General features: G+C 47.9%; 7 protein-coding genes and 1 long non-coding RNA gene across 17 annotated transcripts in view; 3 read left to right on the plus strand and 5 right to left on the minus strand.

Annotated features, from left to right (window-relative positions):
- MKNK1 (MAPK interacting serine/threonine kinase 1) overlaps nt 1-19,719 on the minus strand; it is a 22,197-nt gene extending 2,478 nt beyond the window's left edge. The window contains exons 1-13 of one of the 5 annotated variants that reach the window (XM_063166047.1): nt 19,657-19,719; nt 18,650-18,761; nt 16,106-16,201; nt 13,010-13,108; nt 12,233-12,330; nt 10,742-10,821; nt 9,256-9,329; nt 6,304-6,408; nt 3,309-3,364; nt 2,658-2,753; nt 1,693-1,887; nt 903-1,067; nt 267-307 (exon numbers count right to left, since the gene is read on the minus strand). In XM_063166047.1, the coding sequence (XP_063022117.1) occupies nt 267-307; nt 903-1,067; nt 1,693-1,887; nt 2,658-2,753; nt 3,309-3,364; nt 6,304-6,408; nt 9,256-9,329; nt 10,742-10,821; nt 12,233-12,330; nt 13,010-13,106 (1,007 nt within the window). In that variant the 5' untranslated portion in view covers nt 13,107-13,108; nt 16,106-16,201; nt 18,650-18,761; nt 19,657-19,719. Of the gene's footprint in view, nt 1-266; nt 311-902; nt 1,068-1,692; nt 1,888-2,657; nt 2,754-3,308; nt 3,365-6,303; nt 6,409-9,255; nt 9,330-10,741; nt 10,822-12,232; nt 12,331-13,009; nt 13,125-16,105; nt 16,202-18,649; nt 18,762-19,335; nt 19,362-19,656 lie in introns of those variants that run through there. The other 4 variants (XM_063166043.1, XM_063166046.1, XM_063166044.1 and 1 more) reach the window with 4 other exon arrangements.
- A 5,220-nt stretch (nt 19,720-24,939) lies between these two features.
- On the minus strand, nt 24,940-49,567 carry MOB3C (MOB kinase activator 3C). 5 transcript variants are annotated; one of them, XR_010029028.1, is made up of 6 exons: nt 48,828-49,131; nt 48,189-48,359; nt 41,333-41,832; nt 32,019-32,221; nt 27,771-28,834; nt 24,940-27,219 (listed from the first exon to the last, which is right to left on the minus strand). XR_010029028.1 is itself a non-coding variant. In XM_063166049.1 (6 exons), the coding sequence occupies exons 4-6, from the start codon at nt 41,748-41,750 to the stop codon at nt 28,805-28,807; spliced, it is 651 nt and encodes a 216-aa protein (XP_063022119.1). In that variant the 5' UTR covers nt 41,751-41,832; nt 48,189-48,359; nt 48,828-48,883; nt 49,493-49,567; the 3' UTR covers nt 27,354-28,804. The 5 variants fall into 5 exon arrangements, 4 of the variants coding, with proteins under 4 accessions (XP_063022119.1, XP_063022121.1, XP_063022120.1 ...); XM_063166049.1 differs by lacking the exon at nt 24,940-27,219 and adding an exon at nt 49,493-49,567 and having other exon boundaries at nt 27,354-28,834; nt 48,828-48,883; XM_063166051.1 differs by lacking the exon at nt 24,940-27,219 and adding an exon at nt 49,493-49,563 and having other exon boundaries at nt 27,354-28,834; nt 48,189-48,352; nt 48,828-48,883.
- A 5,271-nt stretch (nt 49,568-54,838) lies between these two features.
- Nucleotides 54,839-63,942, minus strand: ATPAF1 (ATP synthase mitochondrial F1 complex assembly factor 1). 2 transcript variants are annotated; one of them, XM_063166052.1, is made up of 9 exons: nt 63,716-63,942; nt 62,533-62,641; nt 61,945-61,995; nt 61,190-61,252; nt 60,510-60,560; nt 58,676-58,723; nt 57,690-57,785; nt 56,992-57,099; nt 54,839-55,608 (listed from the first exon to the last, which is right to left on the minus strand). In XM_063166052.1, the coding sequence occupies exons 1-9, from the start codon at nt 63,940-63,942 to the stop codon at nt 55,414-55,416; spliced, it is 948 nt and encodes a 315-aa protein (XP_063022122.1). In that variant the 3' UTR covers nt 54,839-55,413. The 2 variants fall into 2 exon arrangements, with proteins under 2 accessions (XP_063022122.1, XP_063022123.1); XM_063166053.1 differs by lacking the exon at nt 54,839-55,608 and adding an exon at nt 55,930-56,081.
- Nucleotides 63,943-64,151: 209 nt separating this feature from the next.
- LOC134423217 (uncharacterized) lies at nt 64,152-65,415 on the plus strand. Its single transcript, XR_010029029.1, has 2 exons — nt 64,152-64,624; nt 64,759-65,415. It is a non-coding gene; the product is annotated as an uncharacterized LOC134423217 (long non-coding RNA).
- Nucleotides 65,278-80,234, minus strand: EFCAB14 (EF-hand calcium binding domain 14). Its single transcript, XM_063166054.1, has 11 exons — nt 80,024-80,234; nt 79,007-79,155; nt 75,978-76,123; nt 74,261-74,359; nt 72,486-72,596; nt 71,842-71,922; nt 70,777-70,968; nt 70,016-70,096; nt 69,039-69,153; nt 68,079-68,210; nt 65,278-67,260 (listed from the first exon to the last, which is right to left on the minus strand). The coding sequence occupies exons 1-11, from the start codon at nt 80,197-80,199 to the stop codon at nt 67,085-67,087; spliced, it is 1,458 nt and encodes a 485-aa protein (XP_063022124.1). The 5' UTR covers nt 80,200-80,234; the 3' UTR covers nt 65,278-67,084.
- A 924-nt stretch (nt 80,235-81,158) lies between these two features.
- On the plus strand, nt 81,159-92,985 carry LOC134423218 (cytochrome P450 4B1-like). Its single transcript, XM_063166055.1, has 12 exons — nt 81,159-81,397; nt 85,271-85,415; nt 86,070-86,114; nt 86,635-86,762; nt 88,278-88,402; nt 88,520-88,671; nt 89,213-89,319; nt 89,806-89,996; nt 90,409-90,542; nt 90,683-90,747; nt 91,343-91,425; nt 92,239-92,985. Exons 1-12 carry the CDS (start codon nt 81,218-81,220, stop codon nt 92,405-92,407), a joined length of 1,524 nt encoding a protein of 507 aa, XP_063022125.1. The 5' UTR covers nt 81,159-81,217; the 3' UTR covers nt 92,408-92,985.
- A 6,436-nt stretch (nt 92,986-99,421) lies between these two features.
- On the plus strand, nt 99,422-106,278 carry LOC134423219 (cytochrome P450 4A4-like). The gene is made up of 12 exons (XM_063166056.1): nt 99,422-99,719; nt 100,289-100,430; nt 101,125-101,169; nt 101,254-101,381; nt 101,797-101,921; nt 102,016-102,167; nt 102,371-102,477; nt 102,647-102,837; nt 103,127-103,260; nt 103,685-103,749; nt 104,447-104,529; nt 105,389-106,278. The coding sequence occupies exons 1-12, from the start codon at nt 99,519-99,521 to the stop codon at nt 105,555-105,557; spliced, it is 1,542 nt and encodes a 513-aa protein (XP_063022126.1). The 5' UTR covers nt 99,422-99,518; the 3' UTR covers nt 105,558-106,278.
- Nucleotides 106,279-111,971: 5,693 nt separating this feature from the next.
- On the minus strand, nt 111,972-119,209 carry PDZK1IP1 (PDZK1 interacting protein 1). The gene is made up of 4 exons (XM_063166058.1): nt 118,911-119,209; nt 115,077-115,185; nt 113,084-113,182; nt 111,972-112,544 (listed from the first exon to the last, which is right to left on the minus strand). Exons 1-4 carry the CDS (start codon nt 118,975-118,977, stop codon nt 112,472-112,474), a joined length of 348 nt encoding a protein of 115 aa, XP_063022128.1. The 5' UTR covers nt 118,978-119,209; the 3' UTR covers nt 111,972-112,471.
- Between the last annotated feature and the right edge of the window lie 13,334 nt (nt 119,210-132,543).

A 132,543-nucleotide genomic window follows, 5' to 3' on the forward strand; every position in this document is an offset into this window, starting at 1 on the left:
ACCATCATTATTTCCTGTCTGAGATGAACACTGCACTGCAGGAATTCCCTCTAATGCTTTTCTCACAAACAAGCAAGATTAGATCATAAAGAAAATTCAGAGCTTTAATGTTTCTCATGTTCTTAACAAAATTAGTGTGGCACATTCATGAAGCTCCATTCTCAGCCAGGGATGTTACCTCCTAATTTGTCAACTCCTCTCTCCCACCCATTCTTTCAGGAATTATTCTTGGCCAAGTTTATAGATGTTTAGAAAATAAATCCTACCTTTGAAGAACTTGAGGGGTGGGCAATCCCCTTTCAGGAGCCTGCTAGAAGAAGCATTGAAGGGAAGTTAGTTACATATTAGCAGCTGGGAACCAAGCCTTCCCAAGAGTTATAAGAAACAAGTGACTCCCCCAAATCTTTACAGATACTGCAAATAAACTAATTTACTGTGAGCAAAGCATAATTCATAATCTCTCTCCCCTCACAAGAAGATTTCACAGCTTGCAGGTATAAGACTACAGTTTTGGAAGCTCTCCAGAGGGTCTATTCCTTCTTTCCTGAACAGGGAACTGAAACATAAGAGGACACTGCTGTTCTTTTATAACCATATTTACCAGCATTCTGCATTACTGTATTAGCACAATAATTTGTGTACTGCAGTACTTGCTATTCACAAGAAAGCCATTTAAAATGCACAAAGCAATAATTAAACAAAACAAAGCAAACACTTAAAGGCTGACATACTCATCCAAATATTTACCATGCAGAAAAAAATAAAGCCACTGTGTATCATTTAATTAATCAAGATACAAGCACTGAAACACACAAGGACTCAAATAAAAGTTCAGAGACAGGGAACAGCTTATTTGTCACTCTGGAAGAAGAATAACTCTTTATATAAAGGGGGATACATACTCCTTGAAGCCATGAATGTTGCAAAACTTGGGCAGCACTAAGTCGTTCTTTGGCATCACAAACCAGAAGCTTTGAGATGAGATCTTTGGCCTCAGAGGAAATATGTGACCAGTCCTTGTCAGGAAATTCATATTTGCCCTCCTGAATGCTCTCAAAAAGCTTGTTCTGGTAAAGGAAAAAAAAATATTTAATTGAAATACACTGCAACAAGAAGGTTTCTCAGGTGAGACTTCCCACTCACTTTTAACCACCTGATGTGGAGGGCAACAACTGAAACCATCCAGTGTCCTTATGCAGTCAATGGGGAGTGACAGGCAGCTCCACAGAGTGGCTCAGTGCAGCCTAAGATGGACACAATACACTGTCTGCTGAAAACACTTCCCCCCACCCCTAAGAGGGCAGCTAAAATACTCCATTTTTAGAAAATAAATGCAGGCCCTGCATAGCAACCCTCCCAGGGCTCAGCCTTTATCTGAGGAATTGCAGTGACTACCATAAACCAGATCAAGGACTACAGACCAAGGGATGATCCCAGAGTGGGGAAGAGGGTGAGGAGAAGCTCTGAGATCTCACAGCAGGAGGAAGGAGAGGCTGTTGCTCATGCTTTCTTTAGAAACTGGTACCACTGAACTTCTCTACTGCCACCCTCACTTTGCAGTGACAGCTCATCCTCCCAGCCACCTGCCAGCATCAGGCACAGCTCCCCACTGCTGACACTGCAGCAAGTTCTGCACCCAAAGCTCAGGGGAGAACTCTGCTCTCCCCACACATCCAGGACATGCACACTCACCTGGCAAACCCTGCAGACTTCTCCTCTGTCCCAGCCACAGTCTGTGCCACAGTTGCCCACAAAAGGGGGGTAACCACTGAGCATGATGTACAGGATCACCCCCAGGCTCCACAGATCACACCTCTTGTCGTAGAACGTGGCCTCCTCCATGAAGACTTCCACCACTTCAGGCGCCATGTATTCTGCAGAGCCACACTAAGAAACCAAATTCCATCAAGCTTTCAAAGGGACAGTCACATCAAAACAAGACTCGGGTTTATAATTTTCCACTCTTTATACCAAGTGGCTTGGTGGAAAAGCAGAAATTAGGCATCAGTGAATACTGAAGTTCCTATAGTTCTTAAGCAGCACCACAAGCTGTTCTACATTACTGTGAACCTTTAATCCAAGGTCAAAATATTAATTTACGTCTTTCAGGTTTTTAAATCTTATCCATTAGTTATCAGACAAGTGTATCAGGGGAATAGATTTCTGTAAGACTTCTGCAACACTGTCAGATTTTTCTTTCACAGTAAATGGCAAAAGCACAGGACTTCAGTTTTTCAAACCAATGTGTATTATAAAGCTACACACTGATTAGAGAGCTTGCATTCTCCATAGCTCATTGGCTTGGCTACAGAACCAAAACATGGGGAAATGAACACAAAACTAAGGTTCAGAGTCTGTCCATAAGCACACAAAAATGGGCACAAAAAGTTTCTCCATTTGACTGTGTAAGAGATAAGCAGGACCAATGTGTCATGTGCTGGCCAACTGGAGAATTAACACTGAGCTCCTGTGTTTTTGCGTATTTGTTCTGTGGCTGAGAAGGCAAGACAGCATTCACCACACATACACTTGCTTGAAATGAACTGGCCAGCACTGGGTGTAGTGGCAGTAAGCCCTTTGGAAGGTCTCCTCTGGAGATAAGAAAAATTGGTTTACAGTAGAACAAAGACAGCACAAAGCCACAACAGGTCTCTCACCGGCGTTGTTAACTCAGGAGTAGTTATGGGAGTACACGCACTGTTGAGCTTCACCCCACTGCCAAGATCAAAGTCACATATTTTTACTGGTGATATCTAAAAAAATATAAGAGGTCAGGAAGACTGGGATTAATGCAAAATCTATGAATATGTATATTTGTGAAGTAGAAAACCCCAGCACAGAGCACAAATCCCTAGTGAGACCCAGTCCCTTACAGCCACCTTCTAATTCACCTGCCCTGCCCCAGCTGCACCCACACCACCTGCACCTGATCCTGCTGCATTATTCTTTTATTTGGTTAGGCAAGTGCCAGTACACATCAGGGCACTTTGAAAACTGGTCATATAAAGTGACCAGCTGGCCTCTAAATGCTGCTTGTCCATCTGGGTACTGGCTCAGAACAGATGAGGCACGAGGGTGTCACTGCTGTCCCTCTCTAAGGTCTGTTGGCTTTTTATCTCTTAGCCAGATGTTCACATTTTCACAGCTCAAAGATGAATTTAATCTCTTTCAAGCATCAGTTCTGTTAAATTTAGTTCAAGTTCACTAATGGGTTCAAAAGTTTTCAAGAAGAGAAAAAACACAAGAACTGTTTTTGGGAACCAAGTTAAAAAAATTCAGTTAGGAGAGTCGAGAGACCAGAGCAGCACCTTTTCTGGAGATTCACACAGGATGTTTTCAGGCTTCAGGTCCCTGTGAGCAATACCTAAAAAGAGAGTACAAATGTTCATTAGAAAGGATACTCTGCTGTTTTATTTCTCATAACTTCTCTTTTTTAGAAGGTGGTCTGGGAAATATTCTAGGTCTGAGCCTGCTACACACAACTGCCCCTCTTAAATACAATAATTTAACTGTAAAGTGCAACTGTTAAATGTCACTATTGCATCCTGCTATACCTTTATCATCCTTAACTGGACAGGAGAGTCTGTCAAGCAAGTAAGAACCTAACATTAGAACATTTTGTTAGCCCAAATTAATTGTGCTCCTTAAAACCAGCTTATTGAGATGACTGACCTGTAGAAAAGTTTAGTGCTTTACACAGTTTAATGAAATTATTTTGTTGCCTTTTACAGTGAAGCTGTTCTTTCCAGGTGGATCAATTGGCTTGCTGAACTCCTACCAACACAGACAGTACTTGAGGCACTCTCCTCAGCAAAAAATCCCCCAGATGAAAATATCCCTTTCAGGTACATACTCATTGCTGAAGCAAATGAAAAATTAAAGTTTCAGTTAGAGATGCTGAAGAAAAGCTAAAGGAAAACAGCCAAAAGGCTTCTTCATTCGACTCCTATCAGAATAGGCAAACCTAACAGGGAAGCACAAAGTTATCTGTGCAATCCACATGCAAGGTGGTTCTCTGTCAAAGTTCTTCAAATGCCTAAAAACACAATTTCTGGAAGTTCTTAACTTAATATGATCAAACTCAAATGGAAGGTAGAAAATGAGAGGCAAAAGAATCAAATCAAATGAGCAACTTGGCTGTAATTTAACTACAGTCTAGTCTTGATTTAGCAACTTACACTCCAAGAACACCTTATATTACTTCAGAGTACAGGAAGGAAAAATCCACCAAACTCTTGGCAAGGGAGCTTTTAATGTCAATTCTTCAGCACATTTCACAAGATGTGGCTTAAAATATAACAGCAGAGCCCCAAACTAAAGGAATCAGTGTTCACACTGACACAGTGCACATGGCTTTGGCACAAATGATGACACAATGAACCCACTGAGGTGGCCTGAGCTGACATTTGCAACAAGGCTGACCAAACTCCCAGCAGTTGCCTTGGCTCACAATGGGAAAGCCAAGAGTGTCTTTTTGTGTTACTGTGTGAATTCAAATGTCTGATTATGTAACATTTGATTTTGCAGTCGCACGAAGCACTGAGAAAACAGCCGCCTTTAAACACCTCTCCAGTAGATTATTAGCAATAAAGCACACGCATCCCAAGTGGGTGTAAGGCAGGATTATCATCCAGCTGAGTTTTATACTACTCCTGTCAAAAGAATTAGTTGTCCTCATTCAAATTTTTTTAAAAGCATTTAGCTATAGGACTTCACCATTAAGCTGTGCAATAAAACTGCTTTAATTTCCTGTTTACTTTAGTGCTCTGTACCCTACTTACTAATTATTTTAATGTCACACGGAAGAACCATAAAGAGAACAATAAAATGAAAAGGGGATGTAGCTGATTCTGCAAGCTATATCCCTGCTGTCCCAGCTCACAGCAAACAACAAGAAAGCAGACTGCTGCTCTACAGCTATTTTAATCAATCACCCTCCTCTTGTTTGGGAAAAGGGGAATTAAAGCTAAAAGCTGAGAGAGAACTACAGAAAGGTATTAGCTCAGCTGATGTTAAACCTCTTGAGTGGGGTACCTGGACTGGCAGCTGTTAAGAAACCCACTATAGCCCTGCACATCAAAAAATATTTTTCCACATATTCATGTCTAAATTCCCTGCTTCTGATACGTCCCATATCTCGAAGTCAAAAGCTTCTAAACACAGGTATTCAAAAACACATTCTCTGAAGGCTTAATGTTGAATTACCACATAAAAACCTCTTGATCCAAACTAAGTTTGGTTTCACATTCAAATTCACTTTTTGAAACAGTCACAACATGTGACAAGATCCACATTTATCAGGCTTACCCCTTTTACTCCAAGCATTGCTACAATTTTCTTTTTAATGGGTTCAACTTGTTGAGGTACAGTGCTGTGATTCCAACTCAGCATATAAACAGTCCTGTGACTTGAAAGTATGGACTATAACTAAACATTTATTGATCCAGGGCCAGCACTCAGCAATTTAGGCAGCAAATCAAGTCTGCTGAGATCTACCAGGCTAATCAGAATAGCAAAAAGGAAAGAAAAAATGTATCAAAATAAATATCCCACAAACAGTATCCAATCACATGCCATTCTGTTCAGAGCTAATCACTGTAAGAGTAACTGAAGCTGCAAGGCCAGAAAATCACAACCTAGGAAAAACTTCAAAAGTATCCATCATATTCAGCCCAAAAATATACTCTGGGATGACCATAATGCACAGAATTTTTTGAATTTAAACCAAGTATTCCCAAGTCAAAATAGCAGCAGAAATACACTAACATAATAAAAATCTCGGTAAACACAACTGCTTTAAATGTAAGCAAATTCCAAAGGAATTGAGGACATCTTCAAATAAAGACTATGCTTCACTTAGCTCTCTCAATTTAACAGTGAGAGTTTAAATGTGGGCGGCCAAAAGCGACGGCAAACCAGCCAGTCTTGTGACCAGCAGAAATTGAGTAATTACAAAATAGAAACTCTGTTGACCTGAAAAGATGAGGAAATCAAACTTTTATTAGAACCCTTTTGAGTAATCTTTACATGGTGGCTTGTGTAACAGGAACAAATAGACTCAACCCTAATGTTAAGTCTCTAACATGATTCAAGTTTTCTTCTTGGAAAGCCTGTACCATCCTAACACTCCCAATTACTGAAAATACTACAATATGAAATAGAATCATAGAGGAAAACAGCTTAAGTCATCTGGCATTGCTGTAAATGGGAATAGTAGCAAAAGCTGTCTACTTAGAGATAAATGTGCTTTATAACCTGAGTGTACAGTATTAACTGGTAAAGATGGAGGCAGCCCTCTCTCACCTTTAGTATGAAGAAAGTCCAGAGCAGAGGCAATGTCTCTCACCACTTTGCTTGCTTCTCGTTCATTGAAGTGCTTCCTCTTTTGAATATGGGCCAGGATTGAACCTGTCAGGGTAACAGGTGAAAGGGAAAACCTCAGCATGAATGCTGAGCTAGTTCCAAGCATCATGAACCCATCATCTCATTTTCACACTTCATAGCAGCCTTTCACAGCAGGCAACTTCTGTGGAGCAGAGGGACTAAGAAGAAAAGGCACAACTGAGCAGCTTCACCACTTAAGTGTGCTAGAACATAATTTTCAGACAGTGCATCTTCTAGGTTAAGCACAGCATGAGAGGCAATCACTTTTTACTGCCTCAGGACATGACTGGCCTGTTTTCCACACACTGGGACAGTGGAGATTTGCCAACAGTACCAGTAAAAACTCAAACATCAGCTAAGGAGATCCATAAACACTTCAGCAAACCCAACCCACCCCAGGTCAGGGATGGTCATACTCAAATTCCCCTCATTTGCTATAATGTCACCACTGAAACCCTGCACTGAAGTCAAGGATACACATTTTATGCCTCAACACCATCAAAGTAAAAACAGATTTGACCTTTAAATACACATCAAATTCCCCACAGGCATCAAGGCAAGGCTTCTACACTGACTTAAGGCAAAATTTACCCAGGGATATAAAATCTGACAAAAGACCTCTAAATTAAAACATACTGAAGGGCTGGTAGCTTGCAGGCAGAGCCTCACTGGTATCCCTTTAACAAAGAATAAAGGGAGGTTTGATTCCTCATTTTCATAAAGTGAATTCAATCATTCATCTCAAAAGATTAAAAATGTCTTTTTAAAAACCATGTAGTCTACAGAGATCCCAGCTCCCTAAGCAGCCTTACTATTGACTTCTATTTTCTTATTCAGAGAGGTGTATCTGTAAAAGCAATCAGGCAAAGAAACTCAAGTAGTGACTGCCATTTGTTATTAGCCCCAGTACACTCAATGTTTTCTATCTCAGGTGATTTCACTTTTATGCTCTAGTTCTAAATGTGGAAGGAAATCTCCTACTGGGTAATTCCTACTCTAATACCATCAATGCTACTGGCACTCCTGCACAGTGAGCATTCAGAGAGGGAAGAGAAAGGACATTCAAAAAGAAGAGAGAGATGTGCTCAGATATGCCCAGCCAAGCTGTGTCAGCTGGGTGAAGAAAGGCCACTTTGGACCAGGTTATCAGATTTCAAACACAGACATTTTCCCTTGCCAAAACCAACACCACCTGGTTTGCTACAGATTTCTTGAGCGCACAAAGTTCAAAGGGGTTTCCTGATGTAGTTGTTCTTTGCACTTTTAGAAAGCAGTGGAAGTTCTTCAACGTTTTCAGCCCTGTGGAAAAGACCCCACACTTGGCAGGAAACAATACTGATCTACCTGAAGTGCTTATTTCACTCAGCAGGTTTATCTGAAATTACCCTTCTGAATAGAACTGATGTTCAAACTCTCTCAGATAAGAATTATATCAATAGCAATAAAAACACACTTTACTGACTTTATATTCAGCCCATGTAGAGAATTTTCATGAAGAAAGAATAGCAGGGCACTAGTTGTTCCTGCCTCTCCAGTACTCAGAGAAAGCATCATACAGCACCTCTCAAAATGCATTTCAGAGGAGAAAAAAAGAGGAAAAAACTCTTAAATCATAAAAGTTCAATCTGATCAGCTGAATTTTAACTCACTCAATTATAAAACGCTGTCAGACAAGGATACTAAAGGGACTCTGCATATCACAGTGAACTGAAAACAGATAAAACAGGAGCGGAGCTCCTTCAGTTACCACAGCTACTGGAAGGCAAAGTTGAAAATGGAAAACCCAAATTATGCTCCAACACTGTGAGAGCAGCCTCTGAGACTGGAGTTACTGAAGTAAGACTTGCATTGAAGATTAATGTTCTCATTCTTGCCAGCCTTGCCACTCACATCAGTATCTGTAGTGCATCAGATCTGACCCTAATTCTCATTCTTTGTCTTCAAACAACATACCTAACCCTTTAAATACTGATTTTTAAGAGATATAATACTGATTTAAGAGAAAACTAGCCTCAGCCCTAGCTGAGCCTGTAAAATCAGTAGCTAAGAGGGGAGTAGCATTATTATCCTCTCTGCAGCCATGCAGGTGCACTGACAACCACAGACTCACAAAGAAGAGGGTTAACTAATGGAAGAATGTGGAGATGAAAAAAAAGAAATTCAGATTCATCTCAAACAAGCCCCATTACAGCTAATTTGTCAGAGACATCTGTGCATTAAGAAAAAGTGTTATGAGAAAATACAAAAAAATATGCAGAATTTTGAGAAAAGTTAAACAGAGGCTTTTACTCAAGAAATGTACACATCCCTCCCTTTCAAAAATAGTTCTGCATCTGTGCATAAAGAATTTTTATTTCTTGCACATACAGTTTGCTCCTGGAAACCTTCTTGACCAGAGACAATAGATGATGTTCTCTGGGCAGCAGGATACTCCAGAAGTTCTCCTTTGAAGGGTTGGCCAGATTAACTCCTGGTTTTTGCACAGCCATGCAATTAGCAGGTACTGTAATTAGACTCCATGCAGACAAATGTGAGAAAGCTGCAGCAAGCACTTCATGGGCTTTCTCATTGCCCAGGTGAGTGGGAAGTGCTGGGGCCCAGTGACCACTCAGGCTCACTTGATGGGCTCTCAAACACCCACAAGCACAACTGGTTCTCCATAACAGCAACCCCAGGCACGGGCAAGATTTTCATAACAGAGCTCCAGGCAATGAAGTCAATTCTACATCAAAGGAAAATTCTGCCAGAGTACACAGATGCTGCACTAAATTCTCAAGCATTTAAAGTGAGTTCTTCAATAACTACTTTAAAACAGAGGCAAATAGGAGCCAAAATGATTCAATGAGCAAAGGCACAGTTTCTGCACAGTACCTCCTCGCAGCTTCTCAAAGACCAGGTAGTATCTTGTGTCATCTTCAAAAAATTCTATTAACTCCAAAATGTTCCTTTAAAAAACAAAACAAAAAAGGGAATCAAAGAAACAAGCATAGAGTGTACACACAGCAGTGAAGAGTTTCAGCCCAGGGTGGATAACTAGGAAGTGCCAGAAGTAACCAAAAATACAAGTTCTAGTTAATCAAGTTGCTTTGGTTGCCTGTGGCATTAAAACCACATTTCCAACTCCCACTGAAATTTAAGCATGGGAAAGAGGCCAAACAGCACACTCAGACAAGATTGTGAGAGCTCTGCTACTGCTCAATTGACAGGAAGATAACTGGTTGTAGGTTGTATTTAATAATTTAAAACACTGCATTTGTGCTGAAGGCAGAAATAAAGAAAAAATAATTAAACTGGCATTCTTTCTCTCTGGAAATCACAAAGCAAAACACAGAGGGCTCAAAGGAGACAGGCATCTGTCAACAAGATATTAAATCCAGCTCCTTAGTTGCCATTTTTAGACCAACTCCTGTTTACCTCATGCAAATTCTTTGCAGCACAAATACCCCACGTTGCATTGAGAATGTCAAATGTGTAAGTCAGAATTTTTTACCTTTAATGTTACACTCAACCCCCAAAATTCTGCATGTGGTCATGTGAGCTTGAGTTCTTCATCAGTTGTGCACTGGATGACCATTTACTCTTAACCTCACAAAAGAGGAAACTCATGGTCTGCTTCTCTACAGCACAACATAAGCCCATGAGTTTGGTAAACAAGTTGGTTTTGAAATTATTTCTGTATGTTATAATAGGCATTTGTTTGAAAAATTCAATATAAGCTGCACAACTGTAATATATAGACCATCTGTTGTATATACATTCTAGATTAACAGAGACATCTAAAAGTAGTTTCAGAACTGCCTCAAACCCATCACAAAGTTCCCAGGGCCTGCACAGCTTTTCTTCCTCTTCAGCCATGAGCAGCAGCTTTGCAGTTGCCTCATCCTGTGGCTGCATGAAGTCAGCACACATCCAAATGAGAACTCTGTTAACTTTTTGCTGACCTAAGAGTTCCAGTGCAAAAGCAGGAAGGCTGACACAAGGAGGAGGGCAAACCACACATCAGGGAAAGGAATGGTGAGATTTCCTTTCCACAGCAGCTGGTATCATGTCAGTTTTTGCTGATGGTGAAATCACAGGGGAGAGTGTCAAAATGTTAATTTCTCATCTGGACAAAAGCCATGCATCACTAAAGCACAATCAAGCTACATTGACCTGGCTGCTAATTGAGTTGTGTAACTATTAATCTGTAAATATTTCACAGGTAAAGAAGGGGAAATTCTTACTCTGAGTAAGTCAAATCTAAATTTCAAAGTGGTTTTAAGGAGACTGATGCAAAGTTTCTAACTTTGTCACATATATAAATTTGAAAACAAATAATCAAAACATTTTAAATAAATAAAGACAAGACTATACTTACTTGTTACCCTGGCACTGGTACAGAGTTTCTATCTCACGAAAAACCCGACTCCGACTATGCCCAGCATTTTTTTCAATGATCTGTGAAAAGGAGTTTTAAGAACTCATATTTGAAAAAATTACTGCAGGAACTATGCATATAGCTCTGGAATTAGGTAACTGTTCCAAGGTTTGAATCTAGGGCATGCCCACTGGAGAACAACACTCCACCTTTGTTTGTTTGTTCAATTTCTCATCTGGCATTTGCTTACAGAGCAGTGTCAGCAGAGCTCTGGAAGGCATTCAGAGGACAAGAGAAATTAGGGCAGGAAGAGAAGAAAGGAACTAAATCCACACATTACACAGCCAGTGACCAGTTACCACAAGATTTTTCTTGCATAATTTTAACTTTGAAATGTGCAGAACAGGATATCCTCCTGAGATCTACCAAGAATAGATTTGAGTCACATCAGACACTGAACAGTCAAAAAGAACAGATGTCATTAGAGGCATTTAAGCAACAAATACCAAATTCACCACAAAATAAAAGTTCATAGTGTAAACTTTATAGAGACCCAATAATAGAATGTAAAGAAAACATACATTCAATCTCAGAGCCATCAGAAGTCACCTTCCTTCACACCATCCTTAGGTTGAAAGAGGACAAGAGGCTGATCCTCAATGATTGCTGCATAAACTGAAAGCTCATGACATTACCAAGACATCACCATCACCTGTTTCCAGGACTGGTTTCTTATTCCTGCAGCCTGAGCTCTCTGGTGCAGAACAGGCAACAATCCACCAGTACTACACAGGTCTCTGCATCTGATCACATCAAATTCCTAGTGCAGAGCTTTGTTTATTTCAACCTCTAAACTTCAACAATTTTACAAAGCACAGAAAAAATTCCAGCATCTATGGAACTACATTTTCAAAGGGGCTTAAAATTTTGTGCCTATTTTTGAATAGAATCAAGCATAAATCTTCCCTATTGCTATTGTTTGTAATTAAATGGGGGACGCAGGATAACAACAAATTTGTAAATGAGCTCAGCTTTTCAGTGATGTTACAGAAAGAAGATTGGCCTCTATCAAAAATTAAAGACAGCTTTACATGAACCACTGGCAGCACCTGATGCTCTCTGAACAGCACCCAAAATCTTGCACTGTTTGGGAGGCCATGCTGTATAATGACTCAGCCTCTTCTTTCATAAGAAGAGACAAAGGTAGGCTACAACTAAAGCAGGGCATGAGAGGAAAGCTTGCCCTGAGATCCAATCACAGTGATTTACTGTTTGTGATTTCTACCTGCAGCTGATAAACCAGTTCACTCTGGAGGCACAACACTTCAGAGGACAGGTTTTCTCAACAGTTATAAAACAAGCTCATTTCAAGCATCAAAAATTTCCTAGAAGGATTTGCTATTACACATCTATTGCAGGTTTTCCCTGAGATACTTAGAGGGAGTAGACATATCACAGACAGAAGTGATGCTGCTTTTACTCTCTACTTACTTTGACTGCATATTCTTTCCCAGTTTGGAGACTGACAGCACCCTGAACTTTAGCATATGCTCCCTCACCAAGCAGCTCAGCAGTCAGCTTGTACAAGTCTGCCAAAGAAACCCAGAAGAAAGGACACATCCATCAAAGTGAATTTTGAAAGTGAAAGTTATTTTAATGAATAACATCAAGACAAGCTCTTTATCTGCTAAGCTTCCCTCAAACTTATGTAGTATTAAAGCAGACATGCCAGTCTTAACTATACTTCCTTTTTCACCTCCCTCTTTCAAGTTCAAGAAAAATTAGAAGTAAACTTTATCACAGCATCAAAATTGCTGAGATATAAAACATTTGTAGTATGAACACATGTGTAATCTCTAGGATCTCAGCCACTATACCTGTCTTCATGTGAAACTCAAACTTTTTTCAGTTGGAAGACAATTACTCGATCAGAAAATGCTGCCATACATAATCTACTTGCAGAGATGGTGTTTTAAGTATAACAGACTTGAACATTTAAACCTGGAGTTTGTTGCTGCTACCATTTTTATTTGAAATGTATCTTCCATTGCTGCTTGCCCACTAAGAAGTTTTATACTGCTCAGTTTTCTCACTGAACTATATTTTACTTATAAAATTTCACAGCATTTGTGCACACATCTATTCAACCAAAACCTTTTGACATCAGCACTGTTCCGACCAGAAAATACAATGTCTAGCTAAGAAAACAGAAAAATATCAGAAGCAAAGCAGACTGTAACAGCTAAAAGCTTTTCAATTGTCACCAACCTTCAAACTTCCCAGGGACCTGATCTGTGGCTCTGGTTCTTTTCTTCTTTTTCCTTTTCCCACTGTCTGCTATGGGGACAGGCTGGCTGCTGACCATCTCTGTGTGGCAGAACATAGAGGTGACTTTAACAATCAATTATTTCAGGAGAAAATGCTCTTGTGTGTTTATGGTCCTATCTATCCAAAAGTTTCTCTGCTTTGCTTCATCACAGGCTGCCACCTCTTTTTCAAATCAGAGGAAACATAAAAAGGCAATTCGGGTGCCAATTAATAGTTTGGGGGGTTGATAAATAAATGTAAAAACAGGAGGGAACAATAAAGCATCTATACTGAATCCTTATCTCATAGCACAGTAAGGCAAAGCACAGAGATAACCCAGAACACAACACATGCCCTGATACCAGACAGCACTTGCAGCCCCCACAAGGGCACTCCTCTGAGCTATTCTGCTGTTTTACAAAGAGATTTTTTTCAAATCAGCTCAAGGAAATGAGTCTCCAAAAGAGCAGGAAGGTGTGGAGAAGTTTCAAATCACTCAGTGAAACAAAGCAACCACAAGAGTTAAAGTATCACAAGAGAAATCTAGGTCAGTTAATGCTGCCAAAAAGCCACAAAGAAAACCATTTCTCACAGAACCATAATGTACCTTTCTAAACCACAGATCAGTGGGTAATTTATGCTCCAAACCAAGAAGTGTTAATGGCATATATATTTTTTTCCTACATTACTAGCTGCAGATACTACAAGAGCTTAATCAGAGGTAACAATTCACTGGTGCAAGATAATATGGCAAAAAAACCACCTGCATATTGTTTTTGAAGCCTAAATAAAAATATGGCCATATTTGTACAGCTAACCTATCTCCAAAAAGTTAAATGATTCCACCATGAGGTTCTAGGCAGGAGCAATTCACAGCAGTCACATCCAGCTAAGTTTGCCTCAACAGTTTAAAATCTCAGCTGAAAGTCTTCAATGCAGTAGCAAAGTGCACCTAAGACATTTTACAGCCATGAGGAATTCTGACTAAATTCACTTTTAATCATCTTGTACTACAGAAAAAGCTAAATCAATAGAAATAGTAGAATTATGAGAAAGTGAAAGACAAGCGCCAAAAACTTCTGTCAGTTCTCTTTTAACAGAGATTGTGACGAGCAGTTTTTCTACCTTTCACTGTTTCTAAAGTACTCAAAACATGGGAGAAGCTCCAAGGCAGAAAATATTCCACAGCAATCTACCAATGCATTAAATACTTCTTCTTTGCTCCATTACATTTTTCTTGTTCTTATCTGTCAGTAACAGCTACTGTGAATGTCACTTAGAACCCACATGTCTGAAAATTCAGGGTAAGTGTTATTATAAAAGTCCTTTCTTGTTAACCACTTTGTGAAACACTTAAACATATATCACTCAAAGCCTCAAAACAACAATAAATCCTCATTTTCAAGTCTTAGGCAGAATGTGTTCAGAAATCATCATGATGGATATTCTATGTGACTTCTTAAATACAGTAATATAAAGCAAGTTTTACCAGTTTCTGAAGAAACAGCTTCCTTTTAACTCAAACTGACACACATACAGCTTCAAATTTTTAACATAAAAAGAAGGTGAGCCTTTGGCACCAAATTCCAGCTCTCCTCAATTTCAATCCAACTTGCCTCAAGAGTTATTCAGAACTAGGACTAAAATGACACACCTGAAGCTGCTCAGAGATAGGTCTGCTCTGCTTGAAGGTGGTGCTTGATTTCCACAAGGTGTCACACAAGTAACTTTAATGGCCTGACCTTCCACAAGCCATAGCTAGACAGATTCTATTCCATTTCAAATATCACAGCTTCAGAGCTTGAAACTAAAAATCTACCTTTGACTAAAAATCAGCAAAAAGTCCAGAATGTGAATCCTGTCTCTCAGCACAGCTGACAGCTTCACAACCAGCTCCTGCACTCTACCAGCTGCCTCTGATATTTACAGTCAGCTGTTTATTAGCTCACTACATTATTTCAATTCCCTTTAGTCTGACTCTATTCCTAAATTACAGAGAATTGCTTCCCTGAAAACAGGAAGTTCACTAGTGATGTATACAGAAACCAAATTGCTGAAAAGTTGACATTTTTAACCTATAGTCTTGACTAAATTTGCCATCACATTAAAGCATGAAGTGTTAGTTGTATTAGATTCTTATTACTGCTCTGGTCTGCTATTTCATATCTGACTTCTGTCAACACAGTTCATCCTTCAAAGGTATCACAGCTTCACTCCCATTACTCATTTGCTCTAATGAGCTGGTACTTAATCAACAGCTGGTACTACAAGAAAACGCCTTTAGTCCAGCCAAACACTTTAGAGATTTTTCAAGCTTTCCAAGAAATGCTTTTTTTTCCTGCAACTGTACAACCAAAAGAGTTTTTGGAGACACTGAAGGACAGTGTGCCTCAACCATGCAAGCAATGCTGAGGTGTTCTGCATACTGCAGGAGTGCTCCTGGTGACAGGCACACTGTGGGCTCTGAGACAGCTCACCCTGCCAGACAGAGCTCAGGGACTGCATGGACTGCTCTGGAGGGAAATGGCCACAGACACATCAGGTCCAAGCTGAGTGTCTTCAAATTCTGATCTGTCCTTCTACAGTCAGGTTAGGATTATTACTCACAGAGTAATATTACCAGGAAAATCCACAGAGAGATGAGAGCAAGTTTCTGTCTTAGCTGCAGTTTTGTTGAAGGCCCTGAATTTTATTATCATCATAACTCAGCGTTGAGGCAATATTTAACACACACACACTATTCAGAGCCTGTGTGGCAAGGTAGTTACAGCCTTTCTCTTTTGTTGTAAAGGAAACTTGCAAACAAAGCCAAGAGAAGAAGAAAGGGAACAATTACCACAAGTTTCACTTCATTCAGACCTTAAGCAATCTTTCATCTTGCTTCCTGACACTCCATATATGAACATGCCAAAATCCACTACCCAGACCTAACTCCCCTCTCATTCTAATCTGCTTCCCAAAGGAAGGAAGAGGATATTTGGAAACAAGCACATGTGTGTAACAGGAAGCCCTTGGGAACACATAAGAGATGCCTTTTTTCTGTTTAGAAGAAAATACCTTGTTTGTGTGCTTGAACTCAGTGGAAGAAAGCAGAGTCCAGGTACCACCACCTGCTCCAAAACTGGGTCTTGCCTGAGCCAAGTTGTTCTGGAGCTGAAAAGAAACACCATCACATTACCATTCAGAAATCATGAAAATGTTTTCCCACACATTTAGGTAGAGCCCAGAGCCTCAAGACATTGCAAGGACCTGTTTTGCTGGGCTTCATGTGAGCACACAGCAAAGGCACACCCCTACAATTTCACTGGAACAAAATGAAAACAGACTTCAGTCCAGTTTTCCTCCCAGCTCAGCGTCTCACATTGTTCCTGGACCCTTCCTCCTCCATAAACACTGATTCCTACAGATGTGGCTCAGAATGAAACTGGACACTCAGCAGGTGCTGATTCTGCAGAAACCATCTAGTTGCAGGAAGCTCAGAACAACCCAAGCTGCCTTTAAAAAGCAGCTACATAGTGATTAATTGTGTTTGTAATGTTACACATCAAGAGATACAATTTGAAGAGAAAGAATGTTCAATGATGTATGACAATCCTGTGTCAAATCAGATTATTTTGTACTTGTTCTGTATTAAGTACATTAATTTTGAATTGTAAGAAGTGAATACTCTTACTTGGTTTTTGCACTAGTTTTCCACAATTCATTCTTAGCTGTCAGTTACCTTCTCATTCCACCTACAGCACAACTTTTAATTTCACTTAGCCTGAGTTATCCACAAAGGGAGAGGAACTTAAAAACATTCCATCATCTTCTCAATAATATACAAGAGCATTAACATTTTCAAAAGAACACCTGAAAGTTCACAGGAAACCCAAGCAATCCAATTTCATCAAAGAGCAAGTCTGACAAAAATTATTGATCCAGCCTTATCACAGCATTGCTGTAACAACCCACAGTGTCACAGCTGACACCACCTGCCTGAAACCCTTCACACTGGGGAAAAGGTTACAGCAGCCTTTCCCTTTATGTCCCTGCTTCCCCCTGCCATTCCCTCTGTCACACTTCCAGGAGATCAGTGTCACATCATCTCCTGCTTGAGCAATTTGCAGAGTAACTCTTTGGTACTTTCAGCTAACACTTCCCTTGCAAACTAAGAGGGGTTTTCTGAGGTTCCCAGTCAAACCCTCCAGCCATGGGTGGATCTCACTTTCCAGGATAGCACATCAAATTATTTCAGATAGATTCCTCCCTTCCTATTTTCTTGCTTCACCAGAATTACTGCTGGGGAAGCAGGGAGAGCCTTGATGGAGAGGAGAGCACACAGCTCGGGAACAGCATATTTTGACACACATGCTGCAGACATGAGACTTGCTGAAATCAGCCTGTGTTTCCCCAGGCACACATGCATTTCTCTAAAAGCAGCAGTTATCACTCACAATGGCAGCAAAAGAACTGTTATCATCCCCACTGGAATGACAAAGGCAAACAAGAGAAGTGTCCTGATCCAGCTAAGACATAACAAGTAAGGAGAACAACTTAGACTGAGCATGGCTTAAAAACACCATAATCTTTTTAATTTCTGGTTCAAGGACAATGTGTCTCCAAGGCAGCCACATGGTTGGGAGGATATAACAGGGTGTATTTCACAGGGCTAACAAATAACTGTGAATGGTGAGCTCTGCTGGGAACAACATGGCACACACACTGGTTATTGCACTAAAGAACCTGCTCTGTCCTTCCACAGCCAGCAGAACAGGCAAACAGAATATTTACTGCTCCTGACCACGGGCAGGTAGCTCATGTTTAACACCTGCCATCACAGGGCATTAAGAACTTAGCAGCAAAGTTATTTTAAACTCCATCACACACATTCTAAATGAGAAAACTCCTAGCAATAGTGTGTTGACTCAACTACTTAAAGGCTCTCCAACCCCTAGAGCACTTTTAAATTAAGGAGATATCCAATGTAAGTAGGTTCTGAGGGCCCTTTACTAAACAGCTAGCTGTTTATTCTCTTCTACATCTGATGGCATGAACAACTCTCAGAAGATTGTCTCTGCATCACCAAGTAGCTCCTCTAATCCCCCTCAGCTCCCTTGTTAGTGTAAACCAAAGAGAAAAACTTCTTAGAAGACAACTTTTCATACAGATACAAGACAAACATTTCCTGCTCTTGCTCCACACCCATAAATGATCAATCAGATAATCACATCTGTCACTGGAGAAAAAAGCTACACAACATACACCTACATCAGCAAGCAGCCTTGTTTGGAGAAGCTAATCTAACTTAATGTTTTTCTAAACCTCGAAGCAAGATTGATTTTTCTTTATTTTCCCTTTTCTGTGCTTTCAACTCTAAAATTAAGTCATTAAACTCCACTGCATTGTCACATTTGATGTCACATAAGATTTGTACCAGTGTTCTAACATTTGTTACCAGGAAGGTACTAGGAGAGAGGACATTCCTGACAGCAGTAAATACTTTTTTTGAAAGCATTACAGAGGACTGGTACCATGAAATAATGTCATAGAAGCATATTGGTTGAAAAAGACCTTTAAAGAGCCAAGAAAGTTTCAAATGCACAAGGCACCCCACTTTACCTGGAGGGCTGCCAATACAAAACACCTTTAGAACTGAAGAGATTGAAGTTCAGCTCCACAGGAGTGTTTTGCCTTGCTTCCATCCAGCACCTGGCAGGCATGAAGAGGAGCTCTGTTTAGGTAAAAAAAAAAAAAAAGCAAACAATGGTTCTTTGAAGTTATCAGAATATACACCAACCTTCCCAAGCCCAATTGTGAGTCATAACATAGGATGATAGAGGGTTGTAGAAGAGGTCAGCTTGTAAATGGCAACACAAAAAAAAAAAAAAAAAAAAAAAAAAAAAAAAAAAAAAAAAAAAAAAAAAGGCAGTGGCTTATTTCCCAACAGATCTGACACTTCACAGCTGACACTTCACAGACAAGTGCCAGTGGTGTCAGGGAATGGGATGACTTTTGGCTACCACAAGTCCTGCTGATGCCAGCAGCCGAGCTGTCACCCAGGGCTGTCCCGCTGCCTCTCTCGCCTCAGAAGGTCACCCTGATCGAGCTAATGCCACTAAGTACACACCAGGCAGATTTTCACTGCTCCTCGGGGCTCACAGCTCTCGTTTAATGCCGGAGGAAAAACAAAGGAACGAAAAGATTTCTCGTGATCACACCTAGAAGTTGGTCCGTTCGCCTTCGCCTGGTTTCCCACTCCAGCAATGTCAATAGAAAGCAGCTGCAGTAGGAGCGTACACACTTACCACTCTTTATTGAAAAACGCACTAGGTATGAAACACAGCACTTTAAACCTTCGGGGAACATATTCCCAGCTCCAGACACGAGGAAACTCCCGCATTCCTCGGGGAGAGCCCCCAGACCCAGAGCTGCCGGCCGGCGGGCTGTGGCACCTTCCAGCCGGAGGCTGCCGGCGCTCCCGCGTCCGAGCGCTCAGCCCGCCACACTCCGGACGAGCCGCAGGAGCTCCCGCGGGCACGGACCGAGCCCGTGGGGACTGCCCTCCCTGGCCTCCCCTCAGCTGGGCGGGCGGGAAGCGCCGTGACCGCAGCCCCCCCTGCCCTCACCTCCATGGCGGCCGCGGGTCCCTCCTCGGCGGGGCGGCACCGCCCGCCCCCGCCCCGAGCCCGAGCAGCGGCGGGAGCGCGCCTGCGCGCGGCACCGCCCCCTCCGCGCCCCCTCACGGCGGCTCCTCTGAGGGGACGGGACGGGGAGCCGCAATGGGGCAAATCAATGGGGCGAATCAATGGGGCGAATCAATGGAATATAGCGAGGTCCTGCTCCCCAGGCTGGGCTGGCTGCTTGCCGTGTTCTCCTTCCCCCATGAGCGATATCACAGCATCACTTCGGCTGGAGAACCGAAGATCGCCGCGTCCGGTCGATGAGCGAGCACCGTTGTGTCAAGGGAGTGCCGCGTCCCGTCTTTCCTTAAATGCCTCACCGTCTTTCCTTAAACACCTTCAGGCAGGACAGACTAAGAACGGAAAGAAAGAGTAAAGTGACAACAACCAAGGGCTTGGATAAAGTTGGGGAGGCACAGGATGGAAACCCCGCTGTTGGACAAAGAGTCCGAAGGACTCCGAGAAGGTGGTGCTGAAAACCTCCTCAGCAGCAGCACTGTGTCCCATCCTCACTTGCTCCCATCCCCTTTGGGATAATCAAAGTCATTCTGCATTTTTTCAACTCTTCCTTGAATAATTTAGATGCAGCCTATTTTCCTCCAGCTAATTCCTTACCTCTCCACAACTGATTAGAGGGAAACATATGTTCCCTTTGTGTCCCATACAGCTACGAAGAGAGGCGGCAGTGTAAGAGCAGTGAAGGAAAGACAAACATGCCACTCAAATGCTTCAAAAATATTTTTTAACAACTACGATTGAATTAGGCTTTTAATCTGTCAGTTTTACCCCTTTTTAGGTTATTATTATTGCCAGAAAATAGATTTGATTGGAAAAACAATCAGGTTTTCTTCTCAGCAGAGACACAAGGCACCTGCTTTGTATAATAACTCTAAGAGAAAAAATAATAGCAGAAACCTTACTTTGGAGTTTACTGATGAGTCCAGTCTTTCAGTCCTACAAAGGGAAGTTCTGATTTACTTCACAGGAAGTAAAAAGCACAGTATAAAGAAAGTAAAAGTTTAAAAGGCTCAGGAAGAGAGAGCTGTCAGTGCTATTTCCCACTGTATGGCAGATTCAAGGCAAGTTCAGCCATGTGTTACCTCCTCTTGCTGCCTTCTCTGCCAAGGGGCCAGGAAGAGGCAGCACAGTTTGAGAGAGATGCCAGTTCCTGCCCTGGAAGGACACAGCTCAGAAGCAGAGCAGTGCCTGAGACAGCCACAGCCCACAGGTCCCAGGATGGGATGGGGTCAGTGGCCATCAGTGGTTCCTCTGAGGGATCCTCTCCCAGGATGAAAGCATGCTTTGTTCTTGCCACCAAGCTGGCAGTATAAACAGCAGAAGCATTGAAGCCTGTTTTCTGAGGGATGCACAAGTTGGTGCAGTATCTGATGTCTAAGAATGTGCCAGCCCAGGAATATTTGTGCACAGCAAAGCCAGCTCCAGCAGCTGTTCCCCACAGGAATCTCTGAGGATGCTCCTGTTTCCCTCTCTCCCCTCAGGGAAGGGATTAGTGGTCTTTGCTCTCCACTAGCTGCCCACCTATTTCCACAACACCTCAAAACCTTTTATCCTTGAACAGGTCAGGATCAAGTCTGTGCAACTCCTCATGTTAATCCCCACGTGAACAGAAGTAAAGGGTAGACTGTGGTAAGACTGTGGAAATAGTTCAAATCCAAGCAACCACATTCAGACTCTCAACATCTAGAACTGTATCAATTCAGGGGAAGTAATGCCAAACATTTGTAGAGTATTTTCAAATTTAATTAATTGTGGTTTTTAATTTCCATTCATTGCTTCTCGTTCCACCTTTTTCTGCTGGGTCAAAACAGCATCTTCTTACTGTGGGAGCAGATGTCTATTCTCAAAGCAAGGTGTATATACTTGAGTTTTTGTTTTCCTGTCCCTTTTGTTCTTTGAAAGACAACCCAGCTGCACAACACACTTAACCAGAGGGCAAATCTTGTTTCAATCTAGTCTGTTATAAAGCAGGAGGGGGAAATAAAATAAAAAATAAAAAGTGTTTTGGTTTTCATTTTGTTGCTTTTAATAGAATAGGCATGGTATTTCTGGGAAATGTTTATGCTAATATTTTAGGGGTAAGTCCCATGTAAAGTGAAGAAGAAAGCTCCTCCTCAAATGGTATAATTAACTTATTAACTACAATAAGTCGTTCTTCCACGTGACTTTTCCTTTTATTTTTTAATAGCTTTTCAAGTGCATGGCTGCTATTTACCCATGCAGCATATGCAGCAGAGAAGAGAAGAAGCCATCTGTGTTGGCTGTTAGGCAAAATAAAAAGTAATTACCAAAGCTACTTTTGATTTAGTAATTTTACAAATGGATCACAGTACTCTGGCCTATGTTTTACTGCTGAAATTATTTCAAGCCCTGACTAGAATTATTCTGCTCTTATCTGCCCACAGCCAAGCACCTGAATCTATATTTAAGCACCTGCAATCTATTCTGATTTTCAGGACACACAGCATGTACTGTTCTCTCTACTGTTCAGGGAATCTGTACAGGCTCAGTTTCTCTGAAAATTTAGGCAGTTCAACCCAGAGAGAGGCTTATGCAATCACACTTGCCAGGATCAAGCTTCTGGGTCATTCCTTTGTTGTGGATGTCCCTTCTTCAACTCCACCCACTAAAAAACACCAGAAAAGAGAGAGAAAGCACTGTTCTGTGGGATCTCAGCACCTCAGGACTGATGTGCAGAGTGACTGAGACCACCCTTGGGGGGCTCGGAGGTCCTGGAATGTTGCCAGAAGTGTCTGGTGGCTGGACTTTGATCCTACACGGGAGACGACACCTGTATGAGGATGGGAGGATTTCACTGGGGTAAATGGTGAAGGGATAAGTTAATTAGAGTGTAAGACACAGGGTTTAGGATTTCTGTACAGGGGGGTCTAAAGAAGTAAGATGGAGGAATTGGGGCGTGTCCTGTCCTTCTTCTTCTTCTTCTTCTTGGCCTCCATCTTCTGTGGTGATGTTGGCACTTTGGGATTGGTTATTACTAAAAGTGCACTGGTTAATAAGGGTAAAAGGTATTGGGGAAAAATTATAAATATTGTATATGTGACTTCGAGTATAAAGATAAGTGACCGCCCCGGGGGCTCTCAGTATGCTCATGGCTGGCTGCTGAGTAGACCTCTGTCGGGCCAAAAGAAAATCTTTTAGATAAACAATTAATAAACACCGAGACCGAGAAAAGATCTGAAGTCTCTTCTCGTCCTTTGAAGCACGGGCTGCCCAAGGCCATCCCCGAGCCTTTCCAGGCCATCTAAACAGCTGAGAAACCGACACTGTTCCTCACAGGAAACCTTATGATTCACATCTAGTGTATCAGTAGTGTGGGGTATCTCTACCCCTAGAGACCAGGTTTCAGTGTTCCATCTGGCAAAGCTCTCCACATCAGGGGACATGGTAAAATTCTCAAAATGGGCACTAAAAATGTCCATGTGAATGTGAATGCCAGGCTGAAACCTGCTTTTCCTGCTCCATGAGGAGTACTTACAGCTCCACACACTGCCACCCCACTGCCCTCTGGGACAGAGATCCTGAACTGACTGTTTAATGGGACCTGGAAAACATGTGGCCTTCTGGAGAGCAACAACTCAAACCTTTCGGACACAAGCAGCAAACAGCTTGTGCCCACTGTACAAACTGGTCATTAGAAGCTGTTACTGTGCAGCCTGAACTGCCCATCTACCCCCAGCAGCTTCTCAGCAGCAGCAGCAGGGACTTCCACCAGTCCAGAGTGCATTTCACCCCCAACAGTTCCTCACTGGACAAAAGGGTTGAGATCTGGTGGTGTTCCACATGGTGTTTTGATGATATATTCCCATTAGAATGAGTAGGGCTAGGCTGTCTCGTGTCCTTGGGCTCCCTGGGATATTACCCAGATGAGTAACAACCTCTTTGGCCAATTTTTTTGGTTGCTGCAGTTTTATCCCATGACACTGTACATGCCACATCCCTCTGAGCTGTCCAGAGGTTCAGGCAGTATTTGTACATAGATAGAAGTCTTGGGGCCAGAAATGACCAACAGTCCAGAAAGTCCATGTGATAAGGGAGGGTTGATAACTTCATCCTACCCAACTGGGTTCCTCAGATGGGAGAGATGTTGCTGTACAAGTGATTGGCACTGAAGAGGGAGGCCTTCAGAGTCTTCTTTTTGATGCTTATGCAGGAGAAAAAGCTTCTTTAATCCTCCTATTGCTATGGGCTTGTTACAAGATAGTGTAATATAAAAGTGTCTGTGAGTTTTAATGAATTTGTAAGTCATAGCACAAAAAGGGTGTCTTGGGGAGAAGATTGTTGTCACTGCTGGAAACAGAAGTGGGAAGATGATTTTCCCTCTGAGTGGTGACATTTTCAAATGCAGAATCCTAATTTTGTCTCATGTTCCTCATCTATTTAGGTATTTATTTTTGCATCACAGAGCCATAATACCCAGCAGATTGCTGCTGGAGGATTACCCAAATAATAGTGAAGCTTCTCCTTCTAACACAGGCTGAAGAGTCGTAAAAGTTGAATAATCCTGAAAATATGGATCCTCTCTCCTCATGATTATTGTTTCTGGCAGCAGATTGTTAAATGCATACCATCACCTGCTAAATATGGAGTAACCTGTGTCCAGCAGACAGCACCTGGACCCAGCTGTTCTGTAAGAAAAGCTCTACAATCCAGAATACCTACAAAGTCCCAAAATTTCTTTGGGTTTTCTGCAAAAGACATGATTCGGGAGAACAGGTGCCAAATCCATTTAAAAGCAGCAGTTGTGGAGTTGCTGTACTCAGTATCCAGTGGGTATTGCCTGAACAGTGCTATCCCAGTTATCCTGCTGCTGCTGAGGAAGCTGTGGCTGGCCCCACTGGTGAGCCAGCTTGGATGGGTGTAACGTTGGGTGAGCTCAGGTGTTGGGAGATACCGGAGATGATGGGGCAGCCTAAGTGTGGCCAGCTCTGAGTGACCACACAGGCAGTGAGTCCTGCCCTGTGGTGTCAGTAGCAGGTGACATCACCTGGAATCCCCAGTGGATAAACATAAGGTGTCTCTTTGGAGATTAATGGATTGTGCTCCACTGAAACCTTCAAGAAATTTGCAGGCGGACCACGCTTTTGTTTCCCTCACAGCCACCTCTACAGCAAGAAATTCTCTTGTGTGAAGACCTCATGGTGCTCTGTTCTCCATACAGACATGACATTTCAGGGTCTCTCCCTGTCTTGCTTCAGGGTTTTCCTGACATTTATGAGTTGTTTGTCCTTCCCTGACCTGCATGATTGAACCTGCCCAACCAGGCTGTGTTAGCAAAGCCATCACTCCTCAGAAAGTAAAAGCTGCACACATTCAAGAGAAGCACTCTTGTAGCTAGTTGTGAAAGTCTTTTGAGTCATGTTATCTCAGTTCCAAAAGAGTGAGCAAGGAATTAGCAGTGTATTGAGTGGAATTAACCTTACCTAGTGTTATTAACGCATCTCATCCCTTTCTGATCTTGAGTGGATTCATGGTCATCTTCCAGCACAGACAGATTTTGAACCCTTGGAAACAATAGATTCTAGTTGTCTTCTTTTTTGCTCTTCCCCAGACTTTTCTTACATTTGATAAACTTTTACCAAGAGAGGAATATCTCAGCCCAGATCATGTCGTGGTTATTGTGAGTATTGTCCAGCCTTAAACTCAGGAGCCACCACTCAGACCAGCAAACCCTCCACCACCACCCCATGTCCTGCCGGAGGAGGTCAGCCTTGATCCCTGCCTATGCCTGGCCAAAGGCAGTTTGCTTCACTGGCTGAGCCCAAGCCCTCTCCATGCCACATCCCTGTGGCAACAGGGACAGCTGCCATTATGTTCCACAAAGCCCTTTTTCTCCCATCCAAAGCTATTCCTAAATTCCTCAATGTCTGCAGATATTGTCTAGCACAGTCTGTCCCATGCCAGCCTCTACCTGACCTGGTGACCAGCACCACAGACTTTTGATCAGTTCCAAAGGAAATGTTGGCTGCAGAGACGAAAACCAAAATCCTGGCAGTAGCACATCTGCCCTTCATCAGAGGAATCCAGGAATTCTGCACAGGGACAGATGAGTCCAAGCACCTGGCAGGCAGCTGAGCAGATGAGTCATTTGAGGAGCTGGGGCTGACAAGTGATATGTGCATATTTAATGTATCCCAGGATTCCTGTCTGCTTTCAAATGGCTCAGGGATGTTTGTTGAGGCTCTGGGGATTTGGAGCTTCACAGGCACACTTGAGACTCATGAAAGGAGCAGTTTGACTCTGATACTTATCTCAGCACTTTCTGCTTCATAAATATCTCAGGCCTTAAAGTCTCCAGGCTGGGAGGCACTCAGATAGATGAGGATCTGGGGAATAGTTCAGTGTTTTGGGGAGAAACAAAAAGATCTTTCTGGCAGTGAATGATCTCCCTGTCTCCTTTCTAAACTGATTCCAGAGTTATTGAGGACAGTTGTCACAGCATAATCATGAACTTTATTTCCTTGGGTAAACCAGATTTAAAAGGGAGAGAAATGAAAAAAAATCCCCAAAAACACCACAACAAGACCTTTGAAATTCTTTGTAAATTAGTGCTTGAGATGAGGCTGTGAGTTGATCTTTCAAAAATAGTGTTTTCTGTTCCCCAGGAATCTATAGGAGCTCCATGGTGTGGAGGAGATAAACAGGAAGCAGTCCCAAAGCAGGAAGGTTGAACTCCTCAGGCATGGGTTTGAAGCACACTTCGCTTTTGCAATTCATAGTGAATAAATTACTTGGTGGAACTCATTGCCTCAGGGCTATGGGGAGGACAAAAATAAAAGCCGGCTTCTGTGCTTCATTTATTTATGGAAATTATTTACACCAAGTCTTGTCTAACCAAAAAAGGTTAACATTTTCTCTCTGGGTACCTGTTTGCTGACTCCACCATTCCCTAGGATTTTGTTTTCCGCAGTCTACTTTGAACCTCCCAAGCTGCAAATTGTTGCTCTTGGTCACCGTCTCACAATATTCCACTGCTGAGAAGAGCTGGACTTTGTCATCCTTGTACCTCAGCTGGAAGTAGCTGTAGGCTGCTATCAGTTCATGCCTTAGACCCTGCTGGTGAAACAGCTTCTCCATAATTCCAACATTCCCAGCTGCCAGAGGGTGCTGTGCATTGAGCCCAGCCAGGCTTCACTCCTCAGGAAAGCAGAAGCTTCTTGACCAAGCTGTTGTCAACTCATGCTACACAAACAATTTGTGCAGTTCTGATTTACGTGAAGAGGCAGGAACACGGATTCCAGGATACACAGCTTTGCAAAAAATAGTGAAGCTCACCACCATGGATAGCTGGGAAAATGCCTTCAGGGGAATTCTGGTGCAAAGCCTGCAGGGGGAGGATGATGGCCAGCAGCACTGGCCTGGGTTAAGCCACTCTCTGAGATGCAAGCCAAGGTCTCAGCATGACATTGGGATCCATCAGTGCTGCAGCTCTCAGGGGAAAACCACTGTGCAAGTGATCCTTGTTCATTAGGCCTGTTAAATACAGATGGATCAGGGAAGAATGAAGTACAGCAGGCTTATTAATGTTTCTTTAATTAGTAACAGAACAAATATGTTTGGATTTTGATTATTTTACACAGAGAATATTGGAATGATGCATCAGGTGGTTTTGTGTCCATTTTGCTCTGTTTTATTACCATGTAAAAATATACATCTGGTACACAAGATTTAAAAAAATATTTTCACAACAAAATAAGTGCTTTGAGCACTAAAAATTCACTTGTGCACATTAATGTTGGCCTAAACATTTACATTTTCTAGCCACATCCCCTCCCTATCCCAAAAGTGGGCAAACCCCAGACTATAAATATTATCTGTGTCAGATATAGAAAACTTTCCCAGAAAAAGAACAGGAAACATAAACATAAAAATTATGTGGCTCAGATGAATTGATTTTCACTCCCCCAAAACAATAAAAAAGGAAAAATAAAAATATTTTTGTCAAAATTAAAATGGCACAAGGAACACAACACTAATTATCAGACACTGCAAGCAGAAGGGGAGGAAATTTTGAGACATGATACCTTTTGGAGGAGTAATGGCACAGACCAGGAAGCAATAGTAAGCTTGCAGATGGTCAAAAAGGTTTCAGAATCACAGAATATTGGGTTGGAAGGGGACCTTGAGTGCAGAGTAGTGAAGATATCTCTTATGAGTCCTTCTTCACCTGCTGGAAGGTTTGGTTATGGAAAACCAACAGTTTCTATAACCAGCATTTGCCCATCTTGAGCCAAGACAACACTTCGGGAAATGCTGACGTGTTGAAAATGTCGTTTTCTGGCAAGGGTCTCTTCCCACCAGTTTTTGAGACTTTCTCAGGTAGTGTGTGCTGATCACACTGAATAGTGACCTCGTTCACCTCCTCAGCCATGGGGGCACTTCCCATTAGTCCAAGCACTACTGGATGCATCTTAGAACATCATCAAGTCCCTTCTTCCAAATGTGAAAAATCTCTTGAAGGGAAAAACGGTCCCTTTGGTAAAGCATGAATTAGGGCAGAAGGAGACATTCACAGCTCATGGTTAAAAACAGCACATCAACAGCTAACCATGTGAAGGCAGTGGGATGAAATGCCACCAGCTCTGCAGGGCTGATCTCAGGTGTTACCACAAACCCACTGCCTGTGGGAAAGGTAACACCTGGTAGCCAAGGTCACACCTTCTCACAGGGCAGGAATTGATAATGAAACATCTGAAGATCAATGTAGCTGAGGACAAAACAAGAGGGAAAGTTGCTGAAAATTTGATGTCAGATTGAGTCTTAGAAATCAGAGTGTGCAAAAGTAAACCAACTTGCCTCATTCTCCAGTAAGTCAGTAGCTTTCTAAAACAGGAACCATACAACAGGGATTGGTATCTATTAAAAGAAGAAAAATCTGTCCAGAGGTTCTTGAAAAACTTAGAATTCAGTCCTGGCCTGAAGAGGCACTTCTGCAGTGTTCATAGGTCAGTGAGCTGGAATGCCCAGAGCAAGTCCTAGGGAAGAGGTTTCCCACCACAGGTCTGTCTTGTCCCACCAGACTCTGAGTGATCCAGCTGAGTTCATCTGCCAGGAGACTTCAGTGGCAAATTCGTTCTGTCATTTCTTTCTGCATTGAAGGAGGAGAGAAAAGAAAGAAACAGTAAGTGCAAAAGACAGGTTGGAGTAGTGTGACGTGTCAGGCAGTTTGGGAGGTGTCCAAAACCAACCCAGGGAAACAACCGTGGGAGTCCTGGGGAGCCTTCTGGTGTTTCCCATGAGAGCCCTCCTGGGAACTCAGCTGCCTCAGCAGCTCCATCCTGGCACTCTCCCCCGTCTCTGTGGCACAAGGTTATTTTGGCTGTGCCCTAGCCTTGAGAGCAGTCCAAGGAAAGAGCTTTGGCTGAGATATTGAAAGATGAAGGTCCTGCTCCTGGCTCAGCTGCAGAGCAGCCACACAAGGTGATGAGACTCTCAGAGCCCTCTTTGCAGCCTTAGGAGATGGGACACGGAGCAGCTCCCTGCTGTCACTCCAGGAGCTGACCACAGCTCACCCAGAGGACCTGTGGTTTCAGCAGGGATCCCACAGTCACACTGAAATGCAAATGAGTGCTAATAACAGGGCCACAGGAAACCTCCAGCTCTGTTTGGGATTACAGACTTTTCTTTAGCCAGAATGGCATCATGCCAGCCACACTAGGAAGGTGTCCAGCTTTCAGCTGGTGGAAGATGGTGTTTGTCCTTGCCTTGAAAAGCTCAACTAGCATCTTGTAAATTCTGAAGTGAGGAAAGTGTGATTCTGGTTCACTGGGTTCGTGGCTTGTGAATCTGTGTGCCCACAGATTGGTCTTCCTCGTGCACCCCAGGGGAAGGTTTGCACATTAAAAATAGATTGGAAGTAGGACTGATCTGTGGAGAAGGAAGATTGCAACTCTGATAAAGAGGAACTAGGAAAGGATGATGAACCTTGAATAACCCCATAAAAGTTCCTTTAGTTATATAACCAAGGGAGACAGAAGCAGCAAACTCTGATTTTCAGTGCTGAGAACTTTGTTTTTCAAATCCATCAGGGATGGTGACAAAGAGGGTTTTCCTGTAGGAGCAACATACAAAATCACTTGAGTTCAGAATCTGGCCATCAAATGAAAAGTAGGTGCTCTGCCACAAAATCACTTTGCAAACAGGAAATGTTTGCAAACATCTTGAAAGGAAAGGAAGAGGGTGAGAGGGCTGTGCACATCCTCTTGCAGCAGCATTGCACCCACCCCGCTAGCACAACACCAGGCACACAAGCAGCCATGAACAGGGGGCACTGCAGTGACCAGAGGGCTGATAAGTCACCAGTGAGCTCCCCAGACCAGCCCCAGATGTCCAAGGCTTTTCTCACACCCAGGAAATCCCCACAGCTCTGCTTTAGAGCATAACCAGTGGAGCCCTGCCAGTGCTGCAGCCCAGCACCACGAGCTGCCCTCATCAAGGAAGCAAGTGCATGGCTTCCCTCTGGCCCCATCTTCCCTGATTTACTGAGAGAGTGAATCGCTGCCTTTTGCTAGTTCTGCCATACAAAGGATCTCATTCTCAGTTCCCAAGATTTGCAGCTAAGAAATCACATCCCACAGAAGCTTGACAAAAGGGAAATTGAAGCTGCAAAGGGAGGTTCAGCCAGGAGAAAGCTGAGAAGTCTGTCATGGGATTCATGGGGACTAACTAAATGCAAGGTTAGGACAGCTGTCTGGGCTGATGAGGCAGCCTGGTTGCAGGACACTCATACACACCTAAAGCAGCTCAGTGCCTGAGGGGAGGAGGCCCTTCCTCCCCCCTGGTCCTTCCTCTCAACCCTGTGGTTGGTTCTGCTTGAGGCTTGGATGGCAGGCAATGAGACACAGATAGACCAGGGGCAAATGTGTCTCATTTCCTTGTAGTTCAGCAGTGGTTGCATCACAGGGAAAGAATCTGTTCACCTGAGATTTATGGAGACCCATCAGTCATCTCATGTTGCATGTGAGTCACTGGCATTGAAAGCCTATTTAGCAAAGTCAGCCTCTGCCTTGGCTGCCAGCTGTTAATTATTTACATTAGCAAGCAGCAGTCCAAGGAGATGACACCTCTGTGGACTGTACAGCAATGCTGAAGAGGTTTGTCATGAGGAACACTGAGAGAGGACAGGCTGATGCTGAGCTGCCATTTTATGGAGCTGAGGGCTATTTTGATAATATACGTTACAACTGAATTCTACAAAATAATTAAAGTCGATACTGTTGTCATTCAAGTCCCCCCTAATTAGACCATCACCTCTCCATCCCCTTAAATCATAATTAGAGCAGATAGGCCGAAAAATGACTGAGACAAATGAAAGCAGAGGAGCAAAGTGCTTAGCACTTAGGGGCAAGGGCATCTCCCCCACCTTCAGATCTTAAGTAAGCAGCTGGGACTCTTCTCAGCTCATTCTTGGATTATTATATCCTCTTGGTCTTCCCTGACTCTCTGCTGCTGAATATAGCCTTTTCTCAAGCACAGCCCTTATCACAACATGCCAAAAAAAACCAGGGTTTCCTATTAATTGTTTCCCCACTGCAATATGTCCTCCCTAGGTCAGACTACACTCAACCTTGTCTGTGACAAACCTGCTTCTCTTACAAAACCAACTGTGCATTTTCTGCTTTATGAGCCCTGGGCTGTCTGGCCTCTGCTTCCCACAGATCCTGCTGTTGTCAAGGGCTCTCACCTCCTGCCTGACTAATTGCTTCCCAAGGGAGGCTGTAGGGAAGCTGGGAGGTCCAGTGAGGGCTCTCCAGCATGGCCTGGACAGCTGTTGTCTGAAGCTGTGTGTCCTATCAGGGCTTGCCTTCCCTGCAGCCTCAGTGTAATTCACACTAGCATCTCAAGCAGGGAATGTTAAAAGAAAAGCTGTGGAGAGGAGACTTTGGCTCAAATCTGACTCCTGGAAGCCAGTTGGGCACAAGTGGCTGGAAACAGTTTGATGTGCAAATTGCATTAGAGCTACCAAGTCACCGTGGGGACACTACTCTGTGGGGTCCTGAGGGTATTGAAGTTCAGTTCACAGACATAACAGCAGAGGCAAAGGTTAAGAAAGGATCAGTGGTTTCCTTGGTGCTGCTGGGAATTTCTCACTCAGAGAACCAAGGCTGATGGTCCCAGGACAGAAAACATGACTGTCTGTCTGAGGTAGGGTGGCCAAGAGAGTCCAGAGAGGGTCAGCACTGCTCGGAGTCCAGCCCCAATCCAAACCTACCAGTGCTGTGTCCTGCCCACACCACTCACCCACCACCTCCCCATGGCAGGGCAATCCTTACCAAAGGCTCCAGCTCCCTGTGGTCAATGAGGCTGAACTCCCTGATGAAATAGTAGAAGTGCTTGTAGCAGGTGTTGACATGAGCCTCAGCACCCATGTTGATGATGCTGTCAAAGTGGTGGATGTAGACATGGACAAAGACACGGAAGAGGCGGGTGAGGATCTTGGTGCAAACTTGCTGGAACTGCTTGGGGAAGGGAACACCTGCAAAGCAGAAGCAAATTGGAAGCCATATGAACACTTTTTAAAAATAAACCAGTTAGCATTTAAAGTCTCTGTCATGCTTGACAGGCAGTCATAGATGACAAGGAAGGAGAGCCTTGGCTAATGCCAAGAGTGACACTGGGGCAGTGTGCCATTGAGCTCTTCTCACATATTCCCTCATTGCCCAACCAGCAATTTCACACGGGCATGGGCTCAGGATGTGGAGAGTTGCCATAGGAGAGAAAAAAGAGTGGGTTTTTTTTGAGGAGGCTGCAACTCTCCACATCTGGCTCAATCCAGAGGAATCTGGCAGAAGATCCTTCTGCCCCTTCTCCCTGCCTTTCCGTACAAGCCTGCACAGGCACAATGTAAGTCAAATTGTATTTACCCAGGTCCATGAACAAAGCCAAACCATCTGCCACCAGAAAACATACCTTCCTCTGAACCCAAAAGCATGGCTTGCACTGTTTTCCTTCCTCCTCACACCCTCACACATCACTTCTGATGCATCAGCAGAAATGGGTGGAGTTTCTACCTTTTTCCTGATCCTTATTTCAATAAAATGTCTCATTAAATCAGGAAGAAAACAGCCCATCTTAAAGATGTTTAGGTTTTCATTTCATTGTGCCTGTATAATCCTCAGATACCCTCATAGGCTGGGACCCACCACATCTGGCTCTGTACTTTCAGCTTTGTCCCACACAAGGACACACTGTGGGATATTTCTATCCTTTTCAAAACACACTGCTATCACAATGAAAATCTCAGGGTGTGATTCCATCAGTGCTAGCAACCTTGGGGTAAATCTCTAAAGGAAACATGGCTTTGAAACACTAAACTTTTTGGGTTGTTGTTTTGTGGGGTTTTTTTTTTGTGAAGAGGAGAATGAAACAACTGATATTTGTTTTCCTGAGGCTTCTTCCTCTCCCCAGAGCAATTCAATGCAAATACACAAAGAACAAAATAAAAACCTTCCTTCCCACGGTTATACCAGCCTCCTCCCTCAGCTTCTTATTAATGCAGCACATAACCTCTTGAAAATCCTTCCAAACAAACTCTGCTCAACCATAGCCAGCTCACACATTCTGTGCACAGGAAAGCATCAGCAAGTCTCTTAGCTAAAAAATTAAAAATGGTAATTTTATCTTTGAATCTTTCTCACCAGCCTTGCTAGGCAATTAAAGCTGGTTTTTTTCCCCAAAGGCTCCCGCAGTTTTGTTTCCCAGCAGCAGTGCCGAGCCCCTCTCCTCTGTGGGTGGCAAACACAAAGGTTCTGTCCTTCCTTCACGTGTGGAGCCTGTTTTCAGTCACCAGGGCTGGGCAGGTGTTGGGTTTGGAACTCGTAAAATAATATTATTTTTGGTCTAAAGCAGAGTCACCCTGAGCACAGCCCAGTCTCCCTTTCCTACATGCACACTGTTGGAGCAGAGGGTAAGGTTAAAGCATCTGTGCTCATCCCACATCTGGATGTCCCAGCCACCCTTTGGAGAAGGACACAGACCTTGGCTCAGCATCACACAGAGGTGGTTTTGAGACTGATTTGTGGACACTAATCTGCATAACCACAAGCACACTGCAGCCCCAGGGCTGCTCCTGCAGCAGGGACCTCAGCATGACCTGTTTCACCACCAGCTCTGGTAGAACCCATTAGGACTTTTCAGGAAAGGTGTTCACATCTGGCAAAGTACAACTAGGCTGTCCCTATGCCAGCACCTCAGAGATGTGACTGCAGATCTGCCTCTGCCCAGCACCCTTGGCTACAGAGCTCTCCTTGCCTGCTAGTCTGACACAGGCAGGGAGCAGAGAGCCCTGCAGGTTCCCCTGCAGGCAGGAGGGACACAGTGCTTTTTGAGCTTTCTGACCTGAGTGAGGATTTGCTGAGCAAATAAAAGCTGGAATCACCCAGCTGGGGACTCAGACATGCCATTAGGTTGGCCCTGCAGACCAGCTTTGAAGAACTGGTTAAGAAACTTTTTTTTTAAAATAAAGCTGAGCACAGCAAATAATTATTGGCAAATGCACATTTCTGGGCAGTGGCTGGGGAACTGGACACATTGTCCTGGACAGCCTGTCATCTCTCTAGGACCAGAAGAAGCTGGGATCTCAGCAATGACCAGGAGCACACAGGAAGGCATTTTCTGCCTTCAGTTTGTCACCTGTCCCAGTCACCAACTATCTCCCTGGTCAAAGCAGGCAGTGAGGGAGAAATCCAAGCTGACCATCACTGGGAATTTATTGCCAAACTGCAAACAGTGATAGTGAAGGAAAGCAGCAACCCTCAACCCAGTCCTGAGCTGAGAAGGAAATAAGCTCAGAGAGTGAACAGCAGATCAAACAGATCTCAGGCTCCCAGGGCTGACAGCACCTATGGTGCAGATGTCAGATGGGCCACCTCCAGACATGGCAGATGGTGACAAGTGGCTTTCCACAGCTTTTGTCCTGAGGTTAGCCCAGAATTGTCTTGTCTCATACATCTGTCACCAGCAAGTCCTCATGGACATGCTGGCAGCTGAGAGACTTAGAGAAGTAACACCTCCAGCTGCATTCTGGGTTCTCCAGAAGCAGCTTTTGTATCAGAAAACAGAGATTTAGCTTAAATCACAGAATCAAAGAATAGTTTGAGTTACAAAGAATCTTTAAAGGTTAGCTAATTAAAATCTCACAGTCATCAGCAACTATGTGAGTTGTTGAACTCCTAAACCTAATGATGTATGGAAAGATACCATCAGGCTGCCAGGACCTCCAAGCTCACTTCTGGGCTACCCAGCCACTGTGTTTCACACGAACCAGGATCATCGGAAGCTCCCCGGAGCTGAGGCTGAGCTGCCCTTCTTTGTGTCCATCACCAGGTGTCAGTGTGCGGCTGTCCCCTCCAGGCACGGCCAGGCTGCAGCGGTGGCTGCCTGTCACTAATGTCACTAATTTCTACAGGTCCCATGCCAGGACATCCCCCTCATTGAGGTCCTTTGGGATGGCTCGGGTCCGGCTCTGATTCTTTCTCCCCACAACACCCTCGCTTGCACACCTGCCCAGAGAGGCACAGCAAGGTCCTGTTTCCTGTCCCCATGCTGCAGCCAGGTCTGTCTCCTGTGCCAGGATCCTCAATACAGGCCAGAGATGCTTGACTGGACCCTGCATCTGGCACAGGGCTCCGTGCCAGCTGATCAAAGCACTTCCTCTCGGGAAGGAAGCAGGGCGGATATCTGACATGCAGATTGCCTCTGCCAGCAGCGGTGCCTCGCTGCTGATTGCCTTGGACTTGGAAAGAAACCCACAGCAGCCCCAGCAGGCACTGGCCATGCTGGTGGGGAGCTGGAGAAACACCCCATCCCCTCACCCAGAGCTGAAAGAAGAGACTCTGCAGTAAAGGCTGCCTCTGAGAGCAGCAGAAGGATCCGGCATGAACGCGGCTTGCCCCGGGTCAGCGCCGCTGCAGCGGATGTCCAGCAGACAGCACATGTGACATCCTCCCCAGCACGGAGGGGACACAGCCAGGGCAGGCTGTGCCTCCTCCCTGCAGCCAGCACGTCCCAGCCAGGGGACAGCCATGGCACAGGGATCTGTGGCCACACGTGCCCCTCCTGCCCGTGCAGGTGCTCAGCCTCACACTGAGCTCACTGCCGTTCCCACCAGGGCTGTTCTGGCTCCTGGGAGGGGTCACTGAAACAGCGACCTTGGAGTGATGGGGCCCCTTCCCCGTGCATGGAGGGGGACAGCTGCTCCCCACAGGGCTCCCACCTAGGAGTGGGACACTGGTGGCCCTTGCTCAGGGAACTTGCTCCATCTTGAAGGTGGCACATCGTGACACAAACCAGAGGCAGTAGCAGATGGATGAGACAGAGGGATGAGTCCAGTGGGACAGGCCCTGCATGGCTGAGGTGTCCTCTTAACAGAAATACAGCAGGCCAGGGGAAAGTCAGGATGGACCTCCAGGTTGGACAAATCACCCCAACAGGGTGACACTGCTTGGGTTTGCTTCTCCCTCCCCAGCCCTGAGCACCTGCAGAGACCAAAAAACACCATCCCAGCTCATCCCATTGATAGTGGTCTGACTGCCCTAGGGGAGCAGAATATCACAAAACCCACCCGGACTGATTTAAAAGCACTGAAATTACATTTACATTTACTTTCCAGCAACCTTGGAGAAAGCAGCAGCAGCCCCCAGTCTGGCAGGGAGCAGCCCCCCTTTGACTCTTCTTGCATGATGTTTGGTTTAGATATTAGGAAGAATTTCTGCTCCAAGCCAAGGCAAAAAGCTGTAAGTACAGCAGGTACAATTTCACTCCAAGCAGAGTGACTCACAGCCCTAAAATGAATTGGCACCTTTAGTTTGTCTTGGACGTTTTGTTTGAAAATCCCAAGATATTATTTAAAGCTCCAAGGAATCTGTTTTCCCCACTCTGTGCTGATTGCTTCAAAACATAAGGCAAGCATGTGTAAAAGGAAATGAAAATGAGAGGTAACAAAGTGCCTGTGCTTAGGGTAAGGGACTGCCAAAGGATCCTGGATCTTTCCTGCCATCTCCTATCCCCAACACTTGTGCACCAGCCAATTTAATTTTTTCATGGTGAATCAGTACTGGAAAGCAATTTTGCTTCTTGGCAATTGTATTTTTTTCCTCTGCAAATGCAGTAATTCAGTGAACTTCGCGATGAATTGTTGTTGTTATTTCTCAATTTCATTTTGGCCACCGTGGTGTCCAGTGATTCATTTTTCCTAAAAATAAGTGTTTAAAGCCCTGTTTAAAACTAATGGCATGATGGCAGCTGCAAGCTGGTGTGGTATTAATTTTGGAAGAAAAAAAGCAGGGGAAAAAAACCTCAACAAATCATGTAAAAAAGAGCCAGCTGAGAGAACACCAATAATTAGCTGAATTCTGAACATTTTTCTCCTGTTGTTATGGCAAGAAAGTATCGGATAATTTCGCACCAGGTTTTCTCTGGTTTTTATAAGTGTTCTGGGACTATGCTTGAATGACAGGTTTGAGTTTTGAACAGCTTTCCAAGAACTGTTACAAAACCTCCCATGGCCGGTGCTCTGTTGAGCCACGGGCAAATCTGGCGGAGAGCACGGGGTGCTTCCAGCCCTGGGGCTGCTCCAAACCCTGTGTCTGCACTCATCCAACAGCAGCGAGGCTTCAGCAGCCACCATGGTGCTGGTGGAGCACACCTGGCCTCGTGCAGCCAGCCTGGTGCTGGCCTGAGCAGTGCAGACACAGCCATGGAGCCTGGAGACCCACCCAGCCATCCCTGCTGCTCAGCACGGCACTGCCCAGCAGCAGCTCCCTGAGACCAGGCACCAGAGGGCACAATGATTACAGGGAGGAGAGGAGATTTCCCAGCTGGTAATTTGTTCATGGATGTCCACTCACTGAATAAATCTACTGATATAGTTTTACCAGCTGGTGAAAGTACACCTGTAGAATCATTTATTCATCTCCCCTGCGTGGGGAAAATGCTTGCTCTCTGTTTAAATGTATTTTTCAGGACAGCTACATTGGTTGGAAGAGTGGAAACAAAGCACTAGCACACACCAGATGATATGGGTTGTCTGGAAAGGCTGCAGCTCCTGTAGATTTATAGTCACCAGGCTGGCAGAGCTCAGGCCATGCAGGGATTTGTCTCATCTTAACTGGCTGACAAACAGTTTCCCACTCCAGAGAAAGGATTAGACAGTGGCATGGAGCCCTGCAGGTAGATTTCCCTGGGCATGGGGAAGACACAGAATCTCTCCCAACCCTTGCTGTGGAATGCAGGGGGCTTGGCAGCCCCCCAGACCTGCTAATAATCTCCACCATAGTGATTTTCTGCTGGTGCCATCCCAGGGCTGCAGTACTGCTGGTTAACTCTGCCAGGTCACAAACTGTCTGCTGGTGTCGGGCTCCCTTCCTGCCCTGTGGGGTGCCAGCTGTCCCTCTGGCCTCACTGCAGAGCTGCCAAGAGCTCTGTATCACACAGCTTGGCTAAACCAAAGGTGTTTGTCACTCTGCTCCCCTCCCACCTCTGACTTGTGCTGGAGGAGCAGATGCTTTAATGTGCAAATCAGCCCAGCTCTGCTCTGGTCGCTGCAGCTGTGACCATTTACCCCAGCCAAGGGGTCCCCTGTGAGGCCTAAGGACCCTCTGAGCCCACAAATGAACCATCTCTACTCATTTCTAGCTGAGCCCCTCACTCTGGGGTGAAAGATTTCCTCCTCTGACCCATGAGATGCCTCTCAATTGTCAGGAGCCTAGCAGCAATCATGAACTGCTTCAGGCTGTGTGGCTCTTGGATGCAGGAGGATGCTGAGGTTAGCCTCCAGCAATGTTTGTGAGTTTGGGGAACACTTGCTGCTTCTAAAAACAAATTTAAAATGAAAAAAGTCTGTTTTGTCTGCGGTCAGGTGGCCTTAGCCAGGGAAATCTTTGTGCTGGGACAGCTTTACTGCACATGGCAAAGAGGGGCCAGGAGGGGAAGCTGAGCTGCACACAGCCCATGAAACACTGAGACAGTGGGCAGCTGTGCCCAGGAACCTCTCCAGCACAAGCAGGAGTGAAACAAACCTTCAAGCTAAATCCATCTCTGCTGCTAACATCCAAGAGTCTCACCACAACTCCAAAGCATGACATTTGTAATTTCCCCTCATCACCTCATCAAGCTCTTTTCCTCTCCTTAAAACAGCTCACATCTTCTCTGTGTCCTCTCAGTGCCTTATTCTCCTTGTCCTGGATCTTTTCCCAAGGGCTTGCTCTTTAGGAGAGAGGTTAAGCACCTCTGTTTGGCCACCCTGGCCACTGTCCCTAAGTCCCCCATCCTGGCCAGCCTCCTCTGTCATCCAGCGCATTTCCCTTCAGCCAAACACTCCATCTTCTGAAATGCCAGAGCTGCCAAGTAATTACCAACGAGCAAGGCAGGCCAGTGAAAGGCAGATAATTGGGGACACACTGATGACAAAGTGCCACCAGCTCCCTCCTCCCTCTGCCTCCCCCAACAGCCTTTCATGTGTTTTAGAGTGCCACCTCAGCCTGAGCTCCTTTTCACTTGTGTGAGGCCAACACCACCAAGACATGCTGACACAGAGCCTGAAGTCAATCAGGGGACATGAGGGTCCCCACAACAAAAGGGCTTGGAAAAGGGACCCCAGGAAAGCCTTGGAAGAGAAGAAAATGGATTTGACCCATGTTCATCTACAGTCATCCTGGATCTCACCCAGAACTGCCCCTAAACTGAAATGAAAGGAGAAATGGAAACCAGCCATCCCTCCCATGTGCACAACTCAGACGGAGAAGTGCCAGAAATGAAGTGAAAACCACCAGGACCATGACTGTGTTTGGCTTTTGTACCTCAGAGACAGAGATGTGGGAGAGCAGGGGGTGCTGCAATGTCCCTCCCATGGCTGGCTGCTTTTTGAGGTGTTAATACTCCCTGTGCACCTTTACTTCCCAGAGCAGTGTCAAGCAGCATCACATCCCAAATCCTACCTGAAAGGCCTGAAATTGGATCAGGACACTCCTTTCTGGCTGGAGGGAAAGCAGAGTAAAACAATGCTTTTAATGGCATGCAGATCTTCTCCTTGGGGACAAGCCACCTCAGGAAGAGGAACACCTACCCTGCTCCCTGTGGCTGCTGTCTCACCCCTCAGCAGCAGCCAGAATGACCAAGGACTGTCCCCAGCAGGGCTGGGACTGCTGGCCCAGGGTATCCTGCACTGACAGCCACACCTCCAGCCTCCTCTGTTCACTGCAGGGCATGGACACCACTGTGCCCACGAGGGAAAGGTGCCTCCACAGCACAGGGAATGCCCTGGTGAGTCCCAGGGACTGCCTGTCCCACACACCCCAAAGGCATCATCCTGCCTGTCCTCCAGCATGAGCAGGGGGCACTGTGCCACCCTGCCTGTCCAGATCACCAGCAAGGGGAAGAAGCAGTGAGTGCCTGCTGCTCTGGGTTTCAGGGACTTGTACCACCCTCACTCCAGGCAAAGCCAGAGCAGATCAGGGGTCTGGAGCTGTCACCCCATCCCAAAACCAAAACAGTTTGGCACAATCAGGCTGCAGGCACTGCCTGCCCTCTTGCTTGCAGAGACTCACAACCCCTCTCAGGCTCCCAGGGCCAGAGACTTTCCTTAAAAAGACACACAGCTACATGTACAGCACAGCCAAATGGGGCTGCAACAGTGAGTAATGCCAGTAATCCCACACAGACCATTTTCCTCAATGTTTCCCAGCACATTAATGAAAATCTTGACCATAAGCTGCACTGATTTCATAAAGCTCTGTCTGCTTGGCAAACAAAAAAGGTCAAGCAGACTTGCAAAGCTATGCCTTTCCAACCCCAAGCTACTTAAATCTTTTTTTTTTTTGCACTCAAGTAGTTTCACATTCTGTCTGAAAAACAAGTTCTCCAAGGCATGACCTGAGACTCTGGAAGCCCCATCAGCTCCAACCCTTGAACTCATCTCTCCAAATGACAAAAAGCAGCTAAGTAGCAACTAATATCAGCCTTGGCAGCTGCTGAGCATTGCAGTCAGCAGCAGAGAGGTCAGTTTGAAAGCTGTGCTACCTTTGGCAGCTGCTGCAGGCAGCTCTTTTTGAAGAGGTGTATCTTACACCCTGGGCCTTGGCAGTGGCAAGGCCACGTCCTAGGGACATCTCTGCTCAAGCAGTGCCTCAGCTACCTGGCAAAATGTGAGGTCTAATCAGGGCTTAGATGGAAAGGGGCTGAGGAGCGAAGCAGCAAGGGTTGGATCTTGGGACCATGAACCTACATGGAAAACCAGAAAGAAACTGAGCTGATTAGTTTAGAGGAAAGCAGGGATGTGATGACCACCTCTAACCAGCTCCGCAGCTCGGCCTCTTGAGGAAAGGCAAGGAAGCTAATGACCTACAAGCCTACATTTCTCACAAACACAGAATAAGTTCAAGCAAAGAAAAGGAGAACATTGTGTTCCCCATCCCCTAGTGGTAGGGTGAGAAATCCCAAACTCAGTTTGGAGCAAAAGGGTGTGACACTGAGAAACACCAGGAAAGGGAAACACCACAATACTTTGAATCACAAAGTTCATCAACACCAGCTTGGGAACCTGCACCGGTAACAAGCCCATCTTTCCTGCAGGGAACCAGAGCCCACTCACCTATCCTGGTGGGGAAGACGTCCTCATTGTTAATGAGCATCTCGATCCAGTCCATCAGCATGCACATGTACTGTGGGGCCGACAGCTTGGTGGGCTTCTTGTACTTGCTGTCATCCTGCCACCTGTACTCGTACTTGAGCCCGCCGGACATGATGGGGCAGCTCCTCTCGGTGCAGTACTCGGACATGGTGCCGTAGATGAGGTTGATGCGGTTGAAGAAATCCACCACGTGCACGGCGATCCAGTCGTTGATGCTCTCGCCAGGAGGCAGCTGCACCACAGCCTTCAGGTCCAGCCCAGACTTGAGGGAGGCCTGGGCTTTCTTGTACAGCTCAAAGCGCTGCGTGCCCGGCTCAAACTTCTTCCGGGGACGGAAGGTTTTGTCTTTGTTGAAGACTTGCTTGAGACACAGGGCCATTGTGGGCAGGGCCAGCCAGGGTGAGGGCAGAGGCTCAGAGCAACATGGAACCCAGGGCTGGGGTCTTCAGGGATGGAGGTTTCTGGGAGGAGAAGGAGACACATTTCAGTCACACATGAAGACAGCAGCATGCGTGGACACACTTGCAGGGGTTTGCACCACTGACCCCACTGCTCTGACAGCACGTGGGGACACAGATTTGGAGTGAGCTTCTGACCCCTTCACACCCACCAGGGTGACCTGGAGCAGCTGCTGCCACCTCACACAGCAGCTCCTGCCACATGTGCCCCATGCAAGGCAGAGACAGAGCCCTCCTCCCTCCTGAGCACCCCAGGAGTTCACCAGGCTCCAGCCAACTTCTTCCTTCCACACTTTTACCAACAAGTGCTGCAATAAAGTGAGAGCCGTGATATCAGCAGAGCTCACCAGTTCAGGCAGTCCCACTCTGGTGGCCTTTCCCTCTCCTGGCAAAGGAGAAGCATCTCTTTCCCAGGGACTTGTCAGTACAAACAACCCCTGACCCTGCAGCAGCGGCTGGCAAGCGAGGCCCCGGGGACCGCGCTGCGACCACAGCTGGCTGCTGGTTCACACAGCCCCAGAGCCAGGATCAATGGGAAAAGGGGGGATTATTTCTGTTGTTCTGCCTGGTGTGTTTGTCCAAAAGAACAAAACCCACATCCGAAGGAGGGAAACGCAGCCCAGCACAGCAGAACAGCGCTGCCAGGATGCCGCCGGCTCTCCCGGCATGCACACAATGCACACGGCAGCCCTTGGTGGTGCAGCTGATGATCCAGGGGACTCCAGGGCTCAGCAAAGTGCTGAGCTCACCCCTTCCTGCCCAAGAGCAGCAGCACAGATGAGGCCTGTATTTTCCTTTTCCTCCTTGAAATGCAGTGGAAATCCCATCCGCCCAAGGCTGTCCTGGACAGGCTGGAATTGTGTGTTTTGTTACCTGCATTAATCACCAGTGGTGTTAATGTGAGACCAAGGCCTCCTTGTGCTAAATGCCTTGCTGAGGCTTAGGGAAGAGAAAGTCTTCCAACAGCCTCCCCCTGATGGGAAGAGATGGAGAAGCAGTTAAGAAAAAGGAAGGAAAATATTTATGGAAAAGGGAAGTGACTGACCCAAAGTCACGAGCAGGAGGGAATGGTACAAACCTTGGATGAACATTCATCATTAAAAAGATAACTTTAGCCAAAAGCTTGTTGTTTAAATTCTATTTCCTAAACTCAGTCCTGAGCCTGAGGCAGGTCCTATTTTGTGATCAGCTAAACATCTCTCAAGTGAAACCCTCTGCTCCCCGTAAGGCTTACCCCAGAGTCATCACTGGGAGGGAGCAGCACCTAGTGATCATGCCAATGCCTGCAGCATCTGCCTGCAGGGATTTCTGCACTGCAGCCAGCACATGCTGCCAAAGCCCTCTCATGGATGCACGCCCTGGTGCTGGTGTGAAGCCCAGCATGAATGCCATTAGTGCACAACCACAGCCTTTCCCACAGGCTGGAGCCAGAGCTTTGCCACTCTTACACAGCTCGCAGCACAGCGTGAGCCCCACCACGTTCTGCTGTACCTAGATACAAAACCCTGTGTGTTTTTAGGTGCTTTCTGCCCCTCAGAGGGGGTCACAGCCACCACACAATGTTATGCAGTATGACTTCAACACCAGAGTATTTACAGACCTTCCCCATCTCATGTGGCTGGGTGGGATTTCAAGAGCCACATCCCTGTCACCCTCATTTATTTTTGGGCAATAACTGGGGGCTGTTTCTTGGACGCTTTTTCTTCCCTGCTCCAAGCAACTGGCTCCAACCATGACAAAGAGCTTGTTTCCCACTTCAGAAAAGAGCACAATCTCTCCAAAATGCCAGCCAATGCAGCCAGCATGATGTCATGACTCCTATTTGTCCCTCAGGAATGGCCTGTGCTACAGCAATCCCCATGGATCCCATGGGAGGCCAGGGGACTCTGGGCACAGTGAGGCTCTAAAGAAAAGCCCTTATCCAGGACTTCCTGGATTCCACATATTCAAGCACATCCTGTTGATAACACCTCTAAAAAAAGCCTTCTGGGGAGTTTGCTAACACATAACACTCTCAAAGGCATGTGTGCATACATACATATATATTTATCTATAACCACTGCAAGAGGGTTCCTAATTTGGTAATGGAGGAAGTGCTGGGATACCCTCAGGATGAGGCACTCAGCAGGCTTTGCCCACAGTGCAAAGTGGGAATGATGGGGCTGAGCAGTGCCTGGCCCTGCAGCCAGGCTTCCCTGGAGTTTCAGCAGGGGAAGTCATGCCAACAAACATTTCTCTGCGTCACCATTTCTGCTGGCCTTGGCTCCATCTGCTCTGCTTCAGGAGCTGTTGCTGTCTGCACACTCCTCCATGCAGAGACTGGGCTGTTCCATGGTGATGAGCAGCCACCCTGGCAGGTGACATCCCATCAACCATGTCACTTGCAGGGGCTGACAGCAGTGAAATCAGTTCTCTTTTAGTGCCCACGCTGCAAGTCCTCCGCAAATATTGAACCACTGGGAAATAAACATTTCATCTGCTGAAGCCAGACCTGTAACTCATCTAAAACTGCATCCCTGCATCATCCACAGCTGGATCTCTGCGCTACTCTCACTCATCAGGCAGGTGGGAATGTGCTTTGTGGTTCAGCACCATCTGAATAAAACACCAGTTCCAAAAAAAAAAAAAAGGAGCAACAAGGTTGTTAAACATCTGCCAGATGTTTTACTACCATGCATCTGTTTGAGTGGGAATGGAGAGCAAAACCCATTGCTGCCCAAGTGCTTGGAGCTGACCTGTCCCTGAGCCTGCAGGATGCCAGCATGGCAGCACAGCCTCTCTGCTCCCCAGGCAGCAGTTTTCTTTTCAAGATCCTCACCATCACCACTATCAAATCACCAAGTCGTTAAAAGACCTTGTTAATCTTTACTGGAGAAAAAATGTTCTCCAGAAATTACATTTAGCACAAAGCCAAAAATACATGCTGGGATTAATGACCTGAAGAAGCAGAGAGAGGCACTGAGCCAAAGAACACATTTGTCCTCTAGCTCACTTCAAAGCTTTCACTGCCCAGAGGCATCAATGTAGAGGGAGCAGTGGTGGCCAGGACCAGGAGATGAGACCCCAGCTCTGGCCCTTGCAGATGGGGCACTGAGATGGGATGCACCATCTTGGAGCAAACAGGCTTTGCAAAGTCACCAATGCCTCAGATTCCCCTCAGGCAGAGACTCAGCACCCACCTGTTTTCTGGGAAGAAAACCAAAATCCTTTGTGAATGGACCCAGACACAGCCTGAATCTAACTAGTGGAAAAGGGCTCCAGCCAATGCAAAATCAGATTTTCCAGGTTTCCACCTTCCTGCATACAACCTGACTGGTGCTCTTCCATCATTGACCAAGTATTTGGGACAGATCCATGTAAAGAGATGGAAAATGGGAAATCTTCCAAGGTTTATGGTGCAAAGTTCAGCTAAGTTTGATGTTCAGGGCTGTCTGTTCCTAGAAATCATGCTGTGGTGCACTGGGGCTTGGGGTGGGGCAGGAGATCCGTCCAAGTGCTAATCTCTGCTCAGCCTGCCTGTTTTGGGAAATCCTAAGGGCAAAGTGTTATCCAGCAAGCTCAGGCAGCAACTTCCTACAACATGATCATACAGGTCCCGCCCTGGCCGGTGCCACGGCAGCAGCCTGCAGCTCCCTGCCTTCAGCTCCCACTGCAAAATCAAAGCTTCCCAAGAGGAACCTTGGCAAAGGCTGCAAACCCTCCTCCCCACGCCACAGTTCCCATCACAGGGTGCTGCTGGCACGCCAGGGGTCCACAAACCCCTTTCTGAAGCATCTGCAAACCCCCAAATCAAACCTCATACGCTTGGGAGTGGACAAGGAGTGAAGCAGGTGGAGCTGGAGACTCGCCCTGCTGTCACCCTGTGTCCCCACAGAGGATGGTTGGAAGAGGATGAGTGAAGTTTCTGGGAGGACAGAGGCTGGCATTTCCCACGGGACATCCACGCTGTGGCGTCCTTAGTGCTCACCCCCCATCCATGCTCCCAAAATAGCCTTGGCTTTGCGGAGCTTGGCTACAAACCCAGCTGAGTGGCCACAAATCCCATCCCCGTCCATGAAGGCTGCTGGGCTTCACTCCTACCCCTGTTTTTGCTGCTGGCTTCAGTCCTGCTGGTTTTAAAAGCGGCAGCAGAAGCAAAACTCAGTGGGGTTTAGCAAGAACCAGAAAAGCACAGGGTTCAGCTGTGCAAGGACAAGGCAGAACCACTGCTGGGGAGGTAGCAGGCACAGACATGTGAAAAATGGATGTCCTAGATTGCTGGCAAGTCCAGAGATGAAAGGAAATTAACTGGATGGGAGGGATGCAAGTTCAGGGTCAGACTTAGGCGCTAATTTCAGGTTTGAGGGATGGTTTTGTTTTTTATCTAAACTAGCTTTCTTTCTTTCTTACTTTCTTATCATTTGGAAACCACAGAGGAACACAACAAGGCGAGGGCTTTGTTGTAAATTAAAAACAACTCTGAAGGATCTGTTTAGAAACGACAAAACAAAAAGGAAGAGCAGGCAGAGCTGTGGGAGTGTGCCTTCCTCCTCACAGTCCTGCAGGCATGGGGGCAAGGTCGCCAAAGAAAACCTCTGGGTTTGACCCTAAATAAGCTTTAGTCAGAAAACCAGCAGGGAGGATCAGATAGATGCACTGTCAGACTCCAGGATGGTCACAGTGCTGCTCCCTGCCTCAGTGTCCCCAGTTTCAAAACTGATCTCCCTCCCCAGGCTCCCTTTATATTGAGGGCTGCAACAGCAGAGGCTTCAGGGGAAAGAGTGCTTTGCACGTGTCTCTGGGAAGCACTAACAACCACGAAGGGTAAGGAGAGAGGAAAGCTCTGACACCAGCACCTCCCATGCTCCAGAGCCAAGTGCATCCTCCCTGGATCCACCACAGGACAGTGACACCCTGGCAGAAGCATCTGCCTGGAAACTGCTGTGTTAGCAGCACACTCCAACCCTCGTGGGCAGTGCTACCACTGGGGAGCACAATGAGGGGTCCAGCACTGTGCCAACCTGCAGGGAGACTTCAGCTCCCACTGCTTTGAGAAGAGGCCAAGGAGGCAGAGCACAGACCTGTCCAGCTCCAGGCACCAAAGAGCAAAATGCAGGTTAATTATCACATCCCCCTCAGGCTTCCCCAGGGGATCTTGCTTTTGGGGCACCCAGATATCTACTGCTTCTCTGCTTTAGGGGATTCTCCCCACCACAGGCAGTGTCAAAGTCCCACCCAGCCCCATCCCAGATGGAGGAGAAGGACAGCATCAGCTCAGCCACCATGTGCCAGAGCCCTGAGACAGACAGACAGCCTCCAGACAGACAGTCTGCCCAGAAACCTGCAGGCCCCATTTGGCTTTTCACTGCTCTAGGAAGCCTCACTGCCTGGCTGAGGAGTTAGCAGCCCTGTCTCTGAGCTTCCCCTCAAGCCCCAAAGTCCAGATGCAGTTTAGTCTTCAGCCTGTCCTAGAGCATCTCTGCAACCAGGGCTGCTCCTTGGGACTCATGTCCCAAAGACTTCTCCCAGGCAACCCTAAACTGCAGACACTGCAGCCCTGACCCAGCGGGGGACTGTGGGCAAATGGTGCTTCCAGGGAAGGGAGCACACACATTCCCTCTTTTTACAAGCCTTTTCAGCCTTGTCATCATCTAAGGCAGGGGGGCTGAGGAAGGAGGGTGCTGGGAGCAGAGTCCTGGGGCACTGGCCCCACTCCCTCTGTGCTTCCTGCTGGAGCCAAGCCCCAGCTGGGCTGTCCGTGAGAACGGGGTTATTGGCTGCTGCTCCCAAATATAACCTAAACGATAGAACATTCCAGGAAATGAGCCAAGGCAGAACGCCGGGAGGGGGATCAAGGCCCAGCACATGGGCTGGGGGAACTTCAGAGAAGCCCTGGGCTCTCAGCAGCATCTCCCTGCTGCCAAACCTTCCTTGTGCAAACTCCCCTGGTGCTGCAGAGACCCATGAGAGCATCCATGAGCCCAAATCCCTGGAGCAGAGCAGGACTCAGGCCCCACGCTCCAGCTGGGGACAGCTGCCAGCGGGAAGCTGTGCTGGTGCTTCCCCCAACTCACATGGTGCTTGGAAATCCCCAGCTCGTGAGAAACAGACCTGGATGGCTTCCAGGAACGGGGCTGCTTACACCCGCCCTACAGACGTCCCCTGCTGTTCCCCTGCTCTGCCCTGCTCCTTGCCTGCCTCCCTGCCACACCACCAACAGAGCAGCAGCTCTCTGGCACAAAGGCACCAAAAAAGCTTTTCCCAGCTCACACAAGACACCTCCAAGCAGAAAAGCAAAGCAGCATCTCTCGAGGTTAGAGGCAGCATGTCCCGTTCATTTTAGGCATGATACCCAGTGGGGCTGGGGGCGTTTGGGGTACCTCATTCCTGGGAGCTGAGATCTCACTGCTACTAGCAGTAACTTGCTGCCAGCCCTGAAAACAAGTGTCCAATGGCCTCAGTGGTGTCCAACAGCTCTGGTTCAGTCCCAAGGGTGATTACTCCGTCGTCAGAGCCGTAATTCCAAACACCGGGAGCTCCAGGCCTGCGAGCTCAAGGAAGAAGACGAGAGGAGATAAACCAGCTGCGGAAAACCCATCTCCGCCGCTTGCTCTCACCAGTTCCCCCGCCCACAACTTTCCACCCTCGCTCCGACACCGACACCGGCAAAGCCGCTGCGGGGGCTGTCCCGGCCGGGAAAGGCGTGTGCTGCCTTCCCCTGCCTGTCCCCTGCCCCCAGGGACCCCTTTCCCAGCGCACCGCCGGTCATTCGCACGGATCCCTGCCCAGCATCCCCCAGACCGGGGATCCCCGTTGGTATTTACACACAGTGGGTATTTACACGCTGGCTGCCGGGCTGGGACACCCCGGAGGAAGGGGAAGAGCCTTCTGCAGGCGTCCATGGCCCGGCTGGGCGAAGAATTGCTCTTTCCTAGGCTAATGCCAGCGCAGGTCTCGCCAAAGCCCCCCAGGAGCATCCTCAGGAGTGCGGTGCTGGCTTTTTACCTCCCAGGACTCACCTCATCCCCCGGCACGGCGGCTTCCACTCTCAAATCCCTCCGCTGCACTTTGGGCTCTTATTCAGGAAAAGGAAAAAAAAAATTAAAAAGATACAAAGTCCAAGGCCGGCTCTCTGTGGGGACTGCTGGCAGTTTGGGGATGGCAGCAGCAACAGCGGCAGGGAGAACCGCCTCGCCCCAGCGCTCACGGGGGTTTCGTTAGAGAAGCCGGGGCCGAGGGTTTTTCTCCGGTCAGTGATGTCACATCCTGACCCTGCCGGCAGCTCCAGCTGTCCCTGGAAAACCCGCTTGGATGCGGGCCTGCCAGCCCCAGCATCCGCCGCCGTGGGCTCGCAGGTTCCCGGGTGGGCGCTCACTCCCAGCCGCGCCCTCGCTCCATTCCTGGGCGCTGAGATCCTTCTTGGCTGGTAGCGCCGTGCCCCTGGCTAGCTCCGGCTTTCACCGGACAGCACGGAGCTGGGAAGCGGAGATGAAATCCCGGAGTGTTTTCCCCTCCTCCCCCCGTCTTTTCACAATCCCTCTCCCTTCATCCTTCCCCGCTCTGCACACACACACAAACAGCCGGGGGTTTCCATGCCAGGCCAAGCTGGACGCCATCCAAAACAGAAATGCCGGAGAGGGGAAAAGAAAGAAAGAGAAAAACTTTCTCTGCACAGAGCACTTACTTTCCGTTTCTCTCGGAGGTGGGGTGAGTTGTGAAGCGCGCTGCGGTATTTAAATGCTGCTCGGCAAAGGCAAGCCCGAGCCAGCACGCTCGGCGCCGGCAGGAGCGGCCAGGCAGCGTGGGATGGCTTGGCAGGAGCGGGGATCTGCCGTGGGGTCAGAGTCCCGGGTGGGGCGGGAGCGGCGCCGGGCACCCCACGGGTGTCGCGGCAGGGACAGGCACGGCGTGGCCCTGACACCGCGGTTCCCTTCCGGGCACGGTGACGTGTCGCTCCCCGGGGATGAGATGTGTGATGCTCTGGCCTCGCTGAAACGCCTGCGATTGTTTGGCAGCGGGACAGCTCCAGTGAGGGAAGCGCTTCTGGCCTTTCTCACACATGAGTGTTAAACTCGGGTCTAGGCGAGCTGGGGAGCGGGGCACAGGGCAAGGGGGGTGTGGCTGATGGGCACTTTGCGTACAGCTGGAGGGTTTAGCATGAGGGTTTGATTCCCGAGCAGCAGGATGCATCTCTGCAGGATCCATACTCCTTTGCCAGAACACAGCTTCTCAGCTGCAGGTGATGCCAGGGTTTGCTCTTGAGGCACAATATTCAGAGGTAGACTTTAAAATTAAATTCATTCAGCAGCCTCCCAGACCAGCCAGCCACGAGGGAGCTCAGCCCAGCCCTGCAAGGCATTTGCTCTGCTTTCCTCCCTCTCTCTGTCAGCTTGGTTTGGTGCAGGTGCAATAGGAAGTCTTTGGCGCCTGCAGCAGCATGTTATTAAAAGTGAAGAAGACACTGCCGGGCCCATTTAACTGGGCAGCAGCCACTGGTGGATCAATTTTGGCTGGAGCTGAAGGGAATTGGAGCTTGCACACCCCAGAAGCCCCTTGCTTTTCTGCCTGTCCCCATTTGGGACATGGCTTAGGGGCAGATCCTGAAGTGGATGACAGGAGAAGGACACACCAAGGACAGGCAGGATTCATCTGTGCTCTGCCTCCACTACAGCATGAGATGGCTGAGGTGTCTCACATCTGCAGAAAAGGTAAAACCTTGAGCTGAAGTGCCCTGCACAGCTCTTGAGGCAGGAGGGAAGCACAAGCTGTGAAATTCTGTGCAGCTGCTTCCCACCACCACCATCACCAGCTAACCCAGTACAGGAGCCATCACCCCAGAGCTCAGCTCTGTGCCTGCATCCTCCCAGGACCTGCAGGCTGAACCTTTTCCACATCATCCTTGCCCTGCTCATGAGTGAATCTCTCACAGTCATTGCAGGTAGTCTCAGGTCCAAGTAACACCCCTAAAGTCAGGATCAAGCTCAAGTAACCCAGCAGACTCTTCCTGGTCACCAGCAAACCAGCCACATTCCTGACTCCAGCAGGTTCAGGCAAAGTCTTTTCCCATCCCCAGTGCTGGATGCTCATTACAGCCAACCCAAGTCCCAGCAAGGGCTGAGCAATGCTGCTATCCTCCATCCTGGGGACCTGGCATGCAGGAAACAACAAAATGTCCTCAGACCTCGTGAGTGCAAAGGGGAGGTCTGTGAAGCAGATGTAACTCCCAACAGCAAATGCCAAGCCAGGAGGAAACTTTCAACTGAAATCCCTGCAGAAAATGGGCAGAAATCCAAAAGTGAGGGGGCTTGGCCGAACAGCAAAGATCCCAAAGGCAACTCATAGCCAGGATTTACATCCAGGCAAAATGGAGCCAAAATACTTGGAGATGAGATGGGGTCCTCCCACTCTCAGCAGTCTGGAGCCAAAAGAGTGGGGCCAGGAGAACCGAAGGAGGGACGGAGTTACATCAGCTGCAGCCCCACAAGCCCACAGGGGTGAGCAGCACCTCCTGCTCAGGGACTTACCCCTCACATGAGGTTTTGGAAACCTCAAAAAGCAGAGAGCCCACGGTGCCAGAGCCAGCCGGTATCCCAGCTGTGGGGAGAGGAAGCAGGAGTCACTTGGGAGAGAGGAAAAGGTCTGAGGGACAGCTTTGGGGAAGGAGGGATGCGTTATTGTGAAGAGGGCATTTGTGTGCCCTGCAGGAAGGAAGAGCGGAATGCTGGCCCCGCTCCTGCAGGCAGGTGCATGGCTGGATTTGTCGGGGGAAGGAAGCAGGGACGGAAGAGAGCCCGGAGCACTGGGCGGCTCCATCGGAGCTCAGGGGCAGGCACGGGAAGAGGCCCCGGGCAGCGGAGCAGCCTCGCAAGGCTTGTCAGGACACGGCTGCACCGGGGGAAAGGAGGGGGCAGCCCCTGCCAGCCCCACACTGCGCTGGGCTCTCACACAATGCCCTGCACGGCACCTCATGGGCACTGCCACTGCAGCAGCGGGGAGGTGCTTGCTCCAGACAGGGCTGGCAGGCTGGGCACGCCTGTGCAGACCAAAGACAGAGCACAGGGAGCAGTGGGTTTGCTCTGGTTATCCCCAGAGGGGAACAGGACGTGTCCAGAAAACCGCTCTGCAGCGTTGGGAACAGTCAGTTCCCCTGCTCGGCTCTGCTCCACTGTGTCCTGTGCAAACTCAGAGACAGGGAGTGAGTGAGAGCTTCTTCACCCGTGGGGCACAGGGCACTGGAGTATTGCCATTTTCTAAGGCACAGGGAAAAAAAGCCAGGCACGGATGGAGTCATCATTTTAAGGGAGGATAAGAACGTCATCCATCAATCTGCACTTCCTTGATTGCTTTGGCTGCCACCTCCTCCCTCGGGAGCAGGAGGGCTCTGGGTTTATCTCCCCAGGGTGATAGGGCTGGGTGGGCAAGACAGAGGTTTGGGATGCTGGTAACAAAGAGCCTCTGACAGCAAAACTTGCTCCACCAGTCGCAGCGGGAGTTCCTGCCACATCCCGGGCTCTCCTCCAGCTGGAGGCAGAGCACAGCCAGCACTGAGGGGGCTCCTACAGCACCGTGCTGCAGGGGCTGAGCTTTACACGGGGGCACTGGGAGTCCTGGGCTTCTTCTCCCTGAATGTGCCCATTTGACAGCTACTAAAACCAGGCACATCCATCTTGGGGAGGTGCTGGCCCAAAAAAAGACTGGAAATCAACAAAACATGCTGGGAAACTACTGCAGGATGCTTGCCCTCCCCGAGGCAGCTCAGGTGGGATCTGGGACATGGGGCTGGTGGAACCATGAGCTGAACTCAGCGCAGCCCAGCTCGTTATGGATCACACTCACAACTCTCAGCACACAACTCACAAAGTTCACAGAGCCGAGCAGACAGGCTCAGGCAAGCTGTGCGAGCGCCCAGAGCTCAGAATCAGGAGACAAACCTTCCCTCTAGTGGCTGGATGGCACACGAATCCCACAGCCACCTTCTCCCTCGCTTACCTCTCCCCCCATGCCAAGCCTAACAATTGTTTTTCACCGGCCCTAAGGCTCAGCACAGATCCTAAGGGCATCAAATCTTACAAACTCTGTGAGTTTTTAGCAGCTTGAAACTGGCACAGCTGCTGATTTGCACAAAGGCAGACAGCCCCGGGGGTCTGTGCCCACTCTGCAGCTGGTAGTGCCCATCCATGCCCGTGGTCAGCAGCACAGCTCAGGCACAAATGTGTCCCAGGCACTGGAGAAGCCACACAGCCACAAATCACCGCTGGTTTCTGCAGCAAGGGTGGCTTGTAGGGCCAGTTTCTCAGCTGGGTTACTCCCCCTTGTAACACTCACTCAGTGGGGAAAGGATGAGATTCTGCTGGACCTTTTTATTATGGGTCTTCATCCCAATTTTAGGCTTGTCACTGGCCATTTCTGCCTTTTATTGAGTCCTGGAGAAGTTCTTATTCTAGGAAAAAATCCCACTATGGGTTTTACAAAACACCACTCAGAATTACAGGTAAATCACTACAGCCTTATACCTGAGAATTTGATCTTTTATGCTCAGAAAGAGGCTGAGGTGTAATTTGGAAGCCTTAGATTTCACTCTCAGGGATGTTACTTTATAGCTACATTAAAAATGAACGCAGCAACTTCGACTTTTTCAAAGCTGAAAGTGAATTATTAATCAAAACAGCCCTTCTATCAGCTAAGAAAAAATGATAAATGGAGCATGAACACCACAAACCTGAAGCAGAAATGCCTTTTAATAAAGGTGATTTGCTGTTCAGATTATCACAGCCCTATCCACACCTCCTCTGATTAATTATTCCCCTGCTCTGCAGACTGCTCTGCACACACTCAGTGAACAGAAACCAAAAGACATCACCAGGGAGCAAGACCATCTCCTTTCAGCAAGCCCCCAGGAGATTTGCCTCTTCTAGAAAGATCCTGCAATTTCCTGAATGGACAGGAGTTCACACCCAACATCTAAGAGTTGGGGGTAAAACAGACCTCAACATAAAACTGCAGTGTGTAGCTTTAGTGCTCAGCTGAAGTGTGCATGTCATAAAATCAGAGGATGGCCTGGGTTGGAAGGGACTTTCAAAGGCCACGTAGGGCAAAGAATGGGCTGGGAAAGTACAGAGTGACAGTGGGCATTGCAGCAACAGGATCCTACAACTACACAGCAAAAAGATGCTGCAAGAAACCTTCATTACTCATCACAGCTTCATATCAGGTTGTGGTTAATGAAGAAAATTTATACCAGGCATGCCTTCCAACAGAGACAAACTGCAGATCCTTCTTTCCCCCTTTCTCTGGCAAAGGAGGGATGGATGCTTGCCAGCTCCAGCAGGCTGACAAGGTGCAGTGTGGCCCAGAGCTAATTAGTGCTAAGGATGAGTTAGTGCTGGGGGTCTGATGTGGACATGGGGAGTATTTCAAAGTGGCTCCTGGAAGCTCCTGGCTGTCCTGTGTCCCCCTGAGCATTGGTGGCAGTGCTGGCAACCCCCACAGGCTGCACATCACACTGCTGCAGCATCCTTGTCCATGCATGTGCTGCCTGCCTCTGCTGGGAATGACACAAGAGAAGCTCAAAGCATCAGAGTTTTGGGGTTCTTCTGCTGGGGGCAGGTTTAAAACCCCCTACCTGCTGCAGTCTGTAAAGCCAGGCTCTTACCAACACTGCTGTGTTAAAGCAGCTCTGCATTTTCATACCAAGACATTTTTTTTCACTTGACAAACAAGAAGCTGGCTGGTGACTCTCTCTGTCACTATGCCAGTCCATCTTTCTTTTATTATGGATAGTGCCTTTCCTGAAGTGGGAACAAGAGTTATTTTTTGTTCCTTCAAATGTCATTTGTGAGTTGGCTGACTAGATGCCAGCCTGAGAAAAAATAATCCTGTAAAACAGGCAATGGTTCCTCTACACTATTAAAAATATACTAAAAAATAAACCCGTGTTCATACTGTGCAAAAACAACACCTTAAATACAGAAACATCACAACAGGATACAATTAATAAATCAATTAAGAAGCAGAAAATTCCCAGAACAAATCTAGTGACTCTGGTTTTTTAATCCTGAGAAAAGTTTAGACCACAATAGAATCTGTGTAACAAACTTCACAAAGAAACAAAGATGTGTCTGTCTTAAACCACTGCTCCTATTCTTTCTTCTTGATGGACAAGCCTGTATGAATTCCACACAGATTAAAAAGCACTGAACCATGCAATTATAATGGTGGAGGGCTTTTAAAATGCATTTACTGAGAAGAAACATTGGTTGTCATCTCTTTCCTGATGTCAGTACAGCCGTTACATAGCTCCCTTTTTGTCACTTTATTTCAGATTTCCACAATCCAGCAGGCAGCAGGAAGTTACAAGACTTGGAAAATGGCTCATTCTGATGAAGTTATACTGAAGTACTGGGCTCCATTTTTTAGCAATTAGGTACTGTTGTTCAAATGGCCCAAGTCCTCATCTTGCACCAGTGTCAGACAGGCGTGACTGTCACTCTCCCAGGATGTCTGCAACTCTTCTGTGTCCAAACCCAAGCTGTAAAACAGAAGACACTGCACCACTCCCCCTGGGACCCCCTGCTTCTGCGGGCTCCTTTCACCCCAGGCCAGGCTCTATGACTTGTCAGAAGCCTGCCCAGGTCTCAGTTCTCTTCCAAGGCCACTTTGCTCAAGCTCTGCTATAACTGCCATGTATTTGAATTCACTGGATCTGTGGTTGAAGGTCTCCACCAATCCGTAGGTCTCGGAGCGATCCGTGGCGTAGAACAGCTGCACCTGGTTGGCCAAGCACTGGGCATCCTGGACCACCTGGCAGGGAGAACAGAGCTGAGTCACAAGCACTGGGCATCCTGGACCACCTGGCAGGGAGAACAGAGCTGTGTCACAAGCACTGGGCATCATGGCAGGGAGAACAGAGCTGAGTCACAAGCACTGGGCATCCTGGACCACCTGCCAGGGAGAACACAGCTGAGTCACAAGCACTGGGCATCATGGCAGGGAGAACAGAGCTGAGTCACAAGCACTGGGCATCCTGGACCACCTGCCAGGGAGAACACAGCTGAGTCACAAGCACTGGGCATCATGGACCACCTGGCAGGGAGAACAGAGCTGTGTCACAAGCACTGGGCATCATGGACCACCTGGCAGAGAGAACAGAGCTGTGTCACAAGCACTGGGCATCCTGGACCACCTGGCAGGGAGAACAGAGCTGAGTCACAAGCACTGGGCATCATGGCAGGGAGAACAGAGCTGAGTCACAAGCACTGGGCATCCTGGACCACCTGGCAGGGAGAACAGAGCTGTCACCATCAGCTGGGTGGGGCTGTGCCCATGTGCCACTGGAAAAGAAATGCCACACTCCTGCTCGCCATGTGGCTCAACTCTGAGCCACCTTAGTTCAGCAAATCTCTTAACAAACCACTCCCTGTGGCTCCTGACCTACTTAAACACTCCAGCACTGTGTGTTTCAGCAACTCTCCTGCTGTGCATCTGCCTCAGAGGTCAAGTGTGGCTTTTGTGATCTCTGCCCACTCCAAGATGCACCACATCCTCATTTCTCCCTTCTTACAGCTGACCTACTTGCAAAGATTGATTGTTTGCTCTGAGATCCAACAGGGAAAAAGAGAAGCATCACCAATTACTCCACTCACTGTTTCAGAATGGGTGTCAGGAGGTCAGTCAGAGGAGGGATATTTTAATCATTCTGTTCCACCACTACAGTGCCCAGTGCCACCATTCCAGGCACTGGTACAGTTATGCCAATAATGGTGTGCCCACACAGAGGCAAAGAACACAGGTGTGCACACACTGAACACAGAGCTCTGTCTGGAGTCTCCTGCTTTGACAAACAGGATTAGGCTTCAAACACTGTTTTAACTTGTCTGCAGGTAGCAACAGCTTTCATTTAAATTTGCTTCTGTTTGTCAGAAAAACAGTAGCCTTGTTCTTTTACAACTATCACCTGTAATACTCAAATTAAAAAAAAAAGAATGCATGAACTGAAATTACCAAAGACTGATGATTCTCTTCTGGCTTTCCCTATCTTTAAGTACATTAGTTTAAAGAAAGAGAGTGAGACCATTCTTTGGCAAAGGGTCATTGAAAGGCTTCACTGTAATTTAATTTTAATTCAAAACTGTAGGAGGAGTTGCAGCATAAAATGAAGGAAGCCAATGAGCAGACTTCTCTTACCAAGAACTTGGAGTCCATTTCTGCTTTCATTAGTACTATCCCTTTCTCCTTCTGCAGATCAGGATAATGGTACAAGACCAACTGGCTTGGAGCAGTTTCACCCTGGGTCTGAAGGAGAGAAGGAAACCTGTCAGTATCCCATAAAAACCTTCACTCCACTGCAGATCTGGGTGCTTGACTACAAAACTTTGGGCATTAACTGCCACAGAGACAGTTCCTTCCCAGGGCTTAAGGGTCAGTTCTAATTAGAAATTCATTACTCTTGGTATTTACAGAAAACAAGGGATTTGCAGAGTTAGGTTGTTTTTTAACTTGACTAAAGACCATTTTGCATTTAAAAGAACCCATAATTTTTAGGAAAGTATTTAATCTTACAGCATCTACTGCTATTTTAAGTAGCTTGCACAAACAATTCTAAAAAGCTTGCCTCTTGCTCATGTTTTGAGTCCACTAAATTTCTACCTCATTATTCTCTACACTACAGAGACACTTAATACCCATAACCTTCCTAATTTACCTATAACTAATGTACAATTAAAACATAATTAATAACACCTATTATCATGAGAATTCTTTTCAAGTTAAGCTAGACAACCTGTTGGCTAAACTACTTAGTAAATAACATATATTGCAATATGCTGATACTATCTATCTCTGGATCCTAAGTCAGTTTTGAACTTTTTGTCTCAAATGCTCACCTGAACATTTATCAGGGAAGTGAAGTGTAATTCTGTTCCAGACCACTGCCCCACGAAGAACTCATAGCCTTCTTTTCTTGGCAAAGCATATAGAAACTGCAGAGAAATTATTAAAAAAAAAAAAAAAAAAAACAAAAACAATTTTCCCTTACACAGAACAAAATGATGCCTGTGTCACACTGGCCTCAAGTATTAATGCTTTAGTGAGAGAACCACAATAGAAAAAAGTTTCTTTGGCCTACCACAAGTGAAAGGACAGCAAGAATCAGACTTCAAAGCACACAATAAAACAGAATTACCCTATCAGTATTAATTCATTAGCAAATATCTTGACAAATACTTTTGTCAGTATTTTGAGACATAAAAAGGAGAGTGGAGAACATTCAGCCTCTGACCTTCTTGTTCTCACCTAGAAAACTAACAGCAGAAATGGTCAAATATAAGGTAAGGAGCAGAGCATTTAATCCTGTCATTTTATCAGCTGCTCCAGAACAGGCAGCAAGCATCTCCTCTCCAGACATTCACAGCCTACCCAGCTCCACAGGTACAGACCTGCTTGTTTTACCACACCATGGGAAGGACAACATGGGAGCAGAAAATCTTGCAGGACACCTGACTGAATGCACAGAAATGCACTTCAGGCTATAAATAACTTCCCAATCTCCAAGTAGCTCATGAAGCCAGATACATTTGATCTTGCTCTTGGCAAGTGAAGTAGGTAGGACTAATGCATCAGCCAAGTAAAGTCTCCATTCCCGGGAGATTCTGTGCTGCTGCTCTCTCAACCCTCCATCTCTTCTATCTAGATCAAACTGTTTCATACATATGAACAGGCACTGCTTTATCTGAGCACCAGGACAAGTGTTTGAACCTGGATTTTACTAATCAGGCTGATACAATGGGTATGAACACAGGAGGGTCAAAAGTTAATGGATCAGGCTCTGAAGAGAAGCATCACAGCTCTACAACCACACCGCTGTACGTACCGATGGACACTCCTGGGCTCTCTTCCACATCAAATCAAACTTGTCTGCCTTTGGGGAAGGAGAAAGAGAAGTTCAATTTCAGTAACACAAACATGGATGCAGAACTGTTCACAATCACCTCATTAACCTTTAGAGGGCACAGCTTCCATCTGGAGAAGGTCCCACTGTGGGGACAGATGGCAATGAGTGCCTGGAAAGCTGCATTTAGTTCTTATTTACCTAAAAGCCATCAGCATCCTGCTTTAACAAGGCTGTCTCTAAGATGCAGCAGCAAAACCCTTGGATGCAGAGCTTCATGCCTTGGATGTGGGGGCCCCAAGCCTGAGGCTTACATCCTCTTTCAGTAATTGCTCCACTGCATCATGTAGTGTCAACAGCTGAGCAAGACAACACATCCCTGGCTCCAAATTGTGGATTTACATCATTGTCATCTGTTCTTAGTATAAAAATGCAGCCCATCTATACACTCAATAACATACTTATTGCTTAGGTTTAAATTAAAACCACAACTCTATTTCAGTCCTGATGAAACCTGGCAATTTCATTCAGTGTTCTCTGTGTTTCCCCAAATCATTTGCCTAATTTTTTTTTTTCTTCCCAGCACTGTATTAATATCTACTCTTAGGTGTTCAGGAAAGAAAACATATGCCATTCATCAAGAAGAAATTCCTTCATGTGTACTTTTGAGCATGGGAGAATTATGCAAGGGCTTTCTTTCAGCCAACAAAAAGCTTCTGGCAAAAGACAAAGGGTTTTTTTTCCCCTCGGTGACACCATGAACTGCTTCCTAATGTGCCTGGGATCTGGTTTGCATTGAAGCCTTAAAAAGCTTCCAACACTCCTCCTAAAACAGTGCACCAAAGCACAGTGCCAGCCCCACTAATGAGGAGTTTTACATTTTAGCTGGAGTCCCTGGCTGTGGCCCTCTGCTACAGTAAAAGTGCAAATCAAACTATTTTCACAACATCCACATGTTGGGAAAACCGAAACGTGAGGCTGCTTGACTTCAAATCCCACACTTCCACTTTCAGAGCATTCAGCACATCACACATCTAGAACACTCCCTCCCACTGGGCTCAGCTGCAACTCAAAGGGCCAATAAAATCACAAATCAGACCCCAGATCTAAATGAGGTTTCAAGAACTCAAGGAACACACAGTTGTGAAAAGACAGATTTAAGAGATCGCAATCACAGAATGACCCTGAAGAAAAGAATAAAGAGAAATCCCCATAGTGAAAAAAAGTCTCCTTCTGCCTAATGCAAAAAAAGAACAATTAACATCTGGAAAAGTTACCAGGAGTAAGAAGTATGATCTTATCTCAGGAAACACCCTGCAATCTCAAGAAAGACAGAGCTGCCAATAATTGTAAATGTATGAAATAAGTCCTAAGTGATCAGCCACATGCAAGTTACCAGCCAAGTGTTCTTGGACTGCCACATTAACCTTGAGGCAGCTGCCTGTGCTGGGGAAGAGGGCAAAGGAACAAGCAACTCTGAGAAAAAGAACTCTAAAAATACAAATGCTACTTAACAAACACTAGGGCCTTGCAAAAAGTGTTGGAGGCTTGTATTAAAATAAGCCTGGAAATTCCAGCCAGGTGTGCAGAAAAAGGTCCTTGATTTATTGAGACTCCTCTGAGTGAGAAAAAAAGGGGTATGCATTTCTGAAAACAAAAGCCTTTGTTTGGGGCATAAAGTCACTCAGCAAGCAAGTTTGTTCTTGAAACCTCAATTTCCTTTACTGACTGCTTTTAAAAGCAGCAGAATCTCAGTTGGAAAGGAAAGCTTTGCATGCTGGCTTTTCAAGTGCAGAACTATAACAGAACTACTTACAGGGATAACAGCATAAACTGTGTCTTTTGCAGAAAAATACTGATTCCAAATCTGTAGGAAACAAAGAAGATGAGATACAGTTAAAGTCCAGCATTTAGCAGTAATGTTAAATGCTTTTAAACATCAATTGACCTTTGTAAGCACTTTGGGAAGTAATTTTTCAATCAAGCCTGACTGATTTTCCTACTGATGCAACATACTTCTGCAAAGGTTCCAGATGTACCAAAGGACAGATGCCAACCAGGTAACAGAAATCAGCACTGGGCTCAGAGGTGGCTCAGTATTTATTAACCATCATTAGTGCTTCTCACATCTTTCCCAACAATCACACTAGTGACTTTTGGTTGGTGGACTTTTTTGGTGGTGTTTTTCTAAATAAAGAATATAGAAAACACTTTCAACAGAAGACAAGTCTTTGCATGATGCTCCTCTGTGTTAACAGTCTTTTTCTTCACCACAGCAGGATGGCAATACCCAGTGTACCTGTACCCCCTAGGAGGACTTACCTAGATGGAGAAAACTTTATCTTCTCCTATGGATCCCCATGTGAATATGCTTTTTGTAAATATACATTCACAGCTGTGTTTTACTCTTCAGTCTAAGTAAAATTTCCATCCTTAGACATAGGTTACTATTAAGCACAGATATGAAGCAAAGTTTATTCCATTTAAATCCATCACCTGTGTTATCTCCTCTGCTGATTTTTCTTTCACCATCTCAACATTAAGAATTGAATCAAGTGTCTGCAAGAGAAAGCATAAAGAATCTGGCATGATGGCAGTTCTCTGACCTTGTAAGAATCAAGAATGAATGGATGCAATTACAGAGAACAAAATCAACCTAGGGGAACTTAATTCAATTTATAGTGTTACTTAGTCTCTCTAATTGCCAAATAAAATACAGCAACAACACACTGAGAAGTGGATTCACACACTGAGGCAGAATAGATTCTTTCAGGAGACAGCACATGCTTTGCTCCAGTTGTGCAGATCTCTACTGAAGCTGCAAGAGGAGCAGCTTTTGCCTTCAGCCATCTCAAAGATGTGCTCTTTGGCAGATTTACACTGAAGATTCACTGAAATACAAGAATGCGAAACAGAATTCTCTTGTCCCTGGGCTGGCTGATCACTGCAAATGTATTTCCATGATGTAAAAGGAGCTTAACCCTTTCCATTTAATGTTCAGAACAGATTCCACAACTGTAAAGAATTTCCAGGGTGTCACAGAAAAAGGACAGAGCAATGAAAACCCAGAGTGCCAGGAGTTTTAAGGCTGAATGGGATCCCGACAGCAAACCAAGATCTTACACCCAAATGCAGCATAAGGAACACCAGGTTCATATCAAAGTGTTCTGGACTGAAACTGGCTGTGGCAATACAAGTTAATCCACACCCTTGCCCTGCCACCCTCCTAACACTTGGGTCATTTCTCTTACCTTATGCTTTGTGAATCCTCCCTTTGATGTCTTGCTGCCCAAGCCTTCTGCCTGCAAGAAAACATTCTTCTTTAGTTTTACAGCTAGTACCATTGATTTGCATTCCCTGCCACACACAACCTGCCTGCTGACAAAAACTCCTCAGTGGGAGCTCAAGACACTTGAAGATCACTGCAGTGTATTTTTAATAAAATAAGTGATTGATTAGGTGAAGTAAATAAGATTAGTACCCTAATATGAATTATGAATTTCAAGGCTACAAAGGATTAGTCAAAAGGAAACTATTGTGCATTTTGGATCCAATATTATTGAACTGTTTTCTTGCTTTCACTAAGAAATGATAAATGCAGGACCGTGTCATTCTTCTGGCCAAACTAATCTGGAACTAATTAAACAAGGTTTCAAGCAGGGAATTTACAGTCTAAAAAATAATACAGAGGAGTACAGAACAATGCTTTTAGCCATCACACAGTGAAATTTCAGAGCTCCTTCTGATAGGGATACTTCCAGCTTGTAGCATTACTCTGATCTCATAAAAATAGCATTAGAGCTTCAGTGTATGTGATTTACAAAGAAAATTGTCCTTGCCTTTTCCTCCATGCATCTGATAAACTCTCCTTGTTTGGAATGTCCCACGGGCTGCTTTTTCACTTCACTTCTTTTTTCCATGCGGGATTCAAACACATCTGGATTGGACCTGAATTGGAACAGGGACTGTTAACAGTACAACAGAGCAATGGCACAGCTCAAGTTGGAAGGGACCCACAAGGATCATCCTAGTCCTCCTCCCTGCTCCTTGTCCAACTGGACATAAATTCATATAACTAAAACATTCCAGTTTGCTTTTAAATAACCTTAAGTTTTTAATTATGATGATAAACAGGAAAAATCAATGCAGAGTTAAGAAACTGTGAAAGCTGTTGCACAACATCTCCTATGACCCAAGGCTTTGGATTTGTTTTTGGCACTGCATTCCAACAAGACCCAGATGGATGGGGCTCTGAGCAACCTGTCCCAGTGGAAGTTGTCCCTGCCCATGGCAGGAGGGCTGGAAGTGGCTGATCTCTAAAGTGCTCTCCAACCCAAGCCATTCCATGGTTCTGTGAGTGAGTCTGTGAATTCTTTTGGTTCACTGATTTATATTGCTAAGGAAGGTAATCCATCTTTATCAGGATAATTCAAACCCATGATTCTTCTATGGGCTGTTCTCATTGTTACCTTGCCAGCAGATCAACTTACACCTAAAATAAGACTCAACTTCTGCCTACTCATTTTCTGTTCAAATCCTCCTTTATAATAAGATGGAAGCCTGTAAGTTGGAATACTCTTTGACTGCTCCAAAGGTTTCCAAAACTGGAGTATTCTTTGCCTGTCCCAAAGGTTTACAAAGGTGGAGAGCATTGCTGGGTGATTAACATCCTTTGACCTTCTAAACTGTTTACTATGATACTGATTCATGTTAACTTAAAATTTAAATTTAATCTTGGCAAAACTATCTCTAATCAAGCTGACCACGCCAGGAGACAATCCTCACTGACCTGCTGTCAAATACATGTCAATTTCAAGGCAATTGGCCTAAACTAATCGAGTTTCTCAAGAGGGCGAAAAGCTAAAGCAGAAGGGCATCTCACCCTCAGGAGAGCGCTCCCCAGGCCCGCCCGTTCCGCAAAACCCCGCCCACTCCCCCTGGCCCCGCCTACCCACCCATCCCGGCCCCGCCTACCCACCCACCCCGGCCCCGCCTCCTCCTCCTCCCTCCCTCAGGGCCCACCTCCGCAGCTCCTGGATCTTGTGCTGGTACTTCCCGTAGAAGGGGTTCTCCTCCAGCGCCGCCTGTCCCGATCCCGCTGCTGTTCCCGATCCCGCCGCCGTTCCTGATCCCTCAGCTGGCCCCAGCACGCCCCGTGCCGGCGGTGCCAGCAGCCCGAGCGGCCGGAGCGCGGCGCGGCTCCGCAGGGCCACCCCCAGGCCCCAGCCTTGGCACAGCGGGCCCGCCATGCCTCCGCTCCCCTCAACCGCCCAGCGCTCCGCCCAGCGCTCCGCCCCCCTCCCCTCAGCCCGCCCCGCGCTCCGCTCCGCTCCGCTCCCCTCACCCGCCCTCCGCTCCCCTACCCTCAGCCCGCTCCGCCCTCCCCCAGCCCGGCCAGCGCTCCGCTCCCCTCAGCCCGCTCCGCCCTCCGCTCTCCCCGAGCCCGGCCCGCGCTCCGCTCTCCCCTCAGCCCGGCCTGCCCTCCGCTCCGCTCTCCCCCAGCCCAGCCAGCGCTCCGCTCTCCCCTCAGCCCAGCCTGCCCTCCGCTCCGCTTTCCCCCAGCCCGGCCCGAGCTCCGCTCTCCCCTCAGCCGGGCCTGCCCTCCGCTCCGCTCTCCCCTCAGCCGGGCCTGCCCTCCGCTCCGCTCTCCCCTCAGCCCGGCCCGCGCTCTGCTCTCCCTTCAGCCCGGCCTGCCTTCTGCTCCGCTCTCCCTTCAGCCCGGCCTGCGCTCCGCTCCGCTCCCCTCAGCCCGGCCCGCTCTCCGCCCCACCTCCCCCGCCAGGAACGGGCCGCAGCCGCACGCTGGGAAGGAGCTTTTATTGAGAGCAAAGCCGCGTCACATGCTGGAGCGCCGCGGAGCCAACAAGCGCGGTGGGCACGGCCCCGCTCCCGGCGCAGGTGAAGGGACACAGTGGTCACCCAAATCCACAGGTACAGCCCGAAAGCGAACCCAGGAATCACGGCACAGCAGCAAGTCTCGGCAGGGCAGAGCTCTTTTTCTGTTACAGTTTGCTCTCACAACTTCATTGGTTTTGATTTCACTCAGATATCGCATTTTTCTCAAGGACTCGCTGCCCAGAGCATCCAGCCGCCCCTCGGTACCACATCAGCAGCTGCACGAGTTAGGGCAGGGAGGGGATCCGGACCAGCGTATTTACTACACTCACGACTTTTCATCTGCACTGTGAATAAACACGGGAGAGCGCCCTGCCCACACCTGGCACCAGGGCTTTGGGAAGCGTGCGGGATGGAGAGCAGCGGCATAGCAGAACCCTCACTGGGATGGGACCGGTGCCCCCAGGCTGCAGAACAGACCACTGTACTTAGGAATGCTCAGATTTTGTCTAAGTGACAGCACAAGCCCATCCTACAAGTGACCCCAGCAATCAGCCATCGACTGTGCCCTCCACATGCAAGTTAAGAAGCAGCCCTGGGCAGCCGTGTCCCAGCAGTGTGACCAGCTGAGCTCCCTGGGCACAGGCAGTGCAACAGCACACAGCAGGTTTAGCTGGCATTTTCTCTACTGCTTGCTGAAAAGCCTTCTAAAAATAAAGCAGACTGCAACAAAACAAAACACTAAAAGATTTTCACAAGGCAGTACTATAATCTTTTAAATTTTAAGATAAAGTTAAATTTCATACAAATAAACTTCCAAAAATATTTTGCAAACTCTGGCATATGGCTATGATACAGTATGTACAAATAAAATGTCAGAATGGTTACATTTTATTGCTTTTTTTTCTTTATTTGGTTAAGGATTTATACAGTAATGTATAAAAGGGTATGGGAAGTGGCAAGAAGCAAGTGTTGGCTTCTTGTCCTCTCTGAAGCCAAGGTTGGTTGGTTTGGTTTTGTTTTTAAATACGGTGTTTTCAAATGTCACATCAAAAGCATTTTGGTTCTGGGTGGCATCTGCGTTACCCAAACAGGATAGAAGAGCAACAGTGAAAGAAGCTTAGGAAATGGGTAACAGGGCTCCAATTTGTACATTCCTTTGCTGTTTCATACTTCCAAAATACAATTATTGATAAAACATCCAGTCTAAAGTAATATAAAAGTCAACATTTATGAACTGACTTCCTCATAAGCTGATGTTTCAGCGAGGTGGGAAATTTCAACTCACTAATCATGCAAAAAACTCTTAACAAGATCAGCGATATTTGTGAGCACAATTACCCAACTTGGCCCTCATCTAGCCTGCAAGAGAATCCCCTCTGCTAAAGTAATTTTTCAATGTTCCAGAAGGTGATAAATACACTCTGTGTTTAGATCCACCACTATGATCTAAGTTCCTTTAGTAAGGAAACCTCACTTACAAACCATGTGTCAGTACAGAATGATGATGGGATTGCACATGCCTACACAGCTTTTTACATCCTTCTGCTGGCAAGGAGACAAAAAATAAAGGTACCAAGAAGGGATCACGGTCACAATAGCCAGGAAAGAGCTCCCAAGTGTTCTCTGGGCCTTCCCACCTGCTCACACTCCTGGAGTGTACCAGAGCAGCACTGAGATGTGAACTGCTCAGGTGCTGCTCAGCAGGCTGCACTGGAGGCTTTTACCTCTTAAGCATCTATTAAAGCTATTAAATATGTTCATTTAAAAAAAATAAATAGACAGGCTCATCTCACAAAATATAATCTGAATGCAACACAGCAAAGCCTAAACAACGCTGAAGTGAAAACTCAAGCACTCAGCAAGTTAATTGCTCCTGTAGGCTCATGATATAAAAACACTTTCAACTCTTCCCTTTAAAAATACATCCTGCTATAGATGGGCGTGACTTACCCCTCCTGCTTCCCTCTGACTGAGGCCAAATTTATTCATGGACATAGTTAGTAAAAATCAGAAATTTAGCTGAATCTCTTAAACCTTCATTCCAGGCTCAGTCTCTCATTATAAACAGATTACTACCAACGCAGCCCCTGACACAACTTGTCCTTAAATATGCATAATTTACTCTATCTCAAATATTTACAAGCAGAAGCAGCCCATCTTCACAAGACAGATTTCCCTTCTGCTCTACATAAAGTGCAGCTCTCTAATTTAAGGCAAATTTCAGTGAAATATAAAACCATAGTTTTATTTTAGTATGTACACATTTTAAATTATAAGCAATAACTCCCTTGAAAAGGAAATAATGAGAGGAAAATGTTTCCAAGTTTGGGAATTTTCTTGATTTTAACAAAGTCCCAATATTATGTCCTATTGACATATAAATTTGTAAATTTCTTTTCAATAAATGCAACTGAAAAAGAGGTGGTAATGTGTACAGTAATTTAGCTTCAAAGATCAGTCAAACACTGGGAAAGTGCAGCCATAGATTTTCATGTCTGTAGCTTCCTTTAGCTACAGTAACATCCACCAATATCACATTCCTAAACATATACCCTATAGACCTAATGCTGATCTCAGTTCTTTTAGTGTGTATTTCTCATCTCCATCTGTGTCAAACTCCTTAAAGCTCTGTGATTCTTGGGCTGTGGAGCCAAACAGCTTTTGAAGGTCTTTGTATGAGAGTTTTCCATCAGCATCTGCAGGTGCTTTTTCAAACAGTTTCTGAAGATCTGCAAAGAGAACAAGGACTGAGAAACAGCTCCTCTAAATCCACAGGAATATCCTAAAGCTGCTTTCCCAGTTTTACAGCACTGTCTCAGCACCCAGTGATTACAAACAGCATCTCTGAGTGAGGAGTTTGCCTCCTGTGTTGTCACAAGCTGCTGGTAACAGTTTAGGAGAAAAAAGCATGAACATTTCTGGATTAAATTACACTAAATCTGAAGAAAGTAATCCCTATTTCGGGCTACAACTAACAGCCCATTTTACAACCACTAACTGCATACAGATGCAGTTATCCCCCACAAAAGCAAGCTCTGAAGGACTGTTGCTATACCAACAGGACAGATGATATAAAGGGAAAAGTGTCCATTCACTTCCTGATGCAAAGAGTTGCCCTTTCAGGAGCTGAAGAGACTGAACAGCAAGATCCAGAAACCATTCATCTGACCAGGCAGTGTTCTCTTGGAAAAAAAAAATACAGAACAGAAAAAAGCCCCAGAACATACACACTCATAGCTACTTCTGTTTCCTTCAGCATGTTAATTCTGCCCTTGACTTTGCTCCCAGTCTCTGGGGCACTCAATGTAGTACTTTGGTACTCAAAACAATTATAATTCACTAATAATGCACACTCCTGCTTAAAAATCACTTTCTTTTCTTTTACATGCTTTTCTTTCAGTTTTTTTCTTAATTGCTTTAAAAAAAACCAACATTATCCTCAAGCTTTTAAAATTGACCTCACACCTCCCAGAATGTTTATACTTATCCTCTCCTAAACATTTACATGAAATACTCAGAAGAAAAGGTCAGCCTAAAACGGACATACCTTCGATGCTGGAAATTCCTGGCAAGGACAGATGGCTCAGCTGCCCATTTCTCTCTGTGTTGTCACCAGCTGACCTCGAAGCCACCCTTGAAAGGTCTGTGGGCTTTGCTGTAGTAGTCTGACTACTTTCAACTGTTACAAAACAATTCCTATTAGTCTTACTAATTCCACAGAATTACAGCTACCTAAACCAAATAAAAATCCAATAAGAGTGATTTTTTTTTTAAATCACAGCAGCTCTGTGGGATAAGAATATTCAGAATGTAGCAATATTGTAGCTGCAATATTTCAGAATGTAGCAGTGTTGTTCCTTTTTACTTTAATTGAAAGAACAGTCACACAGCTTTAATCTTTCATTCTGTACTAGGAGGTGTTTATTTACTTACTATTTATAAACTCCCATACAAAGAATGACTTGGGAGTGTTTTCTGCTCCCCACTCTGAGGGTGCTGAAGAAGCTTCATTAAGCAAATTGCATCTGGGTTGCTTTCACCTTATCAATACCAACATTCCCCAACAACAAGGTGTAAGCTTCCAAGCACCTGCTTGGAAAGAACAAGCAGCACAGTTCTATTGTAATGAAGTATTAAAAAATCTGATGTTCAGCCAAGTGCAGAACTGAAGTCAGCAGAGGCAGACACCTTTCCTATCTGTCACACTTACGTTTTGAAAAAGCAAAACCAGACGTTACTGGGTATAAAGTTTTAGTTAATCACTGCCTGCCCTCAAACACCAGCTACTGATCCACGTGAATCCTGCCATACATCTTTTAAATCACCTTCAAACTTTTGGAGTCATACACAATTTTCTGTTTTAGCAACTTCAGTTTCCTACCACTTTAACTAAAAAGCCTTCATCAAAATCTTAAGGAGCAGTCTAATTATCCATCTTAATTAGTAATTCTTTGAATTACACAGGGAAGCTTCAGATTTATGGATTACTGTTTCAAGACATTCTTACCATTCTTTGATGCCTCAATGGGTCTGTCATTTTCTGACTTGCTTGTGAGAGCACTGATCAGCTGAAGAGTCTCTTTTAGTTTTGATACCTGAGGATCTCTAGTAGTTCCTGCTTCCTGCATATGTGCCAAAAAAAAAAATCTTAAAATGCACCTCTACAGTAAATGGAGGAGACCAGAAAAGGTAGTAATTTAAAATATGTCAGCACTTCTGACTGACTTTGAGGTATCCAGGCTGATCAAGTTTAAAATTATAAACAAGACTTAAAAACAATAAATAAATAAATAAATAAATAATCTATAGGAAGATACAATTAATAAATTCACATGGTCTGTAGGAAAACAGCAGAATCAGTACCTCAACCTGAAAAACAGTCAATTATTTTGCATACACTCATTACAAAAGCATCTGATGTTTACTTTCTGTATTTCCTACAGAAAAGAGCAAGACACTGGAAAGGTATAATATAAAACAGTCAAGCATACTTGGGAGTGAGCACTTGCACATTAACTAAACTGCATCATTGTTTCAAAGGCTTGTCTGCACTAGTGAATGCCTTTGTGCAGGAGCCACTGCATCTCTGCTAAAATAAAACAAGCATATTTTTTAATCTGCAGCTCCCTTACTCTATTAATTAGTATATTCCCAAGGACAGGTTGAGTTCACATCAGTACAAGCCCAGAAATGACAGTGCAGCAGAAATGACAGTGCAGCTGGCTCACTCACCCACCTTCTTTCCAGCAGATGGAAACTAAACTCAGCAGCATCCCCTCCTATTCCCAGCCCACAGTTTGGCCATTTAGTTGTACTCACTCCCAGCCAGTGATGGAACATTACTGAGAGGGGCTCTCAGCAAGTCATTGACTCCTTCAGCGCCTCTTTGCAGACCTTTGCTCAATTAAGGTCCATTTAAAACATATTTAGAAAGACAATTACATGCTCTACTAATCCAGTGTAATTTGTATTTCCTTACTTTACCTTCAGTTCTTTATTTGACTGAGTTTCACTATCTAGTTGATCTTCATTTTCCACTCTTACAGAGGTAGTTGCATTATTCCCCTAGAGAAAAAACAGAGGAGAGTTTACTCATATGCTTTTTATTTTCTATAACAGAGTTTCTTTCAAATTTGGCAAACATTAAGCAGAGATAAGCCAGGGCAGACAGATTATAGAATAAACATGAAGTCATAAAAATGGGTTATATAATTTACCACAGCAACGTCAGCATGTGCCTTTATTGTTAAACATAGAACATGTTCTCACAGACTGAGCCCAGTGTGGCAAACAGAAAACACTGGAAGAATTTATGAAGGAGAATTTATGAACTTATTTATCAGGTTTTTTTTATTACTGGGTTTTTGTAGAATTTAACCACTGTTGAACAAATGCAGAGTCCCACTTAGCCCCTCAGTGGGCCTTAACATATCTATGCCAGAGTGATTCCTGAAACATAGCTCAGTTTGTGAATCCTGCCTCATAAAACAACCACATGACTCTTAAATGTCACAGTGTTTTGGACACTTTCCTGTAGATTTTGCGGGAAAGAAATGGAATACTGCTTCTGAGACACTCTTAATGCTGGTTATCTGTTCAGGAACAAACTCGAGCCTTTTATAAATGAACTCCTAAATATCTCAAGTTTCACTCTGACATTTTCTTGAGTTAGCTCTGAAAAACTGTATCTGCAGTCTAAGGGAAGTAGCAGCCTGAGGGGACACCCTGAGCCATCAAACCCTTACCACGATGGTGGATGAGTTCTCTCTTTTGTCGGGGTTTTTCACAACCAGGGGAGAGTTTTCCAACAGCGTAACTTTCCGGCTGAGGTTGCCAATGGCTGAATCCACATTTAGAAGCTTGATTTCATTCAACTTTTGGTACACCACTACAGTATTATTTAGCTGTTCCAAAGCTGCATGCAGTGCCTGGCTTTCCTGAAATATAAACAGAGCCTGTGTCAGTTTACCCAACCTCTGCAGCAACTCCTGCTATTAACAACACGACTGACCCAGTTTAACTGGGCAGGCTTCAGGCTGGCTCTCCTCTGACACCACTGAAAACATCCAACTGGAAGCTTCCAGAAAGTTATTCTAACTTTCTAAAAGTTTGAAACTGAGATTCTTCCCCAGGGCTAACCTCTTTGTTGCTAATATAATCACTTCAGCTGTGCAGTGAGCACAGGAAGCCTATTCATCTCATTTTGCAGGTCAAGCTTTGTAAGCACAACAATGATTTTTCCCAAGAAAGCATGTACTGGGCATATTTATATACAGGATTCATTTTTGAGGAAGATATTGACTGTATTAAATGTAAGTAAATGCAGTCATTCTCTTCTAACCCATTCAGCTGAACACCTACACATTAACCTTTTTAATTTTTTTTTGGTTGCTGAATTAATGTTTTCCACACCTCATTACAGTGAGAGTGACTCAGTAGATGCCACTCCCAAGTTTGCTCAGATTAGCAAATACCTGCCATAAAATCCACTCCACTAAAAGCCTTTAACTTGTTTTCATTTACTTTAGCAAAGCACACCTATAATTTGTCAGATATTGGTTTCACTCTTTTTACTCCTCACCCATCAGAACACAAAAAAAAACCCCTTTCTCAGACCAGGGCACTTTCCTGTTTGCACGTACACAGGAACAAACTAGAGCAAAATTATTTTATTATTTGCTTTAAAGCATGCTATCTGCATTGTCTTGATAAAAAACACTTTTTGCACACTACAGTACTGCAAAACACATGGGTAAGTCACATATCCATGACACTTGTAGCAAAATTCCTTATACAAGGGAGAAAAATACCTTTTTGCAGTATTCTGTCTGATTTCCCTCAGTCCTTGGAACAACAGTGGAGGGAAGTGAAGGCAGTTGTTTTAATTCCCTCTAAGGAAAGAAGTAGAAAATTGTGTTACAAAATCCTTGTGAATAAATGTTTAATAACTGGCAAACTGTAGCTAAGGATGTTTTGTTACAAGTACAGTCACTCAGTCTGCTGTGCATGCAGTATCTTAACTAGGCTAATAGTTAAACACTTAAGGTCCAAATTTATTTTCATTAAACCCCCCTAATTAACTCTTCCCCATTTAATGAAGTATTATGATACACATTTCACTGCTACCATACATGCTGCCATATCTGCAATGTTTTCAGAACACCCACTGACTGAATCAAGCTTAATTATGTGTCTAATTCAGATTTTATCTGCAAGAATTCTTGTACTGCAGTTTAGCTGAAAAACTGTAATTAATGGTTCAATAATGCCAAGTGAGAGGTCAGGATAAACACAGTTAGTAGTTTTTTGCTGAAGACAGTCAGTCATTTCATCCTTATAGAGAATTTTAATTCAACCAACAAACTACATCAATATTCTGACAACCCCAAACTTCAAGCATTTCTTTTACTTGCTTCATATTAGGCAGTGTGAAAGCAGTGTGTATTTTTCTTACCACATCATTCTGGAGTATTTCTATGGATTTCTTGTATTCCTCAATAGCTGTCTGTATATTTTCAACATCATGAGCCACACTGGTAAGGGTGCTACCTATGTTGGCTACAGTCTGCAATAAAAAAGATGATAGAAAGCTCAGCCTTCCCCAAACTGCACTGTCCCAAAGGACCAATCAGTTAAACACAACATTTTGTTAGTGAAACAAAATCAGGCACATAACTTGGAAGAATCTGGAAGTTTTTATGCACTCAAAACTGCAAACTACACCCAATGCAACCTGTGCCCTGGAGAACCTCAGGACACCTTGAGCACCAGGAACAAAAGCCACTGCCCAAGAGGAATTCCCTCAGTAATCCCTCAGGATTTTAACACCAGCAGGCATCCTTATTTCCAGGAATGGTACCTACAAGGGAAAAGGCTCAAGATAACCAAATCCCACATAAGAAAGGCAATCTTGTCATAGGATCACTTAGGCTGGCAATGACCTCTAAGACTGAGTCCAGCTGTTAACTCAGCAATGCCAAGCCTACCACTAATCCATGTCCCCAAGCTCCTATCCATGCCCTTTAAATATCTTCAGGGACAGCAACTGCAGTAGCTCCCTGGGCAGCCAGTGTTTGACAAACTATTCAGTGAAGAAATTTTTCTTGTAATCCAATCTACACCTCCACTGGCAGAGCTTTAGGTTATTTCCTCTTGTCCTATCCCCCTTGTCACTTGAGAGAACAGCCTGACCCCCCCACCTGGCTGCAACCTCCTTTCAGAGAGCTGTGGAGAGCGCTAAGATCCCCCCTGAGCCTCCTTTTCTCCAAGCTAAACACTCCCAGCTGCCCCTCCTCAGACCCTTGCCCAGCTCCACTGCCCTCTCTGGACACCCTCCAGCCCCTCAATGCCCTCCCTGAACTGAGGGGCCCAGACCTGGGCACAGGATTTGAGGTGTGGCCTCAGCAGTGCCCAGTACAGGAGGACAATCACTGCCCTGGTCCTGCTGGCCACACTCCTGCTGACAGCAACATGCCTTCAGACTGGCTTCTGACCAGGACACAGCGAAAATCCAGCCTGCTTGTAGCAGCAAATAAGGAGCTTAGGAAACAGCTTTGTACTCCTCCCAGAAAAAGAAATCCTGGCAGCCCCATCAGCCACACCACACTCATAGCTTTGCATGTCACTATCTTGTTAATTATACATTAATTCTGTAGGGATAGGAAATGAGATGTGGCAACCCATAATGCCACAAAGACTGGAGTAACATTAGGTGTTAGCCCAACATAAATTTTTATTGCTAAATAAACAGAACTGCCATGGAATAACCAGGCACATTTCAAGAAGCCATTCTTTTAACCTAAATAAACAGGACAGTTCTTTGGTAAAGAATGCTCAGCAAGGCACACAGTCAGACATTGTATTAACAGACAGCAATACATTTCGTTTTCCAATTAAAACAGCTAAACAAACCACCTATTTGCATGCAGTTATAAAACTTTTTCCAAGTGTCTCACATGATATTAAGATTAGCAACTTGAAAGAAAGTAACCAGAAAGATCAGCTGCAAGGTGCACATGGGACAGCACAATACAAACAAATGCATCTCCAAAAGGGATAAACAAAGCCTTTACATTTTTTAGCTAGGACCATACAATTTATGAAGTCAAATTTTAAAGACAAATATTCCTTGCAGCTCAGGTAGCTCCTGCTGTCAGTGCTACCCCAAGAGCTCAGCTGCAGCTTAACACACAGAACACATTTAGTGGTAGCCACATTTACAGAACTTACCTTCTGAAGTTTCTCTACTGTGAGGGGAAGAGAAATCAGGTCAGCAGCAGATTTTATATTGTTTTTGAGATGATTTACTGTTGAGGTCAATAGTGATATCTAAAACCAAAAAGGAGTACTTAGAATTAGGCAACACAATCCTGATCCTGACCTCCCCCAATACTGATGGCTTAATGTGAAACATTAAAACATAAGGCAACACAAAATTACACATGTGCACACAAAAACCACCCCTATCTCTAGGTTAGAAATCTTGCCGAGGCTACATTAAAAATATTCTGCCTCTTACAAAAGAGCAAGTTTTTATTTAACTATTTTTTAAAACCAAATGAAAGCCACAGAAAACCCTTCTTTTCAGTAAGGTATCCTCTGCCAGTTTTACATTGATCCTCCTAGAGAGAGGGTGATGCCCAAGAAAGACTCAAAGAATTGTGCAAGAAGTCTTCATGTGGAGGAAACCATCATCCACTTCTGTATTTAGCAATGAAACCTGTCTGAGAAAACCCAGCAAAGCCATGCAACCTCTCCAGCTGAGTGATGGCAAAGCTGCACCCATCATCCAAACCCTCTGCTACACTAGTGGAACAGACTAAAATTCACTTTCTTCTGGTTTAAAAATAAAGTTGTTTTGCAAGCTGAGGAAAAGATCCTAATTTTACATTAGGTCAATGTAAACCAGCTGGCATGCAGACTCTCTAGCTCACAGCTGTGAACACCAGCTGAGATTATTCCCAGCAGCACATCCCAACAATTCACAGATTAATAAAAAAACAGCAAGAAAATGTTGATCCCCTGAAGATCTGGCTCAGAGTGTAACCAGACCCTGAAGTAACCTGAGGGCCTGCAAGAACCACGTGCAAGTATCTTTAACAGCCAGGTGCAGATAAGAGCATTTTAAGTCTCATGAAGAGCCTGAATAACTGTGGCTAAAACAGTGAGATGCTAAAGAAAGCAAATCAAATTTTCAGATGTGCCTCAGTGAGCACTTAACCACCACATGGGACTGAAGAAAAATCAATCTAAGCAGGCACTACAGTACTCTAACAAATTAAACCAGAGCAGCTGGGTCAAGAAGAGTTCCCCACATACACCTCTTGATACCATTCACTGTGAGCAGCTCTGAACTTTTACCCTGCAGGGCAGAAACTGCAGTAAAAGCCTTGCTGGGTGCTTCATTTGAAGTGTGAGTTAATAGAGCAGCTGAGCAAAGAGCTCTCTGCTAAGTGGCTTAGCTCTAGCCCCATCAGCAGAGCCAAGATTTACACCAGCTCAGAGGCTGAGTGTGTGTTAGCAGCTTTTATACTCACAGGACACCAGGCCTTAGTTTGTAGCAACAGGAGCTTGCTCTGAGGCAGGTAACTCTTTCAAACACTTACAAAATGCTCTCAGAAATTTGAAATGTCAGAGCTCTCGTCATAAACATCACAATTATTTGGCAGGAAAATTAAGAATTGCACAGTTCTTGAGTTCTTTTAAATTCTGCCTGAACTCCCTCCACCAGTTATGCAATTTCTCCTCTTGTGATCAGTCTCCAGCCCAGCTGGATGCTCAAGCTGTTTTTTGCTTGTTTATAATAAGGTTTATACCCTATTTGAACTTTAAAAATAAAAGCTATGTATATGGCTACAGAAGTCCTTACATAAAATTAATTTCCATTAAAAAGAACTGAATGGAATATTTTTTTATTTTTCAAAATAAAGGTCTGATTCCCTCTCACCTGTTTATTGATCTCTGTGATATTGATCCAAATTTTACTCAGCCCCAGTTCTCCAGTCTCAATTTGTTCTAGCTGCTTTTGGTTCTGCACCAAATCTTCATTCAGTTTAGGAATTTCTTGGAATGATGTCTTTTGATTAGATTCCACTAAAAGAATGATAATATAATTAAAAGCAAACCAAAACAAAGATCCAGGCAAACAACACTAAAAGGCATAAAATAAATTACAAACAACAACATCCACAGCAGTGAAAGAAGGCAATAACAGTTTCTATATAGAGGTTTATTGCCAGTCTGGATTCAGTGTTTGCTCAGAATGACAGCTATTTTTTGTTTTAAGAGTACCAATATCTGCAGAGAGAACCCAGAGAGACTGTACTAAATTTAACACTTTGCATAGTCCTGTCATTCTGGCAAACCTCAGTAGGTCTTTATTTAGTGCAGTTATTTTGCATTACCTCCACAGGGGAGCATGAAATAGTAATGGGCCTGTGAATAAAGAGTTGCCAACAGTTCCAGGGCAAAGGAGGCAGGTGAAATGAACCTCAGTGTCCTTTTCAAACCTGCAGAGGGGCTGCTGACAATGAAGTGAATTCCAAGGAGATTAATGTAATTAGTTGCTCTGTGTGACATAAAAACAACTGAAAAAATATTAAGTACAAGCTTAGGCACTAATGCTGTTGGTAAACAAATCAGTAAACAAGGTCCTTGGAAATTAAGTCAGTTATTACTGCAATTAATATTACAGGAAGGGGGAAACATGCAGCTCAAAGCAATTCCAGTGAGCCTCAGAAATGCAGCTCTTCCAGATCTGCAGTGACTAAGCTGTTTAGCTGTGCTGTGAGGCAATTCTAAATCCCCACGTCTGAGAAACAAATAAGCAAAGGTTCTGAGATGAAGATGACAGAGTTCTCCAAAAGCTGCACGTCCACCCTGTAAGGCAGCACTGGAAAGCTCCACAACAATGAGCCCTTGTTCAGAGCAGACTGCCAAGAGCAGTGGCACCTGTGTGATGGCACTTGGCAGATCCCAGAATAAACTTCCAAGTGTGACCCATCCAGTCAAAAGGAGAAGCCCAAACACACAAAACTGGAAAGCTGTGCATATTCAGAAACCCACCTCACTTCTCTTTAAGCAGGTTCTAGAAATACTTTCTAGGTGCAAAGAAATCTGCACTGGACCACCCAAGGTCCAAATGCTTCTGGGTAGGTAAGACCTTGAAAGGTGTATTTTAGCCAGAACAGACTGAGAACTAATTTGTGCATTTGACACAAGCAGCTCACACTAAGTCTCATGTATTTTTAGGCTCTTGTAGACAAATTATTTTCCATTTTCTCACTGTCACTGTGAACAGTGGGACTCCACTTGAAGAGTTTTTTGGGGCACTAGGAAGGTTAAATGCCCTATGTTCTTAGCATCACTGCTGACAACTGAAGGGAAAACACTACATGACTTCCTCCTGTTCCAAACACACTTGATGCAAAGACATCTTGTTTATAAAAAGCACTCATCCCATCCTTACTTTGTGCAAAGGATGGCAGAACATACCAAATACTGTCACAAACACCTGCTCTTAAGGGAAAAAAGTCTGGATGAAGATTCAGAGAAAAGTTCCTTTTCCAAACTTGCTGTATCACAGATGGAGGTCACCTGCATTTGTTTCTCTATTCACCCACACACTTCACCAAGGCAAAATGTTACCTTTGAGAACCAGGTTGTTCTTGCTGCCTGCTTTTTTTGTTGTTGTATTTAAATTCTGTGCCTCATTATGAGGCTCCCATCCAGCTCCTAGGCATGGCATTATGATGGCAAGGAAATCTGACACGTTTATCACCAGGCAAAGCATTAAATGCACAGCTTTTCTATCAGAGCTATTAAGAGGAAAACAAGGCCATCTGTAATTGCCAGACAGGGAGAACAGCTGCTGTAACAAAGAGCTCTGTGTCCAACAGCAATGATGAAACTTAGCTACACCAAAGCCAACAAATGCTGTCCCAGTGCTAAACTTTTACAAGCAGCACACCCTTAAAGGGGAGCAGTTCATGAAGAGCAGCAGGTCCTGAACCAGAACACAGAAACAGCCTCAAAGCAGCACCTGGAACTGAAGGTATCCTGCAGAATGGGTGGACAGCAAGCCTCTCACACCCTGCCAGCCTGTTCCACCTTGGCAGACAACTCCCAGCTCACACTCCTGAACAGGAACACCCAAACACCAAAGAATTTCTACACACACTTCCTCAACGCCTCTTTTATCACAACCAAGACAACTCCTTTCCTCACCTTTTTAATCTACACAGGATTTCAAACACTACTAACATAAGGCACCAAAACACATCGTGCGCCCAGAGGTGAGGTACAGAGAGCCAAGAGCATACCTTACATGCACATATCACCATTTGTTTTACCTCAGCCTACAGAAGTTATTATCTTGAAAGTCTTGGCATGGGAATCTTGACATGGACAGAGAAAACCTGAGCTTTACAAGCAAAATACTTCATCTTAACTCCGCCCTTCAAAACATGAAACATATTAACTCCACACCACACGAAATCTGACATAAAAGTTGAACAAGAACAGGTCAGTGCAAGCAAAACAAACATTCAGAGGATACACAGAGAAAACCTAGTACTGAAGCAACATTCAAATGGCAGGAATTCCATAGCAAGTATCAGAGGTTTTAAAAGAGTTCAAGACAAAACCGTATTTTTTTTTTTTCAGAATTCCCTAGACTGCTTTGACAGGTCTGATCAGAACTTGTCCTTTGGAAGAGAGCACTCTGAAGATCAAAGTCAGGAATTTTAGAAATGTATCCACAAGCAACTACAGGCCCACCCAGTCCAGTGTCCCTGCTCCTCAAAGGAAACAAAGCAGGCAAGAATATCTAGCATTCACCTTAAATTCACCAAGTTTCTCTGTTCTTGGCCCAGAGCGCTCCTCAATTCAGATGTTATTTGTCTACTCAGTATTTTCAGACTTTGACTGAGCAAGCAACCAAAGAAAATGTGAAACAGTAGCTACATTCATACTTACTAGTCCGAAACTTCTCCTTTATTGCATCCAAATCCTCCTTGAGAGCCACCTGCATCCAGACTAAGCCAACACACGCGACCACACAAGCAGCAAGAATGACAAACGCACATAAAGGGTAACAGAACCTGCAGCACCGCAGGTAGTCTCCCCTGCAGAAAACAAAGTAACAGCTTGTCAGTATACAGCAGTGCCTAGAAAAGTGTTATTTTAAATGCTACAAAGTAAGGGACAGTATTTTAACAACACACATTTTGGCTGGCAAGGGCTAACAAAGAGCATTTTCAGGAGTAAATAAAGCTATAAAGTCAGGTCAGGGCTGTTACTCTCTATTCAGTTTATCCTCAATAGGCACATCTAGCATATTTAAAAGCAGCTGTCAGGTTTCCTTTACTAAAATATCCTGCTCTGCCGACATAAAGTTATGCCAGGTGCATCTGCTTGATAGCTTGAAAAACACGCTCGGAAACAAGGAATTACCAAAATGTTACTTCTAGAGCGTTCTAAATTGTGAAAGCCCAGGTTTCCCTGAGACATGCCTACCTTCAGGTATGCACAGAGGCCCATTATTAATGCTGTTACTTAACTGAAAAGCTTATTTACTGGCAAAAGCACAGCACGTCCCCGAGAAAAGCAGCACCGTGCCAGCCCGCAGGCTGAGCACACACACACACGGGAAACTGCGCCCAGCATCTCCCCAAGTTTAGTCCACAAGGGCTTGTGCTGCGTGGAGCACAAAACAGAAAAAAAAAAAAAAAAAAAAACATAATAAAAAGGCAGAGGATGGTCCAGTGGGAGATGTCCCTGGCCGTGGCTTGGAACTAGATGATCTTTAAGGTCCCTTCCAAGCCAAGCCACTCTGCGACCCGATGATACTTCTATCCCCAGACAGGCGACCTGCGGGGTCGGACACTCTCCGGGTGTCCCTGGCAGTCCCCAGCCCCACACGCCCCCTCACAGCCCCAGCCGCGAAACCGGGCAGGACCCGTCCGAGCAGGGCCCCGCCGGCCCGGGACTCACTTTCCGCAGCGGCCCCGCGTCCCGGAGAACTCGTCCTCCTCGGAGCTGGACTCGGAGTCGGAGGCGGGCGGCTCGGTGCGCAGCAGCCGGTGGCCCGAGCCCTTCTTGGCGGGCTTCTTCCTGCGGCCGTCGGCGGCCAGGCCGATGAGGGCGTTCAGCTCCTTCCGCTTCTTCATCCTCTTGTGGGGCGGCGGCGCGGCCGGCGGCTGGCTCCCGCCCGCCTCCTCCTCCTTCTCCTCGGCCGCCGCCGCCGCCAGCGCGCCCCGGCTCGCCAGCCTGCGGCCCGGCGGCGGCTACAGGCGCTCCGCGGGGCCGCGGCTGTTGCTCCCCCGCCGGCCCCGCGGCGGCTCGCCCGGCCCCGCGGCCGCCGCCCACCCCGCCCGCGCCATGGCCGCTCGGGCCGCGCCGCGCCCGCCTGCCAGCAAGCCGCGCTCCCACTGGCCGCCGCGGGACCGCCCCGCGCGGGCCGCCGGGCGCGGGCAGGGCCGCGGGTTCGAGTCCCGCCCCCGGCGGGTGGGACGGGCGGGGAAGGGGGCGGTGAGGCGCGGCGGGGCACGGCCCGGTTGGGGCCCACCGGGTTCGGCGGGAGCTGTTGTTCGCAGAGATAGCGGTGGCACGGAAGCGGTGTTGCCCGGCAGCTGCCTGCCCTCTACCAGCCGTGCCAAACCTGCCACGGTTCCCGGCCCTCGGCTGGGGCGCGGCATCTTGCAGTGCGGCATTCCCCGCGCTCGCTGTCCCGGCCGGCGCTGGGATGCGGCTCACAGTGCCGGCAGCAGGGAGGGAAACAGGGAAGGAGAGCGGGAGCTGTCAGCCGGGATGCGCGATGGGAATGGGTGGAGATGAGGGTGAAAGCTCGTGAGGCAGGAATAGGTGATGAAGACCTCGGCAGGAGCAATCCCAAGGCACGGTCTTTCCCTCTCTCTTCAGCCTGAGGTCCCGGCGCGGAGCCAGCCCGTGCCGGCGGCGGGGGCTCGGGGCGGGCAGCAGCTCCCAGCCGGTGCGGCGGCGAGCGGAGCGTTCCCGCGGGATGCTCCCTTTCCCTTCCTTTCCCTTCCCTCCCAACAAGCGCTGCCGTGATTTGGCAGCCGCTCGGACTCTGGACCTGCCTCTCCGCCCCGCATTGGCTGCCGCGGCCGGTGCCGCCGGGGCGCTGGGGGACACCGGAGGCAGCGGCTGGCGGCTCTCACGGGGACCATGAAGCTCCTGTGGCTGGGCGTGGATGTCTCCAGGGTCCTGCACCTGGCCGCCGTGTTCTGCCTGACCTGCGTGCTGCTGAAAGCCATCCAGCTGTTCCACCGGCGGCGGGAGCTGCTGCGGGCGCTGGCCGACTTCCCCGGGCACCCGACCCACTGGCTCTTCGGCCACGTCCACGAGGTGGGGAAGGGAGAGCCGGGGCTGCGCTGCCGGGAGCGGGGGCAGTGCGGGGGGCGGCTTTTCCGAGGGCGTGTGGGAGTGATGCCGGTGGGACTTGTCCGGGAGAATTGCCGGACGGGTGAGAGGTGGGCATCCCTTTTCCCAGCCAGACCAACGTGCTTTCCCTGCCTGTGATGCTTAGCGAGAGCACGGCTCACGCAGAGCTCCGCAGGCTGCTGCAGACTGCACGGTGGAAAAGGGTGGTGGCTGGCTCGCAAGTAAAGAGAGCACGGTGTGGCATAGGCAAGGTCATGCCGGGCTGAGGTGCTGGAGGGCAGCCGAGCCGCGCTGCTCTATGCCGGGGCAGGCTCCAGTGTCACCTCCCTGCTCCTCTGACAGCCAGGGCAGGGCCGCTGCAGCTTTCCCTGTGGTTTCCTGGGCAGATGCTCGCTGCTCCCGTTATCCACAGGCACTTCCTCTCCCCTCCCAGCTTGCGTCGCCCTCACGGCCAGGTGAACCTGACAATTGTCGTTCTGAGCCACTTTTCAGCCATAGAACACATCACAGGCATTGCATCCAGCACAGGAGATGTGGATCTACTTACAATTGCATTAAGGTCATGAGTAACTGAACCCACGTACATAGGCGAGCCTGGTTCTGGTCACTGGAGTCAGGGATGATTATTCCCTGAGTTATGCACTTGCCCACACAGATCACCATGGCTGCCTTGGCAAACAGATTTTCACAACTCAGCAGCAGCCTCACGAGCTTGCCTGATGCAAAAGGCTTTTCCATATGTGCTAAAGGCTGCCTAAAATCACCTTGCCCGCTACTGGGCTCTGCTGGTGTCCTGCCGTGGCCACCTCTGTGGCACATTAAATAGCTGGCACCCTGAAAAGTGTCTGGGAAATCAGGAGCAGACCTCACAGGACTTGTCTCTGTGCTGTGGCAGTGCCAGTGTTGCTGTGCTGGACAGAACAAGCAGTCTTTTGGCAATGTAAGCATGAAGATGGGCCAGTTCAGAGCTTTGTTACACTGCCAGTTAGACTTTAAAACTGCAATTAAATAAAGTATGTTCTTCTGTTTGTTAGTTGTGACTATTTGCCCTGGAAGGAAATTTAACCATTTGTGCCAATCACTTGCTGTCATCATACCTAGGTTGCTCGTGCCTCAACTTTTACCTCAATGTTTTTATGAGAATTCCTTTTTTGAAGATTTAACAATTTGCTGATTAATGCTGCTGAATTCCCCAGAGCCTAACAGTTCACTGAGCCAGCAAAGAAACTGGAAACTGGCAATGCTCTGGGCACACAGTGAATACAAAGTTTGCACACACCTCAAGGAGGACCTGTGAGCTGTATTCAGGGAGAACACTGACATTTCCTGTTCTGCTGATTTAACTGATTGTTTTCTTGTTTTGATCCAGGCCAGTTTAAAATCTCAAATGTATTTGTCATGCTCTGGGTGGATCTCCTTTGTTTTAAAGTATTCTCTGGGTATTAGTCTCTGCTTATCCAAGTCACTCAGTAGAAATGGCACTAAGATATCAGGAAGAGCTTGTGTAGAGCTGTTCAGTCTCACTGCAGCAGCATGGCTTAGTTAAACCCAGACTGCCAGCCCTGAGCTGACCAAACTGACTCGCCATGGCCGGGGTTGGTGGGAGGCAGAGGAGGGCAGGGTCACTGCCCTGCTGGCCCAGGGAGGGTGTCAGTCAGTCCCTCGGCAGCCCTTTGTCCACTTGTGCCCTGTGTGGGGACGAGCCAGCCCCTCTGGCTGCCTGCAGCACACCCTCATGCTCAGATTTCAGCTTCTGTGTTCTCCCTTTCATTTGCTATCAGTGAGTAGTCATTAAATGTGCCCTTAAGCCTCTTCCCGGATGCTTTTAGTGTTGGATCCATTTCAAACCTTGCATTTCAGCATGAGATCAGGCAATTACCTTTCTTTTTTAGACCCAAGTGGGGTTAATACTTTTCTTTTCAAGCCCCCAGGGGAAGAAGAAGTAGAAGTAATGGTCTTTCGTGCAGAGCTGGGTATGTGGAGCCGTGATTAAGGCATGAGAGCTTTCAGTTCCTCTGCAGCTCACAGAACTTTACACCCTCTGCTCCAGGAGTGCTTGGTGCAGCAGGTTACTCACCTTGAGGGTAACCTCTCCTCTCTGATAAACCCGTTCAATCCTCTGCCAGCACAGGGGTGGTTCTTGATAGCACAAGCTAAAGCGCTGCTCCAAAACAAGATTGCATGCAAAAGCTTCTAGGATTAGGACTCCTGCCAACGAGACTTGCTCAGCACCTCCCAGTTACTTGCCATTATATTTTTTGTGATTCACAACAGGACAAGCACAGGCAGCTGTATCAAAGGGGCTTTCACATGTTCAGATGTCACTTAGCTAAAGGCACTGTGCCAAACACTGCTTCTGCTGGAACTTGCTGAAGAGTTGGGTGCTGAGGAGAGCTGCCTCTTTTTGCCCCAAAATTTGATCCCTGAAGTCAGAGAAATTGATGGTTCTATTTATATTTATTTATATTAAGTGGTTCTATTTATATTTATATTAAGTTCAAAATCTTCAACCTGAGTGAGGGAGGTTGTAATAACTGGTTGTAGTTCATAATTCTGCTGAATGTGGGAGACACATGGGATGTGCTGCAGGGACACCTCAGCTCGTGAGGAAGGGGGGGGCTCAGTCTTGGAGCTGAACCCAGATCTGCCCCTGGCAGACACCCAGGACTCAGGAGTATGATCTCCAAGACAAGCCACACGTGGCTGAATATTTGATGTGGGTGATTATTTGGGTATGAGCCATGTCCTGGGTTGAGAAACAGCAGCCAGACCAAAAGCTGAGCTGGGATAACTCAGCACTAAAGCAACTGAGCAAATATTCACTTCATACAGCCAGTAGGGTAACTTTGAGGCTGATTTCTGCACCAGTATGCTGATTTAATTAATCTTCAAGTCAAAGCAGCAGCAGCTATGTCAGACCCAGCTTACCAAAATCCTTCCCCCTGCATATTGGCCCAGAGTAGTTTCTCTTCAAAGAAAAAAAATCTTACATGGTTTTGTCTCTGTGGTTTTCTTCCTCTGCCTGTGATTGTGGATCTTTCCACTTGTTTTCTGTCTATTTCCTGTACACAACAGCACTGACGGTAAAAGCAACAAAGGAGAGATTACTGCAGACTGAACCTGCCACTGCTGGTGATATGAAAGCTGGTGACAGTGCTGCTCCTCAGATTGCAACTTCCAAGGACAGGAGATAAATCTTCCCAGGACTGCCAGCTCTTCATTGCCTGTTAAATTCAATTCCCAGAAATCAATGAATTCTTAATGTAACGTTAACTTAACTTAATGTAACCAGTGTTCCCTTCTCTGCACAATCCATTGGTGACTTTGGACTAATTCTGTGCAATTTTTCCTGGACACTGGCCTTCTCCACTGAAATGTCTGGAGGGGGCTGTGGTTTCTCACAGCTGCACTGGGGTTAGCAGTGATGCTGTTGGCTGCTCTGTTTTCTCTCATCTGCAGGATGCTAATTGCTCAGCCATGTGCAAGTCAGAATGTAGCTGCATGCCACAAAATGCAGATGCTGGCTTGGGCAAATCTGTCTTCTATGGGGTGGCCATGGAAAAAGAGCTGATAACACATATGAGCTGATAGGCACCACCATGGTGCCCAAGGATGTTCTCTAGCTTAAGTGATAAGGAAGAATTATTTTATAGGAGCTTTAAAAGCAGCAAACATCTCTATCTCCCATCCTCTGCAAACATGGAGGAAAAACACCTTGTTTATCCTTACCTGATTTTGTGCTCAGAAAGACGTGCAACTTTTAAGACAGTGTATAGTGAGATTTTTTTTCCTCCAAATCTGTATATTCTTTCTTTCTTTTTTCTTCTCCTGAACTAGTTTCTCAAGGAGGAAGAGGTGCTGGACAAGGCAGAGCTCTGGGCCCAGAAGTACCCACTTGTTCACCCTATGTGGTTTGGGAGTTTCTCAGCATTCCTGGTTATCACTGATCCCGACTATGCCAAGGTTCTGTTGGCCAGAGGAGGTGAGAGATTATGGCTTCAGCTGGGGAGCAACAACCCCAGATTTCCCATGCCAGCCTCAAAATTTACAGCAAGGCGGGGTTTCAGAGAGAGGTTTTCTGCAGAAATCATTTAAAGGCATGGAGAGACACCACTCCTTCGTGCTGTGCCCTGGGTGCTTCAGGCACAAGGCTGCAGGACTGACCTGACTCTAAATCCATTGCTGGAAAATCAGACTTCCTCAAGTGCTCCTTGAAAATTTAACTACTCAGTGCCTGATCCCAGCAAGGAGAAAACACCTGGGAGCTTTTTTCTAGGTTCAGAGTTTTGGCTCCTACTATAGAGAAGTATCTTTAGTGCATCAAGAGGAACAGGTGCTGAACAGTGATGTCTGAGAGGGTTAATCATTTATCACACTGCACAGACTTTGGACTACCAATATGCTTGTTTTTTCCAGTGTGAGCATCTGCTTTTTTATGTATTTATTGCTGCTGGCAGAGACAATGTTGTTTTGTGTTGAAATACTGGGAGTTCTGCAGGGATGTCACTGGTTTTTCTTCATACCCAAAAGTGAGAGCTAGAGGGAGCTTTCAGCTGCAAACCTGGGTTTATGCTATTGAAACACTTACCATTTTATTTTTACCATTTTATTTTCTCTTTCTTTATTTTTTTAACAGATCCCAAGGATAACATCAGCTACAAACACCTTGTCCCATGGATTGGTATGTATTCCCAGGGCTTTGCCTGCCAGGAATGATTCTGAAGTTAGTCAAAAGCATGCTATAAATAAACAGCATTGTACCTGTTCCTTGATGGACTTATAGCTAAAAGCTTCCTGAAATTATTGCATTTACTGAAAAAGGTGCTAAGTAGTTGAGTTTATTTTCAAGGAAGGAAAATTCAGACATAAAAGATGTACAAATACTTACACGTCCATAGGTAGCGAAGACTGGTGATGGGGAAAGCTTAAATTCATTGGAGACTGGTGAAAAATACATCTGCTGTTCTGAATTTCTCAATTCCAGTAGTGTTGGTGTTTCTTCTCAGAGACACCACTGTGCCATTTTGGTGAGCAGGGCTTTGCTCAGCTCTGGGAACCCTGGGGCTGATGGCAGCATTTGGAAATACCCTCTCACAGCAGCTCAGATAGCAGATTTAATCACACTGTGTGCAGGCTGAGGCTGTGTCTGCAGGCAGCTGAGAGCATGCCCAGCTAAACATGCCTTGCCTGTGTTTCCCCAGGGAATGGGTTGCTGATCTTACATGGGCCCAAGTGGCACCAACACAGAAAACTCCTGACCCCAGGGTTTCACTACGACGTCTTGAAGCCGTACGTGGCCCTGATGGCAGAATCTACAAACGTGATGCTGGTAGGACTCATGATGCTCCCCCTCTCTGCCCTGTTTGCTTCTCCCCATCCTGTCTGGTTAGGAGGTGAATGCTGGAGCAGGGTTCTCTTTATCTAGTAGTTGTAAGGACATGCTGTGTCCTGGTGGTCAGTCTTTCTGAATCACCCCAAATCCCTGTCCTTGAGCTGGAAGGGATGAGCAGCCCTTGGAAGGGATGAGCAGGTTGAGCCTCCCTGCAATGACAGTGTCTCTGGTACTACTGCCTTGGGATCTGTGGCTGAGAGTTCAGGATTGATGTTACTGCCATCCCATGCATGATCACAGTTCCAGCAGCAGCTTCTTATAAGGTGTTTGTCTAAGTAAAGAATTGAGGTAAAATATGTTCATAATAAATCTGCCAAAAATAAAGGTTGGAGCACGGCTATAGTGTGATCTAAGCTTAAAGGGTATTATTTGCTGTCAACATACCCATGACTAGACTGCAACCCCTGCCATGGCTCACAAACAGTGAAAATGCATTGTTCTTCAATCCACTGGTGCTGGGCAGGATGGAAACCAGTAGGAATTACAGGAGAAGGGCACCAGGCTTTGTGCATGTGAACTGGAGGAGTCTGGATGCTGAATCTCTCCCTTCTCCTTCACCTCCCTCACTCCAACCTCCCTGGCAGCTTCAAATATATCCTGGCTGGATTCCTCCTACTGGCCCAGGGAACAGCCAGGAGCCGGGGGCTGGAGAGCCAGGAGAGCTTTTGCAAGGCTCAGAAGTGCCTGGGAGTTTGAAACTCCTTGTGCGCAGCGCCAGTTGTCTGAGCCCGTGCCACCAGGTGGCAATCGTAGCCTGTGCTAGGACGTGCATCTGTCCCCGCAAGCCTGGTTTAGTGCTGTGGAGCTCAGATGTCACCGTGCTCCTCCCTCCCCTCCCTTTCTCAGCTTTGAAGTCCACTCGTTCCTTAGAGCCTCGAGGGAATAGTGGATTCATCATCACTGCGTGTCTGCTGGGGAGGAGAAGCAGGATTTATTGTTTCTTTAGGGGTGCCCTGTGCAAAGGGTTGAGCAAGGGCTCCTGTATTACTTGCTGGCAAAACACTGGCACAGAGATCATGTGACAGAAAAAACCTTGCTCCAAAGTTTGTGTCCTGGGCACAAAGCTGAAATCTGCTCAAGAAGGCACCCAGTGAAGCCCAATTCCAGTATATGCTGCTCCTGTACAGAGAAACACACTGTATCCTAGGAAAGATTTGGGTAACTCCCCATCACCCAGAAATGCACCTGTCCTGGGCTTCTCCAGGTGCTCTTGCCTCAGGATGGGCTGTAGCCAGGCTCACCACCACCAGGATCCAAGAACAGCAGTTGCCTGAGGCAAATCACATATTAACCATCCCAGTCTGGGATTTTGCTGATAACTAGAGATCCCCTTCTTTTTTTTCTATTTCTGTGGGATGTATCTCTATCTAAGCACTCATTTAACCAGGGGGTGACTACAGATCATGCAGAGCTGACCCTTTTCTTCTCATTTCTGTCTCCTTTGTGCCCTAGGATAAGTGGGAAAAGCTGATAGCAGATGGGAAGCCAGTGGAGCTCTTTGAGCACGTCAGCTTGATGACTCTCGATAGCATCATGAAATGTGCCTTCAGTTGTCACAGCGACTGCCAGACCAACAGGTCAGTGCTGGCTGCCCCAAACCCTGGCAGGAAGTTTGCAGCTCAGAAGGGAAATGGGCAAATTGCTTGTCACCGTGCTCCCACAAGTTTACAAGCTTCCTATTCCCCTCTGTCCAGGAAAAACACCTACATCCAGGCTGTCTACGACCTCTGCCACATGGTGCACCAGCGCCTCCGCATCTTCCCCTACCACAATGACATCATTTACTGGCTCAGCCCCCACGGGTTTCAGTTCAGGAAGGCCTGCAGGATCGCTCATGACCACACAGGTATTCCCTGCTGGCATCCTCTCCCAAAGCTTTGGGCAGAGGCAGTCAGGTTTTCTCCTTGCCTGTGCAGTGAATTCTGCGCAGAGGCTCAGAGCTGAGATCCAAGCAGGGCATCAGCTTGCAGTAGTGATCTGATCTAGGCAAGAAACCAAGGGGTCTCTCAGCTCCTGGGTCATTAAACTGGACTGTTGGAGGAATTGCCCTCTGGAAATGCTCCTGTAAAATGTCCAGAGACTGGTGAGACAAGGAATGGGCATTGCAGGCAACACCAGTGCAACAAATGATTTTCCATTCCAAGCCAGGTGTGACTTAAATGCATGAGAGGTGTGTAAAGTAGGCTGAGAAGTCCATGGTGAACAAAGAAAAGGGTGACAATGTCCATGGCATTTGTGGCCATGCTGCTGGAAAAACCAAAGTGCCTGGGATGCAGAAGCACAGGTCAAATGCATCATGGGCTGAGCAGTGCTCATCTCCTTGGGTGAGGTTTGCATTCAAAGGAAGGACTATTTTGCAGCTGAACCTTTAACTCTTTCTGCCCCAGACAAGGTGATCCAGGAGCGAAAGGAATCCCTTAAAGATGAACGGGAATTTGAAAAGATCCAGAAGAAGAGACATTTGGACTTCTTGGACATTCTGCTGTGTGCCAAAGTGAGTGGCAAGGAGTGTATGTGTGGCAGGGCACAGAGTGCAAAAGCAAGTCAGTCTTAGCAGGGGTGCCACAAGCCACCAGAGAACCTCAGGACTGCACAAGCCATTAAAAAAAATTAGCCCAGTCCCACCCAGTTGAAGAGAGGCCAAGGTGATCTAATTTTCCATTGCTGAAGTGTTGGCAGTGTCTTTTTGGGTATACAGCATGCAGAGGGATTCTGTAGTCCTGGTGCTTTAATAAGGGGGGGTAAAGAGATTTAAAAGTGAAGGGAAGGGAGCTCTGAATTCGGTGTAAACAGACATTGATTTTGTTTACATGTATCACACAGGCATCATCACACCCCTTTTGCAAGAGCTGAAAGAATACAATGGTCCCTACTGGGATAGTTACATATTTTTATATATGTGTGTGTGTGTGTTACTGTAATATATATATATATATAAATTTTATGTATGTGGGCCACTGAGAGTGTCTCTGGACTGTAGGATGAGAATGGAGCTGCACTGTCCGATGAGGACCTGCGTGCTGAGGTGGACACCTTCATGTTTGAAGGCCATGACACAACAGCCAGTGGCATCTCCTGGCTCTTCTACTGCCTGGCAACCCACCCTGAGCACCAGCAGCGCTGCAGGGAGGAGATCCAGGGCATCCTGGGGGACCGGGAGACAATCCAGTGGTAAGGCTGCACCAATTCCTCTGCTGGTCACTCCTTTCCTATCGCTGCCATTTCTCAGTGAGCGATGCCGTCAAGGCTCAAAACTGCGAGTGCTAAAGGTTGCTGCATGCACAGGGACTTCACAGACCCTGCAGCTAAGTCTGGAAAGGACATTCTGGATGCCATCCCAAGTCCTGGGCCACCAGCACTGCTCTTGGCTCTCTCCTATTTTCTCACCACAAGACATCATAGATGTGCTTTTCATTTTCCCCTGTCTCTTTGCACTTGAGCTTGTTCAGTGGCTGTTCAGGTGGGCATTGCGGGTCCCTCTGTTCTGTTGCAGTCTGCTCAGGGGCTGGGTGGCTGTGGCTGAAGGGACCTCCCAGCACAGGCACTGGGGGGGATGTGGGGCTCAGCCTGGCTGTCCCAACAGGGAGGACCTGGGCAAGATGCCTTACAGCACCATGTGCATCAAGGAGAGCCTGCGCCTCTACCCGCCCGTGCCCGGCGTGTCCCGGCAGCTCAGCAAGCCCATCACCTTCCCCGATGGACGCACCCTGCCCGAAGGTCTGTGCATCCCCCTCCTGCTGCCCCTGCTCTCAGGCACCAGCTGCCTCCTGCTGGCACACATGTTCAGCCAGGGCTGTGCAGATGTTGGCTTGTTCCTTTGTCAGTGAGCCCTTGTCTCCTCCTCAATTGTTTTCCAGGCAGCGTCACTGCAATAAGCATTTACCTCATTCACAGAAACCCTGAAGTATGGAAAGATCCTTTGGTGAGTTTTTTTTTTTTTTGATCTCCTAATAGTTCTTTCCCTTTGTGGTGTGTGAGACGGTGTTTGCAGGGATCTTAGGATGAGGGAAGAGACGAGGCTCTGACTCCATGTTTCTGAAGGCTTGATTTATTATTTTATGATATATATTGTATTAAAACAATGCTAAAAGAATAGAAGAAAGGATTTAATCAGAAGGCTAGCTAAGAATAGGAAAAAAAGGAATGAATAACAAAGGCTTGTGTCTCGGACAGAGAGTCTGAGCAAGCTGGCTGTGATTGACCATTAATTAGAAACAACCATATGAGACCAATCACAGATGCACCTGTTGCATTCCACAGCAGCAGATAACCATTGTTTACATTTTGTTCCTGAGGTCTCTCAGCTTCTCAGGAGAAAAAATCCTAAGGAAAGGATTTTTCATAAAATATATCTGTGACAGTGATGTGCCTCTTCCCATGTACCCTTCACCCGTTAGAATTCTCTCTCTGCTATGGAGTTGTTCATAAATGAAGGGGTGTCACATTTCTCAAGAAACCAGTCAGTAGTGTGTTCTTTAAATAATCACTTTTTCTTGCTGCATGTTCTTCATTTCCAGGTGTTTGACCCTCTGCGTTTTTCCCCGGAGAATGTCTCTGGCAGGCACTCTCATGCCTTTCTGCCTTTTTCTGCTGGAATGAGGTAAAGGGAACTGAACACTGAAGGAGTAGTGGGCAGAGACCACTACCTGCAGAATTACATAGTTAAATAGTTAAATGAGGGTATAACTGTTTGTGCAACAGAAGGGTTCTGATACCAGCAGGCAAAATGGGAAGGCAGCATTGCCAAGCCCCTTCTGGGGACAGGGAACTGATCCCAAAGCTGTGGGACATCCTGTTGGCATCCTGCAGGGAGCTTGCAGCATTCTGAGCTCACCTGCTCTCCTCTCCTTGATTCAAAGACCCCACCCCACCCTCTTGCCTTTTGATTCTCCCCTTTTCCCTTCCTCCCAATCCTTCCCTTTGCCCTGTGCTGACTCCTTCAAGGCCAGCACCTTGCAGACCTTCCCTGCTTGGAGTCCCACCCCCTCATCCCTACTGGCTTCCTTTGGCTTCCCCATCTCCCTCGTTCTCCGTGACCACACATCGAGCTCCTGATGTTCCTCTCCATTCCTCCTGCTCAGCCCATGCCCCTGGGGCCCCCTGTGTTCTGAGGGGGAGGATGTGTGCTGGTGTGGGATGGGCTGAGATGGGCTGTGGGGTTTGCTGTGCCCAGCACTGGGATTGGGCTGTGTGGGATGGGCTGTGGCGTTTGCAGTGCCCCACACTGGGATGGGCTGTGGCATTTGCAGTGCCCCACACTGGGATGAGCTGTGGGGTTTGCTGTGCCCAGCACTGGGATTGGGCTGTGTGGGATGGGCTGTGGGGTTTGCAGTGCCCCACACTGGGATGGGCTGTGGCGTTTGCAGTGCCCCACACTGGATGGGGCTGGCTGAGCTGCTCCCTCTCCCTGCAGGAACTGCATCGGGCAGCAGTTTGCCATGAACGAGATGAAGGTGGCACTGGCTCTGACCCTGCTGCGCTTCGAGCTCCTGCCCGACCCTGCCACGCCCCCCCTCAAGATAACTCGGATCATCCTTCGCTCCAAGAACGGGATCCACCTGTATTTAAGGAAGCTCCGCTGAAGCTGGCACACATCCTGCCTTCACCAGAGGGAGGGACCGAGCAGATGACGGGGCTGCGTTTCTCTGGGGTGGAAGTGCAGGGCAGGATTTGGGGATGAGCATTCCTGATTTCTGTGCTTCATCCACCAGCTGAAAGCCCTTTTCAGGTGGGCCCCAGGTGGCTGGGATGCCATGGCACAGAGCCATCTGCTCCAGGGCACTGATCTGAGAGCAGCCAGGCATGGCCACGCTCTCTGTCCCCTTGCACTGCCATAAGAGCAGGCCTGGCCTGGGCTGGGAACATCTGCAGGTCCCACCAGCCTCCTTCTTACCAAATCCTGCCTTCACACTCGTGCCCTGGCCAAATGTGTGGCCATTTCCAGCCCTGCTCCGTCATCAGCACCTTCCTCAGTGCCTGGAGGTCAGCCCTCCTCTCCTGCAGTGGGGACAGCTGTGACAGACCTCTGTCTCACTTCTCACACTCAGTGGGCCTCTGATTTGTTGAAAGCACTGATTCCAGTTGGGACTCTGAAATCGTGCCCAAACTGCAAAATATTCTGTAATTTTTGTCTTAATAAACCAATAATTTTTCCTGCAAACAGCAGCTGTGTTGTTTATATTGCTGGTGCTTTCCTGCTTCATCACAAATGCAGTGTAAAACTCCTTTAGAAATGGAAAATGTGGAGAGGAAGCCCGTGAGCAACAAGAGACCACCCTGGACAGGCCAGGAAACTGCCTGTGGGTCTCCAGCCAGCACAGCATCTCCTTCCATGGACAACTCTTTAATAGGGGCCCAATAATCAATCATCAAAGTTCTCATAGGTACAAAGTGTGTCTGGGGGTGGGTTTCCTCTTAATTTTTAGTATTCTTTTATTTTCTTAAGCTGATAAAATTATGAGAGTTGGTACACTGGAGGACACTAGTGAGCTGTCCTCTGCCTCTGCAGGAATCATTGAGAGAGGCAGAGTATGCTCATCAAAATGTCAAAAGTTATGAAACTATGAGACTCCACAAGCTCTTTGGAGGGCCATGTCAGGATACAAAATTATTTTGATAAATTGAAAAACTGCTGCTGTGAATGGAATGCGAGTCCATAAGCACAAGAGCAGGCACAGGCATGGCACAAAACCCAGAGAAAAAATGACTGACAGGCAGCAATTTCTCCAGTGGATGTTCTGTACACAGAGACACAGAAAAGGTAATATGAATCAATAATATCCTGCTCTTGCAATCACAGCAAACATCATGCTTGGATGCATAGCACAAATATTTCTCAAAAATTTTTCACTTGTGCCTCTTTCAGCAGATGAAATGAGACAGTGTCCTTCAACTCTGTTTGGAGATTTAAGTATAAAAGCAACAGCATCTGCTCCAAGCTTACATACTCTAAAGTGCAAAATGAGAAAATTTTTAATCAAAATAACTGAAGTTACCTGAAGTAAATTGCATACATCTCTCTATTGGATGCAATTTTCTTACAAAGACAAGATTTGAAGAAAATACCATCTAAAGAAGAGTGGATGAATCTTGGCATTCCAATGGGGAAGATTAAAGCACGAGCATCTAATGAGCAAGAGCAAAGGCTGAAATCATGGTGTACCCACTGAAAGAGAGTGGGTTAGAGGGGATCACAGCAGGGGAACTTGACATACCTCATGTAGATACATGGCAGCTGCTAAATTGCATTTGGGTAGATACACACTGCACAACATCAAGCACTCCCTAAGATTTCTAAAGCCCTGGCATAGGTTATTTGGAGAATCTGCAGAGGTTTTAAAAGTTGGTGACTGTTTTTATGAATACTCCAGAAGCCCAGAGGAGGTAATGGATGTGGTAGAAGGCAAGTTTTGTTTGGTTTTTGTGAGTGGGTTGAACTGGGGATACAGGAAAAGCTGCACTGATGCTGTCCCAGCTGGACCATCCAACACGTGAATGTTCCTGGCCCTGGGATGGAAAAGTCTGACTGCTCCTGTCTTCATCCTGTTCAGTCATTGTCTCCCTCCTGACTTCTAGGATTCACTAAAAAACTGCCTCTTCATATCTGAAGAGGAAAAGGGAAGATGCCCTGCAGCATTCTCACTGTCCTCTCAGAGTTGTGCTTGAGGCCTCTTCACATGAGAAGGGAGCAGAGCCTGATTTCCCCTGCAGCCACCCAAACCCAGCATAAAATCTGCTCACAAGTCTCTCTTGTGATGGTTCTGTCACCCTCTGAGGCCAAGAACCAGAGACACTGTTAAACAACACCCCACATGGCAGCCCAGCTCACAATTTCCCTGATCCACAGCATGGCAGGCCAGCCAGCCTGCATCCCACATCCTGCATCCCACATCCCATATCCTGAATCCTGCATCATCCCACATCCTGCATCATCTCATGTCCTGCATCACAGATCTCCCATGGCTGCCCATGGACAGCAGGGCTGAGGCTGCAACAGAGCTTCTGGAGCTACTGTGCCCCAGTGCCAGAGCAAGCCAGAACCTGATTCCTGACAGCAGTTCCCCAAATCTACCTTTCCCCTCCCAGATATTAGAGATATGGCAATAATAAAAACACCTGGTTACATGGGATGTGTTGCTATAAGGGCAGTCAAGGTGCAGAGAGCCTCCCTCCTTCTCTCTTCCTTCCCTACTTTTTGCAGAAAGGGTAATTGCAAAGATGATGGGCTGACCTTGGACTGAGTGATTCAGACCTTCAGATAACTGTTGTAACAAGAGCTCCTGGTGGTGGCTGTGCCAAGACAAGGGTCAGTCTTGGTTTCACTTAAAAACATCTTGGGTTTTTCTCATTGCTTGGTTTTCCAACAGCAGCAGGGCAAAGATGCCACCTACTCCTGCAGTTATACCTGTCCCCACAGGCTGTCACCGGCGCTGTGCAGCCACATCCCAGCCACAGGAAGGTGTCTGTCTGTCTCAGTTCCGTGCTGGCACTTTTTCAGATGGTGCCAGGCATGCTGGAAGTGGCAGGACCAGCAGGGAGAGCAGCTGGCTGGCAGCACCGGGAATGCAGTGCCTGCCCAGGACCCACGCTGCTCTCCAGGCAAATTTACTGTCAGATGGCACCAGCAATTTCATCTAAACTCCGCTGGGATTTTACACTGGAAGCAGCCTGTAAATTAAATAACTATTGCAACATATTTGTCAGACAGCTGTATTAAATGCTTCCAGATATACATTCATCCTCGAGACATGTGTGGTCAGATGGGATCCAGGCAGCTTGCATTACTCTGCAACACTTGCTGGGCTCTTGCCATGATTTTCTCATCTATCATGTGTTTGGAAGCTTGAAATGTTATTATTTTTTTTGGCATTACTGCTACATTTCATCTGTCATCACGATGTGCTGCAGGAACACACAGGGACAGAGGGCCTGGACTCTTCCTCCTATCTGAATAAACACAGGCACAACCAGGGAAAGCAGCTGCTGCAAGGTCAGCCTCTGGGCCAAAGCACCCATTTGCCACCTAAATTTCACCTGCTCAGTAAAACACTTATTCTGCAATGAATTCTGACCATGTGAGTTAAATCAGTGAGGAAGATCCTCTCCCTCTTCTGCTTAGGTGTCTCAAGTGAGTGGAGAAATCCCCAAGACCCAGAAAGCAAATCCCACAGCCTGCTGAGTCCATGGCTGCGGTATGGGATGGAAATTCTCCAGTGTGAGTTTCTTGTTGATGGCCTGAACTGTTGTGACCCCTCTGCCATCACATGGACATCCACAGCACTAAGACAACTCTCCAGAGGCTCTCTGCAAATGTGTAACAGCTTTACAAGTGTCCTTTAACACCCAGCTGCAGTTTCACCAGTCTCAAATGTTCAGAAGGTCAAGCCAAGCTTCTATTCCCCCTATCAGAAAATACTTGTACCTGCTTTTTCATGCTGAGATCTTCTTCTGGAGTCCTCCATCACCAGGACTGTAGATTTTCCTGGTGCTAACAGCTGGTTCTGGCCTTGTCCCAGGCCTTTACAATGATCAGACCAATACTGCCCCTTTTCACTTTTCTTCGTTAGCAGCTCTGCAGCAACTTTGCCTTTTGAACTTTCATTGTTTCTTCCCCAGCAAAACCCCCTGAGTTTTCTTTCCCAGGCTGTGAGTGTTCATGGTTTCTCTTGCTGTGAAACCTCTGAAATACAAGAGAAAGGTTTTTCGCTCCCCTCTACCAGTGAAACATAGAATGCAGAGGCTGGAGGCTGGATTAAACCCAATTTTGCTATCACCAAAGATCAGATTCTTGCTCCAAATCCCCATAAATGGATTTAGCCAGTTTGTCTCCTATGTTCCCTCCATATTAGCTCATCACTTGACATCTCATATGAACTTCAAGACAAACCATATCCCTTGTCTTCACCAGTAAAACTAAAAAAAAAAAAATCTAAACCAGTAAATCAGAGTTTACTGGTTAATTTATAACTGTAAGGAAGCCAGTTTGGTAAAAATTAACCCTGTTCATGGTCAAACTCACTCTCCAGGGACTTTGTCAGCACTGAAAATTTCTGTGCTATAAAAGTTTCATCTGAAGCTGCACCAGAAGCTCCATCCACCTGCCCGGCCCCTCCACCTCTGGGTTTGGGGGTATTTATGTGTTGTTTTGTAGGGGATTGCTGAAAGGTGCCAGCCAAATCCAGATGGGTCAGTCTGGTAATGATGTAGGTACCACAGGACAGTCCAAACAGCTCCGTTGGCACTGAACAAAGGCTCAACCATCACATATCCCTCTTTTCCTTGTGCAGAGCTTGTGAGGGACCCAACTACACAGCATCATAATATTTATTAATGTTCTGCAGGCCTTCCCATGAGAGTTTGTCATGTCAAACTGGGTCCCTTTATGCTCTGGCTGTACCCAAAGCCCTCCCTAAGAGATGCCTAACTTGATTACAGCTTTCTGCCTCCTAAAGATCAACCTTTAACTCTGCCCTGAACTTTCACACAGACACAGCTGGCTCAGTACAAAAAGACACACCAATTTTCATGAAGATGGCCAAGTGTGTGAAAAGGTAGCTCTGCTCAGTGTGGTGCCTGCCAGGAATGTTCTCCAATGCAATGACAATGAACCTCAGATAAACAGTGGTTTTGTCAGCAAAATGACCCTACAAGCAGAAAATGTGGGACATGGCTATTTTAGACTAAAAACTAAAGGGAAGTGCCCAAACATCAGAAGTGCTCTGTCTCAGAGATGTGTTATATTGAAAGGAAGCACTCTCAGAGCTCAGCAGCCCCTGTGTTATAGCCTATCAGGCTATGAGCCTCCCCAGCTGATAACCCATTTGATCCTCATAATATCCCAAGGCACAATGGGACATTATTTCAGTCCATCTGGGGATCCTGACTTTTACAATATGCATGGAAGTCACCCACACATGTCAGAACTCCAGCTCTCCACCAACCCCACATTGCCATTCCAGGTTTCTGGGCTCATGGGATGGGAACCCAGGGAAGCAGCAGGATCTGCACAGGGATTGCAAGGAGGGTTTTACCTGGGCCCCAACCAAGCACTACATTGGAGAGGTAAATGCAAAGATGCAGAGCCCTTTTGGAGAAGCTGAGATGCCATGTGGGCAGAGGAAGGAGGGCTCACCAGGGCTGTAGAGGGAGCATGGCCCTGCCATCACACCTCCCCATCATGTGCTCTCAACTTTGCTGCATTTACCTCACTTCCCTGCTCTGCAGCTTTTCCTCTCCTTGCCTCATCTACTGGCCATGGTGATTCCTCTGGACAGCAGTTTTGTCTCCTGGCTTGTGGAAGGAGCCCTTGGGGAGCAGGGCCACATCCCTTGTGTGCTGCTAGAGTGATGCCCACTCTCTGGCTCACGACCATCTCATGCAAGTTGATGTTTTAAAATGTCTTTCAAGTTTCTTGACATCAAGGAGCTTCAGCCACTAGTACTTTAGTAAATTCCAACAGTTTTTGTTTTAGTGTAGATTGTCTTAGTGGTAGATTTTCAGCAAGTTTCTTGAATCTCAGAGATATTGCAAAGCAGGGTATGTTTTGCTCAAGACAGTACCCCTACTCAAGCAGGGCACTGCTTTCACAGGTGCAGGGGGCTGACCCCGTGCAGCCACTCATGGAGAAGAGCTGTCCTGTGTGTTCTCATTTCCAGAGGGCAGACGAACACCTTCTACACCTGAACCCTCTGAGGACAGCACAGAGCCCAGCCAGAGCCCCAGCCTGCCTGCATCTCACCTCCTCCCTCCTCTGGCTTCATCCACCTGGGCATGGAGGGCTGTGGGTCTCTCAGGATCGTTTGCTGGTCACCGTGACCCTGAGATTGTTAAAAGTCTCTTTTCCCAGCTCGGCGCTTGAAGAATGAGTCAGTGCTCTTCAGTTCTCGGTCTCAAGGTTGTTCATTGCATCTTATCTATAAAACTTTTTCTCCTGCCCTGCGGAGGTCTGTCCAGCAGGACGGTTCCAGACACTCTGCCTGCCCCAGGGTAGTGTTACCTCTTTATACTAAAAACTCTGTATACAATTTTTACAATTACATTCCAATACCTATCACCTATACTAGACAGTGAGCTTCTACTCTAAACCAACCTGTAATTGCCAGCATCACAGCAGAAGATGGAGGTCAAGAAGAAGCAGAAAGGCTGGATATGCCCAGATCCCTCCATCTTGCCCCCTGGATCTCCATTCTAGAAACCCCAAAATCTACTTTTCCACCCCATAATAACTTCACTGTTATTCTACCTAAACTGTTGTGGCTTGCTGATCCTCATCTAAGGTTGGTAATTTGCTCCACGGGTCATAATCAAACCCACAGGTGTTCTGGGCTCTGTGCCAGGGCTTCTGAGCCCCCTGGCAGGGTTCCTGGCCATCCTGGACAGCCAGAGGGATGCACTGGGTTCCCACATGGGTGGGTGTGACAGCACTGCTGGGGCTTCAGCAAAAGCAGGGAATGCTCAGGGGCTGGCTGTTCTCCAGGCTGCAGGGGCAGGCTGCAGGAAGCAGGTCAAAGGGGGACTGGGTGAACAGGCTGCTGGCTGTGCTGACGCAATGTTTGCCCTGATGTTCCAGCAGCTATAAATTGCTGCCAGCTCTGCTTCACCTGGCTCAGCTCCTGCAGAGGAGGACAGAGAGGATTTTTACCTGCACCTGGCTCGGTGTGAGAGGAGCAGGTGAGAAACAGGCAGGAGAAGGCAATGTCCGGGAACAGCATGGCATCTCTGCTGGACAACATAAGCAGACCCTCTGCTGCCATCCTGCAGCTGTCTGCACTGCTTGGTGTAACCTTTGTGCTGCTGAAGGTGCTCCAGTTCTACTGGGAGAGGAAGAAGCTCATCAAAGCTCTGGAGGCATTCCCTGGCCCCCCGAAACACTGGCTCTATGGCCACAATCACCTGGTAAGGATAGCTGGGCCCAGCCAGGGTGGGTTTGTTCCAGCTGTGCAAGGTGTCAGTCAGGTTGGAGAAGGCCTGGATGGGGTGTGCATGTGCCCTGCTCCTGTCTCTTCCTACAGGAGAGAACTTCTGTGCAGGGAATGCCAAGGCTTGTGCAGGGGAGGAGTAAAAGGTGCTGGATATGTGGTGTGCATCATTTAGCAAAAAAAAATCATGTTTTTTCAATCATGTCATTAAACAAAGAGTCATGGGACTTCCATAAAGTTATTTAAATATGAGCAATCATAATTATTGTCTCTTTGCTACATTAAACCTTCTACCAAAAGGAGTGTCTTACCCTATAGCTGCTGAGGAAGACATGGCCACAAAGGCAGGGTGCTTTAATGCAGCCATTTTCACCAGGCAATAGTGCAGATGCTTTGCTTTTTCATCCCCTCCTCCACCTGCAGCATAAAAGCCCCTGTGTGGCAAGTCCACCCACTCTTCCTTCATTTCCCAATAGACAATTCTTCTCTCCCTGGCATGCCCCTCTTTTTCTGCCGTTATTAATCCCTGATTAACTCTCATTGCAGTTAAAATCTGAAAATTTTTTACACCAAGTAGTGTCATGGGGAGAAGAATATCCCCATGCCTTTCCCAGATGGTTTGGACCAATCCTGCCGTCTATAATCATTCACCATCCTGAATATGCCAAAACCATACTTGGCCGAGCAGGTGAGTCTCTGCCTCCAGTTCTGAGAAGTCTTTGACACTTTCTTACCAAGAAAATATTGGGAAACTTGCCTGGAGTTATCTCCTCTGCCAGTTTCCTTCAGAGCTATTGCAATTCTTCTTTTGCTCCTCTTCACACACTCCCAGGCTGCCCCAGGTTTCATGGAGCAGTGTGTATTCCTGTGCAAAACAGAGACCAGGTGCCTGCTCCTTCCAGTTTCCTGTCAGTTCCCAGTTTGAGGGTCATCTGTCTTACTGTCTCTTATGGCTTCTACCACCACAATAGTTGTGCTTCCCAGTAAACTCAGTAAAAATTGTGAGCTATCACGGCAATGACTCTCAGAAAGCATCTTAAGTCTTCTCCTCTGCTCCCTTCTGTGCATCATATCAGTGGTACATACACGGCCTTCCCCAGTAATTCCTATCCATTGTTCTCAGTTTTGGAATTTGCCATGGCTGTTTCTTTTCCACACACATTTTCTTGTTTTAATTTTCCCTGTTTTTTAAGTCCACTGCAGTCATAATTGTAGTGATTACTTTTAAACTTTACCTCTGGTGGTACAGTATTTAAATGAGATTAATTCTATCATGTGATTTAGAGGGCAAAATCTAATGCAAATTTATCCTGAATTTTCTCTTTGGTTGTGTTGAATTCATCAGTTAATCATAGATTTCTGATATTTGTTCCATTCTACAGATCCCAAGGCTAGTGCAGTCTACAAACTCCTAGTTCCCTGGATTGGTAAGGCAAAAGCAGTAGTGAGGCTGTCAGAGCTGTGATCAGGGCCTGCAGGAGCTGATTGTGCCTTTGCTCTTTGTGCTTCAGGGAAGGGGCTGCTGATCTTGGAAGGAAGCAAATGGTTCCAGCACAGGAAGATGATCACCCCAGCCTTTCACTACGACGTGCTGAAATCTTACGTCACCCTGATGTCAGACTCAGTCAAAGTGATGCTGGTAAGAATTCCCACTCCTGCCACTTTCATCAGTGAAACAGTGAAAATAAAAAATGAGTAAGAGAAAGAGACAGCGCTTAGAGAGTTTGTACTTTCACTGAATTTTTGGAGTAGTTTTAGAGTTCTAAAATTGCTCTCCTCACCTTCCTTTGGAGCTTCCACTTATTCTTTCTCTTTGCTTGCCAATAAAATCAACCACTGTAAGGATATCCTTTCATACCCTGATGTGCATCCTTTCATACCTGGGAAAAGAAGTGCACAGAGAGTTAGATTAGGTTCACAGAATGTGTCATGAGCTAGGCCCTCTGCTTCCAGAAAAGAAAGCAATTAGCAGTGTGGATCTGGGAAGAAGGACAGGAAAATATGACCTGACCACAGATGGTGGCGGTCTCTCCTTACCCTGGCTCTTCCTCCAGGATAAATGGGACAAGAGGATCACAGAGAGGAGGTCAGTGGAGCTCTTTCAGGATGTCAGCTTGATGACACTAGACAGCATCATGAAATGTGCCTTCAGCTTTAATTCCAACTGTCAGACTCAGAGGTCGGTGCCTGAGTTTCCAAACCCTGGGAGAGCGAGCGCTCCTGTTTCACCACTCATTTTGCTAACACCAGCCTTGCCCTCGGTCTCCTTACAGCGACTCCCACTATTATATTAGAGCTGTTTTTGACCTCAGCTACCTCCTTAGTGATAGGATCCGGAATATTCCCTTCAAGATTGCCTTCTACAACTTCACTCACAATGGCCGCGCGTTTCAGTATGCCTGCAAGCTGGCCCACACCCACACAGGTATTCCTGCCCCTTTCTCCAGCCCTGTCTCCCAGCTGAACCTCTCTGCCACTTGCCCCTGGAGTGGCTCAGAGTGGGGTTACAGCATGGACTGGCCAGAGGGTTACACCTTAAACAGAGTCCAAGCTGATGGCCGAGCTGCCAAGCACATGAGGGTGCTCTGGAGGGACAGCATGCACAGATCTGATCTCTCCTCTGTGCAGATCAGGTAATAAAAGAAAGAAAGATGTTGCTCTCCAATGAGAAGGAGCTTGAAAAGATCCAGAAGAAGAAGCACCTGGATTTTCTGGACATTCTGCTTTGTAGCAAGGTAAATGTTTGAGATGATTGCACCAAATGCCAAAGAACAGAACTGTGTGCCACTGAGGGGGCATCAGCACAAGAAGGGGAGCACAAGAGACACCAAATCATACAAGTCCTTTGGGTATAAAAACAAAAGACCTGCATGCTTGGGAATGACATGCTCTCCTCTTTCTTAGGATGAGAATGGAGTTGGGCTGTCTGATGAGGACCTGCGTGCTGAGGTGGACACCTTCATGTTTGAGGGCCATGACACAACAGCCAGTGGCATCTCCTGGCTCTTCTACTGCATGTCACTGCACCCTGAGCACCAGCAGCGCTGCAGGGAGGAGATCCAGGGCATCCTGGGGGACAGAGACACCATTGAGTGGTGAGCTAGAACTTCTCACTCCTTCATCTTGAACTCTTTTAATTTACCCTTGAAGGTCTTCTTCCCCCCAACATTCTTCTCTCTACATTGGAGGGAGAAGGATTTGATGGGTGGACTGTTCAGTAGTTGAGGAATTGTTTGGAAGGTGGCACCCAGTGGGTAATGGCCAATTGTCCAGATCAGTGACAAGTGGTTTCCCTTAGGGGTCTGCACTGGGACAGACCAGTAACACCTTTGTCAATGACACAGACAAAGGGATTGAGTGCATGCTCAGCAAGTTTGCTTTCAGGGAGGATCTTGGGAAGATGACCTACACCACGATGTGCATCAAAGAGAGCTTACGCCTGTTCCCACCCGTTCCTGGTGTGTCCCGAGAGCTCTCCAAACCCGTGACATTTCCTGATGGACGCAGCTTGCCAGCAGGTCTGTTGAGTTTGTCCCTCCTTCATGTTGCTGTCTGTGACAAGGGGGCCTTCCTTGCTCTGTGTGGAGGGGCTGGAGGGTCTTCCAGACTCCCTTCTCTCTCTCCTGTAGCTGTATGGAGCTACCACAGCTTGCTGCCACAGTGAGCCTGGAAAGGGTGGCCAGACAGAGTCCAAGGATGTGCTCCAGAGCTCAGAGGGGATTGTGGAGTGTTGTTCCTGGCCAAGTGAAAGTGACACACTGATAGACAAAAGGGGACCCAGCTCTGAAGTCTTTGTATTTGATGTGTGAAATGTTCAGGAGATCCCTGCCAGATCTCCTGCAACAGCACCTGCAGAGCCCAGGGAGGGAGAGCATCCCAAAACACCTCTCCTGCATTTTCACTCTGAGCTGTCATGAGCTTTTCCTCACTTTTCTTTTACAGGCTGCCAGGTTGGATTGAGCATATTTGCTATTCACAGGAACCAGGATGTGTGGGAGGACCCTGAGGTATTTCACCTTGATAACAAGAAAGGGAGGATGGTCTCTGAGCCCAGACACCCACTCCCCTTGAAGAAGGCAGCCTGTGCCTCTCTACTATGTTTCATTTTCCCTTGTAATTCCAACAGTCCGCATCTAAATACAAAGTTCAATCGAGTTACCAAACACCCCAAAGGCTTTGAATGTGACAAAGGGCTGGGAAAGGGTGTTCAACAGTCTCCCTTTGTGCATGGGGACACAGAGATGCTCTGGCAGCTTTCCAGCTGCCCTGCACACACTTAGAACGGTATGACAAGCCCCAAGCCCCACAAGAGAGTGTGTGATTTGAAGATGATATTTTAGAGGCTTCAGGAAATAACTGGAAAATTTGAAGAAGGCTGCATAGCTGCCTGTCTCCAGGCTGTCTGGAGAACCAGGATCAGGCATCTCTGGAATGGAGAGATCCTGGCTTGATCCTTGCTGCCATGGATGAGAAAACAACTGCAGGCACCTTGGGCATTGAAGTGGGTGACCTGGGCATGTCTGAGGGGAAGATCCACTCAGGGGCTTTGCAGAGAGGTGACTGCAGAGATAGACTGCAGATCATCTGCAGCTCCCCCAGCAGGAGCAGAGGCCACATCCAGCCCTAACCTGGGCACCAGAGAAGAGCCTGGTGCTGCTCAGATCACACCAAACACTGACCAGATGGTCTTTGTTGCTCCCACAGGTTTTTGATCCCCTGAGGTTTTCTCCAGAGAAGTCAGCACAGAGGCACTCCCATGCTTTCCTGCCTTTCTCTGCTGGATCCAGGTGAGATCCTTCATCCCTTTCCTTCCTCTCAGGCTGTCTTGCATGTGAGACCTAGCTCAGATGTGAGCTCCTAAGGCCAATCCCCCCTCAGTCTCCACAAGTCAGGGCTGGCTTGGCCAGCTCAAGCAGGCTTTCCCTAACAGCATCTCCTCTAATAGGATTTCCATGCTCCATCAGCTCTGTGGTCACTGTAGGATTTCACACATTTTTTCCTGTAGCTTTGTGGAGATGTTTAGATTTTCTGTTGCCTGCATTGGGAACACCAGTCCCTTGTTTAGGGGTGAGTCCCAGAGTGCCTCAAAGCCAAGGGGGCCAAGTCTTCATGGGTCCATGCTGTATCAATAGACAGATGTAGGATACTGAGGTGACAGTAGCTTGCAAGAGGATCACTTCACAGAGCCAGAAATGTCCTTTTGGAAGTGTCTGGGCTTTTAGCTAGCTCCTGGCTGCACTTCCTAGTGAAGCAAACCCCTGTTCTCTCAGTCTCATAACTTTCTTCAATGTTTAATAATAAAAAATAATAATAAAAATAAATAAATTATTAAATTTATTTAATAATAAAATAAATGAATTTATCTTTTAAAATAAAATAAATATTTAATAACAAAAATTAATAAAATAAACAAAGCAATTAAATAAATAGATAATAAAAATAAATAAATAAATATTTATTTTTAAAATGAAATAAAATTAATTAATAATAAAATAAATTAAATAAATGCACCAGGGGCTTACTAGATAAGCTCTAGTGTTATCCTCACAGGAGCTGAAGGTGCCCCAGCTCTCACATAGGGTGAGTCCAGCTCGGGGGTGGCTGGGGACAAAGGCAGCAATCAGAGCATGTGTCCCCTCCCTGCAGGAACTGCATTGGGCAGCAGTTTGCCATGAATGAGCTGAAGGTGGCCCTGGCCTTGACCCTGCAGCGCTTCGAGCTCTACCCAGACCCATCCAAGCTTCCCATAATGATACCACAGATCGTCCTCAGGTCCAGCAATGGGATACACCTGCATTTGAAGAAGGTCATCTGATCCCACAGGGTACCATGGCAGGGAGGCAAGAGCTCTCCCAAGGGACACCCTCCACCCAGATGTTTAAGAGGAGATCACCAAACAGACCCACAGTGGAGCTCTCCCACATTAACCCCTGTCCTGCTATCATCCAGAGGGGCTCGCTGAGCCCACAAACACCAAACCCAGCAGGTTCAGTTCCCCTCCTTGCCAGGAGAGCAGCACTGCTAAGGGGGTTCCACAGCATTGCTGTGGCTCATCTTTCACCTCCAGGAGCATCCTCCCTGTCCTGCTCATCTCCTCATCTCCAACCCGCCCTCACACACTCCCCGACAGGACTGCTGTCCCCTGCCTGTAGATTTGTCCCATTGTCAGCTCCCCACTGGGCTTGGCAGTGACCAACACCCAGCCTGGTTTGCAGGGATGCCTAAGGCCTGGGCACAGCCCCTGCCCTGCCTCCAGCCTGGGCGTGCCAGGCCAGGAGGACCCTCCCTGCATCCCCACACCTCCCTCCCAACAATTCCTGCTCTGGGGCTGGCACTGTGCCCACCATTATGGAGGTGAATGCTTGTGGTTCTTTTCTGCCCCAGCTCTGAACTTCCTTGAGCTGAGGGCACTCAGGAGGCAGCACAGAAAATGCCACCAGCTAACCTGAGGATGCACTTGGCACACTGGGAACAGTGTGGTCAGCATTGTTCTCCTCTCTGACATGAAAATAAAGCCTTGTGGGGATGAGCTCCAAGTGTGACTTTGGCTTCCTTTGCATTTGGGGGTGCAGCAGGGCGCAAGAGGAGGCCCAGCAAGCCAGAGGCAAGGCTGAGCAGTGCTGTCAGTGTTTTCCCAAGCCACAAGCAGTGTTTCCGTGCACCCTGTTGAGCCTGTTTCCACAGATCCCACACCATCCATCACCTCACCTGTGACTCCAGGCGTTTCCAGTAAGGAAACAACTGAAATGATCCGTGCTCAAACAAAGCAAAACAGAAATACCACAAAACTGCTGGTGGTAAGAACAAAGTTGGCTTGCAAAATAAAACAAGAGGAGATGTGAGTCTGCCTCAAACCCTGTCCTGCAGAGACTGAGAACTTACTGCTCAGTTCCAGGGTGGCCCAAGGTGAGCACTGGAATTGGGTTTGTTGTGAGGGTACAGGGAGCCTTTCCCCAGCACCAGCCCAGGTGTGGGACTGTGGGTGAGCTGCAGGCCCAGGGTGTGCAATGGATCAGTAGGTGGCAGTGGGAGACACAGGAAAATCCTCCCTGGCCCCTGGCAAAACCCCCGGGCCTGGCAGGCAGCAGGGCCAGGCCCAGCGAGGCAGGGGATGTGTCCTGTCCCTGTGCCCACCCTCAGCAGCCACTCTGTAAGAGTCCCCCGTGGGTCTGGGCATTACCCAGAGCCCAGGGGAAGTTTGTCACTGCGAGGGCTCGGGCGCTCAGCAGGCAGCAGGGGACACTGAGGCACCAAGGCCTGCATGGGTGCCATGACACTGAGACAGACAAGGCTGTGCAGCTTCCACCCCCAGCACTGGCATCACCAACACATCCAAACCATGTCTGTCTGCCTGTCTGTCTGCCTGAGCAGCTCTCTGCTGATGGCTAGATCAGGACAGACAAACCTGAGCATCTCCCCATCTACTGAACTCCTGCAGCCCTCCTGCTCCCCATCTCTGCTGCTGCTGCATCCTCAGTTGGAGAAACAAAACTCTCCTCGGGCTGGATCCACACCTTTGTTTTAGCTATGTGGGTACCAAAAGGGACAGGGATGCTGAGGTTAACCAGCAAGGTGCAGCTTGTGTTTATTTTGCAAGGCTGATGAAGACCAAGTTCCTCTTCTCCCAACCCTCTCCTTCTCACCCTCAGAAGGAGGCAGGGGGCAGGTTGTGCAGATGGCAGTGCCACCATCCTGGAAACCCTGGTAGGCTCAGGTCTGAAAGGTCAGACTCCTGCTGTCCTCCTCCCCAGCTCCAGCAGAGCCAGGCCTTCAGAGGGCAGTGGTTTAAAAACACATTTTTGTTACTGAAAAATCCTATTTGTCAGACATTTCAGCCACCCATCCGGGAAGAGGCGAACCACCCTGAAGCTCTGCTCATGTGCTCTCCAGGTGGTCCAAGAAACAAGCTTTGGGTGCTCTTGGACACAAAGACCCATCCCATTCTCCTGGTGGTGGGCTCCAAAAGAAACCTGGTGACACTTAGAGGTGTCACTACAGCATCTCCTGGTTTGGGAATTGGGATTAGGACCCCCAGCTGCTGCCCAACCCATTAACTGTACAGTGCCCTGTGTTTTGGAGCCATCACCCTATTCACTGCCATGACCAAAGCTGCCCATTTGGTTTCCAAGTGTCCTTCTGATTGCTAGATTTTCATGAATGGCCAAACCCCAACCATTTCCAGCAGAGACTTTCTCCAGGGAAACTGCTCTTGGTAATCTGCTTGGGAGAGAGAGGAGAAACTGCTGACATTTTTGATGCAAAAATGGATTGTTATTCCAGGCAGCTGTGACAGTAATTGAGGCAAGCAGAGCCAAACACTTTAAAATCTCTTCCTGTTAAGAATCATGCTTAAACCAGGTTTGCAGTTTGAAGGGCCAAAGCTTTTGAGGGAAGATCTCACAGCACCAATGCACCGTGAAGCCCTAATGGAGAAAACTCTTCCAGTTTTCAGCTTAGCCAGGTCAAACTGAGCAGCACAAACATGCCCCCACCTTCAAACGGTGGCAGTTTCTGGACAGCAGCTTGTACAAGATAACCTCCTCTGCCAAGGCAGCCCCAAACGGCTGGGAGAGCAGCCGAGGAGCTGTGTGAGGAGCGGGGCAGCAGGCAGTGACACTGATCTAATCGCCCATTTGCCCCAGTATCTCCCTGGCAGGCAGCGACATTTCTGCGCTGTCTCAGCTCGCTCCTCCGTCACCATGGCTACAGCAGCCGCCAATCCAGGGCGAGCCCTTCCCGAGTACCACAAACCCTCTGGGAGATGCTGGCAGAGCCAGCCCCTTTGGCACGGAGACACCTCGGGGACCCCGGCACAATCCACAGCACCAAAAATTTCCCTTTTCCTTTTTTCCCTTCTCCTTTTCATTTTTTTTCTTTTTTTTTTTTTTTTTTTTTTTTTTTTTCTTTTTGAAGCACAAACAATGGAGCTAAAAGGTTGGGTATCAGGCCGATAATCATGAATGACGTGTCGTTATTACACACCACACATCCATTATCTCCCACTCCAGCCATGTCACAGGCGGCTGGAGGAGGGCAGATAACGGGGTGCCTTCATGCAGATGGCTTATTATCAGGATGTTCCAGGAGGGGCTTTAAGACAGTTAGTGATGCTGTTTGCCAGTTAAAGATTAGAGACCCCAGAGAATAATTAACAATCCCAAAACCCAGTTTTTCTGCTGGATTCTTCAGCTTTCTCCCCCCTCCCCCATTCTCTTTAATCTATTCACTCTAGCAGGTGTAATAAAGTGATAAGGACAGGCTCGGGGGATGTTTGTTTGGCTACTACGGGTGTATAAACCAACAATGGATGGCATTTTTCTTCTGGCTTTCAGTGGCTTGAATCGAGACCAAAAACTTTGCAGCCCCCTTGCCCACACACAGCCACCCCTCCATGCCATGCTCTTGGATCCCACCTGGGTGGCTGGGATTCTTCCCCACCCAAAGGACCACGGGGGTGGGACAGGCTCCTTTTTTTCCTCTGGAGATCCAAATCACACCTCCTGGGTGTCAAGGTGCCCAAGGCCAGGATATAACCTCCAGGTTTGCTCAGGTGCAGGGATAGAGCTGCTTGCAGCAGCAGTTTACCTGAATACAGCAAATCTGCAATTAAACTACCTTGGGATAATTTCTGTCATAGGTGTCCACCTGCGCAAACTGCTCCAGTTACAGCTGAAACATCTCAAGCCCTCATAGATAGAGAGCCTCAGGAGAGATTGGGGAAGCATCAGAGTAAAGGTGGCTTCCAACAAGATATCTCCTTATCTGTGGTTCCAAGAGATGGGTTGCACCCTCCTAGGTCCCAAAGAAAGGTCATTATACACCTTGTAAATAAGTGGGGATGCAAAAACCTCCACCCTGAATATCTTCTGCTCCTGTCAGCAGCAGAGCACAACCGTGGACATCTTCCTGAAGCCCGAGGCTTCAGAGATAATGGCAATATGGAATGGGAGGAAGGATGGAGCACTCGTGGTGTCTTTACCCCTCACTGGTGGGTGTGAGGAGGCTTGTGATGGACACCTACATCCCCCTGTGCTGTGTGGAGAGAGTTGTTGGGGAGGATTTGGCCCTTGGGCAAGTTGGCTTAGGGCCCTTCAGAGAGCTCTGTGAGGCTGTGAGAAGTGCTCCTCACCTGGGGGTCTCAGGTAGAGCCCAGACTCTGGAGGACATTCCCCAGCTCATGGGGGCTGTGTGGAAGGCACGAGCACTGGAACACCAGAAGTTGTCTTCCCAATCACGCTCATCCTGCCAGGGAGGGATGAGACAGCATTGTGCCTTAAAGAGCATCCCGACCCTATCAGCAAGAGATGAGATATCCTAATTATGGCAGTACAGACGAGGATCTGGGCTGTATCAGCCAGCACAGAAAGGTAAACAAGAAATATAACAATGGACCCTTAACACTCATTAGCTGTGTCAGATAATACCTCACTTTTCTCCCTTTGGGGCTTAAAATCTAATTAAGATTTTTCTACAATAAATTTCATTTATGCTCGCTCCCTTTTGTTCTTTTTAGGATCACACCGAGAAGCGTCTGCGAGCGACGGCTCAGCTCGAGGGAAGGCAGCTTCAGTCAGCCTCAGCTTCTGCTTCACACAGATAGGGGAAACTGAGGCAGTGCAGAAATGAGATCCTGCTAGGACATAGCACTGGCCCCTGCACAGGGTGCTTTCCCCAGGGAAGGGAACTCCAAAGGGGCATTGGCTGTGATAAGACCAAGCAGGGAAGCTCCTGGGCAAGCCCAGCAGTGAAGCCTTGTCCTGGCTCAGACTCACAGCCATGCCAGGGGTCAGTGGGGAAAGGGACACTGAGACCCTCTGAGCACACCTGCACTCCAACCCCACATCCAGGCATTGCAGGGTGAGCAGCTCAGGCATCTGTCACACATTCACTGTGTACACAGGGCAGGGAATGAACTCCTGTTGTTACTCATTATAAGGATGACATTGTTCACTTCTTTTGCAACTGACAGGTAAAAAATTAATGGGTTCCCTTCCTCTTGCCACACCCCCAGCCCAAGTGCTGACAGGGCAGAAGCAGGCAATGACTAACCCTTAAACCCTGCTGAGAGCAGCAGTACCACTGAACCTTGGGGAGCTTGGTTTGCTCCAAACCCACGTGATGTTTGGCACCTGTGAGAGGAGAGTCAGGGAGCAGCATCTATCAGGACAGAGCTGGGGTGCTCCAGGACCCAGCCTGGGGCTGGCTCAGCCCCCAGCTACCCAAGTGAGGGTGGAAGATGGCAACAGCTCTGACGTGATGGTGGGGATGCAGCCATCCTGCCCTCATATCTGAGGGTTTGACCCCTCTAACCCTTCTGCCTGTTTTCTTCTACTGCCATCCAATTTCTCAACAGGAGCTGTGATTTCTCAATGCCAAGGCTTTGAGGGCATTTTCAAAATACTCACCTACCTCAGGCTCTTGGGAAAATACCTTTTGAGATGGGGCACCTGTTACTGGAAGACACCTGCCTGAATTTTTGCGTCTCCACTTGCTCGGGACATCAGCACCTTCACATGTGGGGAGTGCACAGCAGAGCCCTAGAAACACCTCGCTCCCAGGGGCTGCCAAAAATGCCCTCTTATAAACCTCCCACCCGAGTGCTGCTCCAGCTGGGTGGCCCTTGGTTGCAGAGTCCTTCTTCCCTGGTCAGGAAGAGGACCCTTCATGCCACTGGAGTAACTCATGCTCCAGGAATGGCCAAAGCATCAGAGGCCTCTCATTTCAATCTTCAAAATGCCACAGCTTAGAAACACTTGTTGCTGCCATGGTGGCCCTGGCACTGCCCCCACCACAGCAGAAGGCAGGCCCTGGTTAATGAGCAGCCTGGCAGGAGCAGGTTGCACCATGGCCAGCTGCCCCAGGACAGCCAGCACTGGCCAGAGTGGCCCTCAGCCACTTCCTGGCAGCATTGATCAATGGACAGCCTCCAGCCTGGAGATGGCTCCCAGCTGGCTGTAGGGCTGCACACTGGGGTCAGTGGGATTCAGGGAATGCTGCCTTTCACCCATTGAGCAGCACTGAGAAGTGCTGGATTGTTTCTGTGGCTCAGCAACCCCACCTGGCAAATGGAGGGGAATGATGCTCTCACTGCCCTGTAAATCCCTTTGAGGCTCTGGGGCAGTCCAAATGCTGAGCATTCCCTGATGTCCTTCATTCTCCCAACTGCCTGAAGGCTGGGAGAGCTGTGGGATGCCAGAAAGTCCTTTGGCTGATTAGCAGAACGACCCTCTTTGCTGTCGTAGGCAACAATTCTCTTTATTGCTCACCGGGAAGATATGTACAGAGGGGGAGGTTTGTTCTGACATTAAAATGCATGGTGTAGGTCATAAAAAGGAGGGTGAACTGGGGAGAAAAGAGCAGGTTTTCCTTCAGCAGCTCCCTGGAGGACAGCTGGGAGTGTGGGGATGTCCCAGGCATTCAGCAGGATCCCCTCTGTGTCTTGAACAGGTCAACACCCTCCTGGGACTTGGGACAACCTCGCGGGGTAACCACCAGGCAGGAGAGGTGGCACCTCCAGACCTGTCCTGGGGACTGATGCCCAGGTGGACACCAGCCCACAGGGGACAAGAGCATGTCCCACAGGTGGAAAAGGAGAAGATCAGGAGGTGGTGGTGCTGTGGAGAGGCCAGGGCCCCTCAGTCCCAGGGGTGCCAGTGCAGAGGGTCTCTGTGGAAATGCCCATCGCAGCAGCGGGAGTGGATCGAGGGCAGAGGAGGGTGGTGGGTGCTGCTACATGGCTGTGGTGATCACCTTCTCCTCAGGCTCCACAGTGTTCTCGTAGGCATGCTGGTTCTCTTTGGACCTGCACCAAGAGGGACAAGTGCAATGCTGAGCTCAATCCCAACACCAGCATCCCCAAAGCCCCACTGATGTCCTGACCCTGCTGGTGCCAGCTGTGCTCTGAGTGAGGGCTGAGATGGGGACCACAGGAGGGGTCACCCTGAAAGGATCAGAGCCAAGAGTGGGGTAGGAACTGCTCTAATTGTTAGTGAGGGCTGTTTTGGCTGTCACCATCCATGTGGTGACTGGTGGTCACTTTTGGTGGTTTCCTCTGTTGGAAAGCTGTGATGTAGTACAAGAAAAATGTGGCGTAGCAGGTTGTGAGGTGCTGGATGGATTGTGGGGCTCAGCTGCAGGGATAGGGAGAGATGAGGGAGAAGGGGATAGTCCCTCACTGCCTTGGGCTTAGCCCCTGGAAATGTTAAAAGCCCCAGAAACAGGTGCATGGGACGTGTAGGACCCTGAGTGGGTGAGACCACAGCTCTGCATGTCTGAGCTGTCCCCAGGGGAACAGAGCAGAGCCTGGGAGCCAAGGGGAAGAAGTTTGAGCAGGTCCTTCACCTGAAGTCAGCTGCAGCTGATACGTATCTCCCCTCATGGCCATTGGACGTGACAGCATCTGGCTTGTCCTCCACACTCACCACGTTCTCAGCACTTTCCCTGCAGGGAGGGAAGAGAGGAGCTTGCAGGAGCAGCAAAGGAGCCATGCAGGGGAGCAGTCCCTTACTGCTGGTGACGCCACAGAGACAATAAACGACCTGGATGTGATTCTGTCCTCACACACCCTGCTCAGCCTCCTTCCCAGCAGAAGGACAAGGAGGAACACCCTCCCTGCAGGCTGGCAGAGGCTGTGCCAAGTGCCAGCCCTGTCTCTGCAGCAGTGACTCCCAGCACCGTGCTGGCAGTCAGCAGGACTCATTGTCAATACGTGGGATTGTTTCCTCCTGCTGACTGGTTTTTCCAGTCTATTTCTGTGTAATCTGTTACAAAACAGTCCCTGTGGATCTCGATAGACACAGAGAGAGCAGTCAGGGCTCCGCTGGTGCCTCAGGCCTGGAGCAGGAGGGCTGTCCTTGTGCACATCCTTGAGAGCAAAGCTGAGCTGCTCTCTCTCAACAGTGAGCCTGGATGGCTTGCAGAAGGATCTACTGGGCAGGGATGGGGTGTTTGGAGCCCAACTCCAAAAGCTCTGGAGTGAGCTGTAGCCTGAGCAGCACTGGGGGTTTAGCAGCAGAGGGTGGGTGCAGGTCCACCCTACCTGCACGGCCCTGCCTCCTCCAGCCCTTGCCCAAGGGCAATTCAAGAGGCTTTTCCAAGGAACAGCCTGGCACAAACAGGCAGTGGCTCGAGCTGATAGCTGCTGTCACAGTGACAGCACAGAGCTGGCAGGGCTCCAGGCTGCCGAGCCTTGCTGCTGCTCTTCTGAAGAAAGGCCAGATTAATTAAAACAAGGCACCTTCCCTCCTCAAGCCCTCCTCAGCATCCTCTGCCTCCAGGCTGGGAGAAGGCAGCCAGGCACGGGCAGCAGTGGGAAACACCACCCCTGCCTGCCACTTCATGGGCTGAGGGTTCCTTCAGTGTGAGGACAAAGGTTCCTCTCAGGAAACAAAGACCACAGTGGCAAATTAGACCATATAAATATATATATATATATATACACATATATATATATACACATGTTGTGTCATGCATTGGCCCAGAATGCATCCCAAAGGGGTCTGCTTAAAACATCTCTGGGGCCAAAGCCAACCTGCTGATGCTCAGAGTGTAAACCAGCTGCCCACCTCCCCAGCCTGGAGAGGCTGCAGGAACATACAGGAGCAAGAAGATTCCAGCTTAAAGCAAACCCACCAGTGCAGAGGGACCAGGAAACAGATGTAGGTGCTTTTGTTTTTCATCCCCTGTTGCCTTTGGGCTCAGGTTCAAGATCAGGTTACTACAACTTAGCCAGCTGGCCTTGCTCACTGAGCAGGAGCAGCAGCCTGTGACTGCTTGGCCAAGGCAGGAGTTAACCCGTACCACAGAGCCTTTTTCAGATGAATAAAGACACCACATTTGCCTGTGCCATGGGCTCCAGGTGGAGGTACTACCAGTGCCACTACCTCCCTTTTCCCCCAGCTCCTCTCAGTGTGTTCTCACAACTTGGCTCTGTCTGCTTTGCAAAAAAAAAGGCTGGCTCAGGCTTGTTATCCCATGGATATAAGGCACATGGGAGCTGCAAACCCAAAAGCCACAGAAAACCAGGCTGGGCCAGGTCCCTGAACACATTTCCATGTGATCCAGCCACGATGCCACAGCTTTGCCATTCCCAGCCCAGTGCTTTCTTTCCTCATGGCAGCATTTTTACAGTGCAAGCTCCCACCTGGCAATCAGTAACAGGGATCAGAGACCAGGACAGGGACGCAAGGACAGGGAGATGAGGACAGGGAGTCTTTGCTCTCCCAGCCCATCTCCAGCACAGCAAGCACAGTGTTCCCAGTGCTGGCACAGCACAGAGGCTGCTGGAAGGGACACGTGCAGCTCAGCCCAGCTCAGAGCCACCTCCCACACTTACACTTTGTCCTTACACCAGAACCTGTTGACCACGAAAGCGATGGCCACCAGGACTAGGAACACAACCACTGCGATGACGCCCTGTGACCACGGCTGGAGGCTGCCCCGGGCTGCAGGGAGAGAACAGCACAGGGTTAGACATTCATCCTCAGCCTCATCTGCCCAGCTCCTCCCATGCAGCTTCAGCAAGCTCCAGATGAGAGCTTGATCCTGGAAATCCCAGCAGAATGTTGGTGTGGGTTCAGGCAGGCTCACCTGGGTGATAGCAATGAAATAAAGTACAATTAACAGAGTTTTCACTGGTGTTTGCATGTGGAGTGTGGTGCCTGGCAGCTCTGGGGTCTCATGTACACTGACATCCACATACAAATACATAAACATGCACCCTGGGGGGCTGGTGACCCTGTGCTGGGGGAGAAAAGCCTGGGGGACATGGAGGAAGGGAGAGAAGGAGAATGTTTGCCAAAGGAAGGCAGAGGGGTTTCAGCAAACTGCTTATTCTCTGTCCCCAGATGCCACAGACACCATTCCTGGGTTTTTTTCCAAATACTGACCGGTAAAATAAGGACTCCATAATAGGGAGAGTGTAAGGTTTGGTTGCCACTCCCACAGCAAAGAGTTGTCATTGTGAATTTTGGTAAAATGCACCATCTAACAAATTTCTAGAGCAGCAAATGATTCATGACAGAAATGGAAGGCTGAGGCATTCAGAGGAATAACCTCAGCACAAGGAAAAGGAGGGGCTGGCGGAGGCCCAGGCAGCATTGGAGTGGAGAATGGGGGTCTGGGAGCTGGCTGGGATGGCCCCATTTCCCCCAGGGATGGAACAGACTGACAGGTTCATTCTTCTCTATCCAGACCTAAGCAGGAATCCAGCCGTGGGTGGGAAGGCTGTGGGACACATTCCTGGATGTGGGCAGGATGCAAGGGCAGGCAGTGAGAGGAGGAAACCTTGTCCCAGCCCTTGCTGGGATGGCTGCTCCTTGCCTCCCACTGGATTTTGGAAAATGGAGCATTGAAAGTAGCCAAACCCATCCTTAAGTGCCATCACATCAGCACTAAAGGACACCTTGTCCACACAGCCTTTGAGATTTAATGATTTAATTACCATTTACTCAGCCCCAGCTTTTCCTCACCTGCTGATCAAAGCAGCAAGCCCTGCACATGCCCTGGTCCCTCTGCAGGGGCAGGTGCAGGGTGACCCCTGCCAGCCCCAGCAGCAGCCTCAGGACACTCAGAGCCAGCCAGGGACACTGCAAGGCTCAGCTGCCCCAGGATGAGCAGGGGATGCTTCAGTCTCCCTCAGGAACTCTACACTGAGCACTTCCTCTGTCTCACAGGAGACAACCTCTGCTATAAACAGAAAACAATCTTTACTAGCAGTAGTAAGAGCAGGCTGCGTGCTCCACACGTGCCAACTCATAACCCACAGCCAGCTTCACGCTGGCTCTGCTGCTAACAGCTCTCCTCTCCTCCCTCTGATTTTGGGGAGGGAGACTGTCCTTTGGTAGCATCCCCAGCTCCTGGAGTCTTTACTACAAGAGACTTTTAAATTAAAAATAAAAAATAAAACAACAGCAAACCTCAACCCCCAAAACACAGCTCTTTTTTTCCTCTTGGGAGTGCAATCAGCCTGGCCAGCTGAATCACCAGCAGTGCCAGTCTGGAGAGCAGTAGCACTGCTGGGCAAGGGGCTGTGAGAACAGCCCTGAGTAGCATCTCTCATTCCCCTCTCCCCACAGAGACATTTGTTGTGTTTCTGCAAGGTCCCAGGGCAGAAACTAAAGCAGGAGGAGCTCAGACAGAAATTCCCTCTTGTATCAGCGTGTTTCCACTGAAATACCACTGGATCAGAAGGCTGCCAGGGGTGGTGACAGTGGGGAAGAGCAGGGGTCAGTCCCCTCCTGCCCTACCTGGTGGACAAAGATGCTCCTGCCCTGCTGCCCACCATGCCTGTGAGTGCAGCCCCAAACACACCTATTGCTTGCTGGCTTAATTTTGGCTCACTCTACATCCTCCCTCACTCTGCCCTTGGCTGCTGGCCACATTTATTTATTAGTTGTGGTTTATTTTTCCTGCCAGACCCAGGGTTTCCAGCCTAAGCCTGGCGGGGGTGGAGGGATGGTCAGGTCCAGCCCTTTGTGAGGTTCCTGCTGGGGTTAAGGGAGTTCAAGGGCAGCCAGGGAATGAAGTCAGCAATGACTTAAACTGCCAAATTTGCATCTCGTGATCTTCCAGGAAAGAAGGGGGGAAGAAAAGTGGTAGCAGACCTCCTTGGAGCAATGCTCAGGAGGTACTGGATGGTTTTGCCAGTGAAATCTCACTCCTGTGGCTGCTTCCACCAGATTCCAGAGCATCCAAAGCCAAGAGTGAAAACACCAAACGAAAATCAAGGGTTTCTGGCTTCCAGAGATCATGTAGGGCCTGGCTGCAGAGGGAGATAAGGATGGTAGGGGAATGGCAAATGCATTGGGCTGAAGTGCCCGCTGGAAAACTTGCACGGGCATAACAAAGGAGGAATGGGGATCAGGCAGGAGCAAGAGCTTGATAGATCTATTCAGGGAGTAAATGTTCGGGTCCCAGCCCTCCCTCGGGGGCACTGCCTGGCCGCAGTCCCACCAGCAGCACACCTTGCTGCCCTGCCGGGAGGGATGGCTGAAAGGATGAGTCTCACCTGTGGAAACAGGGTTGTGTTCCCGGAAAAATGCCTCACCGGGATGCCCCTCCTGGGCCAGCCTGTCCCTCGGGCTCTGCCACCTCCTCTCTGTGTTTCCCCGTGGTAATGACGGGGTTTTCCCCCACAAACACGATCTCTGAAGCCAAGCTAAGCAGTGTGGAATATGCAGCCCTGGCAGATGTGTCTCCTCACATCTGCAGCTACAAACCAGACCAAAGGAAGTGCCGGTGCCAAAATAAACCTGTGCACTTGTTGCAATTCCATTTCCACACTCAACAGCTAATTTGAAGACACAGACCTGCTTTTTAATGCATCTTCTCTGAGTGTTTGGAAAGCTTTGGCTGGCCTGTCTTTTCTGCTGTCTAAGGAAGCTGTGCCAGGATCTGAATCCTCATTAAAGGATTTTTTTTCTTTACTCTTTCCAAGCAAAACTTTCAACCCTGCTGACAATGGACACTCCAGACTGTTCAATTGTCGGCAAGCTGGTAAACAAACACAGGAAGAGCGGTCAGGGCTGGGGCATCAGGAGGAGAAAAAGGGAGGGAATTTTCCGGGACTTTGGCAGCACCAGATGAGTTTTAATTACTCCTCGTTATTCCTAGCACTAGAGAAGCCCTTCGTGATTATCCTAAAAATAATACCCTAGCACAGGAAGTTTCTCTGTTAAGTCTTTGGGAAGAGGAGGTCAATTTGCTGAGGAAAATATTTGCTCCCTCTCCTCAGCAATGATCAAAATTACAGATTAACAGGAGGATCAGAGAGCTCAGGGAGCAACCCAGAACAACACTTGCTCAAGGATAAGAGTGAGAAAAAGAAAGAAAGAAAAAAAAGCCTTAAGAAAACACATTGCTCATCTCAGCGCACAGTCCCGCCAGAGGTAAAGCAGAGCAGTTTATCTCTGTGCAAGCACCTCAGATAAACCTCAGGTGGCAGTTCTGCAAAACAGGTAGGGAGTCTCTGTATCCCAGCTCCAGCAAAACCCCACGGACACCCACCCATCCAGGAGCAGAAGCAGGGATGAATTTTCCCTCCCCAAGAGGCAGGGATGAATTTTCCCTCCCCTAGCACTGTTGTCCCTTGTCCCCCACCAGCAGCTCCCACCTGCCGGGAGCTCGCTGCCTTTCCCTGCCTCTGTTTCCCGGGATGTCGGGCCCTTACCTTGCTGGCAGAAGGCTGCTGGCAGCTGCAGGAGCAGCCCCAGGAGCAGCAGGCAGCGGGTGGGCATGGTGGCAGCGGGGCCGGGCTGTGCGGGGAGAGACGGGCACGGAGCAGGGCAGGGAGAGCAGGGCAGGGAGAGCAGGGCAGGGACAGCAGGGCACGGAGAGCAGGGCACGGAGAGCCGGGCACAAAGAGCCGGGAAGGCAGAGCAGGGCAGGGAGAGCAGAGCAGGAGAGCCAGGCACAGAGCAGGGCACGGAGAGCCGGGCACGGAGCCCTGCCGCAGGAATGGGCGCCTGGTCAATTATCAAACGCCCCGAGGAGGAAGGCCGATGCTCTCACCTGGTTATTCAAATCCTGCTGCGGGAAGGAGGCGCCTCCTCGCCCTGTCCCGCCGCAGCCGCAGGGGAATTCGGGGCGCGGTGACTTGAACCTGACAGTCCCCTTAGGTGAGGCGTGGGAGGCAACTCAGGCACAAAATATTTGCATCGGCCCAGGAGGGAAAAAACGAGACCCAGGTGGGTAAAACTGTTCCCCAGTGAAGAGGAGCGTGGTGTCCCCCATTCCCCTCCCCGCAGGAGGAGAACAGGGCAATGCCCCTGCATGAACAGCTCAGCAATGCCCCAGCTCTGACACCCTTTCCCACCCTGTGGGATCCCCACTCACCTCCCTGCTTTTTCTTTTCAACAGGTGTCACTAATAACCCAGCAAAACACATTTGTGACTCTAAAACATCCAATTCATAGACCAGACTCCATGCTGGGTGCTGCCTCTCACCTCCCACACCTTGTTTAATGGGGACACTATTAAACAGAGCAGCCTTCATTTTATTGAGTCATCAGGGCTGGCCCCAAAATTTCTTCAATACCAGAAGAGGTAGAAACAGCCAAAGAGCTGCAGCAGGCCTCAAGGCTTGTCCTTCACAAAAGCTGCACAAATGCTGCAGGGCAGAGAAAGTTGCAGGTCCCGAGTTAAGCCGTTTCCCAGCCCATGTCAGGTTTGGATGACTGGCAAACCCACTCCACTGGAAGAATAAAAAATATTTGGCTTCACAGCTGAGAAACTTCAGTTGCTCCTGAAGGAAATTATGAAGTTGTGAGCCAAGGATTCCATTGTCACACTTCTTGCAAGGTGTCACAGCATCTTTGAAACCCCACAGCAGCATCTGAGTCCCAGGCCTTTGGGTCTGTTGATTTCCACTCCAGGGACCCTGCCTGGATGCTCCAAATAACACTTTATCCGCTGGGACCCATGTTCAGGAATGTGCAGCACCCTCGGAATGCTCACCCACTGGAAGTGGACTGCCCTTCTTCACCTCAACTCTTTACCCTGTATTTACAATAATACCATTTATCCTGAAGACAAAGCAGATCTGACTTTGAGCTGTACAAGATTGAAGGCCAGTTCCCAACTCTCTCCCAAATTCCTTTCCATGGTCAGGCCCAGCTGCAGTGTGGGATAACCCCACTGCCAGCCCCACTAATTTTTGCTTGCAAAATCAGTGGGGCAGGGACTTTCCACTCCAGCAAGGAAGTGTCACAACAAGGGCCCATTATTAGGCCCTGTAAAACCATCTGATCCTGTCGCAGAGGAAAAGGAATGGCTTGTGAATGAGTCAAAATGAGAGTGAACTTTGGGTTCCCCAAGACCTGGGTAGGAAAGCGTGCAGAGTTCTCCATCTTTGCTGCCTGCCTCTTGCTTTTCTCTGCAAAAGCCCAGCAAAAGCAGCCTGGCTGTTTGGAGCAGAAGGCTTTATCAGCAGATCAGAAGTCCTGGAGGAGCTGGTCCTGCTGCTGGCCCCGGGAAATTCAAGGTCTGGGACATTCTGCTGCTGCTGTCCACTCCCTGCCACACCTGGATCTGGCTCCCCGGGTTCCTCCTCCATACTCTGGGTTGTGTAATCACCCCAGGGCTCTGCAGAGCACAGCTCCGGGGGCCTGGGGTGATTTCCCAAAGACAGGGAGGTCTCAAGGATCCATCCAAGTGCTATGGTGACAGGAGATGACAGGCCAGGCCCTGGGATTAAGGCAGGGGTCCGTGCCTTTCATACAGTGGTCTTGCTATCAGCTCCATCCTGAGGAGCCAATAATACTTTACCAATTGCATGTTCCCACATTTATATGACATTTAAGACAAGTCAATGATTTTTGTCTCACTGATGAGGCCAGGGAATCACTCAGTGCTTATCTCAAAGCTCCCAAAACACGTTTAGCCCTTAGGAAGGAAGGTGCCTCTGTGACAAAGCTCCCCTGGCACCTCCTTGGCTACAAATCCTGAGTCTGGCCCGGGGGGATGAGAAGCTGCAGGTCAGTGTAGCAGCCTCCTTGCAGGGGCAAAGTCTGACATTTCAACAAATTATTTGCCAGCCAGGTTTTCCTTTTGGCATCCTGGCTGTGGCTTGGAAACAGCAATGATAAATAACTGTGTGTTTCTGCTGCTGGCTGATGGAAATCTTGCTGTCTCTCTCATTTAAGTCTCCAGCAAAACCCAGCCACGGTGAGGCAAAGCCCTACAGGTCCATTTTAGAGCTGAGGGAAACTGAGGCACAGAAGGACAAATCCCCCTGGCAGCATTTGGGCAAAGCCAAGTGGAGCCAGAGCCAGCTCAATGCTCTTTCAAGGGCCCACGTGAGCAGTGGCCTGTAAAACAGATTTTACACAACGCAGGGATTGGAATTTCAGGCTTTACACTCATATACTCCGAAAATTGATGATTATTTCCCCTAAAAAATACATAACTTTTAGGAAAAATTAATATTTGCTCAAAGCAAAGTTCCTGGGTGATATATCTCAAAGCACAGATGCCTCTTTGAAAAACATTGTGGGACTCTGTGTTTTAATGGAAATTGTTTTCTTTCTTCTTCACCTCCTTCACTTCCTTCCTTCCTCCCTCCTTCCTTCCCTCTTTCATCCTCTCCATTTCCTCCCTGTCTCCCAGACAAAGTCATAAAAATAAAAGAATATTATAGGAGAGCAAACCTGAACATTCCCTAAAGAAGATTGTGGTTTTTCATAGAAATGTAATTATAAATTTATTACATTTCAATAGCTGCTATGAAACATAAAAAAAAAAAAAAACCACGCACAAAAAAAAAAAACAAAAAAAAAACACCCAAAAACCCAAACACAAATCAAAAGTAAAATTTCTTGTTTCTTTTGACATCTACCATCCAAACCAAATATTCTCTGCTTGTGCCAGGGATCTCCCATTTCCCATTGACACTGTTCTTTCAAATCCTGCCTGCTCTGGATGCTGCCAGGAGAGAAGCAGGAGCTACAGCCACTGTGAAAAGGGCATTTTCTTGGCTCAGTGTGCCACTGTGGGTAAAAGGCAGCAGAAAAAAGCAGCTCCTGCTCTGGGTTTTCATCTATCACAGCTCTGTACCCGGCTTCTCCTCTTTAAAAATGCCTTCAGACTGCCATGTATTTTCTTATTTATGTGTATTTTCTTATTTAGGTTGAACACCCCAGCGTCAATGGCTTGGCAAAGGCATCCATGGCCTTCCCTTGCCCTTAAGGCTGGCTCAGCAGCCCCACTGTGGCCCATGGGTGTTTCATGGGACATTCTGGGTGATGTTTGTTACCCCATTTGATTTTGGGATGGATCTCTGGGCAGCATTCACCCCCTCCATTCCCTGTGCAGGGGCCTGATGCTGCTGCTCCTCCATCCAATGGCAGATACGGAGTCTCTCCACTGTCCCCCCTGAGCTCCCTGCTCCTCTGTCCCTGCCATCAGGAGCTGCCAGGGCTCTGACAGCCCCTTCACATCAGCCTCAGGCCCCAGAACCTTGGAAAATCGGGCTGAGAAAACACCCACATGATCCACCCTGCCTGGGAGGGCCGGGAGGAATCAAACCAAAAACCCCTGCAGCAAGAAGAAACCCCACCTGCCTCTGCTTTGCCTTACTGCCCCTGTGATTCCCCCTGGCTGCTCCATCTGCTCAGAGGGAATTCTGCACCCCTAATCACCTCTGAGTGAGGTGGAAGGGAGGAATCAAACCAAAAACCCCTGCAGCAAGAAGAAACCGCACCTGCCTCTGCTTTGCCTTACTGCCTCTGTGGTTCCCCCTGGCTGCTCCATCTGCTCAGAGGGAATTCTGCACCCCTAATCACCTCTGAGCACGGGGGGGAAGCGCTGCTGCGCTGCTGGAGTGGCAGATAGGAAGGTTCCCAACGCTCAGAGAGGGAGAAAGGAGCTGACTTTGCTCTGGATATTCCCTCCTGCCCAGGGATATCGAATGGAATGAATAATTCGCTATCCGATCATCTCTAATCTTCATCCCATAAAATCAGCAGCAAGCTGGGAGGGTTTTTGAAGCCTCCAGCTGCATTTGCTGATAAGACATGAGGCAGGAAAGATTGGGAGCCCATAAAAATGATAATCTCAGGCTTCAGTGTAACTTGGTGGAAGGGTTTTCTCCTGTCCTTTCATTAAGGATGGATTTCATGAGCTCCCTTAAATAACAACAAGCCTCCTCATGAGGAATCTCCTGCCTGAAAACTGATTGCATCGTCATTAGGAAATAGGAGACCAAGAAGCCACGAGAAAATAGATGGAGCGCAGCTGAGCTCCAGGCTAAGGAAAAGAGGGAATTGGAAGTGATTTCTGAGCACAGAGAGGATCTTCAGGCATTGGGGCTCTGCCTAGGAGAGTCGGGCGCTGGCACTGTGTCAAGCTGCTGGGCACAAGCCTGATGTGAGCCTGGATGTGGAGTAAAGCCTCCTCTTCCTCATCTTGCACCTCCTTGGCATGAAGAGAAACATCATGTCCCATTTCAGTATGATTTGATACAGCATCCTCTACACCAGCCCCAAATTCAGTGAATCTGGAGAGAAGGGAAAGGGAAAAACTCACCTCAGCAACCATGTACATGTGAATCTCAACTATGATGGATGAAAGGAGGAGAAGGGAAAGATGGCTGGTCTGGTGAGGGTGGAAAGTTTCAGGAAATAATTACCTCAGATGCCAGAAAATTAGGAAAAAATAGAGGAGAAATACGAGAAAATTAAAAGTGTAAACTATAATCAGATGTTAAATTGCTTTTCTTCAGCTAATTGAAATAATGTTTTCTCTGCTACCCACCACTCTACCCCTTTCAGATGCTAATCCCTATCAAACATGGACTTACAATTACAAATTCATAGGCATTTTTCCCAGGAGCAGAAATTGCTTTGCCCTGTAACCTCTAAGATGAGGTCTTAATAGGAATTCACGAGCAGCCTCTGGTAAAGCTTCATTAGCTGGAGAGAATAGACAAGGGCAAGTTGCAGTGCTCCCTAACCACTCTAGGGAAAAATTAATTTAAATTACTTTGTAAAGTAACAAGGCCAGATAATGTGTTTCCTTCTTGGATTATTGTTTTCCAGCACCCTAATATGGGGGCAGATTAGGTTACTTTGTCTGTCTTGATGGTGGTCCGCGCTAAATTGTGATTTATGGAGCGCAGAAGCCTTTGGAAACACTGACCCCTTGGGCCAGGGCTGGATGGGGTTGGGGCAGGGACCTGGCAGGATCAGGTCTGTGATGCTTGGAGGCTGTTGGAGAGCAGGGGAAGCATCTCCAGCACAACTTCCACACATCCTGGGAGAGAATCTCAGCTATTAAAGGTGGCACTGCAGCCTTTCCCTGGTTGGGAACCAATCCAAGAGTCCTGCAGCTTTGGGCCAGCTTTAGATTTGTTTCCTGGAGGCCATATCCTAAGCAATGCTGAGTTCTGTGTTTCCAAGGGGTAGACCAGCATGGAAAACCTCTTCAAGGAGTCCCTCCACAAAGTTGCTGCATGGAACTGATTCCCAGCCACTAAAATATGCTGAAAATCAAGCCTGCAGCTCCAGGAGGGGGAGGCTGTGGTTTCATACACCCCTTGCCAAGCCCTCCCAAAAAGAGCCATAATTCTCTTGCCCTGGCACCAGGCTGGGTGCTCTTCACGCTGGTGTGGGTTTATGGAGCTTTGCAGAGAGCCAAGCAGGGGGAGATGTGGTGGTGATAAAGCCTTGGCAGAGGGGCTGGGACTCCTCTCAGCAGCCTGGGCACTGCCAGCTCCAGGCATTTTTCACCTGAGCCTTGTCACACAGAATGGGCCAGGCTGGCTGAACCCTTGGGGACTGAGCATCATTCAGCGAGCAGACAAAGAGTGCAAAGGGCCTCGGGCAACAGACAGCACAGATCATCTCAGCTGATTAAATAGGTTCCCAGCTGATGTGGGGCTCCTTGGAGACCAGCCTGAATGTGGGAGGATTTATGGACAGCTACCTGAATTGGAGAGGGAATGCATTGATTTTATTGCTGGCATCTGAAGGGATCACTGCTGTTTCTCAGAGCAAAGAGGGCTGGTGAAAGATGCATTGAGACAGAAGGGTGGATAGGTAGGTAGAGGGAACCAGGGACAGAAATCCAACCCATCTAATAATTTTCTTGTCCCCACTTACCTGGGGGAAGATAAAAACCCCATGGCACTACTTTCTGTCATTCTCCCATCCAAAACAAGACTATAACCCCCAAGGATGCAGTTTATACCATCCCAGCTTCCACAGTCACTTGAATTTTTTCCTCCCCATCAGCCACCTATTGCTGTCCAAGCTCTGACAAATTCTGAACCACCTTTGCTGCTGACAAGCCCTGTGTTTGGTATCTCCCAGCACAATTAATGTGCTCTTGAGTCTTCTTAACTTTGCTGTCTCACAACAGGCAGGACCAAGCACCAGGAGGAGCACCAGGAAAGGCCAGGTGCCATGAGCAGGATGACCCTGCATGACTGTCCAGGTCCCCAAGGGGTAGAGAAGAGCCTGCATTCAGTAGGGCACCCCTGCTCAGCATCACCTGAGGAAGGTGATTTCCTTCATCCCCACATCCTCACTGGGAAAAAGAAAAGGCCCTGGGCAGAGGGAGGAGCATCCCCAATACAGGAAACCGTCCTAAACATCCTTGAACTTTGAGCATCAAGCAGAGCCCTGCCAGCAGGCGCCAGCCCTATTTCCACGGTCAGCAGCAGAGGCAGCAGGTTTTCAGGTGCATCTCTCTCCTGCTCCCTCTCAGAACCAGGGCAAAAACCTGGAATGTGAAGGGGAAAAAAATAACGGGACCATCGGCAGTAAGTGAAATGAACCTAATAACCTCCACTTCTTTTCAACGAGCTCCAGTCGTTGCTTTACAAGTGTACTCCAACCCTGGCGAGCGCCACACAAAAGCTCCCCTCTCCTTCTCCCTGCCTGTTAAACAGCCTTTTCATTTCAGCGAGCTGCATCTGCTGGGTGGCAGCCGCGATTACCATAACACAAGGGTAGGATTTGGCCGGAATGCTTCCCCCTGGACTCTACAACGGGCGGGAGCCTTGGGCTAGCAGGAAAATAAAATGAAAAATAAAGGGCAGGGGGAAAAAAGATTGAATGCATGAAGTCACTTTTCTGGCTGCCAACCAAGCAAACAGATGCAGGTAATGGAGGAGAGGGGGAAATCGTCCTCGTCTCCTCAGAGCAGTGACTTCTGCTGCTGGGAAAGGGAACGGGAGGGACATGGAAAGGCCAGAGGGATTTCAAGTGAGAGACCTGAAAAAGGCATTTCTCAGGGTATAATTAAGTTAGGAGAGCTTTTTGGGAACCTTAACCCATTCCTGAAGCTTTGGAGGCTGCTGGCCCCTTCAGGATGCTGCTGCAGACACTCTGAGTACCCTGAGATGGGGACAGGGATCCAGGGCTCCTGCAGGAAGGACAGGATTGATGGGAAAGGGCTGAACAATGCCACAGTGCCGATATGCCACAGCAGCTCAGAACAGGCTCCTCTTGGATCCAGCCCTGAACAGGTTTTGAGGACAAAAGGTGAAGGCCCCTGGGAGATGCCTTTGCCTGGGACTGAGGAGAAGAGGCTGTTTCCAGGACTGGCGGGGCATTAATTTGAACTCAGTAATTAGCAGGGCATCAGCACAGCCACTGGGGAGTGTGAGTCTTCGCAAGGTCCCCTCACCTCTGCTGAAATCCCAGGAGACTCGGCTTCCTGTGCTCCTCTGGCAGAGCCAACAGGGAGCTGCTGACCACAGGCACAGAGCCCCCTGCCCTCACATTCCGGGGAATGGGAACCTGCAGAGAGCACCGAGACCCCCAGAGCCTGGCCAAGCTGGGGGAACAGCAGCTGTCCCAAGCTGTCTTTCTGCCTTTCTACCCCAGAATACAAAATTCTGCGGGAAAATAGCTGCAGTGTTTCAGATACAGCGGGTTTAACACAGCGATCATCAGTCAGCGGCAACCCCAGGAGGACCTGTAGAGGGTGAAGAGGGGGAAAGGAGAGGGAGGAATGGAGAAGGGGAGGAGCAGAGAAAGGGAGGATGGGAAAGGACAGTCTGTAACATACTTTATTTGTAAAACAAGATGGGCATCAAACCCCGTTATGAGCAAACCGCGGGGCGGGGGCGCCGCTCCCGCGGGGCCGCTCGGGGCGGGGGGCGGCGCCCTCTGGCGGCAGCGCCGGGAGCGGCAGGGAGGGACGGCCGCGGTTCGGAACCGCCCCGGATCTGCTGCGGTACTGCTGCGCTCCGGAACCACCCCGGTTCTGCTCCGCTTCGGAACGGCCCCGGTTCTGCTGCGGTTCTGCTGCGCTCCGGAACCACCCCGGTTCTGCTGCGGTTCTGCTCCGCTTCGGAACCGCCCCGGTTCTGCTGCGCTTCGGAACGGCCCCGGTTCTGCTGCGGTTCTGCTGCGCTCCGGAACCGCCCCGGTTCTGCTGCGGTTCCGCTGCGCTTCGGAACGGCCCCGGCTCCGCTCCGGCAGCTTCGGAACCGCCCCGGTTCTGCTGCGGCTGCGGCTCCGCTTCGGAACCGCCTCGGTTCTGTTCCAGCCGCGGCTCGGCTTCGGAACGTCCCCGGTTCCGCTCCGGCTGCAGCTCCGCTTCGGAACCACCCCGGCCGCGGCTCCGCTTCGGAGCTGCTCCGGCTCTGCTCCGGTTCCGCGGCGGCTCGGCCCGGCCCCGCGGCGGGAGGCGCCGGGGCTGCGGTGCGATTGATGCTCCGTTTATCTGCGAGCGGGGCTTCCCCCAGGCCTGTTCAAAGCAGGCGCCCGCCCGGAGGAGGCGGCCCGGGGAGCGCAACCCCGCCCGGGCTCGGTGAGGGCTCGGGTGGGACCCGCGGGTGGGACTCCCACTCGGGGCAGCGGGACAGCCCCGGGGGCTCCTGCTGGAGGGCGGAGCGGCGGGCAGGGCGGTGGTGCTGTGGCAGTGTCCCCGCAGGAGGGGACCGACACGCTCCCGCTCTCACCGCCTTTCTGCCTTCTGTATGGGTGCAGGGCCTTATCCCCATGCCGCGGCACCTGCACGCAGCGATAGAGGGGAGCAGCTCGGAGCAGCATGGAGCCAGCTGCAGGGTGGTCCCAGGGATGGGCAGAGAGCCGAGATAGGAGCAACGGCTGCCCCGGCTCAGCTCAGCCTTCCTGCCGCCCTGGAAATACCCCAGAAAACATCCATACCTGCCTTGGGTGGTTTGGTGCCTCCTGACCCAGAAAGGAAAAGAAAACAGCTCAGGGTTTACAAGGATGAGGCAGGGATCAACCTGTGAGTGATTTGTGCTGATGGCAGCCAAAAACAAAGCCACCCTGGAGTTTTGTCTGGTGGGGACAGCAAGCAGGGCAGCGTGCAAGGGGGGACACGTGTGTGAGCATGTCATGGGCTTAGGTGGCTTGAGGACACGTGCAGGACTGCATGTCCACATCCATCCAAATGTGTGTTTAGGACTGCTCACAAATGTGCATCCACGGATGCACCCACAGGAATGGGATGTGCAAGAAGGAGTGTTTGTGTTTGTGCACCATTACAGAGCAAGAGCATTCCTGAGCAGGTCAGTGCACACCCACCTGTCCTGGGCATGGACAGCTATTTGTGGGGTGTGTGCTTGTCACTCCCTGTCACACAGGTGGCTGTGCTGATGTGTCACTGCCAACCCACCTCAGTGATGGAGCCTCACCCAGGCTTGTTCCTCACCCTGGCCCAGCATGAACAGGGCACCAGCTCACCAACAGCACCACTGGCAAGCACAGAGATTTCCCCACCTGAAGCAGGTGCTTCCCACCCACAGCATCCACAGTGGCACACTGCTGACCCCCTCCAGGACACCCCTGCCAGCCTCCAGGTCCCCTTCCAGTGCCATTCTGGGGATGGAGCAGGCTGGATGCTCACAGCAGTGGTGCTGCAATGCTGGATGGTGGCAAGACACGACTGGGACGGTGTGGATGTGTTTTGTTTCAGCTACAGCAGCGTGTGAAGGGATATTTCACAGCCAGCAAAGTGCTCTGGAGATGGGACAGCTGCTGTAAAGCATCCCCTGGCTCCCAATTCCCCAGGCAGCCTTGGACAGGCCATAGGTGAGACCACTGCTGGACCATTCAGACATGCAGGATGGCTTCACCTCTGGTTTCTGTGGGCTCTGGGCAAGCCCTGGCAGCAGGGTCCTGCCTCAGGGGCTGTGCTGCAGGTGCTGACAGTGGTGGAAGCAGAACAGCTGCAGGGTTGGACACGTTCCCTTCCCTTCCCTGGCCTTTGGCCATCTTCCCAGATGTACATCTGGAGTGGGACACTGCTGTTCCCTGCCACAAACACGGGGTGAGCAGGGTGTGCAGGCAGCACGTTTCCCCAGCCTCTCTAGGCTGGATGCTTGGCGTTTTTGGAGCCATCCATTCCCAACAAGCCCAGCTCCTTGTCCCACATCAGGAAGGAGCACGGCTTGGCGGCCCCTCACACAAAGACCTGCCGGTTTATTTCACAAGGTGCAGCCAGGATGCTCTGCCATGCCTTTCCTGACACCCTTGGGCATGCCCTCAAACCTCTCCTAGCCCAGCCAAGCAGTCACCTCCTTCCCTTCCTTCCAGCACTCCTTGAGCTGCGCAGCCCAGCAGAAATCCGCCAGCCCTGAGGAGCGCGGCACCACCTCAGCTCTGCCGGCCCCTGTGCCAAAATCCCTTTGCTGCATTGCTGCACCCATTGCCGCCTCGGCACGGCCGGATCACGCTGGTGCCATGCGGGATCTGCCCGAGGGATGGGCGGGAGAGGAGCGCCCGGGCCCCCCAGGTGCTGCCAGCCGGGCTCGCATCAAAGCGCCGGGGCTTCACCCGCTCCAGACGCTCCCTCCCATTTCCTGCTGGATTCCCTGTGCCCGCATCAGCAAAACAGAGTGTAAAAATAGAGGCTGGGCTTCGCCAAAACACAATGGCGAATTGTTCCCCGGAAAGGTCACCGGGGAGGCTGAGAATAGCTCCAAGAGCAGGGGAAAAGGAATGTCTACCGGGGGGACAAGTCTGAAAGTGCCTGCTGGAGCCACCCCGGGAGGTTTCCTGCATCCTCATCAGTGGTGCACGTCCCCGCTGCTGCCCCTGTGGCCTCAAAGCATCCTCATCCTCTCCCATCCCACTTTTGCGATGGAAAATGAAAAAATTTTAAAAACCGGAGTGCGAGTAAAAAGGTGAAATGAGAGGCAGGAGGACCAGTGAGAAAAAACAGGACTGGGAGGAGAGAGAGGATGCTGCTCGCTGCTCATCTCCGTGTGACAGCGCGGTGTCCCCTGGGCACCACGGGCCGGCTGCAGCCTTTGTGCGGCGCTGGGAATGTCAGGGATGAGCCCCGGGATGGAGGGCAGCCCGAGCAGTCCCAGAAGCCATCAATTACTCCCTCCTGTTGTCACCTCGCCTGTCGCAGCGAAGAGGAGGAGCTTTCTCATGGGCTGCCGGGGTGGGAATGTTTGGGTGCTGCCGTTTCCGTGAGCATTTTTGATTCAATTACGTGGGAATGCCTCTAATGAAGCAGGTCCCTGCTCCTGGCCTCGGCTGTGTTCCCAGTGCCAGGCTGCCCCCAACGTAGCTTTGTAATTAAAAACAGATAATGAAGCTGGAAAATAGTAGCTGCCTGAATTTGGAGTGATTTTGGGGTTTTGTGTTCCTTCTTTCATCATTTTGGGTATATGCAATCCTCCCACCTTCTCTCTGGTTTTTAATTCAATTTTATCTCAATGTCAAGTCCTGCTGTTCTCACTCCCCAGTGTCATCCATGCACTTGTAAGGGAAATTTCCTGCCACTGGAAGCCTGAATGTCACTCAGTTCCTGGAACACATGACAAAACTGGATGAACAAAACACCTTTAAATGCATCCGTCTCAAGTTTGTGAAGAAACTGCTATTTGCCAGAAAATCTCCTGTCCTACATACCTTGTGGTGCCAGCAGTGAGAGATGGTCCCCAGCACTGTCCCAGCTGAGGCCAATGCCACCCGTGGCACCCAGGCTGTTTCCCTTCCATCCAGGGGCAACCAGGACCTTAGGGTGCTTTCCCCAGCTTTCTTTTCTGTTTTGCATGAACAGAAAAAAACCTGTGTTGGGTTGGGGTTTTTTCCCCATACATTTGAATCCACAGGGCGTTGCACATCACCCTTTGCAAAACAACACGATTGTAGAAAGAAATTACCATTTGGTGAGTAATGAATTAAATTTTGGAAGACAAGAATGGGAAAGGCTTTTAAAAATTACTTAAAAAAACAAAACATAAAGGCAGGTGAATGTCTGCTGCCTTCTCTGACATTTGCATTCTGGTGGCCAAGCAGCACCAAGGTCCAGATGCTCAGGAGAAAAAGATGATGGAAGAAAGATGCTTCTTCCAGCATGGCCAGCACGAAGCCACCACCTGAGGACACAACCCTGGAGCCTGTCCCAGCAGAGCAGCACCCAGGGTGTCCCCACCACCGGGGTCAATCAGGAGTGATGCACATTGACCATCCCACCATGGTGCAGGTGGTGCTGGAAGCCTCTCAGCCCTTTCCATAGGTTACAGAACCTATAAATGTGCACAGAGTTACTTGAAGCCTTCACCCTGCAGGTGGTTTCCCCTTAAGGATGCTTTTTCCTTTGCTGGTTGCAAAATACTTGTGGCCATCAAGGATATTTTACTTGAAGAAAGCAAAATAACAGAAGGGGGAGGTGAAGGGAGGATTGTGCAGGCAATGGAAGGAGGGAGGGAGGGGACAGGAGCTGGGAGGCAGAGATAACTGTGGGTGAGCTATCAGCTCCTGCTGGGCTGGCGGCAGAACAGGAGACAGGGGTTAACCCAGATGTGCAGCCATCATCTCCCAGCTCCAGATAAGCACCCAGCAGCCTCACACTGCCCACACCTGCCCCACGCCTTGTCCCAGAGCCTGGCATGGAACCAGCCCAGCCCTGGCTCCAGGGCTCTGCTCAGCCCGGCTGGGAGGGGACACCCCCACGTCTCTCCTCTGGGGCTCTGCACAGGGCTCCCCTCTTCCACCTGGGGGAAATTTCACCTAGAACCCTCAAAAGCAAGCGTTGGCTCCCAGGCCAATGGGGAGATGGGGTTAGCAGCTAAAATTTTGTCGGGAGGCTTTAAAAAAAAGCAAGGGATGCTTTAAAGGGTTTGTTTAAATAGGCAACAATCTGTAATTCATAGAAATTAAAGTCAAGAAAATACTTGTGGTACCATTCCTGCTCATCTGCTCTGTGCTCAGTGTGTTGTCAGCCACCATCAGCAACATGGTGCTGTATACATACATGAATATATATATATAAAAATACATATATATATATATATATATAAATATGTATATTTATATATGTATAAGATATATATATACAGATCGATATATATATGTATCTATATATAT

The sequence above is a fragment of the Melospiza melodia genome, chromosome 11, assembly GCF_035770615.1.
Source record: "Melospiza melodia melodia isolate bMelMel2 chromosome 11, bMelMel2.pri, whole genome shotgun sequence".
In the NCBI taxonomy this organism is placed as follows: Eukaryota; Metazoa; Chordata; class Aves; order Passeriformes; family Passerellidae; genus Melospiza; species Melospiza melodia.

Bases quoted from the DNA above. Each gene is read 5' to 3' on its own strand.
- PDZK1IP1 (XM_063166058.1), bottom strand. From the start codon at position 118,977: ATGCCCACCCGCTGCCTGCTGCTCCTGGGGCTGCTCCTGCAGCTGCCA. The intron at 115,186-118,910 runs GTAAGGGCCCGA...CTCTCCCTGCAG, and splicing joins AGCAGCCTTCTGCCAGCAAG to CCCGGGGCAGCCTCCAGCCG. The intron at 112,545-113,083 runs GTGAAGGACCTG...CTCTTGGTGCAG, and splicing joins TCAGCTGCAGCTGACTTCAG to GTCCAAAGAGAACCAGCATG.
- LOC134423219 (XM_063166056.1), top strand. From the start codon at position 99,519: ATGTCCGGGAACAGCATGGCATCTCTGCTGGACAACATAAGCAGACCC. The intron at 102,168-102,370 runs GTATTCCTGCCC...TCCTCTGTGCAG, and splicing joins GCTGGCCCACACCCACACAG to ATCAGGTAATAAAAGAAAGA. The intron at 102,478-102,646 runs GTAAATGTTTGA...CCTCTTTCTTAG, and splicing joins ACATTCTGCTTTGTAGCAAG to GATGAGAATGGAGTTGGGCT.
- ATPAF1 (XM_063166052.1), bottom strand. From the start codon at position 63,942: ATGGCGGGCCCGCTGTGCCAAGGCTGGGGCCTGGGGGTGGCCCTGCGG. The intron at 62,642-63,715 runs GTGGGCCCTGAG...GTTCCAATTCAG, and splicing joins AAGATCCAGGAGCTGCGGAG to GTCCAATCCAGATGTGTTTG. The intron at 58,724-60,509 runs GTAAGTAGTTCT...CCTTCCCCAAAG, and splicing joins CAGTTTATGCTGTTATCCCT to GCAGACAAGTTTGATTTGAT.
- LOC134423218 (XM_063166055.1), top strand. From the start codon at position 81,218: ATGAAGCTCCTGTGGCTGGGCGTGGATGTCTCCAGGGTCCTGCACCTG. The intron at 88,672-89,212 runs GTATTCCCTGCT...TTTCTGCCCCAG, and splicing joins GATCGCTCATGACCACACAG to ACAAGGTGATCCAGGAGCGA. The intron at 90,748-91,342 runs GTGAGTTTTTTT...CTTCATTTCCAG, and splicing joins AAGTATGGAAAGATCCTTTG to GTGTTTGACCCTCTGCGTTT.
- EFCAB14 (XM_063166054.1), bottom strand. From the start codon at position 80,199: ATGAAGAAGCGGAAGGAGCTGAACGCCCTCATCGGCCTGGCCGCCGAC. The intron at 76,124-79,006 runs GTAAGTATGAAT...TCATTCTTTTAG, and splicing joins AAAGGAGAAGTTTCGGACTA to TGGAATCTAATCAAAAGACA. The intron at 74,360-75,977 runs GTGAGAGGGAAT...TTTTGGTTTTAG, and splicing joins TCACAGAGATCAATAAACAG to ATATCACTATTGACCTCAAC.
- MOB3C (XM_063166049.1), bottom strand. From the start codon at position 41,750: ATGGCCCTGTGTCTCAAGCAAGTCTTCAACAAAGACAAAACCTTCCGT. The intron at 32,222-41,332 runs GTGAGTGGGCTC...TCTGCTTTGCAG, and splicing joins CGTCTTCCCCACCAGGATAG to GTGTTCCCTTCCCCAAGCAG. The intron at 28,835-32,018 runs GTAAGGATTGCC...CCTTCAATGCAG, and splicing joins ACAGGGAGCTGGAGCCTTTG to AAAGAAATGACAGAACGAAT.